Source organism: Pongo pygmaeus, chromosome 8, assembly GCF_028885625.2.
Source record: "Pongo pygmaeus isolate AG05252 chromosome 8, NHGRI_mPonPyg2-v2.0_pri, whole genome shotgun sequence".
NCBI classification, from domain to species: Eukaryota; Metazoa; Chordata; class Mammalia; order Primates; family Hominidae; genus Pongo; species Pongo pygmaeus.
In genome coordinates, this window is record NC_072381.2 from 85,106,244 (window position 1) to 85,250,422 (window position 144,179).

A 144,179-nucleotide genomic window follows, 5' to 3' on the forward strand; every position below is an offset into this window, starting at 1 on the left:
CAGGCATCTAAATTGACTTTGATGAACAGAGAGTGCGGAATAGGTGTCTAAATATATTTTTGTATTAGTCAGAGTTCTCCAAACAAATAGAAAAAGTGTACATAAACACATACATGTATACACATACATACGTTTACACAAGGCGGGGGAGGGAGAAAGACAGAGAGAGATTTATTATAAGAAGTTTCCTCACACAACTGTGAAGGTAGGCAAGTCCCAAAATGTGTCTTCTGCAAGGTGGAGACTCAGAATGATGTAATTCAGTGTGAGTCCAAAGGCCTGAGAGCCTGGGGAGACGCTGGTGTAAATTCCAGGCCAGGCTAAGGTCCAGAGAAGATAAGATGAAATGTCCCAGCTCAGTGAGGCTGGAAAGAAGGGGTAAATTCTTCTTTCCTTTGCCTTTTGTTCTATTTAGGGAAAGCAACCTATTTGACTGTGATCATTGATTCAAATGCTAATCTCATCTGGAAACCCTCTCACAGGAACACTCAGAAATAATATTTTATCTGCATACCCCATAGCCAGTCAAGTTTACAGGTAAAATTAACCATCTCAATTTGTATGTGATTTTCATGCTATCTTTATATATATAAGCATCCAAAATATAGAAACATCAAATCCTGTATAAACTACATATTTTTAATATGTGATATCAGTCTCAAAAATTGGAAAGCACATAATAATATTAGAAAGCATCAACTGGTTTTCATAAACTCTAATGTATTCATTTTCCCCCAGGGATAAAAATATGTCTTGATTTATTTTGGGATAATTACATTCATTTTGTAAGCCTAACTTGTTTCTCTGTGGAGAGATAATATTAAATGCATTATTCACTTAGTTTTTAAATTTGTAATGTAAAACATGCTTTGTTTTTGTTATAATTGCTGATCCAAGGAAGTAAATACCACAGATGGACATACACACAAATGTACATACTCATACATACAGAAACAGATACACACTTGTTTTCTCTTCCACAGAATTATTCTATTTCATTTTTTTTTGATAAAACAAAGGGATGAATTAAGTAGAGGAAAGCTAACAAAAATTATGCCTCCTAGTGTTAATACAAAGGGTTAGATATTTGATTTTAGTGTCTTTCCTTGATTCATCTTTCTGAACAAGACAATAAGATAAAATCATTCTATTTCTTTATCACAGAAAACAAACCTATACTTCTAAATATAGGCCAAAATGACAATATGATAGCTGTAGAATAATAAAAAATTAAATAACCAATTCCAAAACAAATTCAGAAGAATGTGACCTCCAGGATCCTGATTACATAGTGGTAGGTAATACATAATTCAAATCAATAAAGTATGAACTATAATAATTATTATTACATATTATTATAGCACTATAATTCTATAGCAGAGATTATAACATGCAAGTGGAATCAGTAATTTTATATTATTCATATACATATGAATTGTACATACTGTATTTGTTCTTGCTACTTGGATGGCTCGTGTCCACATTACTTATGACAATTATCATGGGGTTCCTTATAATAAGAATAGCACAATGAGAAATAAACCTGAACTGTTTTTGTTCTCATATAATGGATACATTGGTAACAATGGTATTTAACATAAAGTACCTAGTATGTCAAGTACATTGTTTATAAGTTTATAGTCAACACGTCACATGATCCTATTCTGTGAAATAGATGGAATTATCACCGTTTACAGAGAATAAAGCAAAGCTTAGATAATTTAAATAACTACCCAAATCTCACTGCTAGAAGGAATAGGGCGCATCAACATCTCCACATATAGCTGTGCAATTATTTGACCAGTGCAAAAGGCAGGCAACAATTTGTATAATTATATAGGTTCTCGACTTGGGTAATAGAGAGTATAAAGAAATAAATTTTACTAGGTGATAAGATTTTTGTTTTCCTGGTGAAACAAAGTCTTCGAGTCAAATATCTAAAGCTTGGAATTTTAGCTTACCTGAAAGTAGCAGGAGTACAAAAGGCAAATCTGCCAGAAGGATTGGGAGAAAAAAATCCAAACTCCTTAGACAGCAAGACTTTGGGTCTCAATTTAGAAGTTATGTCCTTCCTTAATCCACATTTTCTGAGTGAGTACCCAGTACTGCCTTCATCAGAGGCAGTATTTCGCTAACAAAGGTTACATCACCCTACATGAAATTGCCTGCACATGTATATCACCTCCAATTGACTATAGGTTCTATGAAGACAATGATCCATTCAGACTTCAGACTTTATGCTCAGAGCCTAGAGAAGTTTCTGAAACATCAACAATAATGAAATATCAAAGACTATAGATAAATATTTCCAGAGCTTAATTGAGTTGTAATGACATTGAACAACTAGAAAGAAAAATTACCTCACACAGTAATAAAATGAAATCCATATTTTAGCACATTCCTTTTTCTTTTTTAGTCTTCTTTGGTATAAAGCATTTTAAACTGGATTTAATTAATTTTGAGGGGTGAAGTGACTATTTTTTATTTTATACTTTTAAAAAAAAATTCTACTTTAAGTTCTGGGATACATGTGCAGAATGTGCAGGTTTGTTACATTGGTACACACATGCCATGGTGGTTGGCTGCACCCATCAACCCATCATCTACATTAGACATTTCTTCTAATACTGTCCCTCCCCTACCCTACCACCTCCCAACTGGCCCCTGTGCGTGATGTTCCCCTCCCTGTGTCCATGTCTTCTCATTGTTCAACTTCCACTTATGAGTGAGAACATGTGGTGTTTGATTTTCTGTTCCTGTGTTAGTTTGCTGAGAATGATGGTTTCCAGCTTCATCCATGTCCCTGCAAAGGACATGAACTCATCCTTTCTTACAGCTGCATAGTATTCCATGGTGTATATGTGCCACATTTTCTTTATCCAGTATATCATTGATGGGCATTTGCATTAGTTCCAAGTCTTTGCTATTGTGAACAGTGCTGCAGTAAACATATGTTTTCATGTGTCTTTATAGAATGATTTATAATCCTTTGGGTATATACCCAGTAATGGGATGGCTGGGTCAAATGGTATTTCTGGTTTTAGATCCTTGAGGAATCTCCACACTGTCTTTCACAATGGCTGAACTAATTTACACTCCCACCAACAGTGTAAAGTGTTTTCGTTTCTCCACATCCTCTCCAGCATCTGTTGTTTCCTGACTTTTTAATGATTGCCATTCTAACTGGCATGAGAGGGTATCTCATTGTGGTTTAGATTTGCATTTCTCTAATGACCAGTGATGGTGAGTTTTTTTTTTCATGTTTGTTGACCGCATAAATGTCTTCTTTTGAGAAGTATCTGTTCACATCCTTTGCCCACTTTTTGATGGGGTAGTTTGTTTTTCTCTTGCAAATTTGTTTAAGTTCCTTGTAGATTCTAGCTATTAGCCCTTTGTCAGATGGATAGATTGCAAACATTTTCTCTCATTCTGTAGATTGCCTGTTCACTCTGATGATAATTTGTTTTGCTGTGCAGAAGCTCTTTAGTTTAATTAGATCCCATTTCTCAATTTTGGCTTTTTTTTTTTTTTTGCCTTTGCATTTGGTGTTTTAGTCATGAAGTCTTTGCCCATGCCTATGTCCTGAATGGTATTGCCTAGGTTTTCTTCTAGAGATTTTATGGTTTTAGCTTTTATATTTAAGTCTTTAATCCACCTTAATTTTTGTATAAGGTGTAAGAAGGGGTCCAGTTTCAGTTTTCTGCATATGGCTAGCCAGTTTTCCCAACACCATTTATTAAATAGGGAATCCTTTCCCCATTGCTTGTTTTTGTCAGGTTTGTCAAAGATCAGATGGTTGTATATGCGTGGCATTATTTCTGAGGCCTGTGTTCTGTTCCATTGGTGTATACATCCGTTTTGGTATCAGTACCATGCTGTTTTGGGAAGTAACTATTTTTAATGTAAGACAGCAGCAGTCTTTTGGGACACATCACTGGATGTACCTCTATGTTTATAATATAAATCATTCTGTTTCCTAAATGTCTTCCAAGTTTAGTGAAAGCAACTAAAATATTAAAACATATTGGTGTGGCTGCATGGGGGAGAACTTCTAGTTGAAAGAAGTGCATTAGCTGTGTGCAGTAGCTCACACCCGTAATCCCAGTACTTTGGAAAGCCAAAGCGGGTGTATCACCTGAGGTCAGGAGTTCAAGAATAGCCTGGCCAATATGGCGAAACCCTGATTCTATTAAAATAATACAGAAATTACCTGGGTGTGGTGGTGTGTGCCTGTAATCCTAGCTACTCGGGAGGCTGAGGCAGGAGAGGAGAATCACTTGAACCTGAGAGGCGGAGGTTGCAGTGAGCCAAGATTGCGCCATTTCACTCCAGCCTGGGCAGGGTGACAAGAGTGAAATTCTGTCTCAAAATAAATAAATAATAAAAAATAAAAAGAAAGTGCATTAATATCTACATTTTGCAAAATGCTAAAAAAAAGAAAGTGCATTAATATCTACATTCTGCAAAATGGTAAAATATAATTAAAGCTATAAAAAATGTTAAGATCACAATAAAATAGACAACAGGAAGGGAGACAACAGTAGAGAAGAGAGCAATTGCTGGCAACTCAAAGATAGAAAACAAATTGTTCTGTAGTAGCAGGCATATCAGAATAGAGAAAACCAAAACCTAAAGGCTTACACGGGGGCCAAAGAAGAAAAGCTAGCTAATTTGTGAGAAAGATACATAGAGACTAAAGAGTTGGAAGCACTGGGTAAATTAGAATGGCATTACATCTCTAGTCTCAAGAAATCCACAGCCTCTGTAGCCATGTGGTTTTCTCTGGAGTGCTTACTTTCAGGAGGTATTCTGTGCTCAATAACATCAATAACTGCTGAAGTTCTGGTTAAGGAACCAAAACACCAACAAGAGAATTATGTTGAGATCAAAATACTGAAAAAAATAGAAACTCCAAAGTTATTTTTTGTTCTAGAATTTTGGAAGCCAGATTTATGCTTTCCATTCAGATTAGATTTTTTTTTTTTTTCTGATAAACTAACTAGTTTAGAGATTTACTACTATTGATATTGCGGGTCACAGATAAAATGGCCATGTGTTTATCTGAACACCTTCCAAATGAGGTTTACTAGGTAACAATGCCCAAGTCTGGACTAAGATAATACAATTACTTTTAAAGGTTTTATTATTTAAATATGAATGGTAATGCAATAATCACTATTTGAGAGCATGATCTGTCCCTGTTTGTGTGAATTAACTATCAAAAAGGTTATTCATCAACCCCATAGGAAAGGGTGAGATGCCTTGTTGTTTAGGCCATGAGACCAGATATGTATTCTGGATATATCATACATCTGTACTCGTAGATATATGACAAGGAGTTTCAAAGTGAACTTTCTGGGGAATTGTTTTTAGCAGATAAACTCAGCTAATGATACTTTTAGCCCTTTAACTCAACCTCATTTATTCTTTTTCTTGGCTGAAATATAGACATAATGCCTGGAGGTATGAGAGCCATCATGATACCTCAAAAAAGAAAGTCACACACTGAGGACGTGAAGCAAAATAATAATAATAATAATAATAAGGACACCATCTTTGAGCAGCAGCACTAGCCTGGGATTGTTTGTTATATTAGTTTCTGCCACAATTAGTAAAGTATTGTTACTGTAGCTTACTGCTGAAGCTGAATGCAATCCAAAACAATGCAGGCTCAGAGAAAACCCGGACAATTCTGGGGGAAGAAAACCTTACAAATGTGAATTAAAATTCTCAAAAAGATAAGCAGAGATACTGTCATAGAGTAACAAGAGGCTGCTGTAAATCAGAATATGAAAAAACAAGGAAGTATTATTAGGAATTAAAATTTGATGGCAGAAATTTTAATGGAAGGACTGAAAAATACAGATAAAAAAGTGTCTTCCTATGAGAGAGGAAATCAAGAAAAAAATGTAAATAGAATACCTCAAAAATATAGAATTACTCAAAAGCTTACTGTATTATTTACTCAAAAGGCTAGGCTAGTGAAATAAAGGGGCCTTATAAAAACCAGAGAGAAATTTGTTTTCATGTATCAAGAAATAATCCTCGATAAGCATATTAGATTGGCAGGAGATTACGTTCTATTACTATTTCAGAGACTCAAAGAGTATTGTCTTCACTATCTCCAGGAAATATTTCTAACTTAGAATTCTACACATTACCAAAGTATTTTAAATTATGGGTGTAGAATAAAAGCATGAAATTTCTCAAGGTTGTCGAGACCTAATATACTTTATTGAAGCAGCGTTTCAAGGATATGTTACACTAAATAAGGAATTAACTAAGAGAGAAAGACATGAATACAGAAACCAAAGAACCAATATAGGAGAGACACAAATGCAATTCTCAAGATGACAGTAAATGCAGCCCAAGATGACAGGTTTTTATAGGCCCTAGAAAGGCAAGGAAATAGTGCAGACTGGTAAAAGGATATTCTGGGAGAGATTCTTTAATTACAAAATGGGAAACTGAAAGGTACCTGATGTGTTCGTATATATTGAGATAAGTTTTATAGCTTTGTCATGGAGTGCTGTATTAATAGTTGAATTAGAAATGTGGACCTAGTGAAATATAGGAAAAATATAGGAATGATTTAACTTTAGCAAATATAAAATGTTGTATAAAAATGATGAAGTAAAAATAATGCCCTGTGTTTGTTGATGTTTCTGAGGAGACCCAATAAGTACTTTTACTATTTCTCATCTTAGTTTATAACCAAATAAGTGAAATATCAAAGAATTCCACAGACAGGATTCAGTTTATCAGCAGATATTGAAATATGTAATTTCATACTTAAAGATGTTTCTTGGTAGTGAATTCAAGAATCACACACCCCAGGGTACCCGATCCCAAGCAACCCTGAATGGAGTATAACTCTGACATCTTATCATATTAAACATAAATTTACCTATAATCCAGAAATTCCATTTCTAGAAATCTACCCCCCAAATTAAAATATATAGTTACAAAAGAAATATATAAGAATGGTCAGAGCAGTAGTATTCATAATGGCTATATGCTGAAAACAATCCAAATGTTTACAAATAGTGAATGTATAAGCAAAATGTGGTATATCCACCATGCAATGGAATGCTATTCAGTAATAAAATAAACTGAGACCGTATGCTACAACATAAACAATCCTTAACATTTTGCTAAGTGAAAGAATGCTCTTGGTGGACAATTTTTCAAGGATCTTTCACATATGTTCTTATTTTTTGAGTTAGCGTCTCAATACTCTTTGTTTCAGGCTATATTTTCAAGGATAGCTACACAATGAACAGCCTTGGAATGCAGATATGGTATCTCCCTCCTGGGCATAGGTCAGGCATGCTAACTCCCTATTATAAAATTGCTAAAGCTCAGTGTCCCTGTCTGGTTACTACAACACAATGTATGTACAGGTCTCACCTGGCCCTTTTCATGTCAATCTGTGAGAATTGGGGTATGGGGAACACAGAAATCTGCTCATACTCTGCATAATGCTGTTGTCATGAGTGATATACTATCCTTCCTCTCTGCCAGCATCAGTAAAAATGTGGCACAATCACTTGTTATCTTGAAAATGGGGTAAAAATCATAGATCCTTTATGGTACTTTAGAGAACCAAAATGAACAAAAAATACATGTAATTACTTTTATATGAAATGACTAAAAATGGTTATAGAGACAGAAAGCTGATCAATAGTTTCCCAGGACAGAGGTAGAAGCAGAACAACTGCAGAAAGTTATGAGGGAAAATTTTGTGATGATGGAAATGTTCTAAACTTGGGTGTGTGGTGATGGTTGCACAACTCCATAGACTTTCAAAGAATATTGAGTTGTACATTTAAAATGGATAAGTTTTATGTCATATTGTGATATCTCAAAGAAACTGTTTAAATAATAAGAAAAATCAGCAATACAGTGACACACAATTTTCTCCCACAAATACTGAAAGGTAGTTGGTAAAATTTAAAATATCATATCAATAAAAATAATGTAACTACAATAAAAATATAACACATCTCTTAAATAAGGGATAAAATATGTAATAAATATGCAAAAAGTCTATAAAATACAATAAAAATTCTACTTACCATAACTGAAAACATATAATACATAGAAATAACAGAAACAAAATAAATATAGAATTTCCAAAATGAAAACTATAAAATTTTGCCAAATTTTAAATGAAATTCACCATGTGCCTTGGAGAGAGAGATTAAAAATTGTTAAAAGATAGGATGACAGATCTTTTATGCACTAATTTATTTCTTTAATACAGATTAAATCAAAACCTATTTAGAATTTTGACGATCCAACATATTTTTCTAACACTAATTTGCAGAAAAATTATTATAGCCAAATATAGAGTCTCATAAAATAGGGGGACTATCTCCTACTGAACATGAAAATACATTACAAAATACTAAAATTAAAACAACATGGTAGTAAAAGAACAAAAAATAGATAGATAAATGGTTACTTGTGTTTGGTGGTATTCTTTAGTGTTATTTATATTAGAAAAAAAACCTTATTTTTAAAGAAATCAATCAGAAAATACCTAGACATCTAATATTGGAAGTTACACTAAACTTAGCACATATATATGAAATAATGCTTTTCATTCTTTAAAAATTTTGATTTTGGAAAATACATCATGAGTTGGAAAATACACGTAGAATAATTTAATGTGGGAAATAGCCATAAAAGTGAATATATAAATTTTTAACTTTTAAATGTAAAACACATATTCTTCAATTTTTAAATATAAATGCACACAATTTTACAAAATTGCATCTTTTGCAATGAATGGAAATATCGTTATTTCTCTGGTATGTCAAAGACTGAAAATCTACACAATTTGAAGACCAGTTTCTTACTTTTGCTTTGATGGCATTTCACAACAAATATTTTATATGCATCTATGTCTGTGCTGATTCCGTCATATCTATTCATTTCTGTCGGTCTTGTTCACATACAGATGTAGTCCATATAACTATAAGATACGTTATGTGAGATTATGTATCACGTTTATTTGCATCTTTATATACTAATACATTTTCTAAATGTTGTATAATAAATGTGGCTAACTTTGATCACAAAAGAGTAGCAAAAAAATTTAAAAGAATGAGGCAAAATGTGTGGATGGGAAATTAGCAAACTCTATGAGGCATTTATGACCTTGTTACATTTTCATATGTTTTGAACCTCCTAGATTTATTACTACAATTTTTGTTCAGAGTATTGATTGGGATCTAACAATAAATCCTCATAAATTTATGCAAAATATATAGTCAAATTAAATACTTCACTTGGAAGATCAAATTTTAATTCTTTAATGGAGCAGTTTTTGGACAGCATTCAAACTAGCCTTACTATTGTGTTTATTTTTAACATGTTGTACCATAAAGTTTGTTTTGGAAGTGAAATAAAATGGGAGTAATTTAGACCATTGGTTCTGAAAGAATGATCTCCAGATTAACATCAATGGCATCAAAGAATGTGTTAAAAATAATTTTTTTAGCCCCACCCAAATCAACTGAATCAGAAACTCTGAGGGTAAATACCAGTGACTTGGGTTTTATCAGTCCTTACATGTGATTCTAAGGTTATGTAAAGTTTGAAAATCATTAATTCAGAGCACATCGTGACCAATTTAGCTCAAAATTTGAAAACAAACAACTCAAAATATCTTGCACAGTAGAAGAGGAGAATGTTATTACATTTGTTTTAAAAGCTGATATATTTGTAATCAATGAATGGAGAAATGGACCTTCTTTATTTAAAAAATGTTTGTATGTTTATTATTATTCTGTGGTAAATATAAAAAGATTCCTGACAGTTATAGTCAATGTCAGTCATAATAGGGCTCTGTTTTATATAAAGGCACATGAGAAAACTTTTGAGAGTAATGAATGTGTTCATTATTTTAATGGTGGTGATTGTTTCAAGGCTATCTCTACATTTCATAAAACTTACCAAAATGCACACTTGAAACAACGAGTTTTTTTTGTATGTCAGTTATACCTCAATAAAGCAGTTTTGTAAATTTGGGGCAGGGGAAGAAATATTGAACCACACAGCAGCACAGATGACTCTAAAATTTATTCTTTATATATTTCAAAAATCATGTTTCAGTTATTACGATTGATCACCCAATTTCAGCACACATGTGTTCATTTGTGTTTTTGATAGTATTGTTCCAAGAGAAGGGGAAGGGATATTATTGTATAATGTTTTTAGTAGTTTAAGTAGTGAAAAATTATGGAAGGATATGGACATCCTCAGGCAAATGGAAACCTACACTGTAGCTTTGGTTCCACATTCACCATGCAAGCATGCTTGACTTGGCTTTCTTCCCCTGTCCCTATCAACTTCAACAGTTTATTGGCTATAAAGATACCAATGAAATAGTCAGGGAAGACCATTTTGGCCTTGATTCCAATAATAATTGGATCATGTATCAGTTGAAGACAGAATTCAATAATGATACAATAGGGAATAAATCTTCAAGCAAACAAAAAAATGTACATGTTTATTAAGTGAAACACTGTTAAAATTTATATTGAAGATGGCTCCAGCAAGGTTTTCATTAAGTATGATGTCTGCTTCTAGGCAATAAGAAAATCTTTAGATAATTGAATGCAATTTTGCCTAATATTCTTATGGCCATAAACTTCCTTGTATTAGTATTATTCAGGAAAAATTATAGAATAAAATTGACTGTAAAACTATCCTGATGCTACACATTTCCATTGTGACACACAAGAGCAGTGATTTTGACAAAGAGCATTATCTGTCACATTAAATTAAATTAATATCCTTAAGGCAGATTTTGTGGTTGGAAGCTAATTTGTAAGTGAACTTTGGTTTTATATATGAAAGAGCACTAAGCTTATGGAAATTTTACTTATATACAAAAATTAAATCAGAGAAAAGATGCCCAGCCACATAATAGCCTATGGTATTAATAATCTAATGACAGTACCAAAACCTGCAGAAGATTTTAACCAGAAGTAAATTTTATATTTGTTTGATTTTAAATTTTAATTCAGGTAGAAACTTCTTTTACATCCCAAGGCAGAAATGAATCAGATATCTAAAGTATTTAAGTAGCAATATTATACAAACAAAAATATCAGTATCCTAGTAGTTTTAGATATCAGATTAATAGGAATCTAGTATACAAAAAACAGTTTTTTCAATAAATATAACTTTCCTCAATATTATTCTTTTGTATAGTTAACATGTGTATTTTAAGAAGTTTTATGATATAAAAGTTTTTACATCATAAAAGCCTTAATATCACAAAAGTTTTATGTTATAAAAGTTTTATCATAATTTACATGCAACAAAATGTATTCATTTTTAATGTACAGCTCAATGAGTTTTGACAAATATATGCACTCTGAAAACCATCAACAAACAAAAATATAAAAATTTTTCATCACTTCAAAATTTTCCTTTTTACCTCTTCCTGGTCAGTTCCACCCTCTAGTTATCACAGAGATTCCTCCTAATGTATACAATATCTTGACTTGACTATTCCAGCAAAGCACAGCGTTAGCCAACATCAAATTAAAGATGTCTCTTAGCATCATCATTTACATGAGAGCAGTAAGAGTTTTTGAGCTAAACGTTAAGCCTCTAGAATGGTATTTCTTTTTAATCGCTGTTTTAATAAAATTCCTGCATTTATTAATAGGAATTTGCATTTATTATTTTGAGTGGCATTTAAAAATGAAGGTAAATTACAAAAGGTAAAAACACTAAATTATATTATGTGCATATGCATTATAATTAAATTATAATTAACTTTAAACAAATCTCCAGAGACTCATGTTTCTAGAAACATGAGCAATCTGTGTAATATGTTTCGGAGTCTATTTTGGGCTCTTGCACAATAGATTAAGTGCAAAGATTTCAGCAACTTTTCAGATTATAGTTATATTTAACTATAAAAACTCCAAGATAGGGACTAAAGGAAGGGATAATTTAAACCTACTCAAAGGTGTTTTCTAATCACAGAGTGAAATAAAATTTCTGAGTCTTTGCATTTGATATTCTATATTGTATATATTCTAAATCTGAAATTATACTTTTTCTCAATTAATTAATAAGAATAGTAGTATACATAATGACTAGGCCTAATTATTACTCCTTCATCTTTTTCTCATCTCTGCCTTCAGTGGTATGCACATTACCGACAATATATGGTTAAGGTAAATATTAGGAAATCAGAGCATGTTGGAGATAGGCAGAGTAGGTAAACATTACAATAAGGTGGTTTGAAAGTTATCTGCAGTCCATGTTTACCAGGATACATTATCTCAGAAATGTTATAGTCTGAATTTGTCAATATATTAAGTTAATATTTCAAAGGGTCATAAACGTAAGCTAAATATCTTATTAGGAAAATGCACTATTAATATATTTGGGTATAGAAAAAAAATCAAAAGAATTTCAAATCCATTTACCGAACCTTCACTGAGACTCGAGTACAGTAATTCGGTGGTGACAATGAGGTAACAGAGAATTTCACAAAAACAGAATTTGGTTGCTGAAAACCTCTCAGGTCTAACTCTCTACTTACCAAGTGTTAATATGTGTTACTTAGTCCTTGGGTGCCTCAGATTTCTCCATATATGTGAAAGATAATAAAAACTACCTTGCAGAACTGCTGAGGCAATAAAACATCAGGGTAAGTGTAAAACACCTACTCTAGTCTCTGGAACTTAGTAAATGTTCACATCTTTCCTCCAGAACACTCTATAGATGACTGCTTGAGGGAAGAATTGGTCCAGTTTGTTGAATTTAAAATATTCATCTACATTTTGAATTTGTTTATTTCAGCACAGTGGGGTGCTTATCCCTTAGGGGTTTCCAAATAGGAGGCAGAAGTTTGCAGTTTATGGGTGAAAAATTCACTTAAATATATCCCAGATAGTTATCTAGCTCTGTCAGTCTGAGCATAGCCCTTCCTTTACTTACTTTCTTATACACCTGTTAAACTATTAAAATAATTATTTGAGCTGTTCTCTTTTTAACCAAGAGGATGCTATTGCGTCAAAATCATTGACTGAAAATGTAATTCCCTGTAAAAGTATACCTGGTCCATCACTATTTTTACTTGCTAGAAATTGATCTACAAAGACGAAGGCTGAACAGTTTATGGACCCAGCCATTTCCTAGGGATAATTACTGGCTGTTACCTTAGTGTTTAATGTGTTAAGAATATTAAGTCTTCTCTGGAAATTCATGTTAATCATGCTTGAAACACCATATTGTGTTTAAAAAGTAAAAGGGCTACTACAGAGTAGCTTCGAAATTTATAATATCTTCGTTTGCTTTAATAAAATTATCTCATTGAATTATTAATCGGGAAGTGCTAATATGAACATAGAAAAAGAATCATATTTTAGAAGTGACTGCTCAGTCTGTTTTATTTCCTTCTGAGAACACCAATATTCACACTAGAACACAAGTAAACTGTGACATATAATCTCACAATGGCATGACCCATCCTGAGCTATTCAGTCAGTGATTGGATCTAATTCATGTAAAAAGTCTTAGCTTAGAACTTCATTATAAACAATAGTCATTTTGGAACTTGTAAAAACTAGACAAAGTGTTTTATTACAAGGTGACATGCTCTGTTATTGAGGAAAGGGAAGTTTCTAGTTTTAAGCCCCATGTATCTGTCTTGGCTCTTGGCTCTGTGGAAAGTTGGTGATCTGCAGTGGTCCAGCAAGGAAAAGTCAAGCCAGCATCCTCAGGAATTTAGAGCTGATTTCTATAGGAGCAAGTTAACTGTAGTTCCTCTCTACTATTAGCAAAGACTCCTGGGAATTGACTGATACACAAAGCAAGCTGAGGTTCGCTTATCAGGTGAACATTTGTTCTTCCAGGTTCCTCCAAAAATCTTTCTAGTTTTACTTTTATTCAAGCTGGTTCATTCTCTGCTTTTGCTCCATGCCTTGTGCTTTCTGTTCTTGATTGCAAATTTGCATGCTGAAACCAATCTTCATCAACCTTCTGAAAACAGCACTGCACTTGGGATGATATAAAATAAGATCTTTCTTGACTCCCAAGCAGGATTCTAAATTGACCCTAACAAAGTGTTTTTTTTTTTTTTTTTTTTTTTTTTGAGACAGGGTCTTGCTTTGTTGCCCAGGCTGGTCTTCAACTCCTGAGCTCAAGCAATCCTCCTGCCTAGGCCTCCCAAAGTGTTGGGATTACAGGCATGGGGCACCACGTCTGGCCCAATAAGTCCTGAGGATATTAAGATGATGATCTCGGGTATCTGTGAAGTTAATATGAGAGGGCTCAAATGTCTGCATTTCTATAAGCCTTCTGAAATTGGTAACAACATGATTGGATATTAATATGCAGATTCAGCTACTAAGGGCAGGACTGACATGCCTAATTGCATGATGTGGGAATCATCAATGTGATATAATTTTTTCTCATCTTGTAAATCAAAAAGAAGTGCCTTTTTCTTCTTTGCTTTGTAAGAGGAAAATGCATACCACAAAACAAATGTAGCAGGCACAGGAAGCACTGTTTGTTGGGAAAAGTCACCCTCCAGGTTGGCAAGTGTATCACAGGCAGCATATCACACAGCATACAATGGTGTGGGTGGAGCCTCCGTGAATTCTCCTGAGGAAAGCCATATTAAAAGAAATGTGTTTATAGTTTTTCCCCATAATGAAATCAAAACTATGGGGTTTTGAATCCTGAACTAGGACTACACTCTATCAAGATACTATTGAGGAGTGTGGCACACACAGTGTGTGACACTCAGGTCTCTTGACAGGAAAGTACTTGCTGCCTACCTTCAAAGACTGTTGGTTGGCTGATAGCCTCTATCTATGACGTCTTTGAAACAGAGGTAATGGTCTCCTAGGGGTGACCTCAAACCGGTGACTGAGCAAGGTAATATTTTGCTAAAAGGCAGTCTTTGCTCTGGAGTTTCCCATCAGGCTGGCAAAGCACTCATCAGTTCTGAACTGCAGTTTGAGGGCAGCCTCAGCCCAATCCTGTTTCCTTTCTCTTTATCTTCACAAGTGTTATTTCCTAATAAACCATTTGCATTTCTATTCCATCTCCACATCTTCTTCCCAGCCATCACAACTAGTTAAAAGAACTAAGGAAAAAAATGATTTATGTCTCACTTCTTGAAACCATGGAATAAGAAATTCTCCAAGTGCCTTAAGATAAAAACAGTCCATTCTTATAGCACAGAAATTGTATATGAAAGGATCTAATGTGGTTCTTGACAACTTCCTGTTATGTATGTCCCCGCCAGTATCTAGAGGATAATGTTTGACTCTGCTGGATCTTTGTGAAGTATCCCAGAATAAGATAGGCAAGAGGAGAACCATGTGTCTGGATCTATCTATTTCGAGAATAATCATCTCCAATAACTGCTGTTCAAGGATTAATGCTGTGTTAGCCTGTAATTAATCCTTGCTGGTTTAACATTCGGTCATTCTCAAGAACATTCTTTTTGTGATTCTTGTAATATTTTGGATTAAATTATTCCTCCACATAATTCGGTCAGTGTTATATCATTTTATTTCTGTTTCTCTCTAACCACTATATTTACATCAATTTTCATATTCATGTTCACATCTACATTATTGCTAGGCCTTACTATTGCTGTTACTGATTATTATTATATTTTACAATTATTGTTATTAGTCTGATTACTAAATGGTCAGCCTAAATAGAGAGAGATACATGCACACACAGATGTACATATACATGAACCTCCAATTTGCAAAGTAATTTAAATCCTAGAATGGACTTTAAATCTTTATAATTTAAAAATTTATCAATCTTTGATAGGTTGGAGGGTAATGCAATTTGTTTCTAAGTCTAAGAAAAATATTCACAGCCAAATAATTTAATAAACCCAGTATAACATAATTGCTACCACAAATGAGATGTTAAATCATAATTCAATCAATTATAAAGAAAGTAGTGGTCAGATGTATCATGTTTTATAATCAAAATTTAATTTAATTTTGGAGCATAAGTAAAATTAAGAAAAATTAAATGATTACAATGTACAATGTTCATAATAAATGCTTTTATTAGATCACGAATTTCATTACCTCTTTGGTTAAATAATTAGATCATAAAGGTTACATATTAAATTCCACATTAAGATTCTACGAAATGCACCAGATCCCACTTCTCTGATACATGAAGGAAAAGAGTCTTGCCTGATAGAAAATGTATTGTAAATGTTAAAATTATTTACCAAGTTTCATTCTTTGGCTGGAGATTTGAAATTGTTCCTTTAAGTAGACATTGGCCATAACCAAAGACTGTGGAAATCTCACAGGAATAAAATAATGTAAGGCTTATTCTAACATTTTTCCCTTCAAGCTCTTATATGTCACTTGGTACATGTAACCTTATAACATCATTTGTATCTTAATATACAATTCTATTTTGAATATGATAGCAGTGCTCCATTAAGGTAAAGCGTATGCCATGTATCAGGGCTTAGTAAAGTTCCCTGCTCTTAACAGAAAATTTGGGATGGTTATGGTTATTTTGATTATTTTTATTAGGACAAATGTATTAATAAATTTTAGGTGAAGCCACTTAAACCTATTGTGGCTTAACCACAGAAAAATCAATTCTGTCCTAAATAGCACTGTATAAATTGTAGCCAACTTAAGTCACTGGAATTTTATTCATGATGGCTTCTATTACAGTTTTTAAGCTACAGCATTTATTCTTTCAATTCTTCAGATACTCTTTGAGTATCTATTATGCACTGATTATTGTGTCAGGCTCAGATGATTAAAAATACAAATCATCTATGGTTTCTGCCTCAATTTGCTGACAACCAGTTCATAAATGAGAGCAGTGTGATGCAATAAATGCTATAATTGATGTGTGGTACAGAAACCAAAGAGCCAGTGTAGGAGAGATGCATTGCAGTTGTAAGGATGGCAATAAATGCAGCCAAGAGGGCAGATTTTTAGCGGTCCTAGAAAATAACCAGTTCAGATTAGTGAAAGAGGATGTTCTAAAAGGTAATCCAATAATAACATAGGAAATGAAAAAGGTACCTAAAATGTTTCTATATATTGAGATAAGTTTTACAGTTAGGTCACACAGTTTTGGGATTAAATTACAATTGGGTCCATTAAAAAACTAGCATAGGTTGCATGTTCACTCTGATGATAGTTCTTTTGCTGTGCAGAAACTCTTTAGTTTAATTCGATCTCATTTGTCAATTTTGGCTTTTGTTGCCATTGCTTTTGGTGTTTTAGTCATGAAGTCTTTGCCCATGCCTATGTCCTGAATGGTATTGTCTAGGTTTTCTTCTAGGGTTTTTATGGTTTTGGGTCTTACGTTTAAGTCTTTAATCCATCTTGAGTTAATTTTTGTAAACGATGTAAGGAAGGGGTCCAGTTTCAGTTTTCTGCATATGGCTAGCCAGTTTTCCCAACCCTAATTATCTAATAGGGAATCCTTTCCCCATTTCTTGTTGTTGTCAGGTTTGTCAAAGATCAGATGTTTGTAGATGTGTGGCATTATTTCTGAGGGCTCTGTTCTGTTCCATTGGTCTACATATCTGTTTTTGTACCAGTACCATGCTGTTTTGGTTACTGTAGCCTTGTAGTATAGTTTGAAGTCAGGTAGCATGATGATTACAGAATGGGAGAAAATGTTTGCAATCTATCCATCTGACAAAGGGCTAATATCCAGAATCTACAAATAACTTAAACAAATTTACAAGAAAAAAAAATTCCATCAAAAAGTGGGCAAAGGATATGAACAGACACTTCTCAAAAGAAGGCATTTTACGTGGCCAACAAACATGAAAAAAAGCTCATCATCATTGGTCATTAGAAAAATGCGATCATTAAAAAGTCAGGAAAGAACAGATGCTGGAGAGGATGTGGAGAATTAGGAATGCTTTTACACTGTTGGTGGAAGTGTAAATTAGTTCAGCCATTGTAGAAGACACTGTGGTGATTCCTCAAGGCTCTAGAATAAAAAATACCATTTTACCCAGTAATCCCATTACTGGGTATATACCTAAAGGATTATAAATCATTCTACTATTAAGACACATGCACACATATGTTTATTGCAGCACTGTTCACAATAGCAAAGAGTTGGAACCAACCCAAGTGCCCATCAATGATAGACTGAATAAAGAAAACGTGGCACATATACACCATGGAATACTATGCAGCTGTAAAAAAGGATGAGTTCATGTCCTATGCAGGGACATGGATGAAGCTGGAAACCATAATTCTCAGCAAACTAACACAGGAACAGAAAACCAACAACATGTTCTCACTCATAAGTGGGAGTCGAACAATGAGCACATACGGACACAGGGAGGGGAACATCACACACTGGGGCCTGTCGTGGGGGGGTGGAAGGCTAGGGGAGGGACAGCATTAGGAGAAATACTTAATGTAGGTGAGGGGTTGATGGGTGCAGCAAACCACCATGGCACGTGTATACCTATGTAACAAACCTGCATGTTCTGCACATGTATCCCAGAACTTAAGGAATAATAATAATAATATAATATAAACAAAATGTTTTTTTAAAAAAGAAAAACTAGCATAGAAAAAATAGGCACATTTTTACTTCAGTCAATATGAAAAGCTGGATAAAATGGAGACTATAAATAGCACATACCGTATCGTAAAATTTCTGAGAAAACCAAATATGTAGCAATTATTTTCCTTACCAGATTTTGTAACCAACTAAGTGAAAAATCAAATAATTCAGCAGACAGAATCCAAATTAACACCAGATAGTGAAATAAGTGATCTCATACTTCAAGGTGCTTTTTGGTAGTGAAGCCAAGAATTAAACAGCATGACCCTTGCATTTCCAAGCAGCTCTGGATGGTGCATGCTTCTGCATCTTTTTGTTTTTTAATGTAGACATTGTTGCTGTTGTTGTTAGAGCAGTTTTAAGTTCACAGCAGAATTCAGAGGAAGGTTCAGAGATTTCTCATATACTCCCTTTTCCCACACATTCATAGCTTCCCTGTTATGAATATCTCCCACCAGACTGGTACATTTGTGCGTAGAGAAAACTCTTTCTAACCATTTTTCCTCTATTCTCATATCAGAACAATCAACAGAGAAGATTTCTGTGACCAAACGTATGTGGGGATTTTCCCATACACAAAGAGCAGATATCAGCTGGGTGTCCTCTAATTCAGTTCTGAGAGTATCCACCTGGAGACAGTGTCAGATCCCACAGGTTGGGATCCTACAGATCATATAGTCTCCAAGACTTCCCCCACAACCACACCAGTCCCAAGTTTGGCCCTCTGGAACTTCTGACCGACCAGCTCAAGTTGGGGTTCCCATTGACTCCCACTTTAGATGTGATTAATTTGCTGGAGTGGTTCACAGAACTCAGGGAAACACTTACATCTACTGGTTTATTATCAAGGATATTGCAAAAGATACAGATGAAGAGACATGTAGGGCAAGATACTTGGGAAGGGGTACAGAGCTCCCATACCCTCTTTGAACACATCACACTCCAGGAACCACCAAGTGTTCAGCTCTCTAAAATCTCACTGAACCCTGTCTTCTTGGTTTTTTATGGAACCTTCATGACATCAGCATTCCTTCCCCCAGAGTATAGGGTAGATCCTCTCAGGGTAGGGTCTTAAGGCCCACATTCAGAAAGGTGGGGGAACATTAGAGAGAAAGGAGGGTAGGAGAAGATTATTGGCTTCCTACTGACGGCTGACATATCCAATATTATAACAAAAGTTGAGAACAAAGGCTATGGGAGTTATGAGCCAAGAACTGTGCAAGAAAACAATACATATTGTAACACCACAATTTGTTACAATTGATGAACCTAGATTGATACACCATTATCACCCCAAGACCATAGTTTACAGTAGGGTTCACTCTTGGAATTATACTTTCTATGGGTTTTGGTAAATGAGTAATGACATATATTCCCCACAACTATATCATACGGAATAGTTTCACTGTCCTAAAAATCCTTTGTGCTGCCTTACATAGTTTGTTTTTTTGGTAAAATGTTAAATATAAAATTACCATGTGGCTCAGCAATTCTACTTCTACAAACCTACTGAAGAAAAATAAAAACATATATCCACACAAAGACATATTTGTTAATGCTTACAGAAGTAGTATTCATAATGGCCATAAACTAGAAATAATCCGAATGTCCATAAATAATAAACGGGTAAAACAAAATGTAGTCTATTTACCATATAATGCAATACTATTTACTAATAAAATAAACTGCAAATATAGGCTACAATGTAGATGAACCTCAAAAACATTTTACTAGGTGAAAGCAGCTGTTGGTAGACATCTTCCCACAGGTCTGTTATGTTTGTGAATGACTTCCAAGTAAATCCATGGTTGTTCTTTGTTCCAAGCTATTGGAAACAAGATGAAGAAAGAATGTTTAACTTTGCATAAGGTGTTTCCAGAAAGATTTTATAAGAGATGTGGCAATTGAATATAAGAAAAATAAATAAGTATATTGGGCAGGGAGTTTGAATATGTCAGGAGTCATTTTTCAGGGTAAAACTAAAATTATATAAAAGAGGCCAGGTGCGGTGTCTCACGCCTGTAATCCCAGCACTTTGAGAGGCCAAGGCGGGCAGATCATCTGAGGTCAGAGTTCGAGATCAGCCTGGCCAACATGGTGAAACCCCGTCTGTACTAAAAATACAAAATTAGCCGGGCGTGTTGGTGGGCGCCTGCAATCCCAGCTACTCAGGAGGCTGAGGCAGGAGAATCGCTTGAACCTGGGAGGCAGAGGTTGAAGTAAGCTGAGATAGCGACACTGCACTCCAATCTGGGCTACAGAGTGAAACTCTCTCTCTCTCAAAGAAAAAAAAACATATATATATATATATATATAAAAGACATCAGAATGGGTGAGGAAGAAGTAGTGGCCTTAATCTTATGATAGAAGGGGCAAGGGAGAAAGTTGGGAAGTAATGCTAAAGAAGATAGTACCATCATTGGGCATAGGGGAGAAGTGGTCAGCTCTGGGTCAAGGGCTCTTTGAAGAAGGAAAATTAACCTACTTCCTGGGCCTGAGGGTCTATTTAGCTTAGACTGAGAAGCAGGGATATTCTCTGTTGAATCTAAAGACTGGCAGAAATCTGGCCATGCAGAGCAGCTAGGAGGGAACCCAAGAGCTTGCCTAGGTCTAGAATTGCACAGGGAGTTGGAGTTATTCTCTGTTGATTTCAACTTTTTCATTGTTATAAATCTTCAGTTCAATTGCTACTTCTATATAACAAAATAATAATAATGTTAATAACAAGTCAAAGTAAAAATGAAACAAAATTAAAAGGCTAATGACAAACTGAGGAGATATTTTCAAGATATATTAAAGAGTCTAATTTTCTCAATCTGTAAGAAGAAAAATATGAACAAGAAAAAAATGGATGAAACACATGAAATGGCAATATATGTATATCCATGCAAAACTAAAAGAAATGGCTAATAATCATGCAAAATAATTCTCACTCTGTTATAATTAGAAAACTATAAATTAAAATTTACATGTTGTGATTTTTTTCCTGGGATTTTTTTCCTGCATTCATACACAGCTTGAAATCTGTGAAGATTTAAAAAAGTAAACATTTTTAAAGGGGTGTAAATATGTGTAAACATTTGGGAAGCAATTTATAGATATTTACCAAAGTTAAAAATATACAGATTCCTTAAGCCAATTAGTTTACATCTATTAATTTTTGCCTATATACACAAACACACACACACATACTACTCAAACTTATGAGGCAGGAGAATACGGTCTGGAGAGAGTGGTGACAGGAAACCTAAGGCCAACTCCTAGCTGCCTTCTTGGAACTGGACTAAGGAATACCCCACCCTGTTACCACCAAGTAATGAGGAGCCAAAGGGCCTTCCGTCTCCGAACCTCCCCCTACCCTGTGTCCTGAACGGGAATGTCTGTCTGTAATTGGCCCATTCTGTAACGTCATTTGCATACATTTCATAGGTTGGATGCCTCTGATTTGTCCTGGGCAAAATCCTCCATTTGTATAGGGTGTAACCTATCGGAAACCTCTAAAGGGAGCTTAGGGGTGTCACCATGCTCTTTTAATTCAATAAAATCCCCAAGGAACATTACAATTAGGGCTCTTGTGTGGCTCGCTCCAGCCTACTCCCACTCTGTGTGTGTACTTTTGCTTCAATAAATCTGCTTTCGTTGCTTTGTTCTTTTGTTGCTTTGTTTGTGCATTTTGTTCAAATTCTTTGTTCAGTGCACCAAGAAACTGGACAACGCACAGTCAAGTCTTTAAATCCAGTAACACATACGTGTAAAAAATATTTTGTAACATGTTTTGTAACATACTGATCCGATCAGCAAAGTCGCTGCTGCTCTTGTTTTAGACCCTAAGCGTCCACCTCCTCCATGGACATGTGGCCCCTGAAAACAGCAGCCACTGTTAGGTAGCAGCCAAGGCGGGGGTCACAGGCAGCCCTTACGTTCTTGGAGTCAAAAATCTGCTGGGTGAGCTCAGCCACCATCAGTGCCTAGTAATGCCGGTTGTCCTAGCTGATCAGTAGGGTAAAACCAGGCATAAAGAAGTACAGATAAAGGAATGTGGGAATAACTGAAGCCAACACATAATGAAACCATTCTAATTCCGATATAAAATATTTGTATTTTCTGAGATCTAAAAAAGTCCAAGATGCTTGGCAATTTAAAAAAAAGCAAGTTGCAAAGAGATATATAAAACATGATCATATTAACTTAAAGAAAGGAAATGATGTAACTGGCTTAACAGGTACTTAAACTTTTCATAGTTTACTTTGGGAAACTAATATTTTGACACTGGAAAATGGGCAGATAGACGGTGCTTTAGAGTTTTGTTTTATTGACTTCCTTGTTGATATTTTTCTACAGTAAACACATATTAATTACATTCATGTTATTAGTAATAATAAGGTGTCGTAGAATTTCTGCTGTTCTGTGAAGAACTCAATGGAGCAGTACACAGGGCTTGGAAAGAAAGACAAGAGATCAGTATTTTGTCTTTGAGGTCTCAGCTTTGTTGTGAGAAATGCTCATGGGCAGACAACAGCTGTAGCTAGCAAAAAAGTGGTCTTACTGGATCAGCATCTGCAAACACTGCTATTTATGGCATGATAGGTGGGCTATGTTAGAATTGCATGTGCATTTTTTGGAACCCCTCTGAGGCAAACAGACCAGATACTATCTAGTGAAAAGTCAATCTATAGCTGTTGGTATTCACATTTAAATGGGGTTGCTCTGTCCACATGCTAATGATGTAAAGATAGACGGATATTTCCCCAGGAATAGTGACAGATGGCAAAAAGTAAGACTGAAGACTTCCACATGATGAAGATCACGACTAAATAGTGGTGTAGAAGATTCACATTAGCAACATGGTTTAGAAATGGAAGAATCGTTTGTCTGGAGGTAGCAGTGGTAGAGCAATCACAGTTAAACAGATGAAGATTGGATAGGATGACAATGTTGGATATAGAGTTCATTTTATGTAGGAATTTATTTTGAAACCCAAAGCAAGGCAGAGCAGGAAGAAAGGCAATTTTCTAGCAAGTGTAGCTTACAAGGACATAGAACCCATTTAGTCTCCCAGGAAATTTTGATTTGAGACATTCCCCTCACTTTTTACTTCTTCTAGGCTCCTAGAGTAGATCCATGAAGAACACTCAGAATCTTCTGCTGAACTGCCACATATTTAGCACGTTACGAGCTTTATCTTCAGGAGAGAAGCAGTAACACAGTACCTATTTCAAAGTTACATTGGAAATGAATATCTGAATTTTCATTCATTTTGAAGAAAAATGAAGTAATTATGTTGGTGGAATGTGATAAAAAGAAAGAATATATTGACATCTTCAAAGATAGCAAAAAGCATGTTTATCAAAGAATTATTAAACTTGGTTCAGTTTTCTACATAAATCTCTGCGCACAATAGCTATTTCTCCTTGCAAAGTATTAAAATGGAGTTAATTTTCAAATATTCTTATAGGAACTTCAAAGGAATTAGTAAATTCAGAATATGACCAGCTTCAAATAATGCACAAACTAAGGTTTCAGATCCATAACCAAAGCACGAAAGCCTTACAGAATGCAGAGGAAACATCTACCTTGAGTTCTTTCCTGACTATATTCTTACAGTTTCTCACCATTATGCCCCCTTTTGGTATTCAATATCATATTTAAATTGACTCTAAACTAATGGAGAAGCAGAGTTTTCCCTTATACTACTTTAATGCCTCTTTACATGGCTTTTCAGGTTTAGGCTCATAAGTTAAGTTTAATTAATTTAACTTTAACCCTCCACAATCTGAAATGGAGTAGGAAAGCAGAAGAGAAATATTGTTTTAAGGTTTGAGTAAAATCACACTTCTTCACAATTAATGTTATTGTATTTTTATTTTTAATAAATGTGGAAAAATGTTAAGGGAAAAAACAGGTATAATAAATAAATAGTAAAACTTATAATACAAGCATTTAAGAATTTGGAAAATGAATAAAATCAAGCAGCACATTAGGAAGTTAATTCATGATTATCAGGTAGGCTTTCTTCCTGGTATGCAGTGCTAGTTCAAAATATGCAGATCAATAAATGTGATTCACCACATAAGCAGAATTAAAACAAAAACCATACAATCATCTCAACAGACACAAGGCTACAGAAAAAGTTCTGGTAAAATCTGATATCTCTTTATGATAAAAATCCTCAACAAAGTAGGAATCAGAGGAACATATCTCAAAATAATAAGAGCCATCTATGGCAAACCTATAGTCAACATCATACTGAACAGGTGAAAGCTGGAAGCATTCCCCTTAAGGGGAGCATGACAAGGATATCCGCTGTCACCACTCCTATTCAACATAGTACTGGAAGTCCTAGCCAGAGCAATCAGGCAACAGAAAGAAAGAAAAAGCATCTAAATAGAAAATGAAGTCAAATTATCTCTTTTCACTGATGATATGATTCTATACCTAGAAAACCTGAAAGACTCTGCCAAGACTCCTAGAGGCAATAAACAACTTCAATAAAGTTTCAGAATACAAAATCAATGTACAAAAATCAGTAGCATTTCTATATACCATTAACATTCAAGATGAGAGCCAAATCAGGAATGCAATACCGTTTATAATAGCTACAAAAATTAAAGTACCCAGGAATACATCTAACAAAGGAGGTGAAAGATCTCTATAAGGAGAACTAACAAACAATACTGAAAGAAATCATAGATGATAAAAACAAGTGGAAAAATAGCCCATGCTCATAGATCAGTTGAAAAATATTATTAAAATGGTAATACTGCCCAAAGGAGTCTACAGATTCAACATTATTTCTATCAAACTACGAATGTCACTTTTAAAAAAATTTGAAAAAAACTATTCTAAAATTCAGTTGGAACCAAAAACGAGCCCAAATAGTCAAAGCAATCCTAAGCAAAAAGGACAAAGCTGGAGGCATCACACTACCTGACTTCAAACTGTACTATGAGGATATAGTAACCAAAACAGCATGGTACTGGTAAAAAAAACAGATGCATAGACCAATGGAATATGATAAAGAATCCAGAAATCACACACCTATGGCTCTCCAGTCTTCAACAAAGCCAATAGCAACAAACAATTGGCAAAGGACTCCCTATTTAATAAATGGTGTTGGGATAACTGGCTAGCCGTATGCAGAAGAATGAACCTGGACCCCTATCTTTCACCATATACTCAAATTAACTCAAGATGGATTAAAGACTTAAATGTAAAACCTTAAATTATAAAAACTAGAAGGAAACCTAGGAAATACCGTCCTAGACATCAGCATTGGAAAAGAATGTATGACTAAGTCCCCAAAAGCAATTGTAACGAAAATTGACAAGTGCTACCTAAGTAAATTAAAGAGCTTCTGCACAGCATAATAAAACTATCAACACATTAAACAGACAAACTACAGAATAGGAGGAAATATTCACAAACTATGCATCCAACAGAGGTCTAACATCCAGAATCTTTAAGAAATTTAAGCAGTTCCACCAGAACAGGAGGAAATATTCACAAACTATGCATCCAACAGAGGTCTAATATCCAGAATCTATAAGAAACTTAAGCACTTCCACCACAAAACAAATTGTCCCATTAGGAATGGGTAAAGGGCATGAATAGACACTTCTCAAAAGAAGACATACATTTATTTATTGGTCAACAAATAAATAAAAATATGCTGGCCAGGTGTGGTGGCTCACACTTGTAATTCCAGCACTTTGGGAGGCTGAGATGGGTGGATCATGAGGTCAAGAGATCGAGACCATCCTGTCCAACATGATGAAACCCCGTCTCTACTAAAAATACAAAAATTAGCTGGGTGTGGTGGTACATGCCTGTAGTCCCAGCTATTCGGGAGGCTGAGGCAGGAGAATCACTTGAACCCAGGAGGTGGAGGTTGCAGTGAGCCAAGATTGCACCACTGCACTCCAGCCTGGTGACAGAGTGACACTCCATCTCAAAGAAATAAAAAATAAAAAAGAAAGAAAAAAGAAAAGAAAGAAATAGAAATGCTGAATATCACTAATCATTAGAGAAATGCAAGTCAAAACTACAATGAGATAGTATCTCGCAACAGTCAGAATGGCTATTATTAAAATATAAAAAAATAGCAGATGTTGGTGAGGCTGCAGAGAAAAGGGAATACTTGTACGCTACTGGTGGAGATGCAAATTAGCTCAGCCACTGTGGAAAGCAGTTTGGAGATTTCTCAAATAATTTAAAACAGAACTACGATTTGACCCAGCAAACCAATTACTGAGTACATACCCAAAGGAAAATAAGTGATTCTAGAAAAAAGACACATGCATTTGTATCTTCATTGCAGCAATATTAACAATAAAAATACATAAACTCCACTTAGATGCCCATTAATGGTCTACTTGGTAAATAAAACGTGGTACATATACACTATGGAATACTATGAAGCCATTAAAAAAAGAAAGAAATCATATTATTCACAGTGACATGGATGCAACTGAAGGCCATTATCCTAGGTGAATTAACACAGGGACAGAAAACCAAATGCCATATGTTCTCACTTATAAGTGGAAGCCGTGCATTACAAGTACACATGGACATAAAGATGGGAACAAGAGACACTGGGGTCTACTAGAGGGGTGAAGGTAGAAGGGAGGTATGGAATGAAAAACTACTGGGTGCTATACTGACTACCTGAGTGACAGGATCATTTGTACACCAAACCTCAGTGTCACACAGTTTACCAATGGAACAAACCTGCACACATAACCCCTGAACTTAAAGTAAAAGATGAAAAAAAGGAATTTGGAATGTACTAAATAACTAATTTATTAAATATTTTCCTCAGATATATCCCTGTACTATATAATCTCTTGAAGATACTGTTTTTAAAACAGTATACTCACTTAAGTCAAGTCAAAGAACTTTGACTAGCAGGATTTTCATTGTTGAATTTATATGAGTATCAAGTGCCTTAATAGCTGTATTTATCATGAATTATATAGGTCAATTTTCCCTATTATTGGTGTTGGGGAGTAATTGGCGAGATATATATATTGTTTTAATTTCTCCATTTGTGGATCTTCTTTTAAACTTAAGATAGAGATGGCCTTTGCACAAGAAAACTAAGTGGTGTCATAGGATCCTTAGGGTGTCACTCTTCCAGCCAGAAACCTGTGTGCCCGGTGGCACCTTTGCCTAAGTTTTGCTCAGATTCTCTGGACTTGTTCCGCCCACTTGGCCTGGCAGGCTGCACTTGGCTTGGGCTACCAGCCCAGATCCCACACCTGCCAAGGGCAAGCCAGTCATGCAATGGCAAGGTGTGTGTGAGCAAGCAACATGGGGTCCAGCCACTGTGCACAGCTAGGCACTCCAGCTACTTCAGCAGGGCAAGCAGTTCCAGGCACCAGCACAGATGTCGGCTCAGGTGCTGGCTCTGTGCAAGGCTGCAGCTGGATCCAAGCTACTGCAAGCAGCTTCCACTGCAGGCTCCCAGATCTGGACAACGGGAATGTGGCGGTGCTCAGGAGTTTGGAGACGCCAGGAACCACAGAGCTCCTAAGAGGGTGTCACAGCCCTAGCTTTGGGATCCCCTAGGTCTGTGCTCTCTGAAAGGCCACAGCTCTTCTTTCCTTCTCATTGCCCACAACATGGTGAGCAGGGGTGGAGGGGGTGTATTTCAGCCCCATTTGTTTTACAGCTCTTTCAGTTCTGCCATTCTGTAGGTTCCAAGTTCTTGTTCCATATCCAGGAAGAATGAGGTACTCAGACAACTGGAGGGTGAGCAAGGTAGAGAGAAGCTTCACTGAGGGTCAGAACAGCTCTTAGGAGACCTGAAGTGGGTAGCTCCTTTCTGCAGGCAGGCCATCCTGATGAGTGTCCAGCTCCACTCTGATGAGTGTCCAGCTCCACTCTGATGAGTGTCCAGCTCTCAGTGGAGAGGAGACCCATAGGGGGTAGTTCCTTTCTGAAGGCAGGTCATCCTGAGGAGTGTATGAGTCTGGCTGAATTTGGAGTTTTTATGTTCTCAAAATGGAGGAAATGTGTGCTGACTGATCCATAGGCAGCCATGGGAGGGCCTGGAAGAAGCACCATTTGATTGGCCAAATGGTCATCAATGAAGTTCTCACTCCAGGCTGCAACTTCACCCAGAACTGGCAGCCTGGCCCCAACAGTTTAGGCCATCCCTGGCTTGAAGGTTGGGTTTCACTGGGAACCCATCCCTTCCCACCTAGACAGATTCCCTTCCTAGGAATCTGTCTGCCTCCTCCATTAACATGCCATCCACAATGCCAAGACTGTCTGCAATGAGGGGTGCCTGCAGGTCCCCACTGATCCACCTTCAGCACCCCCGGCCCCTCTCCCACACTTGTTGGTGTCCAAACACCAACACCAACAGGAGGGGGCCAAGGTAGCAGGGGGCTGGTGTGTCAGGGCTGCCCTGAGAGCACGCTTACTCAGTGGGTAGTGACATCACCTGGGTTCAGCCACAACTTTGCATTCGCCCTGGAGTGGGTTCCAGGAGTGGAGAGAAGCCAGAAAATGGAACGAGGCACTTTCAAGCCTGTGGAGGTAGGGAGCTTCCTGGGTCCCTGAGAGTGCAGGGATGTTAGGATCTGGAGCCTCTGCTAAGAGGTTCTGGCTGTGCCCAAGAGTGCAGGCTCCTACCCTGCCAACTCCATAGTCGGCGGGCTCTCACCTGTACCTGGCTTCCACTAGCTCCATGGAGCATGGAGCATGCAGCCCTGGCTGCTCCTCCCTTGCTGCAGCTGGCATCTCTGCATAGCTGCTCCAGATGAGCCGCCACCATCATCAGCAACACCTTTTGTACTCACATTTTAGTAATGTCCTTCAAACATATGTCCTATACCCTACAGCTAGAATCCAAAAGTTCCTCCTCAATGAGTTGTTCTGCTATAGAGAAATGTTTTGACTTAAAATAAGTTAGTGTTTTCAATGAAAAAACAATACTTTAGTAGTCTCCTGAGGAAATGATATACATAATAGGCACATTTTCACATGTGAGGTGGAGAAGGCCTGCAGGTGTGGTATGGAGAATGGCAGGAAGATTAGAGACGGGAATTGAAAGAAGGAGTAAAAGAGGGACAGAGAGGAGCAGCACATCAGTAGTGGAGCTGTGGAGTCTGAAAGTAGGAACAACTGAATTCAAATCCTGCCTCCAATGTAGTACAATTGGGCAATTGCATTTTAGTAAAATGGGAGAAAATATGAGATAAATGGTAAAAGTCACAGATTCTTTGTAATAGAAAGGCTTGAGCCAAGATGTCTAATTCAGAAAAAAATGCAAAAATTCTTAAATAATTCCTCTTTATTAATATCTTAATGTCTTTTTTACTAATATGTAACTTAATATACATAATTTTGTTCATCTGACTTCTCACCATTTTTTAACAAGCTTGCCACATGATAGCAATCTAGAAACATACTTCTTATAGTTACCATTTCTAGAACAGCCCATCCAATTGGCTACAGGTACCAAAGACATGAGATGTAGTTTTTTAAATATCTGGTAAAGTAGCAAAGGCATTTTTCTGTATTTTTATTGCAAAAATACTTCTTGTCTCATTAGCTATGTTTATGCAATGCTCCACGAATCTCGGGTAAATTTGCCCTCAAGACACTCCCTGCCTTCCTAATAAAAGTTGATTTTCTGTTTGAGTGCTAATGGAAGTAACATTTTCAAAGTCTTTTCTCAAGTGCTATGCAATAACTGTTTCAAAATGCCTGGAAAACTTTGCTGTTTCCAACAACAGATGTTTTTTATTTTGATTTTCCATTTGTTCAATGGTTCTGAGATGTCTCCATCTCAATTAGGGGAAGATATTGTCCATATTAATTATATGCTTAAAGAAATTTTCTTTTTTTCTTTATTAACTATGCTATTTTCTGCATCAGAGTAAGATTGGTTGAGCCACACAGAACTTTTGTGTTTAATATGTAGGGTCACTAGAGCTTGATGAGCCATAAACAAAAGCCTTTTTTGTTTCCTTTTTTGAGTTATACACTTAATTATTTACTGTGGTATCAAAAATAGTGAAACTCATAGAATCAAAGAATAGAATTGTGGGCTGAAGGTGGGGGAATGAGGGAGTTGCTAATCAATAGGCATAAAGTTTCAGCAGGCAAGATCAGTAAGTTCTAAAGATCTGCTGTACAACAGCATCATTATAGTTAACAATACTGCATTGTACACTTAAAAATATAAGCGGGTAAATTTCACACTTTTGCTCATCATACCTTCACTTTTCTTAAATTTGCTTTTCCTAAAGTACAGAAATTCTTGCCTCCTTTCATAGTAAAAACCATTTTATTATGATCCCCAAATCTTACTCTTGTTCCATCAGAAGCTTGAAACCCCTTTTATCACATAACTTGAATCAGATTACCCTGGCATCAAGTCAAAGGATATTTGAATAATATTATCTTGTGATATTCCCAAAAGGCACAGACTGCCAACTGCTCAGAATTAAGTCAAGAAACCCTTCTTATCATATGTTCTAGGGTAAGTTCAGACAACCTGTAATTTTCTCTGACAGTTCAGAGCATGAATATTATTGTTTCAGAGTTTGATCTTTGTTTGGGACTCCAGTGATTTATCCTAACACTCTCTTTTCTGTTTATCTGTGGGAAATCTCAGTGACCTCTCCAAGCTCTAGTTCTTGAAGAATATATGGAGAAAGATGTTGCTATTTTTGTTCATACTTTGTTACTTCAATTTTAAGATTTAATTATAATCTGCATTATAGAATAATAAAATGTTAAAAGAGACTTTAGATATAATTTCATCCAATAGTTTTATTGAATGAAACATCCAATTTAGGCCCAAAAAGATTACGGGGAATTGCTCAGGATCAGAGAGCTGGTTATCATCAGGTTTAGGTTAATGATCACTGGCCTCCTAAAAGTCAGGATACTTACGGTTTATCCCACTGAAACCTGCTTTTCACTCTAAGCAGAATTTTATCATGCTTAGACAACTATTTTGCACTGACTGTTGTTTTTTGTGAGTGCAGGCAAATACATAGGATAATGCAAAAGCCAGAAACACATTCCTTGACTTCAAACTGAAAATAAAAAGTACAGTCTTCTTTCATGAGCATTTTTGCACAACTTTGGATTTTTATAGGGTGGCTCTCAAAGTATCTGCACTTAAAACATTGTCTATCATCATTCTTTCACCACTGGGAAATCATTTCAAATATTACATGTATCAAAAATAAAATCAGATCAAATTAGAAAAAAAATTAAAGTTTATTGTGCATACAAAATAACAGTTCATGAATTGGGAAACCGCAAACTAAGGGTGGTAAGAAGTCGCCTTACAACAGTTACAACACAGTTTATAAAGCTCAAAGGAGAAAGTATTTTGATCTCTTTTATTATTGGCTGTTATACATTAATATATTTTTTAAGGAAAACAACTGCTTAAGTTGATTTCTCTATAGTCAATTCATTTAATTTTACTGAATCATGCTGCTGAGGAAGTAAAGCTTACATTTTTCCTTTTGTTTATGATTAGACCTAGCATTTTGGAGAAGTCAAGAAGACTTGTTTTGATTATGTAGTTATTGGTGGTTGGCTTTGAAGTATACATAAAGTGTGATCTGCATTTTTATTGTTTTACAAATGCAATGATTGTTTGCATTGTTGTGTGTAGTTGTTTTTATTGTTTATTGCATCTTTAACACACGATGCAAAATGAAACCGTTGCGTGTGTGTGTGTTTGGTTCTGGTAGTAGTCATGCGTCAAGGAGGGAGTATACAATCCAAGTGTAACCTCTGAACACTTAATAGTTGCTTTTCAAGTTGTGTTTACAGAAATATGTAAGGCCTGGGAAAGGCCCTGGAATACACCGTTCATAAAAGAACACATGCAAAATTAACACCTTTGTGTTAATATGTGTACATATAAAACAACTTCCACATAACAGATATAAAACAAACATTTATTGATGTTTTTAAAAGCAAAAATCAATGTCAGTCCATGGCAATGCTTCTCAACAGGGAAGGGGAATGAATTTCCCTAGAGAACATTTGCCAATATTCAGAAATATTTTTGGTTGTCACAACTGTGGGTGTGGTGGAGGGTTAATGGCATCTAATGAGTAGAAGCAGGGATTCTGTTAAACATGCTACAATGCACAGGACAGCTTCTGTAACAATAAATTATCCAACCCTAATTCTCAATAAATGCCTAGGTTGAGCAAATCTTGGTTTATATTAGCTGAGTTTCTTTGATAAAGAGAAATTATCAAGGTAGACCATACAAGGAAGCTGTCTACGGCATATCCATAGAAACCCCCCACCTGAAATTCTTACTAACTAATAAATGTGTTTACTTATTAAAATAATATTATCTCTTTTGTTATTTTAGCTACTGAAGGTTATCTTTGTTAGAGTCACACTGTATGATCTAGAAGTTGCCTCCTCTATTTGTGTAATCCTGATTATAAAGATATAGTGTAGTGGAGAGATACAAATTGGTAAGTGCATTTTAAAGAACCACTGATGATTCATTTGCTTTACTGTTTATCATTTTGCCATGAAGTTTATAATAAATTTGTGTATGTATGAGAATACACTTTACAAATGTACATGAACATGGCCTTTGAAATCTAAAATCCAGATCCCGCAGAAGCTCCAAGGAAATTAGCTATGTTTTCTATAATGATGTCAACCTACACAAATTGAAGTAAATAATACAAAAGAAAATGAACAACCAAAAGTTCCTCAAAACAAACATAAAGATACTGATTTTTCAGACATCAGTACTGAAAACTAAAATCTAAATTACTCAAAGTTCAAGGAGCAAAGTGTATCAATGAAGTAGGGTCATTATTTGATTGTATTATAAATAACAGAAGTATACGTTTCTTCAGGGCCTAGAGTTTAAGTCCCAAGAGTTTCACTTAAGGATTAGGATAAGAACAATAATAAAAGCAATGCTTATACATGCCATTAGTATTGTGGTATAACGAAGAATATATCTAGTTTCTGTCTAGGGCTCAGAGTTTCACTCTTGAAATTACCTTAGTGATGGGAAGGTTTTTGTTACAGTAATGACTTGACTCTTGGTAGGTCCTTAGATAGCTTCAGGATGGGAGCTGTCAACAAAAAGCCCAACTACAATATTGAAAAGTTCGAACGTGGGGTAAGCTTGACCACTGGGGTTAAAAGGGAGGCTGGAGATTGAGCTCCACCACATGGTCATTGATTTAATCGATATTGACCATGTAATAAAAACCCAAATAACTCTCTGGACTCAGGCTCCTTAGAGCTTCCTGGTTGGTGAGGGCACAAATATTCTGGAGGGTAATATGCCCTGGCTCCCTAGGGAAAAGTATGGGAAACTCTGTTTCTGGGACCCTACCAGTCCTTGCCCTAGGTTTATCCTTTGTAATAAAACTATAATTGTAATCGTGGTACTTGTTGAGTTTTGTAAGTTGTTTAAGTGAATTATTGAACTTCAGAAGATTACAGGAATTCACAAATTTGTAGCTGCTTTTTCAGAAATGTGGGTGGCCTGGAGATCCAAGTTGCAGATGTTACTAATGATGGGTTCTTGGGCTTTTAATGCCATAGAAATTGACATAAGGCTGAAAGCATTTTCCCAGACAAGGCTTCATTGGAGCTTATGCCTGGACATAAGGGAAGCAGCAAGAGAGAGAGAGAGAGTGTTCCCTGATTGACTCTCTGAAAAGAGCTGGTAGGACTTTTATTAGGCAAAGCATAGAAATTGACATCAGGGTTAGTGTATGTGGGCTGGGCTGGGAAAAGCAAATGATGAGTAGAGTTTACAGTGCAGTATTATCTGGTTGTGACGGTTATATTGAGTAGTGGTTCACCTGGTGGTCTGGTCTGTGGCAACAAGGTCATAAATAAATTGTTCAGAATTCCTTCCCTAGGTTGGACACTCCACAACTTTGATTACCTCCTAAGGCCAGTTTATGGAATTCTTTAAGTAAAAGAAGTATTAGCAGTAAGGTAGTGGTATGGTTATTGTGAACAGTGGGATTGCTTTAAAGGGGGTGAGCTGAAGCAAAGCCTCATTCCTACTCTATCTCATTCCCCCCTATGAGATTTCACCCTCCTTATTCTTAAAGATAAAGAACTGAATATCTCATCTTCTAAAGCTACTTTCTGAACAGGGTTATCATCTCTGCCTAAACTTGTAGGGTGTGGAAATCTCTCAGGTGTGGAAATCTCTCAGTGACTGTTGTAAATACCTGTAGGGACTTGAAACTGTTGAAGCCTCGAAGACATAAACTTTAACTGTCTGCACCCCTGTTGAATATAACAAATAATTTTTTTTGAAAAAATCAAGTAGCACGCAGTGATAATTAATAAAATGCTTAAGCCTAATTTAATAATGCTTATAAGAAGAGATCTGATGCCATTTGCAAACTAAGTGAATAGGCTGGAAAATAAGTCTCCTGTGTTTGAAATATAAGGCAAACACTTTTAATGAAAGACATTTCTATGGAAACAGAGGAAAAACAGACATTAATGGTGCACATAATCTATCCAGATGTTAGACTCAAAACATCTTTAGTTACAGAGGAGAAAAACGGTGGTAATATGACACATTTTTCTTACCTGTGTCACAAGGAATAACTTTACCTTGTACAACCTCAGAAAAAAAGGAAGTCAGAATTCTGAGTTCAAGTCAGAAAAATTGAAGAAAAATTTTAAAACATTAGCCCGGATAGGATTTGAGACTCAGTCCAAATTGTAGAAAGTAATATTTTTAAAACACCTCAAAAACAATGAACAAGACTAGAATCTAGCAGCAGGTCTATTATAATCTTTCTGTCCCCAGTCTCTCATTTTTATCAAAGATAAAATATGTTAAGACCAATTTGTTTGCTAAATAAGTTTTAGTCTTTTTTTACTTGCCTGATTATTAGCATAAAGTATAGGAAGAATAATTATTTGCTATATAGGCTTTTTATTTTTTTAATTGGCTTTGCTGGAACTTTGTTCCATAATGAATCTCAGATTAGACTTTTTAAAGCCTCAAGCCCAGCCATGAGTTTATCTGTTCCTGCAAATACCTGTATGAGTTGGGCTATTTTCCATACTCTGGATTTCTTAAGAGTATGGAAATTACTTACCACAGGTTAGGAATTCTGTACAGGGACTGCATAGACAAAGTATGAGGCCAGTTTCCCCAAGGGTCTTTTATTGGCTTTATAAGTCAAGTTTGATTTCTTAAAACAGTCTGATTATATTTGAAAGCATGTCATTTCAGTCAAGCCTTAGTAAAATAACCAGTGTCTCCAAATGTGTCCTTATTACAAGAGAAAACAGATTCTTGTTGCATATATGCAAATAACTAAATTGCCATAAGTTAGGTATACTCAAAAATAGTTTCCAAATTCTGGAGAAATCAGGCAGAGAAAAAGAAATATGCTCCAAGTTTTGCTCACAGGAGTGTATTTTACTCCATTGTTAACATCTGTAAGCAGCTAAAAAGGAAAAAGTTTTATTGACTCTGAAAAACAGAAAGGATCAACAATGTTTCAAACAAAATATCCTGAGTATTATCTCAATATTCTGTTAGTTCAGTCCATGTAATTAACTTCTGTTCTGCTTGATATTTATTAACACATTAGCTTTCCAAGAGAATCTTGGAAGTTTTTTGATCTATTCTAATCCCAATTTCCAAAGTTATTAGAGACCTGCATTCAGTAGTGCCTATCAGAATTCTATAGCTGGTTATAAACTGTCTTTTGAAAAGTATTAAAACAAGACGACAAATGTCTGTCTGTGCATAACAAAAGTCTTAGGATAGCCACAGTTAAAGACTCAGTCAACAAGGAAACATGTTCATCTCAGCAGTATACAATAATTTAACAGAAAAATTCTAATTATTAGTGATAACATATACTGAGACATATTAGAGTTATAGGAATCTTATATAATTTTGTAATACATACTAATAACATATGAATATAATCCAAAGAAAATTTAAAACTGTTTTATATTTGACAATGTTTCCTATATGGTTTTTAAAGTTATTATTATATTTTAAGTTCCAAGACACATGTACAGAATTCACAGGTTTGTTACATAGGTAAACATGAGCCATGGTGGATTGCTGCACCTATCAACCCATCACCTAGGTATTAAGCCCAGCATGCATTAGCTATTTTTCCTGATGATTTCCCTCCCTCTGCCTACCCTCTATCCTAGACAGGCTTATGTGGTTTTAATATATCAATATGTCAAAGAATTACCAAAATGCTTAAGCCTAGTTAAATAATACTTTTAAGAAGAGATCTGATGCCATTTGGAATCTAAGTGAATAGCCTGAAGAAACAGCTCTCTTGTGTTTGAGAAATTTACAGCTAGGAAACTCTAAATTTGAATTTCTAAAGGGACACTCTTACATGAAATAAGATAGAGAATTTGTATTTTATTCAAACCAAGGAAAACATGGTGTGAGTTAAAGTTCAGCCAAGATTATATGGCCAGGTATAGCAGATACACTTACACATGGAGATTTCCTTAAAGATGTAAATATTTCAACCGCATTATTGGCTTTGGGGTGGAGCCTTTTAAGGAACAGTCCAAATGTGTCTCTTTTAGACTTCAGGTGACCTAATATCTAAAAAGCTTAATCAAGTCAAAAAAGTCTTAATTTAGAATTTGATTTTGGAAAGTTTGTCAAGTATCAAAGGTTTAAAATGCTTTATATCACAAAATAGGACCACAGTTTGTTTATTTAGCTGAAATGATTTATTCAAGTAGTTTGATAAAGCAAAAATCTTTGGTCTTTATTAAAGAGGAGACTCAGCTTTTCAAACAAGACTCACTAAAGACAGTATAAGGCCAGATGAATCTGTTTCTTCTCTCTTGCTTTTACCTGTAGGCAAACTAAAATCTTGTTTAAAAAAGAGAAACTATTTTTACCTTTGCATTAGTGTATTAATGCTAAAGCTAATTTTAATACAATTTTATAAACAAATTTGTCCAATTTTAATCAGTTTGACCATAAGAAAAAATTTTTTTCAACTACAGAATAGAGATTTATTATTTACTAAGATCTTAAAACATGCTTTTCAAATCATGATAACTAAAATATGACATAGATTCTGCTGTCCTAGTTTTACAATCGAACAAACTGTAATAGATAGATCACAAAATTTGTGTAGTTTGTCAATACATACAGGGCAAGGTTTCAGATGCCTGACTTTGAACAAAGCTCATGCTATTTCTACAAATACAAGGAAAAACCAAAAAAAATTCACATAGTCTTAAAGCTCCTCTATATTTCAGAAGGTGGTGAAGGATCTGGATTATATTAACAGTGTTCTTTACTATGATACCCAACTCCTGTCATGAATAAGAGGTGATGTTTGGAGATGTCATCAAATAGTTGACAAAGAAAAAAAATTATAAGAAAAAAGAAATGAAATAAGATAGTGACCAAACATTCCCTTTTTATCAGTGACCAAAATTCTTGCTTTTACATGTTTACACAATCCATTCTAGTTTTCTGAATGTGTAATGAAAGAAAATGAATATGTATGTTCATTTCTATTCCTTTTAAAATAACAAAAGAGACGGCATTCTGAGTCCAATTCTCTTTCCAGATTTTAAATTTTACAATTACTTATATAACACTATCAATGAATAGGACAATAGATTAAAAACAAAAAGTGAATTATTTTTAAAAGAATGTTAGTTTGAGTACAAACTGCTATATATATATATATTCTATATATATGCTATATATATATGCTATATATATATAGAGAGAGAGACAGAGAGAGAGAACAAGCTGTTACATGTATGTATGTATGTATGTGTGTATGTATGTGTATATATATATATCTAGAGAGAGAAAGAGAGAGACAGAGAGAACAAGCTGTTATATGTATGTATGTGTATATGTATAATACTTTAGGTTGTGGGATACATGTGCAGAATGTGCAGGTTTGTTACATAGGTATACACGTGCCATGGTGGTTTGCTGCATCCATCAACCTGTCATCTACATTAGCTATTTCTCCTAATGCTATCCCTCCCCTAGTCCCCCACCCCCTGACAGGCCTTGGTGTGTGATATTCTCCTCCCTGTGTCCATGTCTTCTTATTGTTCAACTCCCACTTATGAGTGAGAATATGTGGTGTTTGGTTTTCTGTTCCTGTGTTAGTTTGCTGAGAATTATGGTTTCCAGCTTTATCCATGTCCCTGCAAAAGACATAAACTCACCCTTTGTTATGGCTGCATAGTATTCCATGGTGTATATATGCCACATTTTCTTTATCCAGTCTATCATTGATGGGCATTTGGGTTGGTTCCAAGTATTTGCTATTGTGAACATTGCCACAATAAACATACATATGCATGTGTCTTTAAAGTAGAATGATTTATAATCCTTTGGGTAGATACCTAGTAATGGGATTGTTGGGTCATATGGTATTTCTGGTTCTAGATCGTTGAGGAATCACCGCACTGTCTTCTACAATGGTTGAACTAATTTTCACTCCCACCAAGAGTGTAAAAACATTTCTTTTTCTCCACATCCTCTCCAGCATCTGTTGTTTCCTGACTTTTTAATGATTGCCATCTTAACTGGCGTGAGATGGTATCTCATTGCGGTTTTGATTTGCATTTCTCTAATGACCAGTGATGATAAGCTTTTTTTCATATGTTTGTTGGCCACATAAATGTCTTCTTTTGAGAAGAGTCTGTTCATAGCCTTCACCCACTTTTTGATGGATTTTTTTTTCTTGTAAATTTGTTTAAGTTCTTAGTAGATTCTGGATTAAAAAATAGCAATGGGGAAAGGATTCCCTATTTAATAAATAGTGTTGGGAAAGCTGACTAGCTGTAAGCAGAAAACTGAAAATGGGTCCCTTCCTTACACCTTATACAAAAATTAACTCAAAATGGATTAAAGACTTAAATGTAAGACCTAAAACCACAAAAACCCTAGGAGAAAACCTAGGCAATACCATTTAGGACATAGGCATGGGCAAAGACTTCATGACTACAACACTAAAAGCAATGGCAACGAAAGCCAAAATTGACAAATGGGATCTAATTAAACTAAAGAGCTTATGCACAGCAAAAGACACTATCATCAGAGTGAACAGGCAACCTACAGAATGGGAGAAAATTTTTACAATCTATCCCTCTGACAAAGGGCTAATATCCAAGAAAAAATTTTTGTAAGCCCTTTATAACTAACTAAAATTTGCTTAAACCTTCAGTTTTATTCCATCTTTCTTTTAACCTAAAACAATATTTACACCCTGTAAATTAGACAAAATTACTTTATCTTACAATAAACCATATTCTGATGCCTTTTTATTAAAAACATAATTTTCATTTGTAGTGTAAGCAATTTTAATTATGTATCAGATGCACAGCCTTGGACATAGGAACTGCAGGTAATGCCTAACTCTTTTCCAGCCTGTCTAGGGGCATTGATAATTCTATGTCCCCAAGCCTTACCTGGAATATAATGGCTCCGAAGCAGGCAAGTTGAATGATTATTAGAAGTCATAGAAGCAGTTTATAACCTTAAAGCATCTAGCAAGTACAGTATCTGATATGGTTTGCCTATGTCCCCCCCCAAATTTCATTTTGAATTATAGCTCCCATAATTCCCACATGTGGTGGAAGGGTCTCGGTGGGGGATAATTGAATCATGGGGTCAGTTTCCCCCATATTATTCTTTTGATAGTGAATAAGTCTCACGAGATCTGATGGTTTTACAAGTGGTTTCCCCTTTGGCTTGGCTCTCATTCTCTTTTCCCTGATGGCAGGTAAGACATGCCTTCTACACATGAAGACTAAAGGTTTTCTCATAATTCAAAGGAACTTTTGATGCCCCCAAAAGTGAAAAAGTTCAGATAATGTAATGCAAAAGAGAGAAAAGCCTTAGATTTTGAAATGAATATGTCCACTTACAGTTCTTGGGGTTCCGTTAAGAAAACAGAGAAAAGAAGTTTCTCTCAAAATGGGGTTTGTAGTGCCTCCTCTCCTTCTCCCAAGGAGTCTCAGGCTGTCAGAAATTACCTTACATCCTCTTATGTGAGCATAGAGGGTTTCAAGAACAGAGGCAGAAGTAAATGAAGGAGTGAGTAAGTTGATTGAGAAGAAAATAAAAAACTTTTTTTCTCAAAGAAGTCCATTTTTTTCCTCAAAAAACAACATTTAAGAAGAGAAAAAAACATAAAGACCTTTTTAAATATATGTATAAGCTTGGATATCTACTTTTAATTAAGCTGATTTTTAACTCTAGAGCTCTTTTATTTATTATTATTATTTAATTTTTAAGATAACTTATTACTAGACTCTAGCTGGGACAAACAGCCAACACCTCTGGCTTTTAAGCTTTCTTTTAAAAAATTTTTATTTTTATCAAAGGTATTTTCCTAAGTGAAACCAGTAAGTTTTAACTAATGTTGTGACTTAACCAGGCATGCACAAGTTGTCTCCAAAGAGATGGCAAATGGTTTTTACAAAATCCAGAATTGCCCCGAAGATAGGTCAGAGAAAGGAAGATTCAAGACAGGAAGTCAGAAGTTGTTCATAGAGGGGAAAGAAGTCAATAAATGGCAAAGGTCACATAAATACCTAAATACCACATCAGAAAGGACTCATTCCCTGAAGCCTGGAATTAAACCCAGGGCACCATTGTGAAAGGGCAGAGGCTTAGCTACTGAGCTGCATTATGGGGCAATTGCTATTGCTCTCTCCAGAAGGAGTACAGAGCAGTTATCTTTCAGGCTTGCAAAGGATTTAAACTGCCCAGGATAATTTTTAAAGCTATGAAATTATTATATATCCTTATTTTAATTTAAACCTTTTAAAAATTGCTGATAATAAGAGATCTCTAAAGTCCTTTTTCTTTTAGCGGTGTACTTAGTTCCAACAGCGACTCAATACAAAAGCATTTTAAAGGCCATATAGTAATTTTTCAGGTGCTTTTTTAAAATCATATAAACAAGAAGTATTTCTAGGGAGGGAGTTGAGGAGGCATCTCCATGGTCCCCAATAATTTCAATGTCCTTTAGATAGCAAAATATATCAAAAGCCCCATAAAGATAGGACTTTTTAAGAAAAAATTCAGCCAAGGGCTTCACACATTCATACCAAGAGCAAGCTGGTGTCTTAGACCCCCCCAAGTCTTTTCAGACTGGCTACCTGATATGAACTAAAAACTTCCCACCCTTAGAAGGCAAAGACCAAGAGAGAGTACCGAGAAGATGTGGGACCACTAGCCATATAACCTGAAGCCTTTAAGTTTTTTTAAAATTTTTATGGCTATAATAATCGTTGTATATATTTATGCTGTAGATGTACGTTTTGATACAGGAATACATTATGAAATGATCAATATCAGGGTAATTGGAGTATACATCACCTCAAACACATATCATTTCTTTGTGTTAGGAACATTCTAATCACACTTTTTTATTTCTTTAAAAATGTACAATAAATTACTGTTAACTATAGTCACCCTATTGTGGTACAGAATAGTAGAAAATGTGTATACAAACACATTTCTTTTTTTAATGTTGCTTTTCTCTTTTTTTGATTGAGTTATATACATATATAATTTACTATTATCAAATTTACCATTTTTAAGTGTACCGTTTAGTGATTACAAATACATTTATATTCTTTTTTTTTTTCCTTTATTCCTCCTTCCTCTCCTTCCCTTTCTAGCCTCTGGTGACCACCAATCAGAAACAAGTAATCTACTCTCTATCTTCATGAGTTCCGCTCTTTTAGCTCTCACATAGGAGTGAGAACATATGATGTTTGTCTTACTTTGCTTGGCTTATTTCATTTTACATAATGGCCTCCAGTTCCATCCATGTTGCTGCAAATGATAGGATTTCATTTATTTTATGGCAGAATAACACTCCCATTGTGTGTATATACCATGTTTTCTTTATTCATTTATCCACTGATGGACACTTAGTTTGATTCCATATTTTGGTTATTGTGAAGAGAGCTGTAATACATCATAGTGTACATATCTCTTTAATATATTTATTTTATTTATTTTGTATATATACCTAGTTGTGGGATTGATGAATCATATGGTAGCTCTGTTTTCAGTTGTTTAAGGAACAATACTATTCTCCATAGTGGTTGACTAATTTATAAATACATTCTCATCAACAGGGTATGAGAGTTCCCCTTTTTGCACATCCTTTCTAGTATACATTGTTGCCTTGTCTTTTTGATACAGCCATTCTAAATGGGGTGAGATGATATCACATTGTCATTTTAATTTGCATTTCTCCGATGATTAATTATGTTGAACATTTTTTATATACCTGTTGGCCATTTGTATATCTTCTTTTGAGAAATGTCCGTTCAGATATTTTTCCCATTTTTTAATTGGATTATGTTTTTTTCCTATTGAGTTGTTTGAGCTCTTTATATATTCTGGTTCTACATTCCTTGCCAGATGGATAGTTTGCAAATATTTTCTGTCTCTTCATTTTGTTGATTTTTTCCTCTTGATGTTATCCCAATTGTCTATTTTTGCTTTGCTTGCCTGTACTTTTTTGGTCATACACAAAATTCTTTGTACAAACTCAAATCCTGGAGGATTTCCTCAATGTTTTCTTCCAGTAGTTTCATAGTTTCAGGTCTTAAATTTAAAACTTTAATATATTTTGATTTGTTTTTTTTTTTAATAGAGTGAGAGATAGGGGTCTAGTTTTATTCTTCTGCATATCGTCACCCAGTTTTCCCAGAACTATTTATGAAAAGACTGTCCTTTACCCATTGTATTTTCTTGGCACTTTTATTGAAGATGAGTTGGTTGTAAATCTGTGAATTTATATCTGGATTCTCAATTCTGTTCTATTGGTCCATGTGTCTGTTTTTATGCCAGTACAATGTTGTTTTTGCTATTATAGCTTTATAGTAAATTTTGATGTCAGTTAGTGTGATATATCTAGATTTACTCGGGATTTCTTTAGCTATTTGGGCTCTTTTGTGGTTTCAAATAAATTTTAGAATTTCTTTTTCTATTTCTATGAAGAATGGCATTGGTATTTTGATAGTGATTGCACGGAATCTATAAATTGCTTTGGGTAGTATTGTCATTTTTAACAATATTAATTCTTTCAATTCATGAGCATAGAAGTAACTTTTCTGAAAACAATGGAATAAAACTAGAAATCAATAACAACAGGAACCTCAGAAAATACATAAACACATGGAAATTAAACAGCATGCTCCTGATTGACCAATGGATTAATGAATAAATTTTTTTAAAAATGTAAAAAATTGAAATAAGTGAAAATGGAAATATGACATACCAAATGTGAAAACCTTAACAGAGAAATAATGTGTAACATAGAAACCACAATAAAAAAATCTCATCAAAAAAAAAAAAAAGAAAACCCCAAAACCTGATAGGTTCCCTGATGAAATCTACCAAACAATTAAAGAATACAAACTTTACTGAAACTCTTCAAAAAAATTAAAGAGGAAGAAGTACTTGTAAACTCATCCTATGTGGCCAGCATTACCCTGATAACAAAAGAAGACAGAGATGCCACAAAAAAGAAAATGACAGGCCAATATCATTGTCGAACATAGATCCAAAAATTCTCAACAAAATACTTGCAACGAAATTCAACAACACATTAAAAATATTATTAACCATGAGCAAGCAGGATTCATCCCAGGATGCAAGGATGGTTCAACATATGCTAATCAATAAATGTGGTACATTACATTTACAGAATCAAGAAAAAAAGCCATGTGATTCTTTCAATAGATGCCAAAAAAGTGTTTGATAAAATTCAACATCTCTTTATGGTAAAAACCCTCATTAAAATGGGTATAGAAGGAACATACTTCAAAATAACAAAGGTCATAGATGACAAACCCAAAGCTGACACTATACTGGGGAAAAAAAAAATGGGAAAAAAAAACTGAAGTCCTATCCTGTAAGGACTAGAACAAGAAAAAGATGAACACTTTTACCACTATTATGTAACCAAATACTGGAAGTTCTGGCCAGAGCAATTAGCCAAGAGAAAGAAATAAACAGTAATCTGAAGTTTTTGAGGGATGTTCTTAAATGTCATTCTACAAGGAATGTGGTACTGCTTCTGATTTTCTAACTTGATTCCGTGTGGTCATGTGTCAATTCAAGGGCTTCTACTTGGCTTTATTATGATGCCTTTTACACCACAGTTTAGTGAACCAATCTTAGGTTTCTGCCAGCACTTAAGAATATCTGCCCCAATTATGCACTCAGGAATTAGAGAAATAACTACAGGGTGACCCTCTGGGACCATTGTATAAAAGAAGTGGGCTAACACTTCATTTATCTCTTGCCTCTGCTTTTCTAGTGAGGTTTATTGTAGTGCTTTGCATGACCTAGAGCAAGATAAGCTGAGACACCGTATCAATATACCAGGAGTCCTTGAAACATTTTGGTATTACCATTTTCCCCATGTAATTTATCTTGAAATGGCCAAAGATTCTTTTGAGGAATGATTGGTGAGGCAGGTATGGCATATTCTTCCTTCTGGTGTTGGAGGTTCCTTTTTCTTTCTTTTATTTTTTTAAATTAAACTTTAAGTTCTGGGTTAGATGTGCAGAACGTGCAGGTTCGTTACATAGATATTCATGTGCCATGGTGTTCTGCTGCATCCATAAACCTATCATCTACATTAGATTTCTCCTAATGCTATCCCTTCCCTATCCCCCCACACCCCAACAGGCCCTGGTGTGTGATGTTCCCCTCCCTGTGCCCATGTGTTCTCATTGTTCATCTCCCACTTATGAATGACAATAGGTTTTCTGTTCCTGTGTTAGTTTGCTGAAAATGATGTTTTCCAGCTTCATCCATGTCCCTGCAAAGGACATAAACTCATCCTTTTTTATAGATGCATAGTACTCTGTGGTGTATATGTGCCACATTTTTTTAATCCAGTCTATCATTGATGGGCATTTGGGTTGGTTCCAAGTCTTTGCTATTATGAATAGTGCTGCAATAAACATACATGTGCATATGTTTTTACAGTACAATGATTTATAACCCTTTGGGTATCTACCCAGTAATGGGATTGCTAGGTCAAATGGTATTTTTGGTTCTAAATCCTTGAAGAATCACCACACTGTCTTCCACAATGGATGAACTAATTTACACTCCCACCAACAGTGTAAAAGCGTTCCTATTTCTCCACATTCTCTCCAGCATCTTTTGTTTCCTGACTTTTTGATGATCGCCATTCTGACTGGCATGAGATAGTTTCTCATTGTGGCTTTGATTTGTATTTCTCTGATGACCGGTGATAATGAGCTTTTTTTCATATGTTTTTTGGCAACATAAATGTCTTCTTTTGAGAAGAGTCTGTTCATATCCTTTGCCCACTTTTTGATGGGGTTGTTTTTTTCTTATAAATGTATTTAAGTTCCCTGTAGATTCTAGCTATTAGTCCTTTGTCAGATGAATAGTTTTCAAAAATTTTCTCCCATTCTGTAGGTTGTCTGTTCACTCTGATGATAGTTTCTTTTGCTGTGCAGAAGCTCTTTAGTTTAATTAGATCTCATTTGTCAATTTAGGATTTTGTTGCCATTGCTTTTGGTGTTTTAGTCATGACGTCTTTGCCCATGCCTACGTCATGAGTGTTATTCCCTAGGTTTTCTTCTAGGGTTTTATGGTTTTTAGGTCTTAGATTTAAGTCTTTAATCCATCTTAATTTTTGTATAATGTGTAAGGAAGGGGTCCAGTTTCAGTTTTCTGCATATGGCTAGCCAGTTTTCCCGACACCATTTATTAAATAGGGAATCATTTCCCCATTGCTGGTTTTTGTCAGGTTTGTGAAATATCAGATGGTTTTAGATGTGTGGCATTATTTTGGAGGCCTCTGTTCTTTTCCGCTGTTCAATATACCTGTTTTGGTACCAGTACCATGCTGTTTTGATTACTGTAGCCTTCTAGTATAGTTTGAAGTCAGGAACGTGATGTCTCGAAGTTTGTTCTTTTTGCTTAGGATTGTCTTGGCTGTATGGGCTCTTTATTGGTTCCATATGAAATTTAGAGTAGTTTTTTTTTTCTAATTCTAATTCTGTGAAAAAAGTCAATGGTAGCTTGATGGGGATAGCATTGAATCTATATATTACTTTGGGCAGTATGGCCATTTTCATGGTATTGATTCTTCCTATCCATGAGCGTGGAATATTTTTCCTTTGTTTATGTCCTTTTTTTATTTCCTTCAGCAATGGCTTGTAGTTCTCCTTGAAGAGGTCCTTCACATCCCTTGTAATTTGTATTCCTAGTTATTTTATTCTCTTTGTAGCAATTGTGAATGGGAGTCCACTTATGATTGGCTGTCTGTTTGTCTGTTATTAGTGTATAGGAATGCTTGTGATTTTTGCACATTAATTATGTATCCTGAGACTGTTAAGTTGCTTATGAGATTAAGGAGTTTTTGGGCTGGGATGATGGGATTTCCTAAATATACAATCATGTCATCTGCAAACAGAGACAATTTGATGTCCTCTCTTCCTATTTGAATACCTTTTATTTTTTTCTCTTGCCTGATTGCCCTGGCCAGAACTTCCAATCCCATGTCGAATAGGAGTGGTGAGAGAGGGCATCCTTGTCTTGTGCCAGTTTTCATTGGGAATGCTTCCAGCTTTTGTCCATTCAGTATGATATTGGCTGTTGGTTTGTCATAAATAGCTCTTACTATTTTGAGATACGTTCCATCAATACCTAGTTTATTGAGAGTTTTTAGCATGAAGAGGTGTTGAATTTTATCAAAGGCCTTTTCTGAATCTATTGAGATAATCGTGTAGTTTTTGTCATTGGTTCTGTTTATGTGATGGATTACATTTATTGATTTGTGTATGTTGAACAAAACTTGCATTCCAGGGATGAAGCCGACTTGATCGTGGTGGATAATTTTTTTGATATGCTGCTGGATTCAGTTTGCCAGTATTTTATTGAGGATTTTCACATTGATGTTCATCAGAGATATTGGCCTGAATTTTTGTTATTGTTGTTGTATCTCTGCTGGGGATGGAGAAATATTACCAAGCAAATGGAAATAAGAAAAAAAATCAGGGGTTTCAATCCTAGTCTCTGATAGAACAGACCTTAAACCAACAAAGATCAAAAAAGACAAAGAAGGGTATTACATAAAGGTAAAGGGATCAACACAACAAGAAGAGCTAACTACTCTAAATATATATGCACCCAATATAGGAGCACCCAGATTCGTAAAGGAAGTTCTTAGAGACCTACAAAGAACATAAAGCAAGTTCTTAGAGACCCACACAATAACAGTGGGAGACTCTAACACCCCACTGTCAATATTAGACAGATCAATGAGCCAGAAAATAAACAAGGGTATTCAGAACTTGAACTCAGCTCTGGACCAAACAGACCTAATAGATATCTACAGAACTCTCCACCCCAAATCAACAGAATACACATTCTTCTCAGCACCACATCACACTTATTCTAAAATTGACCACATAATTGGAAATAAAACACTTTTCAGCAAATGCAAAAGAACAGAAATCATAAAAAACAGTCTGTCAGACCACAATGCAATCAAATTAGAACTAAAGATTAAGAAACTCACTCAAAACTGCACAACTACATGGAAACTGAACAACCTGTTCCTGAATGATTACTGGGTAAATAACGAAATTAAGGCAGAAATAAGTTTTTTAAAACCAATGAGAACAAAGACACAACGTACCAGAATCTCTGGGATACAACTAAAGTAATGTTTACAGGGAAATTTATAGCACTAAGTGCCTACAGGAGAAAACAGGAAAGATCTAAAATTGACACCCTAACATCACAATTAAAAGAACTAGAGAAGCAAGAGCAAGCAAATTCAAAAGCTAGCAGAAGACAAGAAATAACTAAGATCAGAGCAGAACTGAAGGAGATAGAGACATGAAAAACCCTTCAAAAAGCAATGAATCCAGGAGCTGGTTTCTTGAAAAGATTAACAAAATAGATAGACTGCTAGCCAGACTAATAATAAAGAAAAGAGAGAAGAATCAAATAGACAAATAAGAAATGATAAAGGGGATATCACCACTGATCCCACAGAAATACAAACTACCATCAGAGAATATTTTAAACATCTCTACGCAAATAAACTAGAAAATCTAGAAGAAATAGATAAATTCCTGGACACATACACCTTCCCAAGACTAAACCAGGAAGAAGTCAAATTCCTGAATAGACCAATAACAAGTTCTGAAATTGAGGCAGTAATTAATAGCCTACAAAACAAAAAAAGCCCAGGACCAGACAGATTCTCAGCCGAATTCTACCAGAGGTAGAAAGAGGAGCCGGTACCATTCCTTCTGAAACTATTTCAAACAATAGAAAAAGACGGACTCCTCCCTAACTCATTTTATGAGGCCAGCATCATCCTGATACCAAAACCTGGAGGTTCCTTTTTCAAAAGAACATTTTAATTTTGTAAAAGAGACTGCTTTAAATCTGTTGTCACTGAGTCATAGAACTGTTTCAGTTTTGAAAACTGAGTGATGGCTTGTATTAGGTTTCTGCTCAGCTGTACTTCCATACATACAGATAGGTAGATAGATAGATAGATAGATAGATAGATAGATAGATAGACAGATAGATATAGATATCCAGCAACAATCTATTTGGATCCTCAATTATTTCACCCTATGTTCTAATACCCATTACACCAAATTTCTACATGTCAAGCCTCCCAGGTTGCCTTTTAGCCTCGCTGTGTATTACAGTAATTATTTACTCCTTGTCTCTGATGATTAATTACTCACCTGGTTGCTGCTGTTCTTGAATCCTATCATTACCAAATGACACTAGAGATTCCAATTCCATAGCAATATCTTTCATTATGAAGCCTAATTCATGAACAGCAAACAACACTGAGGTCTTAGCATTGCCAGTTCCCACCTTCATTATTGTATTTGTCACCATTGTAAACACCTGGAACTCAATCCTCTTGAGGGACCTCTAGCAAACAGTATAAAACACACTTTTGATTTGTCTCAGCCACAGAGGTGAGAATGCTTAGGTATTCATCTACTAACTCTCCTTTGTTTTTTTGTTGAACGTTGGGCAGTGGCGTGCTGGTAAATATTTAACAATCAGCTCTCTGAACAAATAGCCCTGATTTGTAGCCTTTACCAATTACTTTGGTGGACATACTCTCACCATGGCCAATTTCAAGTTCTAATATTACATTGCTGATTGTGGAATTGGGAAGAGATGTACAGTAGCACACCATTATATGGAATCTCTATCCTACAGATACAAAAACACATTAAAAAAACTTCAAAAACACAGATAAGACTAAATTGCAAAATGACTAGGAAGTGATGAGTTTTGAGCATATTTTACTCTTATTTTTAATGTATTTCATTTGATTTTTAGGTTACGTAATTAATTTTTAATAATGATGCTATTTAAGAATCAGTTTGCCAGATTCTTGAAAATTTAACAATCAGTGATTGCATGCTGCTTCACACAGCTCCAGCACACCACTGCTCCTGTGGAAGCTAACTTTTCAGTACCTCTGTCCTGACCTGCACAAAAGCTAAGCAGCTCCCTTAGCTATAGAAAGGAGTCACTTTGAGATCTGCAAGTACTTGCAGTAAGAAGCCAGTGATGTGTCTGAGAGTGGTAAATGCCAAGGATCTGTGGGTGAAGCATTGAAAGCATCTGCTGCATTACTTTTCCTTAATAATTCATGGAAACTTGCATGAATGGGATTTAAGGCATTTATATATAACTGAAGAGGGATTTCTCATCTGTTGTATTCCAACAATGTATTAAATGGCCTTAATTTTCACTCTGCCTATGTGTAGGCTGCATTATCCACCATACAAAAGGCAAGCAATAGTCTCAGGGTCTCTGACCATAGCAACCAGCTAAGCAAAGCTTTTAACCCAGGTTTGTCTGAGCCCGAGGCTGAGCTATTTACTTTAGGTTAGAGTTATGTGTGATTATTTCCATTATTTTATATCATACAAGTAGGACAAAGATCAAATATGTTCTTTGAAATTTCTGAGTACCACAGAAAACTAGGCAATAAGAATTATATATCCTGCCTAGATTACCTGATGGAAAATTTTTGTATCAGAAAATTCATCCCAGTTGGTGACTGACAATGCAATACAAAATGAATTTGGGCAGAAGTGATTCTTCCTCTCCATTTCGGTATCATGCCCATCTATCTAGTAAAGGCAAACATTTTCCAAGGGAAAGAAATCTTTATGAAACATCTACTGCAAGTGGATATGAAAAGGGATAGTTTGGGCAAAAAAGTGAAGGAAAAGTTAAAATTAAACAAAATCATCTTATTTAAACACCTTTGCTTTAAGTCATTTCCAATCATGGGAACAAAGAATACCCAAAGGTTTTCTTCTTTGTAAATCACCATTTTCTCTGAAAGAAAGCCTAGTTAAATGATAGAAAGAAATGAAGAAAGGAAACATCTGTAATTGCCTGACTGGTTCTGATGCTGAACAATTCATGCTGAGCTCTTCATGAGTAACTGTTTTCCTTTTTCAAAGTTAATATCAGTCTCTATTAACTCCAGCTTTGTTTTGAGGTGACTAGAAAAATAGTCAGCTATTGATCCTGATGCCAAAGGAAAAGTAAATAGAAAAAATTAAGCCAAATTTTTACAATTTAGGCCAAGGCTTATAAAATATTTTCTGTAAAGGGCCAGACAGTATTTTGTGCTTTGCAGGCTATACAATCTCTTGGCATAGCCTAAAAGGGGTCATAGGCAACAGATACATAAATAAGAATGACTGTGTTACAATAAAATTTTATTTCCAAAATATTCAGGCAGGCTGAACTCGACTGTTGAGCCATTGTTTTCAGATCTCCAATTTAGGCTAATGGGGCAATATTACTAAGTTACTGATAATTCTGATATTCTTAAATGATACTAAGGTACAAATAATGGATCCATTGTTTTTTTTTATTTCAATATATATTGCTTCAGTGCTTAATATGTGTCAGAAACTGCTCTGAGCACTGGGGATGCAGTGACAAATCATAAAAGCCCCTCCTTCAATATGTTGTTATTCAAGTGGAAGGGACCTGAGCAAATAAACAAAAATATAAAATATGATGTCAGGTATTGCTCTGAAAAAAATAAAGTCAGGGAATTAGATAGAATGAAGAGGTTTTATATTAGATACCCAGTCTAAAAAACATGAATGATAAGGTGATGTTTGAACATAGACCTCAATAAAGTGAGACAGAATGCCAAGTAAACAACTGAAAAAATAATTCTCCTGGAAAGAGGAAAGAAAGCCTTGAGACAAAAGCCCCGAATACAGAGTACTGAGTATGTGCATGGCATAGTGAGAAGGCTGTGATAAGTAAAGCAAGGAAGATAAGGAATAGGAAGGTAGAAAAAATGAATATTTGAAAGAAAGCCAAAGCCCAGGTCTTATGGGATCTACAGTTCATGGTGAGGAGTTTGGATTTTATTCTGAGAGTGTCAGGAAGTCATCTGGGGATACTGAACAAGAGAACATAATGGTCTGGGTCATATTTTATTTTACTTATTTTATTTTTATTTATTTATTTTTTGAGATGGAGTCTCGCTCTGTTGCCCAGGCTGGAGTGCATTGGTATGATCTTGGCTCACTACAACCTCAGCTCAGCCTCCTGGATTCAAGTGATTCTCCTGCCTCAGCCTCCTGAGTAGCTGGGATTACAGGCACCCACCACCATGCCCAACTAATATTTTGTATCTCTCTCTCTCTTTTTTTCTTTTTTGAGGTGAAGTCTCCCTCTGCCGCCAGGCTGGAGTGCAGTGGCGTGATCTCAGCTCACTGCAACCTCCGACTTCCTAGTTCAAGTGATTCTCCTGACTCAGCCTCCCAAGTAGCTGGGATTACAGGCATGCACCACCACACCCAGCTAATTTTTGTGTTGTTAGTAGAGACAAGGTTTCACCAATTTTTTTGTATCTTTGGTAGAGATAGGGTTTCACCATGTTGGCCAGGCTGATCTCAAACTCCTGACCTCGTGATCTGCCCGCTTCGGCCTCCCAAAGTGCTGGGATTGCAAACATGAGCCACAGCACCTGGCTGGTCTGCATTATATTTTAAAAACTAATTATGCATGCTGTGCAGAGAAGCAGAGCAAGAGTAGAAATAGAGTGACCATTAGGACCCCTGCAGCCTTCTAGGTGAGAGCTAGCAGAGGCTGGATTACTGTGGTATTAGTCAGGTAGAGAGAAATGATCAAGTCATGGATATGTTTTGAGACTAGAGCTGACAGAATGTGCTTCTCCCAGATCCCTGGCATGCACATAGCCATATTAATGTTCTCTGCTGAGTTGAATGTCTGCTGTGATCCTGTCTAATTTGACAGAATTTACTTAACCAGGATCTTGATTTTCTTCCAATACCTCTCTTGACACCAGGTGGCACATCCAAAGTAATAAATATGATGAGAGAAAAGAGCTGACAAGAAGAAACAAAATAGAGGCATTTTTCATTGACTACTTTGTCACAGGGAAGGAGGATACAGTCGCTGCAGTTTAGGACATCAGGCTTTGGCTGACAAGGCTGCCTATTTTGTCACGGGCTGGGGTTTCTCTATTCACCTCATGATAAAAGAATAGTCACTAACCATGAAGTTTGATGGATCTTATCCTGACTTAAGTGCTCAAGACTTGCAAAGGGGAGCTAGTGAGAAATGCAAACCAATAGCCATTTAGATATGGCTCTGTTGGAGAGTGGGCCTGCTGAATTTCAGATAGGAGTCAGCCCACAATATCTGTACTTATTAGTATGGAGGCAGCTGCTCTCAGACATATCACATGCCTTAAGGGATGTCTGCGCTGATCAGGGACTTCTAATTTGCAAGTTACAGGGTCCCAGAATTTATGAGCTGGGAGTTGTCTTAAAGATTACCTTACCTAATAGACTAAAAATCTACAGCAATCAAAGAAAAAGATAATTGCCTATCAACATACAAGTAGATAGTGACAGAGCTGAGACTGAATTGGTAAAGATTTCTTCTGGTAGGAGTTGGGGATAAAAAGCCACTGTAACTGTTCTTCTGTAACATTAATAGATATAATTACTTTGCAGGTTTTTTATTCTTAGTGAAGAACAATGCAATCTCCATCTCTCAAGTTTCAATCAGTAAATTAAAATACAAGCAGGTTTTTCTCCCTATATTTAACTGTTGTTTAAGCAAGAAGTCTTAGATATTACTTACCATTAATTTTAAAGGAATGGTTAGAATGGTTGGGAACAGACAACGAAGTTCTTAATCCCCTATTATTGGAAAAATCCATAGATGTACCCAGAAAATTGGGATACTCATTAAAAAATTACTCTATATACTTAGGGATTACGGTTGTAATATTGTAGCCAGACAAATTTCATGCTGTAAACATGAGAAATGAAAACAATTATATAGCACTGCTTCACCAATTTTCTTCTCTGTAGCTACACTTTAGCATCCAGGCCAAGATAGCTAATCATCAATAGAAACGTCAGAAGAGGGTATTTTTAAAGAGCCCTCTGTGTAAAAACAATACCTTAAAAGTTTGTTTTTTTGTTTTGTTTTGGCTTTTTGGTGGATTTTTTTTTTTTTTTGGCAAATCTGGTTTACCCTGGTCTGTTAGATATATTGTGAATCTTCATGTTATAGCATATCACATGTATGATAAAATTAGTCTTTCAAGTATTGTTTTCCTTCTTAATTTTCTAGGATCATATTTGTAGGCATCTAGAAAAGTTGATTGTATGTTGCTTTTATATACTTACATACTTTATTATTCTGCGTTGTATCTTTTGGGCTAAAAAGAAATATATTTAAATCCTCGAGAGAAAACACAAAAAATATATATTTCTTTTCTGTCCAAACCAGGTGCCTCAGCCCACTTGGTCTGTTAAAACAAGAACACCATAAAAAATAACAAACCTTTACTTCTCACAGTTCTGGAGGCTAAATCCAAAATCAAGATTCTGGCAGATCTGGTGTTTGATGAGGACTCACTTCCTGGTTCATAGACAGCCACCTTTTTGCTGTGTCTTCACATGGTGGAAATGACCAGGGAACTCTCTGGGGCCTCTTCCAGAAGGGAATTAATTTGCCCTCGTGACCTAATCACCTCCCAGGTGTTCCATCTCCAAATACCATCACATTTGGAATTAGGTTTCAACATATGAAATTTGAGGGAACAAAAGCATTATCTATACCACAGGTTTTATGGTAATATTTTTAAAACCTAAACTTGTATTTATTCAGATAGTCTCTTCTTGTTAAACAGATGAGAAATGTTTCCACAGAGGACATGTCCATTCTCTGACTTGCAGGAAGATTCTGATTTCTGTTCTCTTCTTGTTTTTGTTGGCACTAATATAACCATAGCAACCACTACATCAGTTTATCTCTTCTTCTTCTTTCTTTTTTTTTTTTTTTTTGTGATGGAGTCCTGCTCTGTTGCTCAGGTTGGAGTGCAGTGGTGCGATCTCAGTCACTGCAACCTACACCTCCCGGGTTCAAGGGATTCTCCTGCCTCAGCTTCCTGAGTAGCTGGGATTACAGGTGTATGCCACCATGTCCGGCTAATTTTTGTATTTTTAGCAGAGACAGGGTTTCACCTTGTTGGTCCCGACCTCCTGACCTCAGGTAAGCCTCCTGCTTGGGCCTCCCAAAGTGCTGGGATTGCAGGCGTGAGCCACCGCACCCAGCCAGCTTACCACTTCTGACTCTGCTGTAATTTGAAAACAAGTTTTTAAATTGTCTATTTTAGTGTAGAGTTTAGATTACTGTTATCATGTTGCCTAACACAAACCCAGAACACAGGAGCAATTTGATACCTGTTGGTTGAGCTGAATCAAACTGTTTGCATCTTCCTATTTCAACTCCAAATGCCTTAACATTGGGAATGGCAGAATACTCATGCTTTTTGCTTCTCAGACAGAATCTACTTCTTCCCAGTCTTAGGACTCTTCACCAAGGACTCCTATTAATATTAATTCATAAACAAATATTTATGAAGTATCAGCTCTACGCCAGGTTTTTTTTTTTTTTTTTTTTTTGAGACAGAGTCTCTCTCTGTCGCTCAGGCTGGAGTGCAGTGGCGCTGTCTCGGCTCACTGCAAGCTCCGCCTCCTTGGTTTCACACCATTCTCCTGCCTCAGTTTCCCGAGTAGCTGGGACTACAGGCGCCCGCCACGATGCCCAGTTAATTGTTTTGTATTTTTAGTAGAGACGGGGTTTCACCATGTTAGCCAGGATGGTTTCGATCTCCTGACCTCGTGATCCGCCCACCTCGGCCTCCCAAAGTGCTGGAATTACAGGCGTGAGCCACCGCGCTCGGCTGCCAGGTTCTTTTATAGACACTAAAGATGTGTCAGAGAACACAACTGGTAAAAATCTCTGCCAACATGGAATTTACATTATTGTTGGAAAACAGAGTGATTAGAACAATAAAACAACTAACAATTAGCATTTCAAGTGGTAATAACCACTATGAAGTAAAATACAGCAGGGAAGGGAAAATGGGAGTACTGTTTAGTGAGAGTCATTGTTAGTTGGGAAGCAATATTTCAAATGAAAAAAATAATTAGTGGGAACAGCAACCCTACAAATGTAATATTTGAGCAAAACCTTGAGAAAGGTAAAGGTTTCAGGCATGTGGATGTGCATAATACAAGCACCCAGGCACCTAGATGGGAGAGAGCCTAGTGTTTTCTAGAAACATCAAGGAAACCAGTACAGCTGAAGCAGTGTGAAGCGTCTGGGAACATGCAAGATGAGTCAGATAAATCAGGTGAACTGGCAGGACATTGTAAAGACATTAAGTCTTACTTTAAGTGAGATGGGAAGCCACTGAAGAGATGAGAGGGCTCTGGAGCAGAGGAGTTACATTAACTGACTTATATTTTAAGTGGGTCACTCTGTTTTACATGTTGACGGTAAGTTGTCAGTTGACAAAAAAGAACCAGTGAGATAAATTAGAAGACTATTACAATGATTTAGTTAAGAAAGACTTGGTTCAGAATAATATTGGTTGAAGTGGTAAGAAAGAGATCTTAATGCAGTTTTTAGGAAGAGAAAAACAGGCTATTTTGATATATTGGATATAGCATATAAGACAAAGAGAATAGTCGAGTGATTTCAAATTATTTTTTAGCCTGTTAACTTGATGAGATGGAGTTCTCATGTACTGAGATAAAGAAAATGGTAAGTTGGACATATCTGGAATAGAGATTAAATGTTCAGTTTTTGGACTTGTAGAAATTGTCAAGGTAGTAGTTTGTTTCATAATAAGCCTAGAGTTCAGAGAAGAGGTCGGGGTTGGAAATATAACTTGGAACATCAGTGTGTAGGTTGTATTTAAACTGAGAAAGAAAAGGACATTTTATCTAAGGAATGTGAGCCTCCTCTAAATTATCAGGCCCAAAGAGGCATAGGAATGAGGCAGCAGTCATATCCCACTTCCTCCCTTGAGCTAAGTAATCATCTCTTCAAGCTGCTTATTATGTGGACTCTAGACTGACTGTTACCACAAGTAGCTATAAATTTATCTAATAATGCTGCATACTGTACACTGTAACCCATGCCCTATATTCCAACAATGTATAGCCAATCACTAATCAATGTATTTCTGTAAATCAATGAGAATTCCTGACATACAACTATCAACCCATTTCCTGTCCTCCTATTTGCCTTTAAAAACCTGTTTGTAACAAAGGCCAAATGAAGCTCATATCCCAGCCCTTCTAGTCTTCTGGGCAGATGTCCTCATCTTGTCCCAAATTAGCTCTCCACTTATATTAATTTTTCCTGTTTCTTCTTTTAGCTTGACAAAACCCATGAGAACACATAAGATTACCAAGGGAGAGGCCATACGTAGATTAAAAACAAAGGGAAAAGGTACCTGAGGAGTCTCCATCACTTGAAAGTTGGGAAGATATGAAGGAATCAGCATAATCGAATAATGAAGAGTGTCTACCGAGAAAGGCAGTAATGAGAAGTATGATATTCTGCAAGCCATATGAAAAGTGTTCCAGAAAGATGGAGTGATCTATTGTCAGTGCTATAGACAGTTCTCCTATAAACAGGAACTGAGTAATAAATACTATATTTTGCAGCATGAAAATCATTAGAAGTAGTTTTGGTGGACAAGGGATTAAAGCTTAATTGCAATATGCTCAGGAGAGAAAGAGTGAAATAAGATTAAACAGGTAAAAATAACCATATGGAGAAGTTTGATTTTAAAAGAAACACTAACAATAACAACCACTGGGGCAGTAGTTGGCAGAAGATGGAGAGTTATGAAAGTGAAAAAGGATACAAGTTCTTGAACAAATAAGAAAAGAGATTTAAAGAACACGTAGAAGATACGTTCTCAGAAAGGGGCACAGGGAGCTTCTCAGTAGTAAAAAAGGAAAGGAAGATTATATGAACACAGGTGCAGAGAGGTGGAGAGAAGTTTTGGTGAGAGCTAAGTTAATTTCTTTTCAGATGGCTCCCATTCCTTCAATGAACATCTCATCTGCTTTATATACTCATGTGTAAAAAATATATTTTACAAATGTAATAAAAGCAAGCTAAATATTTGGAAGCTTACCTGTTGGAAAAGAAGACTGGAAAGAAGGTAGGGAAGACTTGAGAAGAAATTTTGAAGTGGTTGTCTTAAAATAGAAGAATAAACAAACTACGGAAAAGTAGTAATGGTAGGAATCTCTAAGCACTATGAAGTTAGTGTTAGTACATTTAGCAATAAATCTGTCAGTTCTAGTCTCTCTACATATGCAAATTCAGAGTATGTTGAGAGTTGAACTTATTCCATCTGTTTTCTTTTCCCATGAAGGCACAATAAAGAAAGTGCAATAAAAGGTATGGATGTAATAAAAGATGCATATGTCTTTATGTAATTTATTATAATTCTGAACTCTTGAATCTAGCAGGGCTAAGAAATTACATATAGTCAAGCAGTATGAGTGATAGTGAAAAAGTAGTTGGAGTAATAGATGGTAGGCCCTGACGGGGTTGAAGAATTGTTGCAATTGTACTATAGAGAGTGAGCTGGGAAGATGAAAACATGTCAGAGGATGAAATACATGAAAATGAAATTTAAGATGAAATGTAGTTATTAGGAAAAACAAATTCAAGTGGTAGACATTAGTGCTCACTAGTATTCCTTGTTTCCTCTCCTTCCCTGCCATATTGGAAGATTCCACATTTACATATCTTGAGTTTAGGTAAGATCATGTAACTTACGTTGGTCAAAGAAATGAAAGCATATGAGTTGCTTCCACGTGAATCATTTAGAAAATAGTTTCCTCCATCCTTTATGCTCTTTCTCAAAAGGTAGTTGTGGATAAATTGAAATGGTCAAAAATAATGTAACAAATAAAATATCCAAAATCTTCAGTGACCTATAGTAAGTGGTAGCTCTAGCCCAAAGATGAGCAGAACTTAGTAACAAGGCAAGGTTAACAATTTACCCAATTAACTTATCCTTTTTTTTTTTTTCTTTTTTTTTGAGATGGAGTCTTGCTCCTGTCACCCCAGTGCTGGAGTGCAGTGCTGTGATCTTGGCTCACTGCAGCCTCTGTCTCTTGGGTTCAAGCAATCCTCCTGACTCAGCCTCCTGAGTAGCTGGAACTACAGGCACCTGCCACTACGCCTGGCCAAGTTTTGTATTTTTAGTAGATATGGTGTTTCACCATGTTGGCCAGGCTGGCCTCAAACTCCTGACTTCAGGTGATCCATCCACCTTGGCCTCCCAAAGTGCTGAGATTACAGGCATGAGTCACCACGCCTGGCCCAATTAACTTATCCTTGAATATTTAGCAATGATGTAGAGACAGTTACCCTGGAGAAATTCATAGATTGACAGGATATTTTGCAAGGGTGAGAAATGAACTTTTCTTATGTTAAACCACTGAGAGTTTGGTGGTCTTTATTACCATAGCATAATCTAGGCTATCAGGTCCGCCACAAAGGTAGGCTTATGGAAGTAAATGGGTGATGTAGGATGGATGACAAGATCCCTGAGGGAGACAAGGTAACGGGAGGTGAGTCCAAGGTGCAGGATAGTCTGTAAAAAGATGTAAATCACCACAAATTATGATAGGATGAATTTGAAGAGGATGGCAGTAAGCCATGAACTAAAATTTTTAAGGAATAAGGGGGATTGACTTAGAGATGTTAAAGGACTGCAACAAGCAGGTGTTAGTAGGGTTATAGTGTGAAAGCGTGAAATCCTGAAACAGGGTGAGAGATTTAGGAAGAAGGAAGAGGAAAAGTCTTAGAAGTACCAACAAAAAGAAAGAATAACTGAGATCTGGCTATTTTAAACAATTATACATAGGAAATTCTTATTAGAAAATCACTGAGTGCATTGATCAAATAAAATGTATTCTACTGAAATAGTTCTCTTGTTTCAGAACTTTCAAGTCTCCAGTTTTTGAAATAAGATCTTTTCCTAGCCTTCTGACCATGGAAATTATATTAAAATATGTCAGAATCGACTTCTTATTCTGAAATCCCCATGCAGTAAGGGGCTATGTGAACTTAATTTATAATGCTCTCATGTAATTTACAAACCATGGACTGCACTAATTTTACTTCCAGTTTTTTCTTTAATTCCCAGTTCAGTTCCAATATTTGCCTTTGCTATTAATAAAGAAATGCAAATTGCTTCTATATTTGGAATAATACAATGTGTCTGAATTCTTTTTACGTAAATTTGCATATATTTCATTTTACTTTTCCAAAACTATGAGTCATATATTTGACTAATTTAACCTTTTGGGTATTTTATAGTTAAGAGCTTAAATAGTTTGGGCAGTAGGTTAAATATTTTTGCAAATTTAGTCCTCTTGCTTGCTTTTATTGAGTACTTGACAACTTTAGGAATATGAAGAGAAATTATGAGTGTGTATTAGTCTGTGTTCACGCTGCTGATGAAGACATACCCGAGACTGGGAAGAAAATAAAAAGGTTTAATTGGACTTACAGTTCCACATGGCTGGGGAGAACTCAGAATCATGGCAGGCAGAGAGAGGCACTTATTACATGGCGGAAGCAAGAGAAAATGAGGAAGAAGCAAAAGAGGAAATCCCTGTTGAAACAAATGAAAACAGAAACAAGATACCAAAACTTGTGGTATACAAGAAAAGTATTATTAAGAGGCAAGTTTATAGCAATAAATGCCTACATAAAAAGCATAAATAGTTTCAAATACTATTTCGGAAAATACTGTAATTTTAGAACTTACGAAGGATGATTCAAATCTCCATATCCACCAGATCTCATTAGATGATGTCCTACAGAATCCATACTTATACTTTTAGCTATATATTTACTTCTCCTTATTTTGTCATTTTCAGAAATCAAAGTTATATGAGCTCTCTATTTGCTTTATGAAGCCACTTGCAAAGATTAAATTTCCTTGATATAATGTTTATAGCATTAAAATTAAAAATTAACAAACTGTGAAAATTTTGTTAATTTTTCAGAAGTATGTGATGCTCTTAATTTTACCAATCAGAATGAGGGAGGAAACATAATCCTACAATTTTCCTAACACCTATCATTAGGCTTTGCTTGGTTCCCAGCTCTAATAAGAGTGCTTTTTTAAATGAGAAAATATTCAATATGTACTATAGGTCATGCCCTATCTTTTAGTTACCCTATGACAATCTTGTGAGGTAGAATTTATTAGCATTTTATTCTGTGAAGCTGTGAATTAGTAACTTGCTCCAAGTCACACAGCTAGGAAATGGAGGTGTTGGCACACAATTAAATCTGTCTGTTTCTAGCCACTACTTTCTAACCACCAACATTTTCAAGGTATGGTCTTCAGATGACTTCTTACGCTTTATTAAATACAATCCAGAGAGTCAGTTTGAGTGATTAACTAGAATCTGCATTTTTACTAATCTACTCCAGGAATTCTGGAATACCTAATTTGAGAACAATTACAATAACTATTACAAATGGCCTTGCTTACCTGTTGTTGGGTGTACTGGTTCCCAGTCTTCCTCTACTCTCTAGACTCAATCTCTACCTGAGACACAAAAAGTAAAAGTCTGTGGCCCTGCAGTAGCTAGTACCAAGTCAGCGCTGAGTTTATCATGATGTATTTATTTTTCTGCTAAGTGAACTCCTGCCTTATGCCTTTTAAAGCACAGGAAATTAGACCCTCCTGATTTATTTATTTATTTATTAGCTCAACTCTTTGGCTAGGAATGATCAGAACTATTTTGTTTTTGTTGTTGTTGTTGTTTGTTTGTTTTTTGAGACAGAGTCTCACTCTGCCACCCAGGCTGGAGTGCAGTGGCTTGATCTCGCTCACTGCAACCTCGCCTCCCAGGTTTAAGCGATTCTCTTGTGTCAGCCTCCAGAGTAGCTGGGATTACAGGAGTGTGCCACCATATCCGGCTAATTTTTGTATTTTTAGTAGAGACGGGCTTTCACCATGTTGGCCAGGCTGATCTCAAACTCCTGACCTCAGGTGATTTGCCCACCTCAGCCTCCCAAAGTGCTGAGATTACAGTAGTGAGCCACCATGCCCAGCCAACCAGAACTTGTCTACTTTCTGTTAGACCCTGATAATGTCACCGTAATTGAATCCTGGCCCATTTACTTCCAGATGTCTTCCTGACAAGTTCTTCTAGTCCTTGGGTTAGAGCTGCCGCTTACCATGAGTCACAGAAGGCTTTGTGTGTTTATGACATTATTTTGCTGGGTTGTTATTTCTTTCCAACAACTTCAGCTGAATGTGAAGCATTCTGCATGCCCTATTCCAAGCAGCAAGTTTATATTCTGGGTTATTCCAGTGACCTGGATGAGCCACGTCCTGAGCTATCTCATGTTTCCTTTTCAAAACCGAATACAGCAAATCTGTCATATAGGAACACACCGTATAACCCAATAAGATTAGTGAGGGGATCTGGTAGATGCAACAAAGTTAGATCTAAGCCCGATAGATAAGACATAGGAACAATGTTTGAGTGACATAAATATATTTTTTTTATTCCTGAACCCCAGACCAGGAACACTATGATAGGATTTTTGTTTACTCACTCGCATGTTTAAGCAAATATTATTTGACGTAAATGTGACATATATAGCCTATGTTGTGCATTCTTAGATACTATCTCAGATATTTAAAATCTCTTACAATGTTTGCTTTGGAGCAACATTGGTAAATCTTGGTAAAAGATTGGTAAAATCTCTTACAATGTTTGCTTTGGAGATTCCATAATTGCACAATGTAGATTACATCTCTTTCTTAAAATCATCATGAGACACCTATTAAAAAAAAATATTCAAGAGGAAAAATCATTTTCTCCCCAGAACTTAATTCAAAGGGAAAAATGTCTTTACAACTTAGGTATTTCAGCTATAAATTACAACAAGAAGATTTCAGTCTTATATGCTATGAAATAAAATTTTATATATAATTTTTAATATACTAAAATTATATATTATATAATTTTTAATATAATAAAATTATATATTATATAATTTTATAATATAACATAATTATATGTATAATTATATAATTTTATAATTATATACATAATTATATAATTTTATAATTATATACATAATTATATAATTTTATAATTATATACATAATTATATAATTATGTGTAATTATATATAATTATATAATTTTATATATAACTATATACCCTATAATTCTATGAATTATAGGGTATATAATTATATATAGAATTATTATATATATTATATATAGTATATAATTATATATAGAATTATTATATATATTATATATAGTATATAATTATATATAGAATTATTATATATATTATATATAGTATATAATTATATATAGAATTATTATATATATTATATATAGTATATAATTCTATATAGAATTATTATATATATTATATATAGTATATAATTCTATATAGAATTATATATAGAGAGAAATTATATACAGAATTATATATAATTCTATATAATATAGTGTTATATAATTCTATAATACTATATATTATATATAGTATAAAATTCTATATATAATTATATACTATATAATTCTATATAGAATTATATGCTATATAATTCTATATAGAATTATATGCTATATAATTCTATATAGAATTATATGCTATATAATTCTATATAGAATTATATGCTATATAATTCTACATAATTCTATATATAATTATATGCTATATAATTCTACATAATTCTATATATAATTATATGCTATATAATTCTATATATAATTATATGCTATATAATTCTATATAATTGTATGCTATATAATTCTATATAATTATATGCTATATAATTCTATATAATTATCTGCTATATAATTCTATATAATTATATGCTATATAATTATATAATATGTTAACATATATTATAAAATTATATAATATATAACTTTATATATTTTTATATAATTATATAATATATAATTATATTTTATAATATAATATAATATATAATGATATTTTATAATATAATATAATATATAATGATATATTATATAATTTTATAATATATAATGATATAAAATTTTATAATATAATATATCATTATATATAATTTTTGCTATTTACTGCTTGTCTGTCTAACTCTGGTCTTTCAAATAACCACAAATACCATGAATCTCAGCCGATCATCATTTCTTTGGCAGTCCTTTCACTAACTCTGTCGCGTGTTCTGTTCCTTCTCATATCCCCCTTCTATTATTATATATTTCTCTTTATGGGCTTCATTTATGTTGGCTCTAAAACTTAGTCAACAGAATGAATAAAACACATTAAGGAACCCCTAAACCAGTCAAGATTTATTTCCAATGGTTACTCAAGTTGAATTAGTTATCATGCCTATTGTGAATAATTTATAAACCAAGAATGAATAGGATCATTAATTTGGATGAGTTCCTGTAGGTTTGTAAATCATTATTCATGACTGATAATTATATAAAGAAAGGGCTTTACACCTCATTGGTGCATTATCACAAAATTCTCCAGCAGCAGTTGAAAAAGAGTAATTGAGAGATTGACACTTTTTGGCACAGCAGCCTGTAATAGTAAAACTTAGGAGAAATGCATAGAGAGATATGTGTATAACTTTTAGAGAGTTGCTAGGGAAGTTTATTCTGTTTTCCCTACCTCTCTGTTCAGGAAGACCCAGAGAAAGATAGGGATTTTTTTTAGGGCACAGCCTTTTGTCTAAGAAGTGACTGCTTCTTTTCTTCTTTAATCTTCTCCTGTTGCTCCATATATGAAACTTTTACTGAGACAGTTAGTAAGGTGAACAGTAAAATAAAGGTAGGAGAGCTGCCTATGTCAAGATTATCATTAGTCTGCAGTTGTCACCACTTTGATTAAAGAGTCTTGCTCCAAATAAAGTGGAGTAAGTTATCTGTAGTAAGTTATCTTTAAGTGGTTTTTCAGGGTAAACAAAACTAAAATGAATACTGTATAAAAATTGAACAATCCTATGGCAGGCTAAGTAATGCCCTAGCAATATCGACACATAATCCATGGAACCTGCGAATGGATTGTATCAGTGGCAAAACAAATATACAAGCAAGCAAACAAACAAACAAACAACCAAACAAGCAACTTCCAGATGTAATTAAGGTTACTGATCCTTAAATAGGGCAATTATCCTGGATTATCTGGGTGGGCCAGATAATCTACCAAGATAATCTTCTTATCTAATCACATAAGTGGAGAACTTTCCCTGACTAGAGTCAAAGATGGATGGGTGTGGCAGATTCTAAGCTTAAGAAGTATTTGATTCACCACTGATTGTTCTGAGAGTTAGGAGCCAGTAACAGTATAGAGACTAAAAGTATAATAATAATAATAATAATAATAATAAAAGAAAAAAAAAAGAAAAAAAAAAAAGACTCAGAGAAGACTATCAAAAAAAAAAAAAAAAAAGAAATTGCTTACTGTAAAGTAAATAATGATTGATCCACTCTAGTCCAGAGACCTTATGGATGCATTCAGTATGAAATTAATAAATATAACTATTAAAAACCTAAAAAAAAAAAAAAAAAAAAAAAAAAAAAAAAAAAAAAAAAGACTAAGAGGTCTCTAGGAGCTCACGGTAAACAAGGGAAAGAATGCAGACAGCCTCTAGGAGCAAACACTTTTTAGAAGTAGGCTAACAACTTGAATGGGGTTTGAAATGGATTATTTCCCAGATTTTCCAATCAGAAACAGTCCTGTCAACACCTTGATTGTATCCAGTGAGCCCAGGCCAGACTTCTAACCTACAAAGCTATGAAATAATAAGTAAGTGTTGTTTGAAGCTGTGGTAATTTGATGGCAGCAGTATAAAACAAATCCAAAGAGTAACTTAGCGTCACTTTTCGACTTGAGCAAGTTACTCACCTTCTTTTTGCCTCCACTTTCCCGTTTGTAAAATGAATGCAATAAAGGCATTTAATTCAGGATTGTTGTGCTATGTGATTGTAAGTCCACATGTGTCATTAACTCTATTTATATAAGAACAGATATAATAGGGCCGAATGGCTTGCCAGAGTGAAGTAACATAAAATAAATGAAGTGAAGGAAGTAAATGCCATGCTACATATAAAATAATCATATTTTATTAAATTGAATGCAAATAAAAGAGAAAGCCTACCTTTACATACGCTGAGTGTCTGCAGTTCATGTGAGGTATGTATTTCTGACAATATCCTAACAGCTGGAACTAAAATCATCCAGGCTTAATCATTTCAAAAAACAGAGTACTTTGTTACCTTTCTGGAGTTGTGTAACAGTTTGGCAACAGTGTTAACAGTTTATAATTCAGTCATTCAAAATTCTTCAAAAGTGTGCAATTATCCACTCTTTGAGAGGCCTTAAAATTATATACAAATTGTATATATAATAAATTTTAATATTATTTAGGATTAATAGAATTTGATTGGCATTGAATGCAGCCACACTGCTCAAGATAGTTCTTTCCAAACAGATTTGAAGTGGCAGCTTCAGCATAGACAGCACCCACTGAGTGTAGGTACTGTGTCAGAGTAGTTAGAAGCCTTGTAATCTTCACATTAAATCCTGCTACATAATAGAATTTTTTATAGCTAACATAGTCCTGGTTAATTAATGATATGTAGGGATTCTTGGTTAATTCTTTAATGCACATGAATTTGGTGTGTAGCAAGCTTGCTTTATGCAGACATGAAAAACAGACCTAAAGATGTTATCTCTAGGCAAATTAACTTGGTCTCTTTAAAAAGCTTTAGGTTTAAATGTTCTTAATGTTCATTTTCTACTTTTAGTCACTGGCTGATAACCTAATTAGACTGCCAAAAATTATAAAAATATGATCTCTACTCTCAATAATTTAATCACAAATTCTCCAATGGAACTAAATCATGAAGAAAGGAAAACACCTCACACTAAATTACCAATGCTCTTTGATAGGCATGCACAAAGAGAATAACAAAGGAAAAAAAAAAAAGAAAATCAAGTATAGTATCCTTTGCCTCAAAATCCAAGGGTTTCTTGGAATAACCGTGAAAAAATTCAGAGGTTTTAACCATAACCCTGATCAAAGACTGACAATAAAAAGACAAGTATTGCTCCTTTGCTAAACTTTCTCAAGATATGCCTACTCTAGGTATTGAGTCCTCTTGGATACAGAAAAATAGAAAACTTAAGTATTTTCAAAGGTAAAAGTGTTATTGTTCACTGATGAAATATTCCATGTTCTATACAGGATTTAAACTTAAACATAGATTGGTTAATATAGCAGAAATAGTTTAATGGCTTAAAATAATATTCCATTTGTGTGATGGTGGGGCGGATCTTCACTCTGCAGTGGCATCAGAGAATATGTCCACATTATTCCATCTAAACCCTGGAATAATTTTAACAATGTAAGTTATACTTACACTGTTCAGGTATACTTGAGCATAAGTATAAGTTATTATTCTGATAATTCAGATATACTTGAGAAGGAAGAAGTTGAATGTGAATGAAATAACAGGTAGATAGGGAAGACAAAATCATGAAATTGTCCTCCATGATGAAGGTTAAATCAGCCAAACTTAAGGACTAAAGAGATCTGAGGAACATGGGCTTGGTTTTAAGAAGACAATATGTATTCATGTATTTTACATATAATGTATGCTGATGACAACGATGATTATAATAGCAGCTGCCATTTATTGAGAGCTAACATGTGTTAGACATTACCTTTATTATAAATAAACCCTATGAAATAACTAATATGTTCTCAATGAGAGATAAGAATAATTAAATGTATTTAGGTTAAGCAAAATGCCTAAGGCCAGATATCTAGAAAATTTCATTCTAAAAATCAAAGCCTGCTAGTAGATACATGATAAAGCAGTAAAGACAACCAACATCTACCACAGTTCCTGATGAGAAGTCCTAATAGAGTGCGGAGGTTAAAGATAATATATTCTTTGTTATTTTTGCAATTAAAAGGTGAAATCTATTTTACCCACCCTTGGGTGGGGGTGGCTTTAAAGACTTGCTTGACCAGTAGAATGAAGCAGAATTCTGTGTTTTGAAGCTTCCAAGGCTAAATCATTCATGTCTTCCATCTGGCTACTTGAAATACATGAGGCTGGATGCAGTGGCTCATGCCTGTAAGCCCAGAACTTTGGAAAACCAATGCAGGAGGATCACTCAAGCCTGGGTGTTTGAGACCAGCCTGTGCAACATAGGGAGACCCCATCTCTACAAAAAATATATTAAAAAGTAGCTGTGCCTGTGGTCCCGGTTACACAGGAAGCTGGGGTGGGAGGATCACTTGAGCCCAGATGTCAAGGGTGCAGTGAGCCATGATTCCACCACTGTACTCCAGCCTTCATGACAGAACGAGAACCTCTCTCTGTCTCAGAAAGAAACAAAAATAAGAAAGAAAAAAACACTGGATGGCGCTTTCATCCAGCCATTAGAATGCTAATTCTTGGAGAAGTCAGCCTTCATATAAGAAATATGACTACCCTGATAACTTAGGCCATGAGGAACTTCAAGCTATCTATGTGGGGAGACAATGGAGAGAGCAAAATGCCTGGCCAGCCAAAGCTGGTCCAAGCATCATAGGCAAGTCACCAGCATGTGAGTGAAGAAGCCTTTATGGATATTCTTGACCACACCAGACATAACCAAAGATGTGGAAAACTGAAAAAACATATCAACAGAGAAAACTGTTAGTTCACAGCATATGGCCCTAGTCAAATTGTCCTAGCCATCTCCAGCTATTCGAGCTACCTAAGCTGAGACCCAAGTCTTTATGGAGCAGAGATGAGTCATATCTGTTCTTCTTTGCCTAAATTCCTGATAAATGTAATTGAGAGCATGATGAGATAGTTGTTGTTTTATGCCACATAATTTCAGGGTGGCTTGTTTTATAGCTATAGATAAACAGAACATAGATTATATACATAAAAGATAGCAAGGCCTATGAGGGCCAGATTCCAATTATGCCACAATGTTTATATATAAAACTATATTATTTTCATTTAACAAATATCATGATATTTATGATGATGATACAGTTATAGCTCCAATTGATGCCAAATGAAGATAGATCTTAAAGTTAAGATTATATATCATGATTTGTTAAAGAAAATGTGGCCTGAGGCTGCCTCTGTACCTTAAGTCCCTAGACAGCAAACTACCGGGTAGCTTGCTATGTAGACAAACTGAAAGCCTAAATTAAGAGTATTTGGTTTTAACAAATAGCTGTCTCAGCCAATTACAGCAGTTGAGCTGCAGCCAATCACAGCCTGCCACCTAATCAGACTATGCCCAAATAAGGCAAACCCTAATCTGTAATCAATCAAGGTGTTTCTGTACATCACTTCCCTTTTTTGTTTATAAATACTGCCAGCCTAAATGTTGGATTAGAACTCTATGAACGTTGTCTGGTTCTGAAGGCTGCCTCACTGGTGAATCGTTCGTTGCTCAATCCAAACCTGTTAAATTTAATTTTTCTAAAGTTTTTCTTTTAACATGTTCATCAAATGGGGGGAGTGCTTGTCAGAAATTTTGCACCATTTGGGAAAACAGAGCTTTTGATGCATAAACTGAGACATATATCCAGTTGGTAATTAATAATGAAAGAGTAGCCATATTGTGTGAAACTATTATGTGTCCAGAACTATGGCAAACCCCTTACATTCACAATATGTATTTTTCACAAATAACCTAGTCTATATAGAATATAGTCATATGTGTCATATAGCTAGTAACTATCTAAGCTGGAATTCAAACCTACTCCATCTGATTTTGAATACAGTTTACTCTTCCACTATATGGTTTGGCTTTACTTGAAGTGACTGGCATCATGGCAGAGGAATTAAAAGAGAAATTGAAAGATCAGTTCTTAACCCTGTAGACACAATAGGATTCAGATTTTCTCCAAGTTCTTAAGACACCAGGTCTTAGGCAGCACTCTCACTTCTTGGTAGGCTAAGACTGTAAAAAATAATTGTACCCCTGTTCTAAATTGGCTCAAGGAAGAATAAGTTTGCTCTTATCACAAAATTATTAAATATTTAAGGCAGTGAATATGCAAATTAGCTTATTTAAGCATCCTGTAATATAGTAAAAATAAGAACGCCACTCTGCACCCCATAAATATATATGTCTATCAATTGTCAGAAAAATTAAAAATAAGCAAATTGACTCAAGATTTGGTTGAAGCAAAGACTGTCAACAGAGGATATCAGTGGTGCCAGTCAGCTAAGGCTATGAAAGGTAAATGCTACTCAGAAGACAGTCTATCATTTGAGCTGATCAGATTCTTATTTTCTGATACAAATTTTTAAATGCTGGGTTTGTACATAAATCTAAATGTTCTTTAGTCTTGTCTTCTTCACTTTAATTCTATCATAGCATATACACTTAAATACTTAATAACATACACACTTAAATTCTTCCTTCGACCAAGACTATGGGTGGTGAAATTTATCTTATCAGTAAGACGAATGGACTTCAATTAAATAGTTATTTTTGGTTTGGTCACTTCCCAGTAATCGGCTTTTTCAAGATAGAAATTCATTAAGCCCCTGTTTTCTTATCTGACTAAAGGAGATAAGGATACCATATCACAAATTATTAGAGCTAATTGCGTGTGTAACTCTATCAGCATAACGATCTTCATTATTTTTTCTTTTTAATATTACGCTACTCACAGTATCATAATTTCTCTAAAAGAATAGAACTATAGGTCAAATTTTATTGATTTCTGCAGCAATCTTGAAAGGTCAAGTCTTTGTTAAGACATTTTATTTGTAGACCAAAGATGGGTCTTAATTTTGGACATGGTATTATACTAATCACATGGTTTGAGTTTTGATTTTGTTGAGTTACTGAAAGCAAAACTTATAATAACAACTCTGTGTTACATAAGCAAAAGGATATTTTAAACTAGTCATAACAAGAATATCAAGTATGCCATAATAGGCAATAACATAAGCTTGGATAACCTCAAAGGAATGTCATGGTTGTCCCTAAATTTCCTTTGTTCTTTCCAGCATTTTCTAGTCATTGATGGTCTGGTGTATATTCAAGAAAATACGGTGGTGCTCCAATGATAAGGGTCATATAAATCTATGGTATTTTTGCAAGTTTTGGGGTTTCTGCACTGCTGGATGGCCACTATTCAAAAATATCACTTTTGTCTGTTCATTCAAAACATTGGATATAGTTATAGCTCCAACTACTGCCAAATGAAGGCAGATCTTTTCTTCTTCTCTTTTTTTTTTTTTTTTTTTTTTAGACGGAGACTTGCTCTGTCACCCAGGCTGGAGTGCAGTGGTGTGATCTCAGCTCACTGCAACATCTGCCTCCCGGGTTCAAGTGATTCTCCTGCCTCAGCCTCCCGAGTAGCTGGGATTACCGGCACCTGCCACCACGCCCGGCTAATTTTTGTATTTTTAGTAGAGACAGATTTCACTATGTTGGCCAGGCTGGTCTTGAACTCCTGACCTCAGGTGATCTCCTGCCTCAGCCTCCCAAAGTGCTGGGATTATAGGCATGAGCCACTGTGCCCGGTCATAAAGACAGATCTTAAAGTTAAGTATTAGAAGTATGTGAGGCATCAAAATATGTTTGGTATTAACACCTACATTCTATTTCTAGTAAGCACATAGTTTGTATTGAAAATTTAGGATTAAATTATCATCTCTGGAGCAGATGGAGTCTAGGAAGACTATGCATCCCTGTTCTTGGCCATTTTGGATTCTCATACTGCTGCTTTGACCTAACAACCAGGACTGCTCCTGGTTATGAATATTAAGTAACTAAATCAGCAAAGAGAACTTGCCATCTTAAGAACTTATAATGATAGATACCAAGTTCTTATTCATATATTTATATACGTGGAGTAAGCCCTTTACACAGGCCTTGCAGACTATGGCAAAGCATCTTTTCCTTCTCTTAACTTCAGGTAAATTTACTGTAATCGGGCCATATGCTTTAGTGCTTTGATTATACATTTTCCAAAGCTGAATAATATATATTGAAAATGGGGTAAGGTAGAACACATAGATCACTTTGCTAGCAAACACTGGGGTGCTAATTATGGTCCAGATTCTGTTCTAAGCACTTTAAATGTATTATCTCATTAATTTCTCATCCAATTTTACTGTTTACCTATAATTATTTCTCAGTTTTAGAGAAGGGAAATGAGATCTAGAGAGTTAGTTAACATGTTGAAACCATGCAGTATGGTTGCTAGTATTTCTACGCCTGTATATTTGGTTCCAAATCTCATATTATTAACACTATGCTGCTTTTAACCACTCTGCTTAATAAAGTCTTGCCAACTGTTGATGTATTACTAAGAAATCTTCTTACATTTTCTCATATCCTGTAGAAGTTTGAAAACCACATTTTCAGATTATCTTAAAATAAAAAATACATAAGCTTATCAGGTCTTGTTCCAATAATCTTTCAGGCATGTTGCATGGTTAAGATATTTACTTTGAATACTCAACTTATTCCCACAAAATTCCATTTTATTTGAAAATTTGCCATAAGCTGTATATGTTGGGGGTAAAGATATTAATTTATAGGTTATCTGCTGGCAATTTCAACTCTAGAGATTATGACTCTGAAATAATAAATATTTAAATAAGGATCATGAACCAAAAGAATAACTCTTTTGGTCTTAATGTGTGACATAGTTTATTTGAATATAAGCGTGAAATCAATATATTGAAATTATTTGCTATTGATCTGTAACACAAGTTTTAATCATACTATAAGACCAGTTTATAAAGGGAATTGGCTGAACTAATAAGAGACTATAGCACTGTCCCATATTCATTGCTCAATTTAAACACAGAACACAGAAATTCTGCCACAGAATATGCTTTATTGAATTTGATATAGTAGGAATTATCTACTATATCACTACAATACTAGATGACTGAAAATGTTAGCTTGCAAAAGCATTAAGATACAGCCTTTTTAAATGTCAAGGGTCACTATGATATATTTTTATATAAAATATTTTGAAATTTTAATAATTGATACTTAAAGAGGTACAATTTAGTTACATAAAAATTTTGTAGCATAAAATAACTTATTACCAAGGAAATGACTGCATAAATGAACAATATTTTGTGTTTATTTTTCTCCATAGAACAATATGAGTTAAGCCTTGTCCTGTTTGTATTTTGGTGCTGCTTTTTTTTTTTTATAAAAAATAATTTCACTGACTTTTTTAGTATTGACAAAGATTATAAAGTGTGAGATTTACCTGAAACCCAAAGTTGCAGTCAGAAAGAAACCCTACAAACTTAAACTTAAACTTAAACATTTTATCCTACATTTCTAATAACAATTTTAAAAATAAAATTAAGAAACGATCTGAAGTAATTTTATAGCAAGAGCAGAATTATTTCTCCGCTTTTCTCAATATATGTTGATGGGCACTCATAAATACTACAAGAAAATCTGGTGTTCAAAAAATCTGGTGTACAGATGACCTATGGTTAAACGTAAAACTTCCCTTGACAGTAATGACTCTAGGAAGCAGATGATGAGAACTGCCAAATTTAGAAAGCCGTGATCACTGCTCATATCAGGTTCTATCACCTCCCAAACATGGGAGAAAATCTTACTTTAAGAAGATTTGTTTTGCTGTGTTCAGACTAAGCATACTAGAATATTATTCTCCCAGCTGGATGGCTCTGTTTTGAAATTTAGTTCAAGAAGGAAGCCTGTCCCTTTCCCCTACTGCCTCAATCCACACTGCTTTGTTCCCCCTCTGAACCATAGCACTGATCTCCATCATACTGTGTATTCTTTGTGTATCTCTTCAGCTGTTTGCTTTGAACAAATTTCAGTTCTAATTTGCTAAGTAAGCTAAATAACATTGTGTGTGTGTGTGTGTGTGTGTGTGTGTTTGTGTGTGTGTATGTCTTGTTTCTTTTTAAATGAACTGCATATTGGGATATCAGATCTAAGTATAGTGGGGCTTTGAAGAGTCCACAGATACTTTCTTGTGACTTGAGGTCTTGGAGGTGGTATGTTATACAGTGAGATGAGCCTGTAAGAAGGAGTTAGAAACCTGGATTCTAGGCTTGAGGCTGATTGTCCAGCACACTGGCTTTGGCAGTGAACTCCTCCATCATTCTTCCATACCCTATCACCATCACAAAAAGCCATGTTTTATTACTCATATAATGAGTGTTGAACAAGATGCATCAAGGGACTATACTACTTTGAACAAAAGATGAGTTACTCAAATAAAATTGTCCTTGCAAATTGAGGACAAGGACAAAATCGTATATTTAATTTATATTTCCTTCCTCAGTGAATGTTGTATTAAGCTCCTGCCTAAGACATGGGAGCCTAATACATACTTCCAACCTAATGCACTGCTAGAGACACTGAGGATAGATAGATACAGACTCAAAGTCCAGTACTTCATTCTCTCTGCTTCTTTCTCTTTTTCTTTCTTTTCTCCTGCCCCCTTCTTTTGAATTGTATCTACTTAAAGCTGAAGTAAACTCTTTCAATTTTTCAAGCTCTAACCAGAAACAAGAGTAAATAGATGACCAAGGGCCTACAACAGAGATATAAATTTCTTTATTTCTGATCTCAGAGCAAGACCATGGACATTCACCTGAAAAGAATTGTAAACTCCTACAAAACAAAGCTCTCTTTTTGACATCTCTGAAATCTTGCTCCATCTCCTTTGCCCAGTATAGCTCTTTGTACATAAAAGCTACTCAACAGTTTTGTTCACTTGATTTTTTTTAATTTGATTGGTTGGTGATTGCAATCATGTCAATAAAGCAAGAAAAGTGAAGAATGCTTAAGCCAAAGAGTGCAATGCCTCCCAGCATAGAAATATTTTAAAATATTGAATACAGATTTCATCTACATGCATATTTAATCAAATTTGACTCTGTTGGTGTGCCCTAGTCTAGTATCAGGTGGTGTGCAATCCAGCCAATCAGGCAAGAGGTTTGAAAACACAATAAAGGCTACGTTAACTATAAAGCAAAACTACCAAATTTTCTTGCATAATTTTAAAGCAACAACTTTTCATCTTTGTAACCTGCTAACAGTTTAACAGTTAGCATTCACAATTACACTTATGTGGAATAAACACAATGATTGCCTACAAGGTTATCATAATGTTAGCATATAGCAACTATTTTCCAAACAAAATAAAAATGACTACATTCAACAATGCAATGGTTTAATATTATCATGCAATGGTTTAATATTATCATAATGATGCAAATTTCTTAAATTAATTGAATGTCATTTATTCAGAATGGAAAACAAAAATACATTTTATACAGGCAATATTTTTACACATACTGGCATTGAGTATTATTCTTTGTTTACCTATAAGTGTGAAAAATTTTAAGGTACTTTGAGGAGCTTATAAATAAGAAAAAATGTGTGAAATATATTTAGTTTCATTTCCGAGTTAAGTGCATTTATTGAATGTCAACACTATGGTGAGTAGTAACTTTATAATTGTCTTTAATCTGGAAACATTTTTGATTCCTTTCTTTGCACAAGGCAGAAGTTTTGGAGCCACAAAATTAAACCAGATAAGTTCATCCTTCAAGTTGACTATATTATATTAGAGGGGACAAATTAATATACAATCTTTCATATATGTATGCCTTATCAATCATTTAAAATAGTCTTGTCTATTTTAAAACAAAAATTAGACTATTTAAAAAGTTGAATATTCATAAATTATTTTTTCTGATAATGAAAGAGAACTTTAAATGGTTTTCTTAAAGCAAATCAATCATTTTTCAAAGGAATCAAAATTTTAAATGGCTCAAAATTTAATTCAGAACTAATGACAGACTTTACTAAAGTCATTTTATACCATGATCACAGGGGATTTATTTTCCACTGTTATCTTCTGGGACTTCCCTACATATACCCCAGAAACATTAGAAATTCAATCTCTGTTCTCTGCATGCACACTATGCTCTGCTACTTTGTTTGACACTTTGCTTAGTCTCCTTCCAATAACTGAGGTGTTTTTAAGCACTCATAAAAATCCAGTCAATTTTTCAAGAGTGTATCAATGAAGGATTTTATGATCTTATAATTCATTTCTCAAAATCCTAATAATGTTTTTTTTAAAGTCTCTGCCAGGGCACTTATTTTGTAAAGTTAAAGCATTTTGTACTGTGTTTTTTGTTTGTGTTTTCATAGCTATCTTAGTGGGTGTGAAGTCACATCTCATTGTGATTTTCATTTGAATTTCCCTCATGACTATAAATAGCAGGGGATTCCCCTCTTTTTATTTTTGAAGAGTCATGCTTCTGGCTAAAATTCTAGGTGTGACTTTCAGGTCTGACCAAGGGCAATTACAAGGCATGGTGTGTAGCCAGTGCATCGCAGTCTTTGAAGGGAGTTACCGGCCAGGATTCAGGCCCCTCTTTCCAACCATACTATCCTACATACCTGCTTTCTTAGCCTAGGAGCTTTCATCTGGAGGTGTGTTTATCCAGGGCTTTCAGCAGGTGCCTTCTTCAGGTGCCTCTGTCGAGATTTCCTTACGGGGAGACAGAAAGAACATTGAAGACACTTTTCTTTACCCCACTCTGACTGAAGTACTCAGAACTTTTTAACTCTTAGCTTTTTACCTTCACCTTCCTCCACCAGTCTCATCAACTTGGTCCCTGTGGCCCATAAAAGCCTTGTTCTGGAGCTCCTTTGCTGTGAGACAACCCCCACATCTGTGCTGATCCACTCAATCCTCTACTGACACACTGTTCCATGAGGAAAATGGAACATTGAAGAGAATCAGAGTTTTCTCTGGTTTAGCCTTTTGGTTTATACTACTGCAGTAAGTGATTAAAGGCTTAATTGCTCCTTTCATTTTGGCTTGTTGTCTTGGTTACTCTGATACCTGGTAACACAAGATTCTCCAGTTCAGCCGAGCTTTGATGAAACTTTTTACCTTTCTTGAGTCTTCAAATACTTGCAAGTGACCACCTTGCGTCAAACACTTTACTTGGTATTACTTGGCAGTAAGGAACTAAGAATTTAGTATCGGAAACACTCAAATAAATCAATGTTTGCAGATTAGTAGAATAAGAGCTATAACTGAAAGTGCAAAGTAGTAATGAGTAGAATTAAATAAGCCAAACCGTAATCAAATACATAATCCTGGCCAATGAAGTTGGGATGTGAAGAATGAATAGGCCTTAAGAGGACACTAGGAAAAGTGAATTCCAGGCATAAGAAACAATATAAACAAAGGCACAGAGTCATGAAACAGCATCATGACAAAAACATCAAACAATTAGTTGTAACAGAGTGAAGGATGTGTTTTTAGGGTGTTGGAAACAAGGCTAAAAAGCATGGCAAAGGAAGCGCAGCAATGCCCCTTTGCAGTAAATACAAATTTATGAAAGTACTTTAATTATTTTTATATATTTTTGAGATGAAGTTCATTTAACATAAAATTCACCATTATAATCATTTTAAAAAATATAATTTAGGCTGGGCATGGTGGCTCATGCCTTTAATCCCAGCACTTTGGGAGGCTGAGGCGGGTGGATCACGAGGTCAGGAGATGGAGACCATCCTGGCTAACACAGTGAAACCCCGTCTCTACTAAAAAATTAGCTGGGCGTGGTGCTGGGCGCCCGTAGTCCCAGCTACTCAGGAGGCTGAGGCAGGAGAATGGCATGAACTCAGAAGGCGGAACTTGCAGCAAGCCGAGATGGTGCCACTGCACTCCAGGCTGGGCGACAGTGCAAGACTGTGTCTCAAAAAAACAAAACAAAACAAAACAAAACAACCAGTGGTGTTAAGTGTATTACAGCCATCAATACTACCTCATTGCAGAATATTTCCATCACTCCAAGGAGAAACCTCACACCTTCAAATTGTCCTTTTCCATGTCTCCTGGAAACCATTAATCTACTTTCTATATCTATGGATTTGTCTATTCTGGACGTTTAACAAATTGAATTATACAATATGTGGTCTTTTGTGACTGACTTCTTTCATTTAGTATAGTGTTTTCAAGGTTCATTCATATTGTAATGCATCCACACTTCATTCCTCCTAAGGACTGAATTATATTCCATTGTACAGAAATAACATATTTTATCTGTTCATTGGTAGATTCAGTTGGATTCTTTGGCTATTGTGAATTACACTGCTGTGAACTTTTGCGTACAAATTTTATGTGAACATATGTTTTGAATTTTCTTGAGAGTAGAAGTGCTGTATCATATGGTAACTGTATGGTTAACTTTTGATGGAACTGCCAACATGTTTCCAAAGCAGCTACACCATTTTACATTCCCACCAAAAATGAATGAGGGTTCCAATTTCCCCGCATCTTCGCTGACTTGTTTTTTTTCTTCTGTTTTATAATTATAGCCATCCCAGTGTGTGTGAAGTGATATCACATTGTGGTTCTGATTTGCATTTTCCTAATGACTAATGAAGTTGAACATCTTTTCACGTGCTTATTGACTTTTCTTCTCTGCAGAAATGTCTACTACAATAGTTTGTCTATTTTGCCATTGGGTTGTCTTTTTATTGTTGAATTGTAAAAGTTCTTTATGTATTTTTGATAGTAGGAACTTATCAAATATATGATTTGAAAATATTTTCTCCCATCTTATGGATTGCCTTTTCACTGTCTTGATGGTATCCTTTGATATGCACAAGTTATTAGTGTGATGAATCCAATTTATCTTTTTTCTTTTGTTGCTTGTATCTTTGATGTTATAGCTAAGAAACTGTTCTCTAAGTACATAAAAATTTATATCTATACTTCTCTCTATGATTTTTATAGTTTCAATTCTTCCATTTCGTTTTTTTTTTTTTGATCCATTTTGAGTTAATTTTGCATATGGTGTTAGGTAGCGGTACAGAATCATTTTCCTGTATGCTTGTAGACACCATTTATCACAGCATCATTTGTTTAAAAAACTATTATTTTCCCCTTTGAATAGTTTTAAGACCCTTCTCAAAATCAACTGACTGCAGAAATGTTTATTTCTGGACTCTCAGTTCTTTTCCATTGATAGTGTTTATCTGTTTTTCTGCCAGTATCACATTGTTTTGATTATGAGAGTTTTGTAGTAGGTTTGAAATTGGGAAATGTGACTCTTCCAGCTGTTCCCCTCACCCCCATCCCAAGATTTATTTGGTTATTCAGGATCCCTTGCATTTTTGTGCAAAAATTAGGTGAGCCTGCCCATTTTTGCAAAATAGACAATTGGAATTTTGATAAAGATCAGCTTGATTCTGTAGATGAAGTCTCATTCCATTTCCTTCTCATAATTTTTAGTTAATCAGAGATGTTACTATTGGTTTGTTCTTCTATTAATTTGACGCCTAAAATTGCAATTATTGGGAGTAAAAATACATGGTCAGTATGGTCAGGATTGTCAAATTATCATACTTAACTTAGATTTTAATACATATTAGAGATTTAATAAATTTGCATCCAGGGACTTATTATGTGAATAAATAAGCTGTTATCATAATATTACCTAAGTTTTATTAATACTTGCCATGGATTCAGGTTCAGATAGAACATATAATGCCCTTAAACACAAGACATTAAAATGGGTTTTATAATTTTGGAAGAATATTTACCTACCTATGACCTAAGATTCTTGCTAATCTCTATGCATATTGTAGGTTGACAAAAGTAATTTTTGATCTGTTACTGACAATAAAACTTCCAATTTTCTTTAAAAATATTGGTATCGTCTATAGCCCACTTGATTTAATTTTTCTTTAGCCTACTTGATTCTTGAAAATGAGATATCCATATATATGTGTGTTTATATATATGTGTATATATGTATATACACACACACACACATGACAATTTCCTAGATTTAAAAGTCTATATATGGAGATTATATATTTATGTACACAAAATGGGGTGCCCTAGTTTTTCTACCAGCAGGGAATCTGGAATTCATGACATCAATTAATGTCGTATATATAATACATTTGTACCTAAAAGTACTCTGCTAGCTTGATATGAGCCTTGATAAAAACAGACAAATACTCAAAACAAGAATTGATTGTTAAAAAAAAGACCTGTTTACATGAGAATTACTTATTATAAGATTACCATTCACACACACATTTTTGGTTCTCTAGAAAATTTGATTTTTAATAGCAATTTATACATACACACACACACACACACTCTTAAGGTGGTTATGAAGTTATAGTCATTAGGTCAATCCATTTCTAGTTTGATTGTGTTTTCTGCCCAGGACTATAATTAAAGATCATTTAAAGCTGTGCAGATTGCCAGATGATTTAGTCAATATGTTTAGATAGTTACAACTATGATATTTTAATTGGTATTTTATTAGAGGATTTTTGGATAAACCTCCACAAAATCAAATGAATTGTTAGCCTATCACCCCAAACTCTCTGTGAAGTTTGGAATTGAATATGGTACATAGCAAGCTCAAATGCTTAGACTAAGCCAGTTAATCTTATATAAAGGAGCAGCTAATTCTGTTTACCCACTGTAATCAATGACACTGAAGATTGATATGGTGGAGCAAACTAGGATCAGTTCTTTATTTTTACTCAAGACTGGTTTGGGCCTAATTACAATTTCTAAATAATTAATCTGATTTCCTTTTAATTTCTATACAAATTTATATATTTGTAAAAACATCAAAAATATTAACTGACAATAAGATTATCCTTGTTTTATTGTGACAATTGATTCATGAAAAATCACAACACTGGTAGAGCAGTTTCTTTGAATATGAAAAGTTTCTTTGTTTTAACTTGAAGAAATGTTACTATACAAGTTCCAGATGCCATTGAAGGCAATTAGAATCAGTCCATGAGATTAGGTTGCCAGGCCCTGAATTGAATTGAGCAAAAAATGAGCTCAAGCTATTGTAAGCTAAAAAAATGTGAAAAGGAAAAGTATTATACTGGTAAGCTGTCTATTTAAAGAAGGAACCTATTAGAAGCTAACAGAATTCATTATATGCAGCAGATGGCACTGAATAATTATTCTCCTGACTGAAGATCTTTGTAAAATTATTATATGATCTTAAGTGAAAGAGGTGCTGTTTACCCTGGAAGTAAACAGTGACTTCAAACAGTTTCTTAATTCTTTCCCAAATATGTAATCTCTATACATAATAGAGAAATTCAAGAAAGATCATTCCTCTTCCCAAATGTTAGGTATCATTATCAAAATATGTACCCTTTGGAAACAATGAAAACAATTAAGTGGATAAAGGATTATATTATCCATTGAATCAATCCAAATGACTTTGGATATATTCTGTAAACATCAGAGAAATTAACAACAGCATCAGCTGATTGATATTCCACAGAATAGAAAGCAGTCCACCTGGAAGTAGCAGGGTGCAGTGAAATAAATCATGGACTTTAATATCAGCCTAATATATTTGTATCCCAGCTTCAACAATCACTTGTGTTACCTTGGACCTGTAAACTACTTCCTGAGTTACAACTTTTTCACTTAGCATGGACATACAATAATATGTACTAAATGAAGAAGTGCTTGGAACAATACAGGAAAAGACATAGGTCATGTACCTAGCAAAGTGTTTAACTAAAAATAACCCTGGCATCAGAGTTCTTCTTATTTTGGGTCAAAATTATTTCCCTATAACTTTGTCTCATTAGCCTATTTCTGTCCCTGAAGAATCCAGAAGCATTGAGTATCTGAAGATAGTCATGAACTCCAAGCTCTCTGTCAAGCCTTCTCTTTCTTCAGTTAATCATTTCTCAAAGGAGGATAAAACAACTTGGCTGTACAGTATTTCCCAGAATAGGAAGGAGTCCCTTGGGCAGTACAATGAGTACAGTGAAAGAAAAACAAAAGACAACAAAATAAAAATAACTGGGGAGTCTAGGAAGTCCTGTGGTGGTCTCTAGTTTATTGGGGATATCATGAAGGAAACTGTTATTTGGAAGGGCTAATCTAGGTCACACTTAATATGATATCAAGTTCAAGACAAACTTTGTAACTTCACATTTTCTGCAATGCTTAGGTTTCAGATTTTTTCATAAAATCTTTTGAAGCCTTTCTATTGAAATAGTTTTGTATGCTTTGCTGCTAAGATGAGTCAACAGCTCATATATTCAACCTTTTGTTACCTTGATACTACTTGTAATAAATGAGAGTTTTTCCTTTTCTTTAGAATGAACACAGGGAGGAAATATTTCCTTATGTGGCTGACAGGAAAATGGATTTAACATGGGCCTTTGTCCATGAAACTTAGTGAATGAGTAAAGGGAAATGAAATGTACATGTGTGATCACTACCCAGTTATTCTATACTTAGTCCAGAGGTGCTGGTGGAGGGGGGAGAAGTATGACTTGGACAATCTACAACAACTGGCTTTTTTTCCTAACAAAATACATTTATGGAAAAAAATTATTTACAATTAGAGTCATCCTTTTGAACATCCTGAAATTTTAGATGATCATCTTGGAAAATATTTCTTTTTATCTTGAATCGCTGCCTCAAAAGTTATAGCACAAAACTGATGCTAGCCATCTTTAACCTAAATTAGCCCCTTCTATACTATGAACATTAGTCAGCTAATGCTATTTCTTTGTGAATTTAATAAATACTAGGGCAGCAAAAACATGAGAGTAGACAAAATTTGAAGAAAGAGTACTACAATCGGTAAGTTTGGATACATTTTAAATGGAAAGGAAAGGAGGGGGAAGTCAATATTTTGGAGTTTTATAGACTAAGGTATACTGTAAATTCTTCAGGGGTGATGTATTTAGCACATTACTTACTTTTTAGGTGAGAAACTTATTTTTTCCCTTTTTGGAGAGATATCTGTTCAACGAATTCATGGAATGAAGTTTGGGGTTTCTTTTATGGAAAGGTGACATGGCGAAGTGAGGGGATCATAAGCTTGATGCTAGAAAGGAAAATGTTGAGCTCTTACTTCAACCCCTTACAAGGTAGGTGATGGAGGCAGATTCTTGATATAAGTCTGTGTGTTCTTCTGTAATAGGTCTGATTATAAAGATTATTTGAGGTAGGTATATAAAGCTACTCATCTACAACAGACACCCAGAAAATGGCAGCAGATTTATTAAAGATAATAGAAGAAATATATCTGGGGAAATACACAAATATTTAGGTATGTATTTTGCTTCAGATAATACATATATATAAATATCAGAGGGAATAAATACTAAACTATTATTAGGAAAAACCTTAATAGATTTATATATAAATGCAAACTCTGATTTGGGTAAAAATTTAGTGACTGGAAACTTGAAATAAATAACTTTGAAGTATATTATTGCTGCAACGTAAAGATCATCTTCTTTCCAAATAATCTTCTGAAACAATAGATGTTTTTAGTTCATTAAAGCACAAATAATATTATATAAACATGTTCGATAAGTAAGAAGGCAACAGATATTCAAAAATGTGATTAAAAGTCTGAACTCAAAATAAAATTAGTCAGATAACACGTTTATGAAATGTTTATTTGTTTAATCTTCTGTTGTTAAAGCTGTTAGCCCTCTAGCTAATAAAGGTGAGTGTTGTTTTTAGAATTCCTAACGAACAAAAGGGTTTTAAATTTCACAAGGGCTTCAGTTTCAAGTCCTGTATTTTCCAGTCAGAGGCAAATACTTTCCCAGGTTACTAACTCGAATCAATACTGCAATACTTTCCTAAATAATTTAGCTAGGGAAATAGGAATCTTAACTGAAATGTAAGGAACTTATTGTTCTTAAATCATCCCTAGTATCATACTGCATGGACATTAGTTTAAATGCTCTCTTCTACCTCCAATAAGGCTCAATGATAAGTGTTTTCTTTAGCTACTAGGGGTGACAGAGTGGCACAGTCCTCTTTCTTATAAAGGAAGAATGGGAAGCCTAAACCTTCAGGAGAATCTAATTTTTCTTCCTAAAGCAGACAGAATTTGCATTTTGTATTCTTTTAGTAGAGTTGGATATTTATTTGACTAGATCATCTAGTGGTTTATGTAGATAAAGAAGAAAACATCATTCTTTTAATAATGAAGGCAACTAAATAAATAATTTCTTTTTTTTGGTTTTGTGTTTTATGTTAACAAAATTGCACTATCATTCTAAAATACAGAGTTCATTTTGTCTGGTAAACTGAAACAGTGAAATTATTCAAATAGTACAAACTTAAAAATAATTCATTGTTATTATATGTTTGTGAGAATTAAAATACTTCAGAAAAATAATAGGATTTTTAGCTAATAGTACTAATGTCTAAAATAAATCATTTCTTATATCAAAAATTTGCACACATTCAATTTATAACCACTTTTCTGGAAATAATATGCATAAATAAATGGTTAATAAGCAGTTAATATATACAATGAGCTTCTGTTTTTTAATTTGCATGCAACCTTCTTATCATTTATTTAAAAGTTGTATACAAGCAGAGTTTTATATTCAGGTAGAAAAGAAAAACCATATATATATATACACACCATATATATTTGAATTAAACAACTTTTGTCTCATTACATATGCATTTTCATGTCGTAATAGTGATGTAATATCTGAGAATATTGTATAACTTAATGAGGCAACTGGATAGTCAGTAATTTTAAAAATATTACTGCAAGATTGATTTGAGAGTTAAGAGAGAGCTATAAAAGTACATTGCCAATTATTTCAGATCCCCATCTGGATTAGCTGTCTCTCTTATAGTCTGAGATTTTTCCTCAGAATATATCATGGAGAATGAAAGGCTGTGATTTAGAATATACTTAAGATTAGATTTGGGTAAAGCTTTCACTCTTTATAAAGATGATTACTCTTTAACACTGCAATTATAATGGAGAATAATATCCTCTTGAATGAGGCCAGAACAACTTTCTATCTAACAACAGTACTGTGGCAGCTCTGTCTTAGCTAAGGAAATCCAGTAAAAGTAATTAGTTAAGGTAACATCATATATAACATTTTTGTTCCTTTTGATTTCTTTTCAAAGGAATGATTTATGGCAATACTTTGAAAAATAATTTGTCTGCATTTAGGAAGTAGGCTTTGACATATCAGTGGCAGAAAAGTTCAATTTTGACCCACTGAAAAAATTTTCAGAAACAATGTCCTATTTCTGGTTTCTCATATCAAAATCTCTTCAATATTATCAATATTTGTGTGCTGCCCATTCTAATAAGTACATAGTAGTGTCTCATTATGGCTTTAATTTTCTTTTCTCCAATAAGTGATGAAATTGAGCATCTTCTCATATACTTACTTGTCTTTCATGTTTCTTCTTTGTTGAAGTGTTTGTTTAAATATATTACCCATCTTTTAGTTTTTTCTTATAGTATTGAGTTTTGAGAGTTTTTAAAATATATTTCTGGTACAATTCCTTTATTAAATATGTTACTTTCAGGTATTTTTTCCCAGTTTATGGTTTGACTTTGCAGTTACTTAGCAATGTTTTCCTTTTGATGAATTTTAACTTGTCAAAGTTCGGTTTTATAGATTGTGCTTTTGTTATTGTCCTTAAAAAAACTGCGTAATCTAACATTAGATTTTTCCCCAAATTTTCTTCCAGAAGTTTATTTTTGAATAGTATTTGCGTATGATGCAACATATGGATTACATTTTATTTAATGCAAGCAGAGCTTGCCTTGTCTTGTTCCCGTTCTTAGGGAGAAAGCATTTCATTAAGTATGTTAGACATAAGTTGTTTTGTTTTGTTTTGTTTTGAGATGGAGTCTCGCCCTGTCACCCAGGATGGAGTGCAGTGGCGTGATCTTGGCTCACTGCAAGCTTCGCCTCCCGGGTTCACGCCATTCTCCTGCCTCAGCCTCCTGAGCAGCTGGGACTACAGGTGCCCACCACCACGCCTGGCTAATTTTTTTGTATTTTTAGTAGAAACGGGGTTTCACTGTGCTAGCCAGGATGGTCTCGATCTCCTGACCTTGTGATCCGCCCTCGTTAGCTTCCCAAAGTGCTGGGATTATAGGCTGAGCCCCTGCGCTCGGCTGCCATAAGTTTTTCATAGATGTCTTTTATAGGGTTGAGAAAATTCCCTACTATTTCTAGTTTGCTGAGAGTTTTTCTCAGGAATAGCTACTGGATTTTGCCAAGTGCTTTTTCTGAGCCCACTGAGATGATAAAATGTTTTCTTGTTTTTTTAATTTTAAAAAAGTCATTTGCAAAATAATGGCAAATTGCATTTATTGGTTGTCAAATTAGCCTTATATTCCTGGGATAAACTCAACTTGATAATTATGTATTATTCTTTTAATATATTGTTGATTTCTATTTGCCTAATATTTATTTAGAGTTTTTTTCATCTATGGTTTTAAGACACTCAAAATCATTTTCCCAATATCTTATTATGAAAAATTTCAAATGAACAGAAAAGTGGGGCAAATTATACATTGAACACTTATATACCCACCATTTAGTTTCAGCAATTCAAACTAAGCTTCAGACACTTGACTAGTAAATGCTTCACTTACATATTGTAAACTAGAGTTCTATTTTTATGGTTCTAATTTTTAAATAAAATTTATATATAGCAAAATATACACATTTAAGTGTGTATTAGTTTCCTAGGGCTTTCATAACTAATTACTACAAACTGAGTGGCTTAAAACATCAGAAATTTATTCTTTCCCAGTTGTGGAGGCCAGAAGTCTGAAATCAAGCTGTTGGCAAGGCTGGTTTCTCGGGGAGGCTCTGAGGGAGAATCTGTTCCGTCCGTCTCTCCTGGCTGCTGGTGGTTGCCAGTAATTCTTAGCATTCCTTGGCTTGCAACTGGATTGCTCCAATCTCTGCCTCTGTCATTACCTGGTGTTCTCCTTATGTGTCTGTGTCCCTGGGTCTTTACATGGCCTTTTTATAATGTCAGCAGTCATTGGATTTAGGCCCCATCCTAGTCCAGTATGATATCATCTCAACTTGATTATATCTACAAAGACTGTATTTCCAAATAAGATTATAGTTACAGGTACTAGGGGTTAGAACTTGAAATAACTTTTGGGGAAACAAAATTCAGCCCACAACAAAGTACATAACTCATACCATGAGACTTCACGAATACATACCCCTGTGTACCTGACATTTCTATTAAGATAAAGAACATTATCGTCATCCTAGAATGTTCCCTAGGTTACTTTCCAGTCAATTTCCTCACTCACCTACTGCCAGTGAAAACCACTGTCTTCATTTTTTTTCGCTGGAGAATAGCTTTGTCTCTTCTATAATGTCATATAAAAGGAATCATTACAGTACGTGCCAAGCTTTTTCACTCAGCATGTTTTTGAGATTCATCTGTCTTGTTGGATGTGTCAGTAGTTTATTCCTTCTTATTGGTGAATGAAATTTCATTATATGAACATACCATAGTTTGTTTGTTTGCCTGTCATTCTATTAATTGAGATCCAGACTATTTCCAGGTTTGGGTGTTTATGAATAAGAATACTAAGAACATTTTTGAAAAAGTTTTTTTGCAAACCTATGCTTTTATTTCTCTTACTATATTAGTTTTCTATTGGTACTGCAATAAATTACCACACACTTAGCAGTTTAAAGCGTACAAATGTATGACCTTAGAGTTCCATAGGTCAGAAATTCACAAAGGATCTCATTGGGCTAAGAACAAGATGCTGGAAGAGTTGTGTTGCTTTCTGGAGACACAGCGAGAAAATCCATTCCCTTGTCTTTCCCAGCTTTTAGAGGCTGCCCACATACTTGGCTAGGCCCCTTTTCTCCACCTTCAAAGACAGCAACATTGCATCTCTCTGACCTTCCTTCTGTAATTACATTTCCCTCATATTCTCTACTTTTGCCCCTTTCCTCCACTTTTAAGGACCCTGTAATTACACTGGGCCCACCTAGATAATCCAGGATAAGCTCTTTATTTAATTTTTTTCAACTTTTATTTTAGATTCAGGGGGTACATGTGCAAGTTTGTTACCTTGCTATATTGTACTATGCTGTGGTTTGAGGTACAAATGATCCCATCACCTAGGTACTGAGCATAGTACCCAAATATAGTTTTTCAACCCTTGCTGCCCTTCCACCAACCCCCCTCTAGTAGTCCCTGTTTTCTATTGTTACATCTTTATGTCCATGAGTACCAGAGGTTTAGCTCCCACTTAAAAGTGAGAATATGCAACATTTGGTTTTCTGTTCTTGCATTAATTTGCCTAAGATAACGGTCTCCAGGTGCATCCATGTTGCTGCAAGGACATGGTTTCATTATTTTCTATGAATGTGTAGTATTTCATGGGGTATATGTACATTCTCTTTATCCAGTCCACCAGTGATGGGCACCTATGTTGATCCCATATCTTTGCTATTGTGAATAGTGCTGCAATGAACATATGAGTACATGTGTCTTTTTGGTAGAACAATTTGTGTTCTTTTGGATATATACCCAGTAATGGGATTCCTGGGTTTAATGGTAGTCCTGTCTTAAGTTCTTTGAGAAATCTCCAAACTGCTTTCCAGAGTGGCTGAACTAATTACATTCCCATTAACAGTGCATAAGCATTCTCTGTTCTTCACCGCCTCACCAGCATCTATTGTTATTTGGCTCTTTAACAATAGCCATTCTGCCTGGTGTGAGGTGGTATCTCATTGTGATTTTTGTTTGCATTTTTTTCTGATAATAAGTGATGTGGAGCATTTTTTCCTGATTGTTGGCCACTTTTATGTCTTCTCTTGGGAAGTGTCTGTTCATGTCCTTTGCCCACTTTTTAATGGAGTTATTTGCTTTTTGCTCATTCAATTAAGTTCCTTATATATTCTAGATACTAGACTTTTGTCAAATATGTAGTTTGTGAATATTTTCTCCCATTCTGTAGGCTGATTATTTTCTCTGGTGATAGCTTCTTTGGCTGTGCAGAAGTTCTTTAGTTTATTTCCCACTTGTCAATTTTTGTTTTTGTTGCAATTACTTTTGAGGACTTAGTCATAAATTCTTTCTCAAGACTCATTTCCAGAATGGTGTTTCCAAGGTTTTCTTCTAGGATTCTTGTAGTTTGAGGTCTTATATTTAAATATTTAATTCATCTTGAGTTTATTTTTGTATATGACGAAAGGTAAGAGTCCAGTTTCCTTCTGCATATGGATAGCCAGCTATCCCAGCACCATTTGTAGAATAGGGAGTCTTTTCCCCATTGCTTGTTTTTATTGACTTGGTCAAAAATAAGATGGCTTTAGGCATGCAGCTTTATTTCTGGGAACTCTATTCTGCTCCGTTGATCTATATGTCTGCTTTTGTACCAGTACCATACTATTTTGTTTACTGTAGCTTGTAAGTTTCTTTTACTGTAATGCCAGCCTCAGGTTTTGGTATCAAAGTAATGCTGATCTCATTTAATGAGATGTATTTCCTGTTTTCCAATTTTCTGTAGGAGTATATATAGAATTGGTGTTACTTCCTGCTTAAATAAATATAGATTAGTTTAAATACTCTATTGCTTCCTGGGTCAGCTTCAATGGTTTCTGTCTTTCAAGGAATTTGTGCATTTAATTTGTTCAATTTATTGGTAAAATTTTGCATAGGGTTATATTATTATCCTTTGATATAGCTGTAATCTATAGTGTTGTCATCCCTCTTGTGCTTGATTTTGATATTATTTCCTGACCAGTGAGGCTGGAAATGTATTCATTATATCAATCTTCTCAAAGTACCATTTTTTGATATCCTAAGTTTTCTCTATTTTTTTTTTTTTTGTCTTCTCTTTCTTTTTTTTCCACTCTAATCTATACTACTTAAGGCAGGGTGAGACTATTTCTTAAGCTGGGAGATGCAATCATTGATCTGGAACTTCTTTTCTAAAGTTGGCATTTAGTACCGTAAATGTAACCTCTCACTAAGTGCTGCTTTAGTGGCATCCACAATTTTTTATGTATTTTCTGTCATTCAATTCAAAACACTCGCTATTTTCCCTTTTGAGGGCTTTGTTGACCCATGAACCCATTTGCAGATGTATTACTTTGTTCCCAAATATTAGGTTGTTTTTCATAAGTCTTTCTGTTATTGATTTCTAATTTAATTTGGTCATAGAGAATGTACTCAATATGAATTAAAACTTTTTAAATGTATGGAGACTTTGTTATGGCACAAAATAAGGTATATCTTGGTGTTTCATATATAAATGGAAGATATGAATTGTACATTTGTTGGGTAAAATGTTGTTTAAATATCAATTCAGTTAAATCACTTGTTAATGATGTTCACATGACTAATTTTTTGCCTATATTTTCTAAAAAGTATTGATAAAGTGATATTGAAATAATCAAATATAACTGTAGATTTTTCTTTTGCTTTTTGCAGTTTTATCAGTTTTTGCTTCAGATATTTTAAGACCCTCTTATTAGATAAATAAGTATTTAGAGATCTTGATGAATTTGTCTCTTTACCATTATGAAAAGACCTTCGTTAATCCATATATTTTGCTCCAAAATATACTTTGACTGACATTAATATAGCCACCATTTCAGCTTTCTATGGATTAATGATAGCATAAATATCTTTTTCATCCTTTTACTTTAAATTCTCTTGTGTTTATAATTTTTTTGTTTTTTTAAAGCAGCATGTGATTTAAAAAGAAATCTAACCTGATCCTCTTTGCTTCTATTTTTGAGTATTTAAATATTTGCATTTAATATGTTGTTAATATTGTTAGTTTAAATCCATCATAATTCTGCTATTTGTTTGTTCTATGTCCCATCTGTTCTTTGTTCTCTTTCTTCCCTTTTTATGCCTTTTGGGGGTATTGATATAGATTGATTGATTTATCTACTAATTATTGGTCAACTTTTTTTTTCATGCCTGGTAATTTTTTATATTACTTGTGAGACCAGTAAAAAATTTGGAATTCTAATAATTTGGGATGTTGGATATGTTTGCACTCCCGTAAAAGTTCTTAAACTGTCTTTGGGTACCTAGTTAAGTTACTTGGAAACAGTTTGAATCTTTCAGGTCTTGCTTTTAGGATTTGTTATATATAGCCAGAGCAATGCTCAGTCTTGGTTTAGTCAATGAGGCAAGACTCTTCTGTGTATTCTCTAAAATGTGCTATAAATTACAAGTGTTTCCAGCCTGACTGGACAGAGCTGGTACTATTCCCTACCAAAGGTGAAAGCCATGCACTGTTACCTCTATTTTTTGGTGAATTTTTCTCCAGCATTAGGTAAATTTCTCATTTATATATGCTAACCAATACTTATCTGAATACTCAATGGGAGACACTGTACAGATCTATGGATTTTTCTCTCTGTGCTGCTCTGTTCTCTTTGGTACTCTGTGCTGAAGACTCTGGCCACCTTGGTCCTGCCATATTCCCAACTCTGTTTCTTCAACTCAGAGTGTACTGAACTCTACTTGGGTTCCCCCTTCTTGTGCTGTTCCCCGGAAATTCTCCTGACACATTAAGGTGAGGTAATTATAGGTATTATCTTTTATTTACTGTCTCTTAGGAATTGCAGCCTCTCACTAATATCTAGAGCCTTGCAAAACACTGTTTCATATTTTTGGTCCATGTTTTTGATTTTTAAGAAGAGAGAATAAATGTGGACCTGTTATTTCCCTTGGCTGAAAGTGGAATTTATTCCTTTTGAAGATTAATAAACTATAATTAAGACATTTAGTAATATGCTTAAATCACTCTGATTATATTATAATTACCAGACTGGAGATTCCAAGAAAAAAAATTCTGACTCTTAAGCACTAAAATCATAATAAGTCTGATGTTATCAGACAAGTTTAAGGACTAATGTCACGGAGTTTTATGATGAATTTTGGCTATTTATTCCACACCCATCTTCCTATGAAGTAGAATGAAGGATTCAGCTTCGTCTACTGACCCATAGAGATAATGACTCTACACTTTAATCGAAAAATAATCTTATTATTATAATATTAATAACTTGCAGTTGTTTAATTAATTTCACCTGAATTTTCACTTTGGCTAGGAAGGATGAGGATCAAAAATTTGATCAATACAAACAATACCTCTGACAGTACATTCCAAAGCTTAGCTGCTTGTGAGAGCTGAAAAGAAGGGCATTTCTATAATTTTTAGTTTGGCTTCAGACTTGTTTAGAGCACACTTGACTACAGCAGAAACTATAGGTCCAACTCCAGTGCTACTGTTAGAAAATTAGGAAATATGTGGAAACAGAGGGGCAAAGGCAGTAGAGATTCTAAGAATGCATGGGTCAATTGTGTAGAAGATGACCACAGGAAAGAAGGAGCATCCAAGATAATCCATTATAGAGATCTAAAATGAAAAATTCACTGTGATCACACAAAGGCTGAGTCAGAGATCTCTGAAGTCAAGTAGGTGATGTCAAGGAGGCAATAGTAAGTGGCAAAACCTGATGATGGATTAAAGTTTTCTTCAAATAAGGACTCAATTTAAATATCTTTCTAGAGAAAAGTACTATAGGTAGGTCTGACTGTTGGTTTTCTTATGAAAATATTTTCAATGAGGGCAGGGTTCATATCTCTATTGTTCAAAATTATATTACTAACTTTTAGCACAGTGGTACAGCATAAGCACTCATGATTTAATTGAATGAATGATTGACTAGCTGGATAAGAAGGAAGGCTGTACAAATACAATAGGAGCACTGGAACATTCCAAATCCTGAGAATAAGAATGGACTCTGGAAATCATTTTGGCTCAATGATTTCTCATTTTACAGATATAAACACTGAATACTAGGATACTTCATATTCTAATTTGACCGTGTCAGTATCCTTGAGGGGTGTGTGTGTGTGTGTGTGAGATATATAAGACACATTTTGACACACATGTCTCTAACTTTAAGAGAATGATCTACTTCAGTCGTACTTGATTAGCCATTTAATTTCCATATAAAACCAAATTTTCATACGAAAAGTACTATAGATTATGACTAAAAGAATTCCATCATAATCACATTTAAGTTTGTGCAACTATAATCACTAGTGTGATTATAGTTACTTGGGCTTTATAACTCAATTAGATTATAAAATTCAATTCTTCATAATCCTAATTAATTCTTCATAATCTAGCATATAAAAGGCCATGTTTTTAAAGGTTTATCAAATTTTTGGCTTATTTTCCCTAAGTAGAAATTACCTAATTAAAACAAAAGCCATTCACTTCTATGCAAAATCCCCCAGGCATAAGAGTTTTTCAGGAAGTCAGTGATTCTTTCAACAAATTGAAAAATATCTGCTTTTGCCTTATATGCTAAAGTAAGTCTGAAAACTATTTCCTCATATAGAGTTAAGTACACTTTACCAGAGAATGGCAAACTATACCTTTTCAGGCAAGGTTTTTCTAAATGAAGATTTTTTTTTTTTTTGGAACACAGCCTTGCTTGTTTATTTACTCATTGTTTATGACTGGTTCCATGTTATAACAGCAGAACTGAATCTTTGTGACAGAGACCATATGGCCAACAAAGCTGAAAACATATATTATTTAGCCCTTTAGAGAAAAAAAAAACAGATTGTTGATCTCTGCTTAATATGATGGGAAAACAAGGAAAATATGACTTCTTGCAAAGCTGAAGTCTTCATAAAATGAAGAATAATGCTTTCAAATCAATTCAGATTTTAGAACTTAAAATCTTTTAACATTAGTTTCCTGGAGAATCAATGAATCTTTATACCATGCTTAAAACTGAGTTTCTGAACTATTATTTTCCTCTTTACCAGTGTATGATGAAGAATTAGATGTTATGACCAATTACATTAAGACAACCACAAATTTTCTTTTTTTTTTTAAGACTTTGCAATGACTGTTTATTTTATTTTTTATTTATTTATTTTTATTTTTTAATAAATTTACTTATTTATTTATTTATTATTATTATTATACTTTAGGATTTAGGGTACATGTGCGCAATGTGCAGGTTAGTTACATATGTATACGTGTGCCATGCTGGTGCGCTGCACCCACTAACTCATCATCTAGCATTAGGCATATCTCCCAATGCTATCCCTCCCCCCTCCCCTCACCCCACAACAGTCCCCAGAGTGTGATGTTCCCCTTCCTGTGTCCATGTGTTCTCATTGTTCAATTCCCACCTATGAGTGAGAATATGCGGTTTTTGGTTTTTTGTTCTTGTGATAGTTTGCTGAGAATGATGGTTTCCAGCTTCATCCATGTCCCTACAAAGGACATGAACTCATCATTTTTTATGGCTGCATAGTATTCCATGGTGTATATGTGCCACATTTTCTTAATCCAGTCTATCGTTGGACATTTGGGTTGGTTCCAAGTCTTTGCTATTGTGAATAATGCCACAATAAACATACGTGTGCATGTGTCTTTATAGCAGCATGATTTATAGTCCTTTGGGTATATACCCAGTAATGGGATGGCTGGGTCAAATGGAATTTCTAGTTATAGATCCCTGAGGAATTGCCACACTGACTTCCACAATGGTTGAACTAGTTTACAGTCCCACCAACAGTGTAAAAGTGTTCCTATTTCTCCACATCCTCTCCAGCACCTGTTGTTTCCTGACTTTTTAATGATTGCCATTCTAACTGGTGTGAGATGGTATCTCATTGACAACCAGAAATTTTCTGACACCTTTCTTTTGACAGTGAGATCTTCTTTTCCTTTTTTTTAATTATTTTTTTAAATCAGGAAAGAACCTGTGACTGATTTGGTGAATAAATTATACAAGAAGTGATTCTAGCAATTTCTGGATCCAGGCCTTAAGAGATTGAATTTTGCTTCAGGAACGTTGAATCATAATGTATAAAGAGTGACTACGCTGATGCTAGCATGCTGGGAGAAACTTAGGCCACCTGTAAAGGTTCTAAAGGATGAAGGCAATGAGGAGAGAAAAAAAGGGGCCAAGACCCCTGAGCCATCAGACATTTAAGTAAAGTGGATCTTCTAGCCCTTGTCCTCCCATCTCTCCTGGAAATGATCAGAGAAAAACCTCCCTATCAAGCCCTTGGAAAATTACTGATCCACAAAATTTTGATTAAATTAAATAACTGGTTTAGGGCATGAAACTTTGGGATAATTTGTTGTGTAGCAATACCTAACAAACTTAGCTTTTATTTCTAAACTGATTATTATTGCTACAGCTGAAGCCTAGAAGTACAAAATTCCTGAAGGGAGAAAGCTGTTAGAAGATTATGCTCCAAATTTCCACTTTTACAGCTTTCATCACAGCATTCATTTCTTAACAAAGGGGATTTATCTTATTCTTCTATGTATTTGCATTGCATATTCCTAACAAATGTTTGCTAGTCAGACAAATGGGAGATTAACAATTGTCTTTCCCAAACAAATGAACAGGTAACACTGTCATATCTATTTCTTGTCAAGCATATTACTTTGTTAATATAATCTAATTACAGAAAACATATTTATATGATTATCACCAATTATAAAAATTTAATTTTTGATATCCAAATCAAATAATTTTCAGTTATATGGCTTTGTCTCTTATTGATTGCAGTGCATGTTAACACAAGCCAAGAAAAGTAGGAGAAAGTGTCATTGCAATCATCTAATAAATAGAGACAAAGTCTGGCAAGATGCCCGAATAGGAACAGCTCCAGTCTGCAGCTCCCAGTGAGATCAATGCAGAAGGCGGGTAATTTCTGCATTTCCAACTGAAGTACCCGGCTCATCTCATTGGGACTGCTTAGACAGTGGGTGCAGCCCACGGAGGGTGAACTGAAGCATGGTGGGGCATCACCTCACCCAGGAAGCACAAGGGAATTCCCTCCCCTAGCCAAGGGAAGCCATGAGGGACTATGCCATGAGGAATGGTGCACTCCAACCCAGATATTACACTTTTACCACAATTTTTGCCTCCCACAGACCAGGAGATTCCGCAGGGGCCTATGCCACCAGGGCCCTGGGTTTCAAGCACAAAACTGGGCAGCCATTTGGGCAGACACCAAGTTAGCTGCAGGAGTTTTTTTGTTTTGTTTTGTTTTGTTTTCATACCCCAGTGGTACCTGAAACACCAGCGAGACAGAACCGTTCACTCCCCTGGAAAGGGGGCTGAAGCCAGGGAGCCAAGTGGTCTAGCTCAGTGGATCCCACCTCCACGGAGCCCAGCAAGCTAAAATCCACTGGCTTGAAATTCTCATTGCCGGCAGAGCAGTCGGAAGCCAACCTAGGACGCTCGAGCTTGGTGAGGGGAGGGGCGTCTGCCATAACTGAGGCTTGAGTATGCAGTTTTCCCCTCACAGTATAAGCAAAACCTCTGGGAAGTACAAACTGGGCAGAGCCCACTGCAGCTCTTCAAAGTCTCTGTAGCCAGACTGCCTCTCTAGATTCCTCCTCTCTGGTCAGGGCGTCTCTGAAAGAAAGGCAACAGCCCCAGTCAGGGGCTTATAGATAAAACTTCCATCTCCCTGGGACAGAGCACCTGGGGGAAGGGGCAGCTGTGGGTGCAGCTTCAGCAGACTTAAACATTCCTGCCTGCTGGCTCTGAAGAGAGCAGCAGATCTCCCAGCACAGTGCTCAAGCTCTACTAAGGGACAGACTGCCTCCTCAAGTGGGTCCCTGACCTCCCTGCCTCCTGACTGGGAGACACCTCCCAGCAGGGATTGACAATCACCTCATACAGGAGAGCTCCAGCTGGGATCTGGAGGGTGCCCCTCTGTGACAAAGCTTCCAAGGGAAGGAACAGGCAGCAATCTTTGCTGTTCTGCAGCCTCTGCTGGTGATACCCAGGCAAACAGGGTCTGGAGTGGGCCTCCAGCAAACTCCAGCAGACCTGCAGAAGAGGGGTCTGACTGTTAGAAGGAGAACTAACAAATGGAAAGGAATAGCGTCAACATCAACATAAAGGACGTCCACACAGAAACCCCATGTGAAGGTCAACAACATCAAAGATGAGAGGTAGATAAATCCACAAAGATGAGGAAAAACCAGCCCAAAAAGGCTGAAAATTCCAAAAACCAGAACGCCTCTTCTCCAAAGGATCACAACTCCTCGCCATCAAGGGAACAAAACTGGACGGTGAAAGAATTTGACAAACTGACAGAAGTAGGCTGCAGCAAGTGGATAATAACAAACTCCTCTGACCTAAAAGAGTATGTTCTATCCCAATACAAGGAAACTAAGAACCTTGAAAAAAGGTTAGAGGAATTGCTAACTAGAATAACCAGTTTAGAGAAGAACATAAATGACTTGGTGGAGCTGAAAAACATAGCACGAGAACTTTACAAGGCATACACAGGTATCCTAGTCTCTGCTAAAACAGACTTTAAACCAACAAAGATCAAAAAAGACAAAGAAGGGTATTACATAAGGTAAAGGGATCAATCCCACAAGAAGAGCTAACCATCCTAAATATATATGCACCCAATACAGAAGAACCCAGATTCATAAAGCAAGTTTTTAGAAACCTACAAAGAGACTTAGACTCCCACACAATAATAGGAGACTTTAACACCCCACTGCCCCACTGTCAATGTTAGAAAGATCTATGAGACAGAAAATTAACAAGGGTATTCAAGACTTGAACTCAGCTCTGGACCAGACCTAATAGACATCTACAGAACTCTCCACCCCAGATAAGCAGAGTATACATTCTTCTCAGCACCACATCACACTTATTCTAAAATTGACCACATAATTGGAAGTAAAACACTCCTCAGCAAATGCAAAAAAATGGAAATCATAACAAACAGTCTCTCAGACCACAGTGCAATCAAATTAGAACTCAGGATTAGGAAACACCCTCAAAACCACACAATTACATGGAAACTGAACAACCTGCTCCTGAATGACTACTGAGTAGATAATGAAATTAAGGCAGAAATAAGTAAGTTCTTTGAAACCAATGAGAACAAAGACACAACATAACAGAATCTCTGGGACACAGTTAAAGCAGTGTTTAGACAGAAATTTATAGCACAAAATGCCCAAAGGAGAAAGCAGAAAAGATCTAAAATCGACACCCTAACATCACAATTAAAAGAACTAGAGAAGCAACAGCAAACAAATTCAAAAGCTAGCAGAAGACAAGAAATAGCTAACATCAAAGCAGAACTGAAGGAGACAGAGATATGAAAAACCCTTCAAAAAAATCAACGAATCCAGGAACAGTTTTTCTGAAAAGATTAACAAAAGAGACCACTAGTTGGACTAATAAAGAAAAAGAAGAATCAAATAGACACAATAAAAAATGATAAAGGGGATATCACCACTGATCCAACAGAAATACAAACTACCATCAGATAATATTATAAACACCTCTACCCAAATAAACTAGAAAATCTAGAAGAAATGGATACAATTCTGGACACATACACCCTCCCAAGACTAAACCAGGAAGAAGTCGAATCCCTGAATAGATCAATAACGAGTTCTGAAATTGGAACAGTAATTAATAGGCTACCAACCAAAAAAAGCCCAGGACCAGATGGATTCGCAGCCGAATTTTACCAGAGATACAAAGAGGAGCTGGTACCATTTCTTCTGAAACTATTCAAAACAATAGAAAAAGAAGGACTCCTCCCTAACTCATTTTATGAGGCCAGCATCATCCTGATAACAAAACCTGGAAGAGATACAACAAAAAAATAATATTTCAGGCCAATATCCTTGATGAACATCAATGCGAAAATCCTCAATAAAATACCAACCAACCGAATCCGGCAGCACATAAAAAATATTATCCACCATGATCAAGCCGGCTTCATCCCTGGGATGCAAGCCTGGCTCAACATATGCAAAACAATAAATGTAATCCATTGCACAAACAGAACCAGTGACAAAAACCACATGATTATTTCAATAGATGCAGAAAATCCCTTCAGTAAAATTCAGCACTCCTTCATGCTAAAAACTCTCAGTAAGCTAGGTATTGATGAGACATATCTCAAAATAATTAGAGCTATTTATGACAAACCCACAGCCAATATCATACTGAATGGGCAAAAGCTGGAAGCATTCCCACTGAAAACCGGCACAAGATGAAGATGCCATCTCTCACCACTTCTATTCAACATGGTATTGGAAGTTCTGGCCAAGGCAATCAGGCAAGAGAAAAAAATAAAGGGTATTCAAACAGGAAGAGAGGAAGTCAAATTGTCTCTGTTTGCAGATGACAATATTGTATATTTAGAAAATCCTATCGTCTCAGCCCCAAATCTCCTTAAGCTGATAAGCAACTTCAGCAGAATCTCAGGATACAAGATCAATGTGCAGAAATCACAAGCATTCCTATACACCAATTACAGACAAACAGAAAACCTAATCATGAATGAACTCCAATTCACAATTGCTACAAAGTGAATAAAATACCTAGGAATACAACTTACAAGGGATGTGAAGGACCTCTTCGAGGACAACTACAAACCACTGCTCAAGAAAACAAGAGAGGACACAAACAAATGGAAAAACATTCCGTGCTCATGGATAGAAAGAATCAATATAGTGAAAATGGCCATACTGCCTAAAGTAATATAGATTCAATGCTATCCCCATCAAACTACCATTGACTTTCTTCACAGAATTAGAAAAAACTACTTTAAATTTCACATGGAACCAAAAAGCGCCTGTATAGCCAAGACAATCCTAAGTAAAAAGAACAAAGCTGGAGGCATCATGCTACCTGACTTCAAACTATACTAGAAGGCTACAGTAACCAAAACAGCATGGTACTGGTACCACAACAGATATATAGACCAGTGGACCAGAAGAGAGGCCTCAGAAATAATGCCACACATTTACAAACATCTGATCTTTGATGAACCTGTCAAAAACAAGCAATCAGGAAAGGATTTCCTATTTGATAAATGGTGTTGGGAAAACTGGCTAGCCATATGCAGAAAACTGAAACTGGACCCCTTTCTTACACCTTATATAAAAATTAACTCAAGATGGATTAAACACTTAAACCTAAGGCCTGAAACCATAAAAACCCTAGAAGAAAACCTAGGCAATACTATTCAGGACATAGGCATGGAGAAAGACTTCATGACTAGACAGCAAAAACAATGGCAAGAAAAGCCACAATTGACAAATGGGATCTAATTAAACTAAAGAGCTTCTGCATAGCAAAAGAAACTATCATCAGAGTGAAGAGGCAACCTACCGAATGGGAGAAAATTTTTGCAATCTGTTCATCTGACAAAGGGCTAATATCCAGAATCTACAAACAACTTAAATTTACAAGAAAAAAACAAACAACCCCATCAAAAAGTGGGCAAATGACATGAACAGACACTTCTCAAAAGAAGACATTTATGCAGACAACAAACAGATGAAAAAAGCTTATCATCACTGGTCATTAGAGAAATGCAAATCAAAACCCCAGTGAAATACCATCTCACATCAGTTAGAATGGCGATCATTAAAAAGTCAGGAAACAACAGATGCTGGAGAGGATGTGGAGAAACAGGAACACTTTTACACTGTTGGTGAGAGTGTAAGTTAGTTCAACCATTGTGCAACACAGTGTGGCCATTCCTCAAGGATCTAAAACCAGAAATACCATTTGACCCAGCCATCCCATTACTGGGTATATACCCAAAGGATTATAAATTATTCTACTATAAAGACACATGCACATGCATGTTTATTGCAGCACTGTTCACAATAGCAAAGACTGAACCAACCCAAATGCCCATCAATGATAGACTGGATAAAACAATGTGGCACATATACACCATGGAATACTATGCAGCCATAAAAAAAGATGAATTCATGTCCTTTGCAGGGACATGGATGAAGCTGGAAACCATCATTCTCAGAAAACTAACAGGAACAGAAAACCAAACACTGCATGTTCTCACTCATAAGTGGGACTTGTACAATGAGAACATATGGACACAGGGAGGGGACATCACACTCTGGTGCCTGTCGGGGTTGGGGAGCTAGGGAAGGGATAGCATTAGGAGAAATACCTAATGTAGATGAACGGGATGTTGGTTAGAGTAAACCACCATGACACGTGTTTACGTATGTAACAAACCTGCATGTTCTGCACATGTATCCCAGAACTTAAAGTATAATAAAAAATAAAAAGAAATAAAATAGAGACAAAATGTGCTTAAAAGATCTAGATACTAAAGCAAAATTTTCTCATTCACTACAAGTGGGTATTTTGATGTGTTTGTTTTTCAGTATTTCCATTGTTAATTGGACAGGAAAGAAAGTGTGCCTTTTACATTGTCTAGGGTGACAAACATTTTGAGGAATATTTTAACATGGATGAGAAGAATTGACACAGAGAAATAAAATTAACTCTGGGGATGGTGTTAGGGAAGGAATTTCAGGGGAGATAACAGCATCTCTCATATGCATAAATTATGTTTTATTTCTTTAGAAAAAGTGAAACTTAAATAGTGGTTATATTTGGGTGATGGCAATGTTGATCTACAACTATTCTTTATTTTGTAACATAAATGAAATGTGTCTGCACTTATTAAACCTATTTGTCTTTTAGAGGATGATGCTGTCTTTCTCTTCAGTCACATACATTCAGGGGAGCAGGAAGAACAAATACTGCACACTGGAGATGCAAATGGTTCAATAATTCATGTACCCTTACACCTATGGCTTAATCCTTTCTAGTAAGTGATAATATCATGACTATCTTCTCAAGAGACTATCAAGGAAGTTTTCATCATATTGGTCTGATGCCAATCAATCTTCCCTTTAAACATCTCAGGTTCCACATAGACTGTCATTCCTAAGACTAATCTGTTTTTCATTCTTAGCATTTAACTAAGTGATTGATAGATAATAAAGACAAAGCCCATTTATGGTTAAAGGGATGTCCTAGATTCTTCCTTTGGACATGTTAAAAAATATATCAGATTCGAACACCACAAATAAAACTTCTATTTCTTATTAACAGGGATACTAACAAGAAAGATTATTGCATTAACTATTATCAAAATATACACTCTTCCTCAGGGTGAATATGTATAAATTTATATGAAAGATAAGAATCAGATTGTTTATGTTTAGATTCCACTTAATATTTGTTCAAAAGCTTGCTACTTCCCAGAAAAAGAAATCTTATTCTATTAATCATGAACCAAAGAAAGTAAATGTTCCAGACAAAAACACAAACAATTCGAAAAATAGAATAAGAACCTGGCTTCACAGGCATGAGGGTAAAAGAATTTCATTTCCTACTATCAGATCCGTGCTTTAAGACTTGCTTTAATGATCCAAACCCTAACATTCCTGATAAAGTTACTACAATAGTAGCCCATTTACCAGCAGGTCAACTTGACAGTTGTTGATTTTCCTAAAAGGAATCCAGAAAGACCTAATAAAATAAATACAATTTGTAATTCTATGTTATGTCATCATATCTGATAATCACTTTTTCAAGGATGTACATGTATCTATCTGTAGGATATGTTTATGATACTTATATTCATTAAAATCTGATGATGTTTTCTTTCTCTTCCCACCAGCCTATTTGCCTTGGATTCATGTAAAAAGTATTTTTGACCTTGAAAACATATTAAAGTAAAGAAACCAAGCAGGAAAAGGCCTTCTCTATTATCCTATTTGTAGATGTTTGGAATAGGAAAATCTATAAGAAAGAAAATAGATTGGTATTTATCAGGCATTGGGAAGAGAACAATAGGGAATGACTGCTGACAGGTATGGCTTTCTTTCTGCAGTGATGAAATATTCTGGAATTATGTGATGATGATCACAGCTCTGAATATTCATATAACTTTGTGAATACACTGAACACCTCTGAATTGCATACTTTACAAAAGTGAATTTTATGGTAATTATACTCAAATGATTTTTTAATGTTATACAAGAAAAAGGTACTACTAATCCTGATTTTTCATTAAACAAATGTGTTTACTGAGAAATTTTAAAATGTAAGAATGATTATGTTGTATAAAAGAGAGTGAAACTTTCACGTGTATGTATGAATATTGCATGAGTGGTAATTAGGAATTCCATGATAAATCTTGCAGGGGTTTAGGTAATTTTTACCCTTTTAAATTGAGATTCTAGAAACTTAAAAATGATTTTTTTCTCCCATAAAACTAAAAATATCTCAATTTAAATTTATAAATTAAAAGACACCGTGCTTTTACTTTCTGTATGAGTTGGTATTATACCTAAATGTTGAAATAAATAAGTTTTCTTCTGTTAACAGCTGTTCTGGCAACTGACACGCAATTGAACATTTTCATATTCTAGGTGGAGTGGATAATGTTTTATATTAATTGGTATAAAAAACACAAGAAACTTTTAGATAACATAGATTTTACACATGAGAAAAATGAGATTTAAAGATATTAAAATAGATATCAGTGAATTTCTTTTCTCGAGGGTCAAATATGTGAATTCCTGAGGTTTCATGGGCCAGCTGGTTTCTGTCATGAATACACAACTCCGCTATTTTAGCTAAAATACAGCCATAGATAAAAGGCAAATGATGTGACTGTAATTCAATACAATTTTTATTTGCAAAAATAGGCAGAAGGCCCGTTTTGGTCCACAGGCCATAGTTTTCCAACCCCTGGGTTGAAGGGTTGGTAATCTGCTCAAGGTAATGTAGTTAGTAATCGTGCTATGAGACTCTGCTTTAACAGGTTTAATGCAGATTCCAGAGCCTACATTTTTAACAAGTGCCTCATAACAAAAAAAAATTACTGGCACTTAAAAACTTTGAAGAAAAATACCTTTATTTGACTTAATAGATGATGTTAGTAATTATTTATTTCTAGACTTCTGGATTATATGTTTGTACATTCTTTATTGCTTTTTTTCTCATTTGTTTTTATTCTGGTAAAACGTAAAATAAACATATTATTTACATATAAAATAAACACAAAATATACCACCTTAACCATTTTTAGGTGTACAGTCCAATGGTATTAAATGCATTCATAATGTTATGCAACTATCACTACTATCCATGGACATAGCTTTCGATATGGTAAAACTCAAATGCCTATTAAGCAGTCACTCCTCAATACCCTTCCACCCAGCCCTTGGCAATGACAATTCTACTTTATGTTTCTGATTTTCATGATTCTAGGTACCTCACATAAGTGGAAGCATACAATATTTCTTTTATTGTGACTGGATTTTTTCACTGAGTGTAATGTTTTCAGGTTTTATTTATTTTGTAGCATGCGTTAGAATTTTCTTCCTTTATAGGGCTGAATAATATCCCATTATCTGTATATTCAACATGTTGCTTATCCATTTATCCCTTGATGGACACTTGGGTTGCTTCCAGTTTTTGGCTATTGTGAATAATTTTGCAATAAACATGAGTATACAAACATGTTCACTTGCATGTTTTCAATTATTTTGGGTGTATACCTAGAAGTGTTAGTACTGGGTTGTATGGTAATTCTATTTTTAATATTTTGAGAAACAACCATACTGTTTTCCACAGTAGCTTTACCCTTTTACATTTCCACTTACAGTGCACAGGGTTCAAACTTCTCCACATCCGTGCTAGTACTTATTTTCTATTTTCTTGATAGTAGCCATTCTAATGGATGTGAGGTGGTATGTCATTGCAGTTTTGACTTCCTTTTCCTTAATGATCAGTGATGTTGAGCACTTTTTCATGTGTATATTGGCCATTTGTGTGTTTTCTTTGGAGAAATATCTATTAAAGTCTTTTGCCCATTTTAGAATTTGACTAATATTTGCTGCTGAGTTTTAGGAGCTCTGCATATATTCTGGATGTTAATCTCTTATCAGATATATCATTTGCAAATATTTTCTCCCATTCTGTGGTTTGCCTTTTACACCATTGATATTCTTTTCATGCATAATTTTTTAAAGTTTTATGAAATCCAATTTATCTATTTTTCCTTTGTTGCCTATGCCTCTGATGTTGTATTCAAGAAATAATTGTCAAATTCAATATCGGGAAGTTTTTGCCCTATATTTACATATAAGAGTTTTATAGTTTTAGTTCTTACATCTAAGTGTTTGGTACAGTTTAAGTTAATTTTTGTATAGGGTATTATGTAAGAGTTCAACTTCATTATTTTGCATGTGGATATCCAATGTTCTCAGCACCAGTTTTTGAAAAGACTGTCCTTTTCTCATTGAATGGTCTTAGCACACTCAGGAAAAATCATATGACCATATATGGAAGGGTTTATTTTGGGACTCTCTATTCTATTCCATTGATTTATATGTCTGTCCTTATGCCAGTACTACATTGTTGTTATTACTGCAGACTTGTAGTAAATTTTGTAATCAGAAAATGTGTATGTTCCAATTTTGTTCTTTTTTAAGATTATCTTGGCTACATGGGGGTACCCTTGAGATTCTATATGGATTTTTAAATGTAATGAATTTTATGTTTATTATATGTGTAAGTATTATATTTATTTTATGTGTTTTATCTCTTTTAGAAAAAAATCATTGAGATTTTGATAGGGATTGCATATATTTTAAAAGATATCATGCAAAGTGTCTCTTGAACTCCTATGGGATAAAGTTAAAAATCAATAACAGAAGTAAAACTGGGAAATTCACAAATTGTCAAAATTAACACACTCTTTTTTTGGTTTTTGGTTTTTGGTTTTTTGAGATGGAGTCTCACTCTGTCACCCAGGCAGGAGTGCAATGGCGCGATCTCGGCTCACTGCAACCTCTGCCTCCGAGGTTCAAGCAATTCTTCTGAAAATTAACACACTCTTAAACCACGAATGGTTCAAAGGAGAAATCACAAGGGAAATTTATAGTAAAATGACTTTTGATAAGGGTACCAAGACCATTTAGTGGGAGAAAGTATAGTTTTTCGAATAGGTCTGTCCACATTAATTTTGGTAGTTGATATCACAAAATTACATTTTTGTATATTATGTGCCCCCGAATATAAACTACTAATTGTTTAAATGCATTAGTCCTTTAATTTATGTATAAAACAAAATATGGAGTTACAAACTGAAGTCACAATAATACTAGGTTTTAGATTAATACTTATTTTTTAAATAAATGCATTAGTCTCTTCAAGCATGTAGAAAACATAAATGGAGTTACAAATCATTATTAGAATAGTATAATATTTTATAATTGCTCATTTATTTACCATTGTTGAGACCTCTATTTCTTCATACAGCTCAAAATAGTGTATAGTGTCCCATAGTGTATAATGTCCTTTCATTTCACTCTGTAGGACTTCCTTGAATATTGCTTGCAGGGGAGGTCTTGTGGTAACAAGCTCTTTTTGTTTATCTGGAAACAAATTTCCTTAACTTCTCTCTCACTTTTAAAGGATAGTTTTGCTTGATATAGGATTCTTGGTTATTGTTTTATTTTTAGCACTTTGAATATATAGACTCACTGCCTTTTAGTCTCCAAAATGTCTAATGAGAAATCTGCTCATCTCTCTTTTTACTTTCAAGATTTTCTTTTTGGCTTTTGAAAGTTTGATTTGAATGTGCCTTGGTGTTAGTCTTTTAAATTCCATCTACTTGGAATTACTTGAGCTTTTTGGATGTTCATATTTATATCTTTTATCAAATTTGGCAAGTTCTCAGCCATTTCTTCCAATGTTCTCTGTACCACGGTCTTTCTTCTCCTTGGATTCCCACAGTGTGTGTTCTGGTCTGCTTGATGGTGTTCCATAGGTCCCTTAGGCTCCATTCACTCTCCTTCCATCTTATTTTCTTTCCATTTCTCAGACTTGGTAACTTGTATTGGTTTGTCTTCAAGTTCATTGCTTCCTTCTTTTGCCTGCTCAGAACTGCCTTTGAATCCCTCTAGTAAATTTTTCTTTTCAGTAACTATACTTTTCAGCTCCAGAATTTCTTATTGATTTCTTTTTAAGTTTTTAAAATCTCTTTATTGATTTTTCCATTTTGTTCATATTTAATTTACTGACGTTCTTCACATTTTTCTTAAGTTCTTTGAGCATCATTAAGGTAATTGTTTTAAAGTCTTTTTCTAATAGGTATGCTATTAGGTCTTTTTCCAGGACAGTTTATATTGATTAATTTATTTTTCCTTGGAGTGGGCTATATATTCCTTTGTATGCCCTGTGATTTTTTTTTGTTTGTTTTTATGTACGTCTTGTGTGGATTTTTGTTGTTGAAAACTACACATTTGAATCTAATAATGTGGTAACAGTGGAAATGAGATTCTAACCTTTCCCCAGGGTTTGCTGTTTTTTGTAATTGTTTTTGTTTTGTGAATTATTTTGGCTGTCTCTGAGTCAATAATAAGTTTGAGGTATAATCTTAGGTCTTCTCTGCTCTTTTATGAACCTGGCCTTTTTCCTGGTCATGTGTGGTCACTTTCTAATATTCCCTTTATATGCAGTTTTTTTGTTTGCTTGTTTTTTGTTTTGTTTTGTTTTTGTTTTGAGGAAGGGTCTCACTCTGTCACCCAGGCTGGAGTGCAGTGGTATAATTTTAGCTCACTGCAACCTGTCTCCTTGGTTCAAGCAGTTCTTTTGCCTCAGCCTCCCGAGTAAGCTGGGATTACAGGCGTGCACCACCACGCCTGGCTACTTTTTGTATTTTTAGTAGAGACGGGGTTTCATCATATTGGCCAGGCTGGTCTCAAACTCCTGACCTCAAGAGATTTGCCCGCCTCGGCCTCCCAAAGTGCTGAGGTTACAAGTGTGAGCCACCACACCCGACCCTTAAATACAGTTGTTTTTCAGTGTCTTAGTCTTTAATGTCTGGCTCTCAAAAATAGGAAAAAATGAAAATAATGGGGTGAAGGAAGGGCACTGGCCCTTTAAATCCCCTGGTAGTCACTTCAGCCAGAGTAGGAGAGGCTTGCAACATTGAAGAAACGTGCCGCAACAAGAACCAAGCCTTCCCCAGGAAGCTGCAAGCCTTCAATATTCTCCAGATTTCCAAAATAGTTATATCAGACAGATTCTACCACTGTGGTTGTTGTCTAGCTGTGGAGGAAGATTTCTGGGATAAACTACTTTTCCATCCCCCTGAATCTTCTCTCTTTTTTTCCACTCGTAAATCTACTTTTCTTTTTAGTATTTTAAAGAAGGAAATACATAAGATTAAAATTTTATGTTTGAATAAAAATTTTTGAATATTAGCTATTGATTTTGAAAGTGATATGAGAATAGAGATTGTTATATTAAAAAATCTTGAGTTGGGTGCAGTGATTCATGCCTATATTCCTTGGACTTTGGGAGCCAAGGCAGGAAGATTGCTTGAGCCTAGGAGGTCAAGGCCAGCCTTGGCAACATAGAGAGATCCCATTTCTACAAAAAAATATATATATATATTAGGCAGGCATGTTGGTGTATGGACTTGTATTCTTAGCTGCTTGGGACGCTGAGACAGGAGGATCACTTAAGCCCAGGAGCTTGAGGCTACAGTGAGGTAGGATCATAACCACTGCCCTCTTACTCTCTAGTTTGGGCAATGGAGCAGGACCGTGTCTCAAAAGAAAAAAAAAGGAAGAAAGAAATCATGAATTTTTTTTGAGTGTTGTCTAAACAAAATATAATTTTTGACTAATTATAAATATTTTTATCTTACATTTTAATGTATAGATTTTATATATAAATTATATGACCAGTAAAAAATACTTGACAGTAGATTTTGAGTCTTCCTTTTATTTGTTCTTTTCTACAATGATGGCATAATTTATATAACAAGTAAGTATCTAGAATACTGGGCTAAATATAAGACATTTATTTTAGTCATTGAAATGTAGACAGCACAGGTCTGTGATTCCTGAGAATGGAAAATCAAATGAGATAAGCTACACAGCTTGCTTCCTGGAATAAATTTCAGATCCCAGTTTATAAGAGTGGATTCTGATAAACGTATAGCCTCATTGGGTTGAGAAATTGAATGCCAAAATCTGAGTAGCCCACAGCAGCTAGAAATTTTGGATCAGAGTAGCAGAAAAGATCTGTAAAAAATGAGTGCCAGAAATCTAAGGTATTAGATTTGGTATAGTACCATTCAGCAAATGGATAGGGTGAATATCTATGAAGACTGGCAAAGAAACAATTGCTAAGTAAAATATAATTAGTAGGTATCTTGAATTGTTTGACATCCAACCATCCAGGGTATAGAGACCTTAGTAAGTATACAAAGTCACTCATGGTTACTATGGAAAGATCATCCCCTTTGTACTAGAAAGAGAATAGTCCTATTTTACAGGCTACTCTGGACACAGCCTAAGAAAGCTTATAGCAAACATTACCATATTCAATTGACTACCAGAAAAAAATCTAAAACTGTTTAATAATACAGCAAAATCTGGCATTAGCAAGATAAAACTAAAAGTGTCAAATATACAATCAGAAATTTTTAGACATGCAAAAAACAGGAATATATGATCTATAATTGAGAGAAAAATGATTTAGTGCAAATCAACCTACAAATTAACACCATTAATGAATTAACTAACATGGATTTCCAAAATCTCATGTTAATAGTATAAATTTGCACAGGTAGTTAAAGGAAAGCATAGATCTAAGACCTAAGGGGGAGAGAATTGCAAGGTATTTAAAAATTCTAAATAAAAAAATGTAGAGATGACACATGCAATATTCAAAATAAAAAATTATTGTTTTGAACTAATGGCAGTTTAGATGTTGAAGAAAGGTACAGTGAACTTGAAAACAGAGAAAGAGAAATTATCCAAATCTAAGCACATAAAGGAAAATAATGAAAAACACAACCTATAGTGGCCTGTGGGGTAATAGCAAGTGATCTAAATTCGAGGAGTAGAGTATAGAAGAATAATGTATTTTAACTGTAATAATTTCCAAGTTTAATAAAAATTATAAATTCACAGATTCAGTAGACAAAACAACCCCAGTTAGGATGCGTACCAAAAAATCCACATCCACACAAATAACAATATTAATTAGAACAAGTTAAAAAAAGAAGGAGGAGGAGAAAGAGGTGAAAGCACTGATACAATGATAAAGAGAAATCTTAAAGGCAGCCATAGAATAACAGCACATTATATTCAATAGAACTAATACAAATTACAGCAAACTTTTTTTCTGACACCATGCAACACAGAATAAAATGGAATGAAATCTTTAAAGCAACGAAAGAAATGGTCAGATTTGAAACTCATATATAGAAAACTATCTCTCCAAATTGAATGTAAAATAAAGACTTCCTTTTATACAAATAGAAGCTGGAAGAATTCATCCCAGTAGAACTGCATGATAAAAAATGTTCAGAGAAATAGCTTTAGGGTACTTAAAGTAAACACTGACAGAACAGGAAAATTAAATTCACAATTCCACAATTTAAGGTAAAGATGTCAACACATATTTTTCATAAATCATAGAAAACAAAATAAAACAAATTCTCTATTCTAGACAGAAGTTAGAGGATTGGACTTAGGTCATGTCTTGATTTGGCATGGTGGAGGATGGTAATTTGAATCAGGCAGTTTGAAAAAGTGCCGGGCAATAGTATGTGGAAAAAACCCTGTAAACAATTTAACACTTTATCATTAGGAAAGTGATAAAGAAATAATCCAGATGAAGAGGCAGTTAAGAAGATTTTATCTCTCAGTCAACATTGGGGATGAAGCATCTATAGATTGTATGGGTAGGAGTCTAGGTATAGCAATTGCTTTAGACATCCCCTAATAAGCAATAGTCAATAAGTATGGATAGAAAATAAAATCTAAATTGCTGGACTACATTGCAAACAAAGGACAAAGTTAGATAATATATGATTGTTAAAATAATGTCACTAGATGAGATTCACTAATTGGTAATTATTTTTGCTACATTTATCATTCACAGCTTCCCATCCATGACCTAATGAAAGTTCATGAGAAATTTATGTTGACAAGTTGTCTTAGTCCATTTGTCTTACTATAAAGGAATACCCGAGACTGGGTGATTTATAAGGAAAAGAGATTTATTTGGCTCATGATTCTGCAGGCTGTTCAAGTAACATGTCATTGGCATCTGCAGCTGGGGAGGGCCTTAAGCTACCTCCTCATGGCAGAAGGGGAAGGGAAGGGGAGCCGATGTGTAGCCATCACTTGGCAAAAGAAAACAGAAGCGAGAGAGAGAGAGAAGAGGGAGATGCCAGGCTCTTTTTAACAATCAGTTCTCACGGAGAACTAAGAGAGTAAGAACACACTCATAACTGCAAGGATGCACCAAGTTGTTCATAATGGAACCACTCTATGACCAAAACACCTCCCATCAGGCCCTGTCCCCAACATTGTGATCATATGTCAGCATGAGATTTGGAGGGGACAAATATCCAAACTATATCACACGTTATACATGAATGTATAGCTGTAACAATCAAATAATATTTGCAAAGGAGTGATTCCTTTTTAAATAATATTTCGGGCTAGTTGCTTATCTGTAGAAAATTGCAAAGGTACAAAAATAATGATATATTTGCTTCACTATAAAGTCAGTGAAGTAACTATTATAAATAATAAAATATGCAACAAATTCTAAGGGATCTATAGTATTAGAATAGAGAACTACATGAACCAAGTTACTTATATGTCTTAAATAAGGCAAGTTACTTATATGTCTTATTTAAGACATATAAGTGTGTGGAATTGATATGTGGAATTGATAAAATTCTTTCCTTTATGAAAAATATGTTACTGAATGTGTGGAAAACTTATCAGTGTGATGAATTTATTTAATGTAGAATTTACAAACAAGAAAAAAAATTAACCTAAAATATAATCATTAGAATGAGGATAGAAACTTATTAATGTAAGTAGGTTGAAGCTGAAAATAACAACAAAGGTAAAGCAGCAATTTGTCTCAATTCATCAAATTTATAAGACTGAAGTTTTTAAAGTTGGCCTTGAAGAAGCAGAAACATGATAAAATGACATACAGTGTTAAAATATACTATTTTAAAAATTTAGATGGTAAAAGGAATAACAATCAAATTATATATCATACACACAATTTTCCATTGTTCTCTATATAAAGGGTGGATTCTGCATAGACAAAAATATCCAGTTATGTGGTACGATTAGATATTGAAAACAAAATTTTATATATGCATAACTAAAATTTTATAATTACTCAGAATATTATTTTATTCATCTTATATACTTTTAATGAAAAAAGCAAATTAATAATTTGTAGCCTACTTTTGTTATTTAGGTAGCCATGATAACTGTTCTAAAGACACTATTCATAAAGGTTTATGAATATGTGTCTACATATATGGATGCACATACACAGAAGGGTATAATATTCATTTGCATTCCAGGGTAATTATTTTATCTAAATGAATAGATGAAAAGACAAAATATTTTTTTCTTCTGCTACAGAACTGTTAACTTTTGTTATAGCAATGATCCAAAACAAGTCACATAGCTTCCTTTAGCAGGATCTACTGGCCAGACCTTATTTTAATTATCATTATTTTTATTTAATATGCATATGTTAGTTTGCTAGAATGGCCATAACAAACTACCACAGACTGGATGTCTTAAATAATAGACATTTATTTTCTCATGCCATTCTGGAGACTAGAGCCCAACATCAAGGTGTTGGCAGGTTCAGTCTCTTCTGAGGCCTCTCTCTGGCTAGCAGACGGTCACGCTTTCACTGTGTCCTCACTGTGGTCTTCCTACCTTGTGTGTGTGTATCCCTGATGTCTCCCCGTGTGTCCAGATTTCTTCCAGTAAGGACACCAGTTGAATTGGATCAGAGACTCTAACAACTTTATTTTAACTTAATCATCTCTTTAAAGGCCCTGTCTGCAAATATAGTCCAAATTCTGAGGTACTGGAAATCAGGACTTCACCATATGAGTTTTTTGGGAGGTAAAATGTAGCATATAACAGTAAGTGTTATTCATTTGGTAACACTTCATTCTAATAGTAATTGTAATATCTTAAAACATAAAGTAGATTTTACTGCTTCATACTATGATAAATTATTTCAGAAAATTTTAAGATTCTTGTGTCAGCTCCATAAAATTTCAGTCTTTTCCCTTACTCCTAGAGGTAGTTTATCATAGGGTACATTTGTCTCACGTTTAAGAGCAGGCCTCTTTTCCTCATATTGATGGCAATCCAGAAAGTCAGATATTCATGTCTCTTTAAAATTTTATTTAAGTTTAATGTAAATAGGTATCCTGATGTGTACTCAAAAATTTTATCTAAAAACGTTTAATTTTAATTTGTGTTATAGATATTATATTACCTATCTAAGTGAGCAACAGTCACTTCTTTATTATTTTAATAATTTTCTGGCTTTTAGCATGATTTCAAGTATATTCATTTGCTGGCAAAAGGAGATATCACAACCATACAAATACAGGTAGGCATTTTGAATCTAGACTTACTGAGTGTCTCTGCTTATATATTGATGATAGGTGTTTTGGTTTTAACTCATAAGGATCTGAGGATTTATCTATATTTAGCTTTTAGGGAATTTGAGAATGGCTAATTAACTTACTCAGCTTAATTAAATATGTAAATATCAGAACTGAGATAGTGAAAATAATTTCATTAATCAAGCATTAGGCTAATAAATGTTATCACATGCCAACACTGATGTGATATTTATAATATAGCGAAATATTATTAAAATACATTTTATAAAAACATAGCAAATAATACATCAAATATGAATAAAAGCCTAGTATACAACATCTTTCAAAATATATACATATCATATTTATAATGAAAGAAAAATACTAAATAGAACATTCATTTACACTGATTTAAAAAAATGGAATGATAATTTTAGTTAATATATATAAATTAAAATATGTGATAATTTAAATATTTTAATTCCTTGGATTGTAGTTTTTCTTCCATTTACAAGTCAGAGTGAAGTAATCATAAAATCAAATGAAGTCACCCCAGTTAATGGCCCAAAACAAAAGCGTGCTACAAAGATTCCACAACTAGATCCTTTTCCATGAACATTAAATCTGCTGACATTTGCAATTTTTATCAAGAAATTAAATGCAGGCTGTGCAGTGCATATCATACCTCGAAAAGACATTGTCTTATGCCATGTTCATATGAAAATTAAATGCATATGATGAATTACACAGTAAACTGAATGTGGAAAATACTAGTTTCATCTCATGGCACTTTGAAGAAAAGGGATAAAAGGATGTCAACCATAAGCAACATGATATAAAATTCCATCACAAAGGCATTCTAATATGATGCTATTGAAAAAATTTGCTTTTTGTTTATCATGTCTTCTTGACCATTTGAGAGCTGATATATGATCCATACTAGATCCATCCAACAATGTAAACAAAGCTCTAAAAATAAAACAAAATGCTAAAATGAAAAAGGTTATTATGGGCCATAAATAAGAAAGGAAAATACCGCAAAATGTCAATTGGATTTTGAAATTTGTATAAAAAAGCTATCAAGCAACCGATGTCCATGCATACTTGCCATTTGTGCTTATATTGATTAACTGAAAGATAAATAAACTGTGAGCATTTTAAATCTAGAAAGGAAAATGTTGTTAACCTTATGCAGACTGAACTTTATAAAGCTGTTTCTAAATGTGTTAATCTTGCTTAAAGTAGGGAAAGCATCCTTTAAACAATTTTTTAAAAAGAGATATTGATCCTAGTCTGGCCCAAATCCATTCTATGACTTGGGAAAAGATTAGCAGTGCTCAGATGAATGTGTCAGCCAAATGACAAGAAATAGTGAGTGAGTATGTAGTGGCACTTCTCAGAAGAAAGAAGAGGTTATGACACCCACAAAAATAGATAAAAGAATTGAATTGGGTGCTGTTTTCCAAAATGGGCTATTCAGGGAATCTTTAATAATAATATTAAATGTCGACTACAGATTATTTTATATTGCAACAAACCAATCACTTTCTTATGATATACACCTATAATTTCATTTTTTCCAACTTCTATCATGGTCTTCACAAAAAGTGCATTTGTCATTATGGCCAAGGACCAAATAAAGCAGAATTCTATACAGAAAATAAATACATTTGTGGTAGAGGACATAAACAGAGTCAAACAAAATCCTAAATCACAGATCAAAATACAGACAGAAAACTACACAGTTGGCCTAAGCAGTTGAAGAAAATTGGAAGGGGGTGTTAAGATAGAAGGAAGAACACTTATGGGGAAAAAACAAGGGAAGATTGCTTATATTTGCACCTACCATATTTAAATTTTGAGGAATCAGATATAGAGAATCTTTCTATGATATATATTCATGAGTCCTTGGAAGTAAATATGCTTTTTGGTGCTCAAGCTAATTTTTAAATGATATAAAGTAAAACACTTGAAAAAATACTATTTCTGTAACTGAAAAGATGATGGCCAAAATGAGAAAACAATTTCAAAGATCAAAAGCTGTAATAATAGATTCATGTTAAATTATGCTAATTTATCCATAATAGATTGTAATTTGCAAGTCACTCACTGAAAACACAATTCATGGTTGCAGCAAAGTTCAATATGTTGAAAGAGCTACTAGCTTTCTGAATATAAAGTATTGGTAAAGCTTCTGTCTCTGACAAATTTAACTAAACATATTTAACCAGTTTAAGTGTAGAAAATTATTTCATGCTAAACACAAAAATTCCATTTAGCTCTTCAAGTTCTGACTAGAGTACCCATATTATAAAGGAAAATAGTGTTCCTTGAATTCCCAATTTCCATTTAACCACATCTAAGAACTTTTCAACATCCTTAGACAGGGCTAATTAGTCTTCTATGTTTCTGCCGTCACATTATATTACTACTTAATATAATAATCTTCACATAGCATATATTTTTCTATTAGGTTGGTGCAAAAGTAATTATGGGTTTTGCAATTTAAATGGAAAATCCATAACTACTTTTGCACCAACCTAGTATTTGATTAGATCATACGTTCCCTGAAGGAAGGAGATTTTATTTATTTTGCATTCTTGCTTATTATGCTAGACATAATATCAAAAATGCATAGAAAACAACTGGATGTAGCTCTGGCTTGAGAATTTTGAGTTGAAATAGATTATCCCTTACTTATTCTCTTAGCACTTTTCTGCCTTTTGCATTTCATAATTGATATAACACATTTAAAAAAGCTTAACAAAGTGCCTGTCACAGAGTAAGCATTTAGTAAATAATCGAGCTCACATGATTAAGTTCCTGCTTTAAATAATTCTTCATTCCTCTTTTTCAAACACCTAGACCTTTCTATTCTGATACTGAAAGCAGAATCTTCACTCTACAGACAGCATTCGATCTCAAATCGTAGACAGGTGGTATTAGCATTTGCAACTCGCAGTTATGCTCTTAGAATGAAGTTAGCACAAAGTCCTCAAAGTCAATAATTTGAAGACTTTTCTTTTCTGCCCTCCAAAAAAAAAAATCTCCTGGATTGCATGTATTTATAGGGTAATAAGAGAAAAACATGGAATTTTCTGTAATAACACAGGGAAAAAATGCTAAAAGAACACATACCAAAAACAAATTCATTCTGCTTGGACCACAAAAGAAGGCACCACAGAGTCAGATTTTAGCAGTGCCTTGGAAGATCAGTAGACAAGCCAATAAAGAATATTTAAGTAAAAAAGGCCGAGGTAAGAAGGTTCATGGATTATATAAGCTCCTCATAGAAAATCATGATGGAATTTGAATGACCAAATCATAGGGTTGATGGAGAGCAGGATATGATGGACACGAGGCTTTTAAACTTGAAAGGGGACATGTTACGCAGGTATTAAATGTTATGTTGAGGAACAACCTACTTTTGACAAGGCTGACATTAAGAAATTTGTATTTTAGAACAATATAAATGGGAAAAATTGATTTCAGGAAGAAGAGAATGGTTGCATAGTTGTTGTAATAATGCATCAGTAATATGATGAGAGCAAGTAATCACATGAATAGAATAGAGTAGAGAAATTGGAGAAGAATGTCATGGAGTATTGCAAAAGTTAAAGAAAGCACAATCTTTCACTCATGACACTGTAAGTTTAGGGCTTCCTAAAACATCCTCAGTTTTCAATAACTCACTAGAAGGACTCACAAAACTCACTGAAATCTTTTATACTCATGATTATAGTTATTACAGGGAAAGAATATGGATTAAAGTTAGCCAAGGAAAGAGACTCATGGGGAAGAAAATAGATGGGTTCTAAACATGGCACTTTCAGGTGTTCTCTCCCAGTGGAGTCATGGACAATGTTAACTCCTGGCCACAATGTGTGATAATACACATGGAATATTGCCAAGTAGAGAAGGTTACCTGAGCTTCAGTGGCTTCATTAGGTAGGCAGGTTTACTGCCTATCTGGCTTATTTCATTCTCCACGTCCTCCAGAGATAATGCTAACACCGCATGACCTAAAGCCTCTAGGTAAATTCCATTTGTATCCTTTATAGCTTGGTTAGACCCCACCCTAAACAAAGACTCTCTTATCCAGCATGATATTTGAAGGGCTTAGAGATTATCTCCCAAAAGCTGAGGGGAAAGATCAGACCTCTCTTTGGGAAAGTTCAAATTCTTTACTACACAAATATCAATAGATTTTGGTTATAACAGTGGAGTGATAACTAAATATTTGGAGAGGTTCAAAAGGATTTTCAGTTTCTAACTTATATAAAGCACTAGTTACCTCTTAAGCAACATTTGAAGATAAATAGAATGAAATTTAAGAGACTGGCAGGTTGGAGATTATAAGTCAGGCTTAAAATTTAATGAAGGCCAAAATTTACAAAAATTCACATTGCGTTTGTGATTCCCATTGGATAAATAGAGAATAAATTGGTGAAATAGGAAAATGAAGTCAATAACAAAGATAAGGACGGAGAGACAGAGAGAGAGAAAGAGAGAGAAAGTATATTTGAATATCATCTTATATATTTTATGAAGTGATGCAGAGTGTTAACATTAATCAGAGCAATTGTATTGTTAATGATAATAGCACATTCTTCTAATTTATCTAGATCTAATAGCAAATAACACAAACTTATTACTCCATGCTACATATGTAAACAAATGATATGATTTTGCTATCATAGTGAGATCCTCCATCATCCATATTCTTTTTTTCCACGTGTCAACTCCATTTTATTATTATTATTATTATTATTATACTTCAGGTTTTATGGTACATGTGCACAATGTGCAGGTAAGTTACATATGTATACATGTGCCATGCTGGTGCGCTGCACCCACTAACTCGTCATCTAGTATTAGGTATATCTCCCAATGCTATCCCTCCCCCCTCCCCCCACCCCACAACAGTCCCCGAAGTGTGATGTTCCCCTTCCTGTGTCCATGTGTTCTCATTGTTCAATTCCCACCTATGAGTGAGAATATGCGGTGTTTGGTTTTTTGTTCTTGCGATAGTTTACTAATAATCAAATAAATATTTAAACAAATATACACTACGTGACAGCATTTGAAATAATTTTGGGAAAAAGACATATAGAAATATAGGGTCTGTTACCTAAAGCCTGGATAAATGAATAGATAGGTATTACTTTAATATTAAAATTAGTGGTTATGTAGAAAGGAAAATAAATAAACCATGTTCTTGGAAACATTGCAAAATACACAATCAACGCATATCTATTAATCTGCATAAAAAGCCTACTCTAAGAAATATGGAAATAAACATTGAACCTACTTATAAATATTTTGAATTATGAGTAGCAGGTCTTGTTAAGAAGCACAGTAAACATTAGAAAATTAAAGTTTCTTACAAATGAATTATAGGATTTATGACCATATAATATGTAAGATTATCTATTGTAAACTTTTAGAGACTTTATTTCCTTTTCTCCCTTACAATGAGGGACAATTTTCTGCAGAATTCTCTTACTGAAGTTTCTCTGGTCCCCTACTACTAGAGGTGAATGGCAATGGTCTCTCCTATCAAAATAAATCTATCCTGCTGTCTTTCACCTCCCTATCAACCAAATCAAATTTCTTAATTTTTCTGTTATTAAAAAAGCCTCCATGAGTCTACTGGTCTTACTTTTTTTTTTTTTTTTTGAGACAGGGTTTCACTTTGTCTCCCAGGCCGGAGTGCAGTGGCACGATCTCAGCTCACTGCAGCCTTGACCTCCTGGTCTCAAACGATCCTCCTTCCTCAGCCCCCCAAGGAGCTGCAACTACAGGCACGTGCCACCACGCCCAGCTCATTTTTGTATTTTTTGTAGAGATCGGCTTTCGCTATGTTGTCCAGGCTGGTCTTGAACTCCTGAGCTCAAGAGATCCACATGCCTTGGCCTCCCAAAGTGCTAGGGTTACAGGGGTGAGCCATTACGTGTGGCCACTGGTTTTACATTTTTAATCAACTTTTTTTGAGAGATGATTTTACATTTTAACTGTACAGTTTAACTGGCCTTGGCAAGTTACCCATGTAATCTCCTGCACAATCATGATATAGAACATTTCCATTAGCTGGAAAATTTTCTTCCGTACCTTTGAGGTCAATCTCTACTCCCAATTCCAGGCCCCAAGCAAGCATTGAATGTTTTCTGTCACTGTAGATTAGTGTTTCAGTTTCTGGACTTTCATTTAAATGGAGTCATAGATTATGTCCTCTTTTGTCTGTGGCCTCTTTTGCTTTTTAATGTTAATGGATGTATCAAAATTTCACTCATTTTATTGCTAAATAATATTCCATTCTATAGAGATGACAAATTATGTAAGTTTTTAAAATGTTAGCATTTCTGCAGTGGTATCGCATCATAAGTTTAATTTACATTTCTCTGATTTAAATGACATCAAACATTTTTTATGTTCAAAAGCCATTCAAATATCTTCCTTCACAATTTTTTTTTTCAAATTTTAGCCCATTTAAAAAAATTGTATTGTTCACCTTATTGTTGAGTTATAATTTTTCTTTATGTATGCTGAATATGTATCTTCTACCAGATACATACATTGCAATTATTTTCTCCCAGTTTGTAGCGTGTCTTTCATTTTCTTAATGGTGTTTGTAAAGATGTGAAAATTTTTATTTTTAATTTTGATAAAGTTCAATTTATGATTTCTATTCCTATAGTCCTAAGAAATCCTGGCCTACTCTGTAGTCTCTAAGATTTTCTTTTTAAATTGCATAGTATCAGCTTTTGTATTTAGGTCTATGATCCATTTTGAGGTAAAGACAGAGGCTCATTTTTTCATATGGGTCTCCAGTTGTTCCAGCACCAGCATTTTCTTGCATTGGTTCTCTGAACCCCGATTCCCAACTTGTGATATGAAGAGAACCATGTGATCTGTCCCTGTATATGCAATGCATTGTGTTACAGAGAAAGTGGAATTTTTATTAATGCACAGTGTATACACCTAACCTGTGCTCCAGAGAGAGTCATTGTCTCTATCTTCTAAGGCTTCTTTCTATACAATCATTCTTAAAAATATAGGTTAGAAGAAAGTCCTGCAGTACTTCTGGTCAAAAAACAAGAAAATTGTCTTCCTTGGCTTCTCTTTCATTTTGGTTTCTTATAATTTGCTGAGATTCTGGATCTAATTTTTTTTTAAATAAAATTGAGGAATTTTTGACCATTGTTTCTTTCTATTTTGTTTCCTTGTCAACCTCTCTTTCTGCTGTCATGAACTGCATTTGCACATTTGTTAGGCTACATAAAGTTTTCCCACAGCTCGCCGTTATTTTGACTATTTCTTTCCCACTATTTTTTTCTGCATTTCATTGTGGGTACCTTCTGTTGTAATGTCTTTCAACGTTTGAGTCTTTTTTTCTGCAATGTAAAAATAAACGGTAGTGGAACTGTTCTGGATTAAAAAAGATTAAGAAGATAACAACGTTGGCTGTATATAGCAGCCAACATTTTGAGGAAATTTTTGAAATTTTGATATACACTAGATATTGTATACCAGGGAATTTGTGTTAATTTTCTTGGAAGAAATAATGAGATTGAGACTGCCCATGTGAATGTCCTCATTATTATGTGTGGATGCTAGATTACTTTGGAAGTAAAATGTTAATAGTGTCTTCAACTTATTTTCAATAGCTTACTCAGAAAAATGAAACAAAAATCAAAAATTCTTTCTTATAGCTACCTAGATGGAGAAAGCAAATATTGAATCTAGATGGCAGACATATGCATATATTTATGATACTACATGCTTATATTTTTTGTTTGAACATTTTTACAATTAACAATTTGAAAAATAAAAATAATGCTGCAAAAATAACTTCATTTCTACCTCATTAGGATACATAAAATATTGTATTTCATGTAGGTTGAAGAACATTCCCTTTAAATGTTAAAAATTGGAGTAGCAGCTTGGACAAAAAAATTAAGCAATTCTACTAGTAAACATTTCTGAAGTAGAAAATACTGAAGTCCAAGGTTTAGAGGACTGTATCAAGAAAACTATTTCAGCCCCATAGCATCTCACTGGAAGTAAACAGGGTTTAAGTGTATCTCTGAATTGGATATGAATATATTATCTAAAGTCTATTACTGAGCCAAAGTACTTTTCTAGACTGAGTTTATGAGGATTACTGAAGGAAGTATTTTGGTCATATCTATTATATAGTCATACATATGTACTACCTCACTTACTGTTATGTCTTATTTTCACTGACTTTGAAGTGCATTTAATCACCACGTTTGCCACTTCCTCCCCAAAAATGTAGCTGTAGACTTTCTATAAATTTTCTCAGCACTGGGAAAAATTGTTCATTAATTTGCTACACTGTAAAATGTGAATGATTTTACACAGCTTATACTAACCACTAAAATCCTGGAGCAGGTAGGTCTTACTAGGATGTCTGCTGAGATACCCATCATAATTTTACATAGTTTATTACTTTTTGATGGCATCTGTAAATTCTGCAATTTTGTAGCTCTCTGAGAAAAATTTCAGAAACTCTTGCCCTGCTTTGTGTAATTGAGTAAGCAGAATTGTGGTTATTATAGTTACAGCTTTGTTATTAGAAAAATAAATTCTCTATGCCATGTTGTAAATATAGAAAACAACATGTTATTTATATGTTGTATATCTTTATATATATAAATATTTAAGTCCTTTTAAAAATTAGAAATAATTTTTAGAGTGCTCTTTCTTTTTTCTCTTTCTCTCTCCCCATTTCTTTCATTTAATTTAGAAAAAGAGGGTTGAAGTTCTTTTACACAATAATCATGGCTATCAATGAGCATGTGTTGAAATAGAAAGTCCTTTGCTTTTTAGAAAGTAATTTTGCATTCTGTATCTAGATATTTTTAAGTTAGTACACTTTGATCTAGTGTTTCCACTTCTAAAAATATACCCAATTAATGAAAATATATCAAAGTGGTTAAGTTCTGTGTAAAACATGTGACATTTGCAGTATGGCAGATACTTGGGGAATAAAATAAAACAGCCAAAGAAAATGACTACAAAAATCAATTTATACTCATTAAATTTTAATATTTTTGTAACCAAAGTGAGGTTTTCAAAACTACTGTATTGATATAAAAAGCTAATGTTTAATATAAAAAATAGAATACAAAAAATAAATTCCATATGATTTTATCATTGTCTCATATACATGTGTAGAAAAAAATCTAGGAAATATCTTAATTTAAATAACATTACCTCTAGTTAAACGGGTTGTGAATAATATATAAATATTTAAGAGTCTAAATATATATAGAGTCTAAATATACATATAGACTAATTTAAAGCAGACTCTTTTCATAAGCTCAATCCAGCCAGTTGCCTGTTTTGTAAATAAAGTTTTATTAGAACACAACCACACTATTTTTTTAACATTTTGTCCATAACTTTTTTCATGCTACAAGGGCAGAATTGAGTAGTCGCAACGTCTAGAATTTATGACCAGCAAAGCCCCAAATATTTACTATTCAGCCCTTTACAGAAAAAGCTTTCTGTTTCATTAAGTTCAAGTTTCAAATCAATCAAGATTTCTAAAAAACATTGTGTGCACCAATAAGTGATATAAAAATATTTATCATATAAAGGCCTGCATCTGTCAAATTTGTTAAAATTTGGCTTATCGCTAAAATTGTGATTTCATTTAATCACTAGTTTAAAGCAGAAAGTCAAGTGACTCAGAGTGAAATGATACACTTTAACTTACTCTTTTGGATAAACAAATGCTTCAAATACAGAAGCAAAGTTTTAAAATCCTTCTTTATCTCTACATTGCACCTCTTTAAAGAGATAACAGATAACAGCCATTAAAAAAAACACACACACACACACAAAAACAAGGAATCCATCTTCAAATTGGCTAATACTTCAGTTTTGGCCACTGTTTAAAGAACTGAGCTTAGGGCAAAGAATTCGCCAGCCTCTCTTCCCTTTACTGTTGCTTCTGTCTTGCTTTGAGTCCTGAGATAAGCAGAAAAGATAGTAACTTCTCAACTATGCAAATCACAGGATTCTTTGTGATTCACACTATGGTAGTGCTCTTCAGAAAATGAAAGCTCCTCATGGACAATGGAGATGAAATCAATACATTGTGTTGCTGGACAAAGGCCTAAAATCAAAGCTCCCAACTGAAAGGTGCAGGAATCTATAAGTGTTTTGGAGTTCTTTTTAGTGTAGTGTTGCCTAGATATTACTATTGATTGTCTAAAGAGTGCTTTAGATACCGCAATTGTTTGGAATGTAATTTTCCAGTTGCTTTTAAACTTACGTTAGATTTATTTTCCTCCTTTTTTTTTTTTTTTTTTTTACTGTAATTCTACCTTATTGACTTATTATTCTTCTCTCACTCCCTCCTTAAAAAGAAGGCTTGACCCTCTTTGGCAGATTGAATGAAGTGATGGAGCACCCTAATCATCTCCAATGCTTTCTACAATCCCCAGACACTTTACACAGGCCACCAGGAGCGTAACTGCTGTTTATTTCTTAGATTAGGTTTATTTTCTTGTAACAGGGTAAACAGGAGGCAGACAAAAGAAGCTAGGAGAATTCACAAAACAGGCTGGGCGCAGTGGTTCATGCCTGTAATCCCAGCACTTTGGGAGGCCAAGGTGGGTGGACCACCTGAGGTCAGGAGTTCAAGATCAGCCTGGCCAACATGGCGAAACCCCATTTCTACTAAAAATACATTAGCCAGGTGTGTTGGCATGTGCTTGTAATCCCAGATACTTGAGAGGCTGAGGCAAAAGAATTGCTTGAACCTGGGAAGTGGAGGCTGCAGTGAGCCAAGATCATACCACTGTACTCCAATCTGGGTGCCAAGAGTGAAACTCTGTCTCAGGAAAATAAAAAAAAAAAGCAAAAAAAGAATTCACAAAACAGCTTAGTTAATTTGAAATGACTATCTTTAAGTAAGTGGAAGAAAGAACACACTTGCATTGTACTCAAGAGGTACTCATGCACACAATCTCAGTATACTTTCTTTTGCTAACTACTGGGTCCATCCCTTGTGAGCTCGCCCTTGGTCCATCTCACAAATTCCCCCCAACTTCTTGCCTAAATCTTGAATCGGGACACAGCTAGCTAGGGCACGAGAAAGTGAGCTGCTAACTAAGGTTTATTACATGGACTCACCTGTTACTTATCTCTTATAATCTCATTAGCAATGTGGGAGGGCGCTATAATCTGAACATCCAGGAGTGGTGCTTGTACAGTTTAATCCTTACCCAGAACATTTTTTCAAGATAATATTAATATTCCATTTTGAATCATTAAGTTCTATTACATATCAGTTCCTAACAAACTAGCTTAAACAAAATTAAAATATATTTTATTTTTGTCATTTGTGGCAGTTTTCTTGGTAGACTAATTTCACAATTATCTCCCACCTGCATATCTTTATATCAAACTCTAAAAGTGCCTTCCTCCTATTGCAAATTTATCCATTCAAATGTTTCTGCAAACAAATGGCAGATTAAAAAAATAAGCATTTACCTATCTTATAGCACAACAATTTCACTTTTCTATATATATGTCCACAAAAATGAATCTTAAAAGAATGTTCATCAAACTTTTTCATAATATCCCCAAACTGTAAACAGCTCAGGTGTCCATCAATAAAATGAACTGTGCAATATTTGAATTTAGAAATAGTATTTCATCATTACAAGGATCAAACTATGATACATATGACAATGTAGAAGAATATTAAAAACACTACACTGAGTGAAGGAAACTTTATTTAAAAGAATGAATGCTTCATGATTTCATTATATATGTTTTATATCTAAAACAGTCTATATACATAATAATTGCCTGGGTTTGGATGTCAGGAATTTAATGGTAAAGGGACATGAAGAAGATTGCTGGCTTCATGATCATTATATATATCTTGCTATAGGTTTGCATTATATAAGTGTATTTGTCAAAATTTATTGAGTGATACAATTATAATTTATATATTCAATTACATGTCAATTTTACATAAAATAGAAATTAATTAGCCAATACACAAATATTCCACTAAAATTTATGATATGCACCCTGAAGTATTTGAGGGGAAACTTACTGATATCTTCAGCTTACTTACAAATGCATTAAATATCAATTAATGAAATAATAGCAATGGATTGATGGATAAATATTTGATAAAGTATATTAAAGTGTTACTTGCCAGGTCTAGATGGTGATTTTCTATGCACTTACTGTAAACATTTTTTTAACTTTTCTATGTTCTCTTACAATTAACTATTTATATGGAGCTACATATAGACTATAAAATCTGTATCTAGATTTATAATATTAGCGCCTGAAGTTCTGACTTTTTTCTTAGCTTTATCAAGGTACTTCACAAATAAAAATGATACATATTTAAGTTGCATACCTTGATATTTTGATATATGTATATTTTGTGAAATAATTACCACAACAAAGCTAATTAACATATCTATTAGTTCACATAGTTACCTTTTGTGCGTGTGTGTGTGTGTGTGTGTGTATCTCTGTGTGTGTGGTGAGAACTCCTAAGATCTAATCTCTCTTTTTTTTTTATTACACTTTAAGTTCTAGGGTACATATGCACAACGTGCAGGTTTGTTACATATGTATACATGTGTCATGTTGGTTTGCTGCACCCATTAACTCATCATTTACATTAGGTATTTCTCCTAATGCTATCCCTCCCCCTGCCCCCCACCCCACGACAGGCCCCCATGAGTGATGTTCCCCTCCCTGTGTCCAAGTGTTCTCATTGTTCAATTCCCACCTATGAGTGAGAACATGTGGTGTTTGGTTTTCTGTCCCTGTGATAGTTTGCTCAGAATGATGGTTTCTAGCTTCATCCATGTCTCTGCAAAGGTCATGAACCCATCCTTTTTTATGGCTGCATAGTATTCCATGGTATATATGTGCCACATTTTGTTAATCCAATCTTTCATTGATGGACATTTCGATTGGTTCCAAGGGTTTGCTATTGTGAATAGTGCTGCAATAAACATACGTGTGCATGTGTCTTTATAGCAGCATGATTTATAATCCTTTGGGTATATACCCAGTAATGGTATTGCTGGGTCAAATGGTATTTCTAGGTCTAGATCCTTGAGGAATCACCACGTTGTCTTCTGCAATGGTTGAATTAGTTTACACTCCCACCAACAGTGTAAAAGCATTCCTATTTCTCCACATCCTCTCCAGCATATGTTGTTTCCTGACTTTTTAATGATCACCATTCTAACTGGTGTGAGATGGTATCTCATTGTGGTTTTGATCTGCATTTTTCTGATGACCAGTGATGATGAGCATTTTTTCATGTGTCTGTTGGCTGCATAAATGTCTTCTTTTGAGAAGTGTCTGTTCATATCCTTTGCCCACTTTTTGATGGGGTTGTTTTTTTCTTGTAAATTTGTTTAAGTTGTTTGTAGATTCTAGATATTAGCCCTTTGTCAGATGGGTAGATTGCAAAAATTTTCTCCCGTTCTGTAGGTTGCCTGTTCACTCTGATGGTAGTTTCTTTGGCTGTGCAGAAGCTCTTTAGTTTAACTAGATCCCATTTGTCTATTTTGGCTTTTGTCGACTTTGCTTTTGGTGTTTTAGTCAAGAAGTCCTTGGCCATGCCTATGTCCTGAATGGTATTGCTTAGGTTTTCTTCTAGGGTTTTTATGATTTTAGGTCTAACGTTTAAGTCTTTAATCCATCTTGAATTAATTTTTATATAAGGTGTAAGGAAGGGATTCAGTTTCAGCTTTCTACATATGGCTAGCCAGTTTTCCCAGCACCATTTATTAAATAGGGAATCCTTTCCGTATTCCTTGTTTTCATCAGGTTTGTCAAAGATCAGATGGTTGTAGATGTGTGGTGTTATTTCTGAGGGCTCTGTTATGTTCCATTTGTCTATGTCTCTGTTTTAGTACCAGTACCATGCTGTTTTGGTTACTGTAGCCTTGTAGTATAGTTTGAAATCAGGTAGTGTGATGCCTCCAGCTTTGTTCTTTTCACTTAGGATTTTCTTGGCAATACGGGCTCTTTTTTGGTTCCATATGAAGTTTAAAGTAGTTTTTTTCCAATTCTGTGAAGAAAGTCATTGGTAGCTTGATGGGGATGGCATTAAATCTATAAATTACCTTGGGCAGTATGGCCATTTTCATGATATTGATTTTTCCTATCCATGAGCATGGAATGTTCTTCCATTTGTTTGTATCCTCTTTTACTTCGTTGAGCAGTGATTTGTAGTTTTCCTTGAAGAGATCCTTCTCATCCCTTGTAAGTTGGATTCCTAGGTATTTTATTCTCTTTGTAGCATTTGTGAATGGGAGTTCTGTCATGATTTGGCTCTCTGTTTGTCTGTTGTTGGCGTATAGGAATGCTTGTGATTTTTGCACATTGATTTTGTATCCTGAGATTTTGATACCTAAGATCTAATCTCTTAAAGAGATCCACTTCAACTGCTTTACCTATATAAGTGAGACACCAGAGACCTTGAATGAGGAAATGACTTGGCTAAACTTAAAAAGATTCTATAGAGAAGGGCTGAACTGCCAAAAATTAGATCATCTGTATTCTAATAGAATGTTCTAATATATTTATTTTTGCTTCCAATTTTCATTCTTTTTTTCCACCAGTACTATGTAAAATGTCAGAAACCGGCCAGGTGTGGTGGCTCACGCCTGTAATCCCAGCACTTTGGGAATCCAAGGTGGGTGGGTCACGAGGTCAGGAGATCAAGACTATCCTGGCTAACACGGTGAAACCCCGTCTCTACTAAAAATACAAAAAATTAGCTGGGTGTGGTAGTGGGCACCTGTAATCCCAGCTACTCGGGAGGCTGAGGCAGGAGAATGGTGTGAACCTGGGAGGTGCGGCTTTCAGTGAGCCAAGATCACACCACTCCACTCTAGCCTGGGTGACAGAGCAAGACTCCATCTCAAAAAAAAAAAAAATCAGAAACCAATCCACATTATCATTTCCACCTACTGTAAAAGTAAGATAATCTTTGCACAATAACAGAATGTATTTATATACAAATTATTGCAAATTAGTACACAAGTAGCTCATTTAAATGCACCATGGCAGTATTTCTAGAGAAAAACTCCAGAAATCTCTCTCATATATTATAAAAATACTGATTTTATGGTTTTTACAAATATTCCCATGGAACATTTTCAGATAAACTATTTTGTTGCTTGACAGAATCCAAAGCTAATTATGGCACAGTTAGTTAATGTGCTATAATTAATTTTCCCATAGTTAATTTTCTGAGTCTATGTGATAGGAAACAAGGAAAGAGGTGACTAATTTAAATAGTTAGGCTTTGCTTGATGAAAGTAGATAAAAGTAATACAGGGGCAGGATTGTTAAGAAATTCTCAGATCCTACTGGATTACATTGTTAGTTGAAGACGCCCATGAAGGAGGACATGTGCCCCTCTAATTTATCTTTATAACCATATCACCTGGTCAAGTGCCTGTCATATAATTGAGGCTAATCAATTTTATTTAGTTAATTAATTAGTCCTAGTGTACATTTAATACTAGATTTGGATTCAAGTACTATTTAAGAAGAATGTTCTATTTGCTGTGCAGATACACAGTATATTCATTTTATATTCATTTTCTTATTAAAATTATTATAATAACTCTTTGTGCCACATTTGATTAAATATGTTTTTAAGCAAGAGTCCTGAATTTCAGAAAGATTTGGGTGTTTGTTCAAATTCATGACTGAAATGCTGGTTTATTGACCAAAGTTTGACTGTTAACGATATATGTTCCCTGTTTCCCACAGTATCTCAGGCATTTGACAGTATTTGTATAAAATACTGGATACAGAATAAACAGATGGATTTATGCATTTAACAAACACTATGAATGCCCACTTTTTAATTTTAAATTCCAATTATTAATTGCTGGATGATATGTACAAAAACAACAGATTTTTCTTTATTAATGTTGTACATTACAATCTTAATATTCTCAATTTTTAATTCCAGTTTTTTTTTTTATTCTTCTTCCCATTTCCCTCTTCATCTTCTTTCTCTCCTTTTTCTTCTTCATGATGATGAATCTTTGGAATTTTCTACAAAGGAAAACATGTCATCTGTGAATAACAAAAGCTTTATTTTTTCCTTTCCTATATGTGTGTCTTTTAATTCTTTTTCTTGTGTTGTTGCACTAGCTAGGACATCCAGGATGATGCGGAATGTAAGATCTGAAAAAGGATACCCTTGCCTTCTTCCTGATTTTAGAAGGAAAGTATCCAGTTTCTCATGATTAAGTGTGATTTTAGCTGAAGGTTCTTGCAGATGTTCTTGATCAAGTCGAGGAAGTTATACTCTGTTTTGAGTCTTCTAAGAGATTTTATCATTATGGGTGTTAAATTTTGAAATGCTTTGGATGCTTTTCTATGCATTAGATTTGATTTACCAATACTTTGTTGAAGATTTTTGTATCTATGTCTGTCAGACGTATTTTTCTGTAGCTTTCCTTTCTTGTGATGCTTTTATCTGGTTTTTATATAGGGTAATGATGACCACATGGAATGAGTAAGAGTGATTGTTTCTGTTTTGTGGAAGAGATTGTGCAGAATTGGTATCATTTCCTCCTTAACTATTTGTTAAAATTCACCAGTGAAACCTTCTGAACATGGTGCTTTTTTATTTTTTATTTTTCAGAATTTAGGTTTTTGATTTTTGGTTTACCTTCTTTTCTAATATGTGCATTTAATGATATACATTTCTTCCCAGGATGCATCCTACCTTATAAAGTTGTATTTTTTATTGAATTAAAATATTAAAACAAATTCTCCCAAGACTTTGCAATTGAGTCTTGTGTTATTTATAAGTATTCTGTTTAATTGTCAACTATTTAGAGGATTATGCATTTATTTTTCTATTATTAACTTCTATTTTAATCCCATTGTAATCTGAGAACATGCCTTGCATGATTTCTATTCTTTTAAGCTTATGAAGATGTACTTTATGACTCGAGAGGTGGTCTTTTTTGGTGAATTTGAAATTTATGTGAACTTGAAAAGAATATGTATTCTGCTATAGTGGGGTAGAATATTCTATGAATTCAACTAGATCAAGTTGATTAATAGTTCTGCATTTGTCAACAATGTCCTTACTATCACTGTAGGTGCCACAGGCTTCAAATTCCTCTAGTGTCCTCTATTTGGTCTCCTCTGTTGACTTTAGGCTTCCCTATATACTCATCCTTCGAGAGAGCACGTGTCTTAAAGCTATTTCCATTGTACTCCACTGTTTTAATTCTGGAATCCTGTTAGTGCAGTTGTAAGGTTTGGGGAGAGAAAGCATACTATAATCTTATGATTAAGTGACAGTCCTTTTGTCAGAGGTGTTTGAACCAGAGCAACTCCATCTTGAATAGACACTGGGTAAAATAAGTCTGGAACCTACTGGGCTGCATTCCCAGATGTTTAAGCATTCTAAGTCAGAGGCTAAGATAGGAGGTTGGCACAAGATACAGGTCATAAAGACCTTGCTGATAAAACAGGCTGCAGTAAAGAAGCTGGCTAAAACCCACCTAAACCAAGATGGTGATGAAAGTGACCTCTGGTTGTCCTTATTGCTACACTCCCACCAGCACCATGACAGTTTACAAATGCCATGGAAACACCAGGAAGTTATCCTATAAGGTCCAAAAAAAGGAGGCATAAATAATCTACCCCTTGTTTAGCATATAATCAAGAAATAACCGTAAAAATGGGCAACCAGCAACCCTTGGGACTACTCTGCCTATGGATTAGCCACAGTAATTCTTGATAAACTTGCTTTTGCTTTGCACTGTGGGCTCATTCTGAATTCTTTCTTGCACAAGATCCGAGAACCTTCTCTTGGGGTTTGGATCTGAACTCCTTTCTGGTAACATCTTTCATGGACCTATGCCTCTGGGTATGACTTTTGCAAGTGTTTCTCTAGTGGTTTAACTTTCTTTTTTTCTTCTTAGATAATATAGGAAGGCTAGATGATGCTGCAGTGGTAGGAATGTCCTTCTCCATTTGGAATAAAGCTTGGTAAAGTCTTTCCTCGTGGAATGTAGGCCTTTTTTATGGAGACTGCTCTAAGCATATTTCACAAAGAGTATTTTTTTCCTACTCTAGCCAGACCTATAAGGGGATCTTTCCTGGAACAACATCATGACAACCTGATGGGTTTCCTGGAGGTAAAGCTCACTAAAGTGGGTGGATCTTATTAGAACTAATGCCCCTAAGAGTTTCTCACTCTCCAATAGTCTACATTCAGCCTTCAGCAATCCCTCAAAATTACTACTTAAGTGCACCTACTAATTTATGCCTCCGGTGGCCCTCTTCTAGATAAGAAGTCTTCGCTGAGATTGTCTGGATTCATTTATCTCTCCAAGTTTCAGTGTGACAGTTTGCTCTACAACTTTAGTTCTCTAAGGAGTCTGTGAAAAGTTCTTAATTTTCAGTTTGTTCAGCATTACTTTTTTCAAAGTATGAGAATGATGCTTCAAAGCTGTTTACATGTTGGAGCTGAAACCAGAAGGCAAACTAACAGATTTTTGTCACCACTAGATTTGCTTAGTACTGATAAGGACATTCTTCAGTTTGAAGAAAAATAATAACAGGCAGAAACCCGAAACTTTAGGAACAAAAGAAGAGCAAGACAAATGGGAGAAAAGTATAAAATTTTCATCAGATTTTAAAGAAGCCACAAACTAAAAACTTTACAAGTCTCTGCTTTATCATCTGACTTTGTGATTTACCTTCCAAAATTTGCCCATATTGTTAAATGAAATAAGCAGAAGGCCACTGGCTGAGAATGTTTCTATGCTTTGTGTTTTTACAAAACAAGCTACAACTTAACTCAGTAGGTAAATGAACTAAAACTCAACTCAAGAGTATATATATTTTGTAACATATAGCTGTATTTCAGTCAATCATAAACAGCTGGGCTTCAGCCAATCACAGACAGCCAGTTGATCACACCATGTCAAATAAGGCAAATGCCTACCTGTAGCCAATCAAATGATTTCTCTACTTTGCTTCCATGTTTGGTCTATAAGCTTGCTACTCATTTGCTACTGAACTTGCTGTGGAGAGTTCACTGAATCTCTTCCGGTCCTGAGTGCTGCCCAATTCATGAATTACTCTTTGTTCAAATAAACTCTGTTAAATGCAGTTTGTCTAAAGTTTTCAACAGTTTCTCTAAGAGAGCACTCTAGATTGTCTCCAATGTAAAAAGGCACCATTAAAAAAAAAAAAACCTCTCTTTAAAAGCAGGACAGAACAACATGTGGATTTGATTCTGGCATTGATAATGTATATGTTTTGCTTGTTCTTTCATTATTTATAAAGATTATGATTAAGCAAGTTGAATAGAGAGAAAATTATAAAGAAAAAAATTACTTAGAATCATACCTCTCAGAAAAACTACTGACATAATTTTACTGTGTTCTTTCAGTTATTTTTTGTTTGTTATGCAAATACAAAAATAGCCCAATATGTTATAATGTTTTGCATAATTGAACTTTGTAAGTGCTTTCTATTTCCTTTCTTTCAACCTGAAATCAACACTTTCCTATGCCATTAAATGTTCTTGGCTACATACATAAAATGGAAAGAAAGAAAGACAAATACAGAACGTTTTCTCTGTGACAGGCAATGTTAGTGTATGTGACATTACTTTTCATAAGGAGGTGAATGTTTTCCTTCATGGAGTATTTAGCAATGTTTGAAGATAAACCAGGGAGATTAAGGTAGGTAGAGAGATTCTGACAAACATCCTGCAATGCATAACATGGCCATCCACAACAAATAATTATCTGTTTCAGAATGTCAGTAGTGCCACAATTGAGAATTCCTGGTTTGGAGACAAAGCAGTGTATACATAGAAAAAACAAACAAACAAAAAAACAAAACAAATCCCTCTCCTTATGATTCTCACCTAATATCGGCTGAGACATGAATAAGTTATGGATAAATCAATATGTAATACAAAATCAAAAGTTGATACACAATCAAACATTTTAGAGTGAGCCTAGTGGAGGAAGGGGACAATATTGTAGATCGCATGACATTAGGACAAGAGACCTGAATCAAGGGAGGGAGGAGGCTACATGGAAATCTGGGAATAAGACACTCCAAGGAGGGGCACCTTTGAGTCAGGAACAAATGTGGCATATTCATCAAATAATCCTGTTTGACTTTAGCAGAATTAACAGGGACATGGTAGGATACAAGGTTAAGAGGTGGGCAGAGACCAAAACGTGTGTGTTCTCATCACACTTATAATAAAACCTAAATTTTTATCAGGTTATAGACCCCAGTAAGAGAACACATGGTAGAATGTTAAAAAGCAGAATCTTGTGACCATTTAATTGCTTAAAAGATTGTTTTGGCTCTCATGTGGAGTCAAAAATGATTTTTGTCCCTGGAGAGGAGCAAAAGTGAAAAACATGTTACCAATTAAAAACTTTTAAAATTAGTCTATGCTTCAAGTGATGGTGACTGGGACAAAGTTGGTAGCAACAAGAAAGCAGTCAAAATGATCAGATCTGGGCTGTGCATTTTGAATACGAAGCCAGCATGACTTGCTGATGATTAATGTGTGTGTTGGAGGAACTGAAAGTAGCTTCTAGGTTTAGAACTTGAGGAACCAGAGAAACTTTTAGTAGAATGGGGAAAACTGGAACTGACAATAAAAATAAAAATACAATGGAATCTGCGGTGGATATTTTTATATGTGGTGTATATGTTTATTTGAGATGTCTATTAGACATACAGATGAAGATTTCTAATGCAGTTGAGTATATGAAATTCAGGGGAAAAGATAAGGCTGGAGATATTAATTTAGTAACCATAGGTGTTGTGATACCCAGCAGGGAAAGTCTTAGAAGAATATACAACATAAATTGAGCTCTTCCCTTACAATAATAATAATAAAATAAGTCCATGAAGGTAGTAGAAAGCATTTAGTATACAAGATTCTGCAGTGCAAAACAAAATAGGAAGGTATAAACTGCAAAGTATAGCTCAATGCTGGGTAAGGAAATTTTAGCAAGAATATTCTTCCTTCTAGTGAGTATATGTTATCTAACTTCTTCCACAAGGAACATTTTCCAGAGAACATCATTTCCACTCAGTTATATTAAAATAGAAGAAAGGGCAAACAGGGAATTGAAATGCATGCACTTTAGAGAAGACGCATAAAGCGGAACAATTTTTGACTTTAAAAGAGCAATTCTTATCTGTGGCACTGTTTATTCAATAATTACCATTTTTACCACCTGCAAGACTAAGGTCACCTTATTGTAAAAAATTAGGAAATAAATGATGATACAGTATTAAGAGACTAAGTATATCTGTTGAAACCAGAAGAGGAAGCACTGGGAAATGTATGAAGGACCTTTAAAAGTCATTTTCTGTCTATGCTGTTCTTTTTTTAAAAAAAAATGGGATTTATCCTTTACAAGGGTACTTTGGCTTGGCCTACTTATCTGAGTGATATGTAAAGTAATTTAAAGTTCTGGGAGCTTCAAAAGTTGCCATGATTTTTGAGTTACTTTTTTGATTTTTCTGCCATGTTTGCAGTAATGTGATGCTCCAGACCAACGACTTTTCTTGCTTGTATAATTGTGCTATAGTGCATAGCAGGTCTAGGCCAACTTACCTGAGTTTAAGAGAAAATCTTTCTATGTGCAACAGTCACAGACAATGAGATATCCAGGATTTGGGTTCTCTAATGAATAAAGAATCAATGTAAATGATCTGAAGAGTTGGGATATTATTTTGTTTCTCTCTAAATAATGTATAATGAGGAAAACAAATTCCCATGGTGTATTAGTCCATTTTCATACTGCTATTAAGACATACCTTAGACAGGGTAGTTTAATAAGAAAAAGAGGTTTAATGGACTCACAGTTCCACATGGCTGGAGAGACCTCACAATCATGGCGGAAGGTGAAGGAAGAGCAAAGATACATTTTACATGGCAGCAGGCAAGACAGAGGTGCTGAGCAAAAGGGGTAAAAGCCCTTTACAAAACCATCAGATCTCATGAGAACTCACTATCATGAGAATAGCATGAGGGTAACTGCCTGCCTGATTGAATTATCTCCCACTGGGTCCCTCCCATCACATATGAGGATTACAGAAACTATAATTGAAGATGAGATTTGGGTGGGGACACAGCCAAACCATATCACATGGGTAGATATCCTTGTGGTGTCCAGCCCTGCAGTCTTAACTTGCACAACAGCCCTGGGTGTTCACCAGCCCTTCACCATTTTGCCTGTCTTTCCACAAAACCCACCTAGGGCTACATCCCAGGCAAAGAGGGAAAGGTGGAAACTACAGCACTTTAACTTAGTTTCCTCTATACAGACTAAATTGATACCTGTAAGAATAGTTTTTGAGAATAATTATAATAGATTCATAGGAATCTTAGGGTTGCAGTTCAGGGCCTTGCTCTTCACAGATCCAGAATCTATTTTATTTCTCAGCTTCTGCTTTGTGAATTTTGTCATTAGAAGGGTCCTCTTTCCTTGTAGGTTGCTGCTGGTAAGATTTTAGCTAATTTTACCATTATTTATTAAATTTAAATATATTAGATAAGCTAGATTATGTAATTTTATATCACTCTGCCATGTTTATTCTTATTTTCACCTCCAATTGTTTATCTATGAAAATTACAGTTCCTATACAACAAATTTTAGAAAATAAAATTCCCTAAAACTATGCCAAATACTAGGAAGAAAGATATTATAAGGGAAAGCATGGTGGCTTTTGAATCAATAAGATTTGACTCTCAGATTTTTCCAAGTAATGACTGTGTGACTTTGACAGATAACCTCTATGAGGACGAAATTTATCACTGGGTTAGTAAGGCATCTAAATGAATTACAATATATAAGGCATCCAGTGTAGTGACTGACACATTTTAAATTTTAAGAAGTATCCTCACTATATAAATACATCACATTTAGCTTTGCCATCATCCTAACATCATTTTACAATGTAAGTAACAAGATAGGATATTTCACTTAATATAAAGGTTTTAAAATAATTTAAAACTTACCTCAAGCTAGAAATTGACATTAATTTTAATGGCAATCAGTTTTTTATTCTGTGTAAGATGCTTTTTCTGCACTGCCTCACACCAACACAACCTCATCTGTAATTACAGCTGTAGCTGCAAAGGACTGCTCTGTATGGGCTTTGACTAATATTTTACCTATTAAACTTGTTATATAGTTATTGATCAGTAGCATGTTTTCTCTTCAATCCCCATAATTTAGGAAAATCAAAACAAATTCTGTTTTACATGAAAAGGACAACGGTGAACATTTGTTGTCATGCCCTAGGCTGCCTTAATTATCACAATTTGGGTCATAATATAATCTATTGAATCTTTATCTCTTGACTTCCTAAAGAATATTATGCTAGTGCATTATATGATAAGATCAAGTTACTTGGCTCTAGTGATCAGGCAATTCTGTGAAAGACATATGCATGGCAGGATTTGGGAGAAAAATATCACAATGTTTAAAATCCTGCCTCATCAAAAAAGTGTTCATGAGTTCAATGTTCTGAAGCATATCAGAACAGTCTGTCAAAAGTAGAGAACAAGTTGTTGCACCTTGAGCCTCTGCATAAGAGGCATAACATTTAGTAGGTTTCTTTGGATTTTAAAGACAATATATACTACATCTGGGTATATGACAAAATTTATTAATGATTCCAGTTTCATGTGGGACCTAGATGACAATGGGCTCTGTATGGGGATAGACTACAGCATAAGCTGTTCTGGACTTAAAATATATTATTCAGAATATCTAAAAGTGATGTATCTTGTTGCAGATATCCACGACTGTTACAGATGCTTTGTGGAGCTTCAAAAAGACTACAGAGCAAGGCCAGGTAATACGTAGCAGAAAACTACTTATCATATGGAAAACAGTGCTCTTGGTATGCTATCGGGCACTAGTATCATTCTGAAGTCAAAGATAACTGCCTATAAAATGTTGGGAAACATCAGATACTCTAAGGATTAGGTTAATGCAACTACAATAACAATTTTTTATATAACAGAAAGTTTCCATTTTGTATAACATTGAGCAGTAAAATGTTTATAAAGATGTTACGTGAAGATGTAGTCTAGACACATATAACTTGCCTCTTTTGCACAGATTCCTCTCTCTTATCTACATCTGTGTTCTCATGTGGAATTCTTTATAGCTACCTACCAAAAGTGGAATATATCTTGGACCTAGATAATGGATGGGTTTCCCTGGTATATTGATGTGAGCTAAATATAGAATGTTACCACACCGCATCCACTCTCAGGAGTCACTTTAGAAGATAGCATGCCATGGGTAAGGATCTGTGCAACGATTATTGCTGTGAGCTATTCACATTGTTTTTCACAATTATAAAGGGTAACGTCATCTAAGGTAAGGACATACATGGACACAGACAGTGGACAATGGCTTGACTTTTTGGTCATGAGTGTAAAACAAGCAAGATTGAAAAATCAACAAAGAAGTCTAAGAGGAGGTATTATCAATAGACCTTTGAGAGTGAGTACCAAGCATGTAGATTTTGTGTCTCCTGCAAATTCTCACTGCAGAGCATTCTCTACAGAAAAGTCATTTACCAAACAGGTGAATGTAATGCTTTACCTGGTGGTGGTTAGCCAGCCTGTCTTCTTGACTACTCTGTGTAAAAGTCCCATGAATGCAGGGGGCATGGTGGCAGGCAGGGTTATATAATACATGACTCCAATATTATAGAGGACCTTCTCATTAAGAATGATCCAGATCATGCCACAACTCATTACCCTATCTGCCAGGAGCAACTACCAATGAAAAGCCTTCAATATAGTGCTGTAATCCAAAGAGAACGGTGAGCCAAGTGTGAGAAGTTAGTTATATCAGACTCATTTCACCCTGGACACAACAGGAATTTATCTTTTGGGGATTTGCTTAACTTCTCTACCACTACTTGCACCACTTTCTGAGGGCTTATGGATTTTCTGACTTGCTAACAAGAGATACAGTATAACATCTAAGAAAAACGAACGATTTCATGATAAAAGAGGTATGACAATGAGTAATCATAGGCTCCACTTATGTTTTCATGTAATCTGTATTAGGGAAAAATGCTAGCCTGGTAGAAGCAATGCAATGATCTGTTAAAAGCTTTGCTGAACTATTATTTTGGTGACAGCACCCACTACATAATATACTCTGTACCAAACCAGCAGCCAGCACATAGGTCTCTTTCTTTAATATATAGAATAACAGATAAAGAAACCAAAGACTAAAGTTTAGTTTAGTTCTTTTTAACATTCCTTCCAGAAACCTGTTTGGAGAATTTGCTCTTCCCATATTGCATATTTAGGCTCTGCTGTATCAGATGCTCTGTTTCCCAGCAGGGGAGAGATTCTTTTAACAGAAGACAATGTGAGTATTTTCTTAAACCTGGAACTATAACCCGGTCATTCTGAAATCCTCATGCTAGCGGGCCTGTGTTTTATAAAGTAATCCAACTAAGGCACACTTTTAATTTAATATAATGTCAAAATATATGGCCTCTGGAAAATGATCATGTTTAAAGAAAGTTTACAGCTGTCAAATCATATTAGAATTTGTTACAATTAAAGTAAATATTCACATAATAAATTTCTTTGAATTTATTGTATTTTGCAAAAGGAGTGACACATTTTAAGTAATCAAATTGAAATACAGAGTTTATTACTGATAAAAGATGCCACTAGATAAAAATGGAAGACTTAGTCTCACAAATACTAGTCAATTAAAATAACTTATTTTACTAAGATGGTGTTAGGTTATTATTATCTGTAGTTACATGATGTAAGTGACACATTTTGCCAGTAAAATTTGTTACTATTCTAACAAAGTATAACAAAATTGTGATTTTCCAACTGTTTGACCAGAATAATATATATTATGTATATATGTAGTATATAATATGTACTGTATATTATATATAGAATTACATATATAATATATAGAATTACATATAATATAGCACTAGCAGCAGAAATCAAGAATAGACTGTGAGATGAAATTCAGCTATCTATGTCAATGACTTCCTTTCTAGTCCTGAATCTACAATTGCAGAGCAGAATACTTTCCCCCTGTGAGGAAGAATTCTCAGAAGAGATAGGAAAACCATTCAAGTGAAATGATGCCTTCGTCTTCAAAGATAAATGTAGCTTGTTTATGAAAAAATTAGGTAACTTTCCCTGTTAATTGTATAACTCTTCGAAGCCAGTTTTCCTAAGTTTAAATATAGAAGATAATGTCCTATACTACAGTAGTTAAGTTTTTCATGGAAATAATAGCCATTTCATGGAAAGAATACATAATATCCAATCTGGAGTGAATGTTACCAACTTTTTTCTTCTAAAATTTATGATACTTAAATTTGGGTATCCATACTTAAATTCCCCTTGAAGTGAGATGATACAATGTACTGTCTGTGGCATATAATATAAATAAGTCATTTTCCTTTACCTCTCACACTGACTTGTATAGAAGAAAACAAATACTCTTTGCACATAATAAATCTGTGACACTCACGCAAAGCAGATTTTCTTGCCCTTCTGACAGTTCATCTGCAAGCCAACAAATGGGTTCAAGTCTGGTGACAGGTAAAAGAATGTCCTTTTCTTGTCCATTGCTTCACTCCTTTTGAAGATTTTATATTTAATTATACATTTATTGAGTATTTTATTTTATTTGAGAGGCAGTGAATAGATGCCATAAATTCTAATCAAATTAAAATTAGCTACAATGTAATTAAACCAATTTGAAAATAGTTGCCTCTAGAAGGCACCTTTGTGTAATGGGAGCAGTAATAAATAGTCTATTCTCTGAATCTGAACATCCCAAAAGAGATGAATTATAAGTATTTTGACACAGCATTCTTTTATTTATAGGGCCCTCATTAATCACCTAGCAAACAAAGTCCTGATAATTTAATAAAAATGTTTAACAGATATTTAAATATAAATTATTAAATCATTTATATGTTTCTTTTTGTGTGCATTATGCTAATTTCACAAGGTAACTGAATGTCTACAAAAATTGTCTTTGTAATTTCAAATTCTGGCAGCTACATTTATTATGAGCCTTTCAGCAGTGACCCATTTATTATGTACATAGATCAGACTACATTGCTGATATCTCTTTTAACTAATTTCAGGATAAAACAGTGCTTCGAAACCCTTGTTTAGCCATATCCTCCCCTAAGAAAGTGTATGTAGATTTTTGTTTACTTCCTGAAAATATCTTTGATCCACCATCCACAAGTATATACAAACATATGAAAATTTCTCCCATAACTCTTTTTTGTTGCATTTAATTTTCTATCCTGAAATTATTTTTTGCACATTTGTCTTGAGCTCACTAAATACATTTGCTGTTCCTTAATTTTTGTTTAGTTATATTTGTATAACCTGGTAGCTACTATTTATTAGATATTCAATAAATGTATGTATATTGAATAAATTATTCCAAGAATAAATGTGAAGGAACTGAATTATTTTATTTTATTTTCTCAAACATAAATTTCATAGAAAGTAGCTTACCCAATTTAGTGGCCAAAAAAACAACAATGACAAAAAACAACCCAAACGGTGAAAGAAAAGAAGACAAAAGTTCGCCAATTCTGATTTAGTGTTTTTTAAAGTTGCTTTTCTCTTTCATCTAAGAGCATTAACCGAAATACATGCTCAAAGTTACTTGGATAGGTCCCCAATGTCTTACTTTGGTTAATTTTATTTATTTATCTTATTTTTGAGTGTATTATCTTAGTCCATTTGTATTTCTATAAAGGGATACTTGAGGCTGGGTAATTTATAAGGAATAAAAGGTTTATTTGGTTTGTGATTTTTTTTGTCTGGAAAGATCAAAATGTGGTATGTGGCAAAGGGAAGCCAGCTTAGGCAGAGAGGAAACAAGAGAGAAAGGGGAGCACATACCAGGTTCTTCTTAACAACAAGCTCTCATGGAAACTACAGAGGCAGACCTCACTCACTCAACATCCCCCACTCAATAGGGAGGACATTAATCTATGCATGAGAGGTCCACCCACATGGCCCAAACACTTGCCATTAAGCCCCACTTCCAACACTGGCGATTACATTTCAGCATGAGGTTTGAAGGAAAGACTCAAACAAACTCCTGTATACATAGTATACTATGAATGATTCACATAGTTTCAAAAGATAGGAGTGTGCCCCAATGTATATTCTGAGAGGTGCCACTTATTTGCCCCCTATTCTTTCTCTACTGCTTCCACCCTGTTTCACCAAATTCCAGCACCTTACTCCTCTAGGTAATTGATCTCAGTTTTTTATTTGTTCTCCTTGTGTGTATGTCTGTATATATGTATTTTCTCTTCTTGTTTACACAAAAGAGTACTCTCTCTCTCTGTATGTATATATATATATATTCCTTTGCACATTTCTTTTTTTTTCTTAATAATACAAGCTGGAAATCACTCCATTCAGCTCATGAAAATATTATTCCTTATTTTACAGCTGGACAGTACTCCAATATGCAGATGGAGCACATCTTTTTCAACTATTCTTTTACATTTGGGCATTTAATTTGTTTACAACATTTTGGAATTATAAATCTTCCTGCTATAAATAATTTTGTGCAGATGTCTTTTTATATTATTGGAGTTGAATCTTCATGAAAAATTTCTAGATGTGGGTCAGAAGCTAAGCTTATTCGTGTATTAATTAGATATTATAAAATGCTCCTTTATATGGGTGTTCTAATTTATATTACTACTAGAATTATATGAAAGTACCTGTTTCCCCAGCCTCATTAACAATTGTAGTAATTTTTATTATTTAACCAATTTTAGAGATAAGAAATAACATCTCATATGTGATAGAAATTTTCATTTCTCCAGGTATGAGATGGAACATCTTTTCTTATGTTTAAGGGCTATTTTATATATTTTTCATGAATTGACTGTTGACCCTTCTAACCTATTTTCCTGTCATGAGCGCATTAATTTTTAAAGAATAAAATAATGGCTTCCCATGAATTTTTTTAAAATCTTATTGTTACTTATATTTAATTTGCAAAGGTATCTAATCTAGTAATCTGAATAAGGTTGCATTTGTAGATTCTGCAGAAACTGTGAGAATTACTCAGTGTCATTTGCACTGCTGAGTATAGCCAAAGACCTTATTATTAGTCCACCTATATTCAAATTTGGAGCTCTTCTAAATATGAAATATATATATATTGCAAACAAACACTCTTTGGAGAGACTAAACCATTAATATGTTATCTGTTTTAGATGGGCAATAAGACATCCATATTCCAATAATTCTGAATATGAATTAATAGGTATAAATATATTTATGTGAAATTTGAGTAATTGTGTGCATGTTAGAGAGTTCTCACTACATAACATAAATGAAATTCCATATGTGATTAGGAAGTTCAATTAATCTTTTGAACTATACTACTTATGCTATCATTCATAGCTTAACATTTTTAATAGTATAGTAATCTCTGATTTTTTTATTGCATGTTCACACAACTAATAGTATAATACTTTATAATATAAGAATATTAGTTCACAGAACTAATATCTTCAAAACTGCTTGCATTTCCTTGCTTTCTTTTACTTTCCCTAGTCTCTTGTAAGGCCTTCCTATTTTCCACCCCATCTCCCTCAAACCCCTTTCATCCTCTGGCCCTGTTTCAGTTTAGCATCTTAGCTTGATATACAAATTGGTGACATTTCTGATTTAGATATGTAGATTTATTCTCGTAATCTAAGAAAATACTATATTTTCCCATATGACATTCTAAGGTAGTTTTATATTTACCACTTTGTAAATACAAAATAAAAAATGTATGGTTTGGATCTGGAAACGTCTGATTCTTTACAACAGTAGTAAAAATGTGTAGCTACATTTTCTCTAAAATTGAAGTATTTGTAATACCAGAACTATTTATAAAGACAAATGTGAGAACTGCCTCAAAACTTGAGCAAATAATACTTCCAGAGGATAAATAAAATGTATTTCTCATAATTAGAGCACAGTTAGGCCTGTTCCATCTATAGCTATATCATGAAGAAAGCTATTTTTACTTTTGGAGAGAAAGCCATTTGTTTTTCTGGCTATTGACTCTTGTGGGTAGTTGAGCTTCAAGGAAAGATCACTAGATTTAAAATTGTTAGAGCTGGATAGACTCATGATGCTGCTGGCAAGATACTGTGCTATTAGCAGTTTGACACAGTCGTTAACTTAGACTAACTTTAGGTATTTTAATATGATTATATGCACATTGAATTTGATTAATTTAATTCCATTACTTAATCATGATTATAGCTATTAGACAGTGTGATTTAAAATATAAGCTTCTGAGCTGAGTGCAGTGGTGCATGCCTGTAGTTGCAACTACTTGGGAGGCTAAGGATGGAGGCTCGTTTGAGCCCAGGGGTTGGAATTTAGCCTAGGCAACACAGGGAGACCCTGTCTTTAAAAAATAAAATAAAATATTAGCTTTTGTAGGAAACCAAACTTACTTATTTTCTTTGTTAGCTACAAATATTGCATACTTCCTAGAGTTTTGGATTGATTTAGACATTGTTTTTAACATGCTGGTCACATGTGCATATAAATGGCAAGGATTATTATTGTAATCCTAAATATCAAGGTCATCATTGTAGTTTATAAGTTTTCAGGCACCGCTCTATTAAGAATTTGGTCTCTAAAGAAAAGTGAGATTTGGGCTGGGCGCAGTGGCTCATGCCTGTAATACCAGCCCATTGGGAGTCTGAGGTGGGAGAATCACGAGGTCAGGAG